Source organism: Gouania willdenowi, chromosome 24, assembly GCF_900634775.1.
Source record: "Gouania willdenowi chromosome 24, fGouWil2.1, whole genome shotgun sequence".
Classification (NCBI taxonomy): domain Eukaryota; kingdom Metazoa; phylum Chordata; class Actinopteri; order Blenniiformes; family Gobiesocidae; genus Gouania; species Gouania willdenowi.
This window is the reverse complement of record NC_041066.1, coordinates 11,676,850-11,821,028: the sequence shown is the minus strand read 5'-3', so window position 1 is coordinate 11,821,028 and position 144,179 is coordinate 11,676,850. Positions and strand designations below refer to the sequence as shown.

At 38.0% G+C, this 144,179-nt stretch overlaps 7 protein-coding genes across 12 annotated transcripts; 5 read left to right on the top strand and 2 right to left on the bottom strand.

Annotated features, from left to right (window-relative positions):
• Positions 1–3,674: 3,674 nt before the first annotated feature.
• Positions 3,675–14,542, top strand: LOC114457399 (calmodulin). Its single transcript, XM_028439132.1, has 6 exons — positions 3,675–3,816; positions 8,201–8,231; positions 8,884–9,027; positions 12,847–12,953; positions 13,167–13,302; positions 14,343–14,542. Exons 1-6 carry the CDS (start codon positions 3,814–3,816, stop codon positions 14,369–14,371), a joined length of 450 nt encoding a protein of 149 aa, XP_028294933.1. The 5' UTR covers positions 3,675–3,813; the 3' UTR covers positions 14,372–14,542.
• A 43,461-nt stretch (positions 14,543–58,003) lies between these two features.
• On the bottom strand, positions 58,004–68,454 carry LOC114457589 (breast cancer metastasis-suppressor 1-like protein-A). The gene is made up of 10 exons (XM_028439550.1): positions 68,192–68,454; positions 67,902–67,992; positions 66,528–66,655; positions 62,676–62,755; positions 62,461–62,557; positions 61,721–61,810; positions 61,563–61,627; positions 61,438–61,477; positions 61,210–61,339; positions 58,004–59,688 (listed from the first exon to the last, which is right to left on the bottom strand). The coding sequence occupies exons 1-10, from the start codon at positions 68,325–68,327 to the stop codon at positions 59,571–59,573; spliced, it is 975 nt and encodes a 324-aa protein (XP_028295351.1). The 5' UTR covers positions 68,328–68,454; the 3' UTR covers positions 58,004–59,570.
• A 2,181-nt stretch (positions 68,455–70,635) lies between these two features.
• LOC114457863 (uncharacterized) lies at positions 70,636–74,963 on the bottom strand. Of its 3 annotated transcripts, XM_028439984.1 has the most exons (4): positions 74,914–74,963; positions 73,988–74,247; positions 73,784–73,918; positions 70,636–72,477 (listed from the first exon to the last, which is right to left on the bottom strand). In XM_028439984.1, coding segments are annotated over exons 2-4 (1,275 nt in total). In that variant the 5' UTR covers positions 73,990–74,247; positions 74,914–74,963; the 3' UTR covers positions 70,636–71,339. The 3 variants fall into 3 exon arrangements, with proteins under 3 accessions (XP_028295785.1, XP_028295784.1, XP_028295786.1); XM_028439983.1 differs by lacking the exon at positions 74,914–74,963 and having other exon boundaries at positions 73,988–74,410; XM_028439985.1 differs by lacking the exon at positions 74,914–74,963 and having other exon boundaries at positions 70,636–72,453; positions 73,988–74,410.
• Positions 74,964–78,724: 3,761 nt separating this feature from the next.
• Positions 78,725–87,004, top strand: fdft1 (farnesyl-diphosphate farnesyltransferase 1). Of its 2 annotated transcripts, XM_028439469.1 has the most exons (8): positions 78,725–78,880; positions 81,961–82,058; positions 83,805–83,988; positions 84,437–84,565; positions 84,665–84,856; positions 84,992–85,168; positions 86,254–86,406; positions 86,474–87,004. In XM_028439469.1, the coding sequence occupies exons 1-8, from the start codon at positions 78,782–78,784 to the stop codon at positions 86,699–86,701; spliced, it is 1,260 nt and encodes a 419-aa protein (XP_028295270.1). In that variant the 5' UTR covers positions 78,725–78,781; the 3' UTR covers positions 86,702–87,004. The 2 variants fall into 2 exon arrangements, with proteins under 2 accessions (XP_028295270.1, XP_028295269.1); XM_028439468.1 differs by lacking the exon at positions 78,725–78,880 and having other exon boundaries at positions 81,748–82,058.
• Positions 87,005–87,595: 591 nt separating this feature from the next.
• Positions 87,596–94,622, top strand: LOC114457537 (cathepsin B-like). Its single transcript, XM_028439470.1, has 10 exons — positions 87,596–87,724; positions 88,452–88,575; positions 88,655–88,740; positions 88,854–88,965; positions 90,775–90,890; positions 92,090–92,175; positions 92,261–92,401; positions 92,479–92,595; positions 93,556–93,684; positions 94,416–94,622. Exons 2-10 carry the CDS (start codon positions 88,453–88,455, stop codon positions 94,490–94,492), a joined length of 987 nt encoding a protein of 328 aa, XP_028295271.1. The 5' UTR covers positions 87,596–87,724; position 88,452; the 3' UTR covers positions 94,493–94,622.
• Positions 94,623–96,033: 1,411 nt separating this feature from the next.
• abhd3 (abhydrolase domain containing 3, phospholipase) lies at positions 96,034–108,102 on the top strand. Its single transcript, XM_028439465.1, has 10 exons — positions 96,034–96,418; positions 97,293–97,453; positions 97,565–97,747; positions 97,856–97,901; positions 99,947–100,059; positions 100,153–100,326; positions 100,421–100,465; positions 100,550–100,719; positions 103,029–103,295; positions 107,888–108,102. Exons 1-9 carry the CDS (start codon positions 96,299–96,301, stop codon positions 103,241–103,243), a joined length of 1,227 nt encoding a protein of 408 aa, XP_028295266.1. The 5' UTR covers positions 96,034–96,298; the 3' UTR covers positions 103,244–103,295; positions 107,888–108,102.
• prkg3 (protein kinase cGMP-dependent 3) lies at positions 103,171–124,125 on the top strand. 3 transcript variants are annotated; one of them, XM_028439463.1, is made up of 23 exons: positions 108,034–108,171; positions 108,271–108,347; positions 112,982–113,071; positions 113,874–113,936; positions 114,008–114,131; positions 114,304–114,470; positions 114,556–114,669; positions 115,925–116,030; positions 116,165–116,228; positions 116,365–116,442; positions 116,522–116,610; positions 116,906–116,971; positions 118,401–118,448; positions 118,529–118,570; positions 118,652–118,763; positions 119,397–119,533; positions 119,624–119,713; positions 120,922–121,063; positions 121,448–121,611; positions 121,826–121,942; positions 122,042–122,104; positions 123,617–123,692; positions 123,873–124,105. In XM_028439463.1, exons 2-23 carry the CDS (start codon positions 108,338–108,340, stop codon positions 123,957–123,959), a joined length of 2,049 nt encoding a protein of 682 aa, XP_028295264.1. In that variant the 5' UTR covers positions 108,034–108,171; positions 108,271–108,337; the 3' UTR covers positions 123,960–124,105. The 3 variants fall into 3 exon arrangements, with proteins under 3 accessions (XP_028295265.1, XP_028295264.1, XP_028295263.1); XM_028439462.1 differs by having other exon boundaries at positions 108,065–108,198; XM_028439464.1 differs by lacking the exons at positions 108,034–108,171; positions 108,271–108,347 and adding an exon at positions 103,171–103,295 and having other exon boundaries at positions 123,873–124,125.
• The last annotated feature ends 20,054 nt before the right edge of the window (positions 124,126–144,179 follow it).

Sequence of the window (144,179 nt, the reverse complement as noted above, 5' to 3'; positions counted from 1 at the left end):
TCTATCTTTGGCTAAGATTTAGTCAAATTCTGTTCAGACAAACATCAAATAAGTAAAACCACCTGTGGAAATATATCCCTCACTGGAGGAGGTAATGCTTATCACAGGCTAACGGTGGGCCAGATACCACAACACACCTCAACTCAGGGGTGTCAAACTCATTTTAGTCCAAGGGCCAAATACAAAGTAGTTTGATCTTAAATAGGACACGGGTTTTAGGCGGGAAAACTAGAAATTTCAGCAATAATTTTGGACTTCGACGTATAAATGATACATAAAGTATGTAAGGTGCCGACAATATCCAATCAATAAGTGACAGATATCAGTCCTGGCATGATTTTCTTTTATTGTATTGATTTTGTGACCGTTTTTTTTATTATTATTACATTTATGGGTAATTATGTAAAATAATTTGAAGAAAATGTAGTTTTTTGTCATGCATGGGAAAATTGCCATTCTCCAAATATTGTGAAGTTTCATTAAATGTGTGCATCTAGAAAGGCTGAGATATCCACAACTGAATTATTTGGTAATTCAAATGATAAATCCCGTTTTTTGTTCTTGTTTTTTGTCTTTTTCTTCCAAATTGGCTGGATTTGGCCCCCGGACCTTGAGTTTGACACATGTGCCTTAAATCGTCAATTGAAACATCTGCCTTGACAGATTATATCAGTTTTTCAGTGCTGTTTAGGTGTCAAACGTGGAGTTTAATCAACAAAAAACTGTTAATTCCAGTTTTAAAATGAATTAATAATATGTGGCTTTTTTTCCCCTCCACTTTAAATGCGTTACCAATTTAACCCACAGGGTGGCGCTAAATGTAAATAACAGACCTGTGCTGACAATCCTATGCTTTGTCATTCTACCTGTTCGAGTTATCGTGTCCATTCTGGAACTTTAAGCAGTCATAGTGAGATAAAACATGTCACTTAGGCCCGGGATATGTGACACTGGACGTGTTTTAATTGGAAAAAACAAAAAAAAAGGTCTACATGAAGAAGACCTTTTTTCTTCTTCTTCTTCTTCTTCTTCTTCTTCTTCTTCTTCTTCTAATATTGTTTATTCTCGTAGGCCCAGCAGCCTCTGAAGTAGCCAATAGTAAATGTGCGCACTTCCCACCTATCAAACATTTACCCCCGCACCAATGAAAAACTGTCGCATTCCCATCGGTTACAACAAATAAATTATCCCACTTCGGTGGATAAACACACAAGCTACGGAAACGGAGCAAACATTGCTCGTAAAGGCGTTCCTCCATTGCGTTTCCACTTCTTTATTTATATTTATTATGTTTCCATCAAGTGCCACTGCCTGGTGCAATGCAGGTCCCAAGTAGCCAATCAAAGCGGCCGACACATGGAGTATAATATTGCAGGTCCGCAGCGACCAATCAGAAACGCCTTCACACACCGCTACCGCAAGTTCTCCAGCCTCAACCCCATCTAGCCACACCAGGAAATATCCTTCCGCGGAGGGAAACTAGTACCCGTCATAAAACCTCGTCTAGAAGTAAAAGTAAATGAAAAAATAGATAAATAAGATTATAAATCGATGGGTTCATATATTATTTTTCCCCAGTTGCCCACTCTGTGTGGGTTTTATTTTTAAAATGTAAAAATTTGTATTTTATCAATGATCAAGTACTAGAGAACCATGTAAAATATAGATTAGAAAATGATTGTTGAACCTCTGAAATGTATGTTTTAAACCATTCTGGACATTGATTTTGTGATATGTAACTTTTTTATTGTCTCCCTGTTGAGGACCATTGATAAAATCCTTCAATCAGCAAAGCAGCACATTATTGAATCTGCTTCATATTAGGATAAAAGTTTTTTGCACTCAATTGTTACAATTTAGCACCTGAAACTTGATGTTTTCTTGTTAAATCTAGTAAAATTGAATCTGCTAGAGCATTAAAAACCAGTCAACTTTTGTTTCTGTGGGGAGTTTGCATGTTTTCCCTGCGGTTCAGGGACAGACAGAGCTGAGACTTTCAACATGGCCGCTGCTTGGTTCAAGGGTGTGCAACGTCAGATTTGTTTCGACGCCCCAACCCCACACCCCGCAGGACAGCTCAATGTTGACAGGTAGTCATGATAACTCAGAGATAAACTGAAAGCTGTGTAGAATCTACAGAACTGATCGCACAAAGGGCTTTTTAAAAATGACTAAAGTGGGTTTAATATACTAAAAACAAAACAAAAAAAAAAAAACAGTAAATATTGACCAGCAGGTGTCCTCAGTGAGTAACGTTCGTAACTAAGGTGAGTAATAATAATAATAATAATTAATTACGCAGAATTAAATTTGAATTAGGAATTGAGTGTTCACACGGTCAGTTTAAAGAGGATTTAACTTTTATTCTGAATGAAAGAGGAATTAAAACTCCCATGTAAACTATTCATGAAAAAGCTACGACTTCACTAGACTGTTCTAGTTAGATGTTAAAAACTTGTTGTGAAAAGTTTATGCACAGATCGGAATTTTTTTTTTTTTACCCTCCAACTATCCTTGGGGTCAATTTGACCCCTTACAATGTTTATCATTCAAAAAATAATCGTTGACTATTTTTTTTTTTTTTGTGCCTTATATTTTATGACTTTTCCTATTTTGATGGGTACAATTATGACAATTTTTCTTTCTCCTAATGTGCTGAACACACATTGAACGCATTGTCCTCTGGGGTCAATTAGACCCCGAGCAGTTTTAGCTCTTAAATAAAATGTGTTAGTAATATTTGAGGATAAAAGAAGGATTAAGAATGTCATAATAGTTTGTACATTATTATAGTTGCAGAGTGGCACTTTCTACACTTTAAATACAAAAAAAAAATGTCTTATTTATTTATGTCATTGTTTATTTTATATTTCATATTGGCTTGAGTTGAATAGGTTATACCCAACTTATATGTAAGTATTTGCCTGGAATTAGTTAAATGCAAGCATAGTTATTTTTCAAAGCGCACTTTTTAAAAAAATGTTTTATGGTGTTCTAAAAGTACATTGTATATTGTCTCACTCCTAATAATAATAATAATAATAATAATAACAATAATGATAATAATAATAATAACACATTGATACCATAATTTAAAGGCTGTCTCAAATGTGTCAATGTGAAGTTTATTTGTCTAGTATTAGCTGATGTTATAATAATAATAATAATAATAATAATAACAACAATAATAATAATAATAATAATACATTTTATTTAAAAGCACCTTTCAGGCCACCCAGGGACACTTATAATGAATAATAAAATACATTAGGAAATGGAATAATAATATTTTTTTAAAAAAAATAAAAAATTAGGATAATTATTGAATGATAATTACAGATAATTAACAGATTGGTAGAGATGAGTTTTGATTTGAAAAGTTTTGTTTATTTTGCTCAAACCTTTAGACACATATGTTCAATGAGTCATAATGTTAAGTGTATAATCCTAATCTGATTATTGGTTTAATAAGATCTGTTGAAGACATTACAGTCCAAATGATCTAAATGCACTTCGGACATGATCACCTAAATTGATCACATAGTTAGCTGGTTATAGGGCCTGTTCATCATCATCATCATCATCATCATCTACTGTACTACTGCTGTGCTGCAGCGGCCCTGAATCGAAATAAGGAAGTGAGTGAGTGAGTGAGTGAGCAGTGCTAGCGTGGCGGAGGGATACACCAGGCAATCCCCGTTCCGGCCACTGCCAATATACACACACTGCTACACCGCCAGTGGAGCTCCATCTACGGGACGAGCACACTCCTAGTCTGCCTCCGCACACCGACAAGCACACAACTCGTCCGACATGGTATGTATGGCCATTCATTCTCCAGCAGATTGTTTTAGTTTTGAAAGGCGCTACTCCTGGTTATTACGGCTGTGTGAATTTTCCGCTTTGGTTCGTGTTGCTGTTGAAAGCTGTCGGTTTGCTGTAGTTAGTGAGGCGGAAACCGCCCGCCAGGCATGGGGTTTTCCGCGCCTTTTTAAAGCCACACTTTTGACCAGTATTTGCTCCTCCGCGTGGCTGCTGTACATCTGCAGTCTGCTTCTGTACAGAAAGGGACTGTATATGCATCATAACTGCGCAATACATGTTAGCTTGTCGGCTATCTCGGGTCAGGTAACCGGTCCGTGGATGGAGCCCTGCTGCATTTTACGGTGCAACTTCAAATTTCGGGGAGATATTCAGAGTTATGACGGTGTTATTGGTAATTTATGAGTGCGGTAGGGTGGGTTTTAGCTGGCCGTGAGTCCCATTGCTAATGTAGATTAAACAGGAAGGGAACATGTCCGGGGTCTGTGTGTGTGAGGGCTTTTCTACCGAGCTGTGTGCTTCCTTATCTTTCTATGGGGTTGCACTATCTTTGTAGTTCAATCTGTGCCATTCCGTACCATGACAGAGAGGTGGGGTTGGGGGATGGGGGTGTTCAAGGAAGGAGGGGGAACTCGGAACTATTGTATCCCGTCAGATTTCCGCAACGGAAACTGACCATATTGTGTCATTTTATTATTTACTTATTTATTTAATTTTTTAAAACAAGGTTATATCTGCACCTGTATGAAATGCAGTTCCGCCCCTCTCTGCATCCTCTCCAGCCCATTTCTTATCTGTGCTATAAATTATGGGCTGGGTGTAGTGTTCTGTTCAGCTCATTTGCTTGCTTCTTTGCAAAGTCCCTAAGGTTATGCAAAACGATTGAAACCGCCTGCATTAACCAGCTGTCGAGTTTTAGTCAAATTCTACCCGAATAATTCATTTACATTCAACACATCTACTACGATCATTTTGAAAATGCCTTAAAAAATGTCCAGTGTTGCTTGGTTTAAACTACTTTTCCCTCAGTTGTTGAAGCCACACTGAAATCTAAAAACACCCAATGGAAAACCAAGCCTACCCAACCAGCTACGTCACACAAGAAGTTACCAAGGGTAACCGATCTGAGATAATCAAGTTAATTGATTGTTTATCGAGCTTCTTCATAGATCCGTAATGGCCTGGAGTTTCTCTCCCCCACCACCTCTGACATGATCAAATATCCCATATATGGTATTGAGCTGCTATGCAGGTTCATGTTGCAACAACACGGCAGAAATGAAAACGTAAAAGCAAGTTGTTGTTGTTGTTGTGGTGACATATCGACGTTTCTGAGAAGTTTGATCCACATAGTAAAAACCCCTGCATATCCGTCAATGGGCTGCTGAGCTGGAGATGGTTCCACCACCGAGGAGGAGGAGGAGGTGGTGGCAGTATCGAATATGTATAGTGGAACAATGCCGGGGCCCTCTCGTGTTTCTCTTACACTCTTGTTTGCTGATGCATGTTTAGTAACTTTGACAGACATCCGATCACCTAAAATGAATAATTGATTAGCTCGGTGACAACATCCAGACCCATGTCCACGTTTCTGCTGTCGAGGAGTGATAAAAAGCCCTGTTTGTATTGTGTCGGAAAACCAGCAGTCGCCACCACTTTTAACTATCAGTTAAAGTAGGGGATGTGAAGGACTGGGAATTGTGATTTCCATCCACTTCGCTTCAGTCCCCCCCCTCCCTTTTAATCACAACTCCGCCTGAGGCCTCGCAATCTTTTGTGCAGCCTCTAAGAGATGACGTGCATTCTGAAGCTCTGTACTTCTCTTAAAGGGAGTGTGTGTTTCATATTAAGTCTTTGTACTCTTTGTGTGTGTGTGTGTGTGTCATCATCATTCCAAACCGCAACTGGTCCATAACCTTGTACAACAAAGAGAGAGAGATGCCACTTCAGGGATTGTTTAGGAAATAATAGCGTCAAATCATTGAACTTTTTGTTCTAAAATGTTGCATCATCACGAAGGTAATTGATGCAAGGGTGAGGCTGCATTATCTATGCAGGGCCTTCAATTTCCTGTGATCGTAGAAAATGCAGAATTTACTTCCTGAAAAAGAAATGGCAAGATTTTTCATATTTTTGAAAGAATATCAAACAAAGTCAAGTGGAATATGATACGAAACGTACCCTCACATGCATGTTTTGGGATAATATTATACATTTATATTTATTTTGTTTCTGTAAACATGTGGTCAAATGTGGCACAAAATTCCATGATATGACAGACTTTTCTGAATTGTAAATAGGTTTTACGATAGGTTTAGTTTTCATAATTTCCGGTGTAATATGGGTAAATTATTGTCTGGGCATAAAATCTTGGGTGATCTCGGTGCGTACTTGTGTAAAAATATGAAATTAATTATAATAGTCAACTCCATTAAGCTTTTTTAAGAATGTTTGCAATGATTTTGTGAAGTTTATTAGCCAGTAATGATATCCAATTTGGCACAAGCTCATAAAATGAAACAGAAATGTGTAAACCTACACAAATGGGAGGCTCTACATGTGATTGAAAGAATTCCCCGTGTCCCACTGTCCTGGGTGGGGGGACGTTGCCATGTCAGCATTGGGAACAGTTGACCAACTCAAGCCAGCAAAGCTTGTCCCAATTACTCACACTCATGTTTCCTAATAAGATGTTATTAAAAGTGGAAGCCCGACACCAAGCAACCCAGTCCATTCGACAGTGGTGATGATGAATCACAGGGAGTGTCCTCTAGTACAAACTGTGTCCCACGTTAAAGGAAAAACAGACTCGTGGAGGTGGGTGAGTTCATGTTGGGCGACAAACGACTGACGTAGAAAAAGACGAGACGGTCAGTGAAGAATGTGGAGCCACTGCAGCACAATAAGGCCCCGACAGTTTGGATCTGAGCCAAGGGAGAATCCAAAGCACTGAGTCACCGAAAGCTCACCTAGTATGACAACGGGGAACATGAAGACAAGAGACGACAAGGATTTAGCTGGAGCAACACAGCAGCATGACTAATGGGGGGAAGAGGAAGGGCTGCATCTCAGCTGGAAAAAATTGCAAACATTAATCAAGAAATATGGGAATAGTTTTCAGCTCAAGCCTGACGTTTTCCTCCAATGGAGATGTGAACAAAACACAGGATGTGAGCTGTAAAGAACACATCCCAGCCGTATTGATTATGGTATCGTTAATCGTATGAACACGTGATCACATCACTTCTAGCCCTGGCAGCTGCTGCTGCTTGAGCCATAACGAACAACTCTTCCTTTGTATGTTTGTTGGTCAGTGATAGGTCAGCGAGGGATGTATCATGTGACATTTTGCTAAATCTCACCATTCCAGCCATTACACAACAACTTTAGTTAGCTGATTTGATTTGTGAAAATAATACAAAGACAAACTGAGAGGCAGTCATTCTCAAGTCTCCTCCACAGCCACATCATTTGACAGTTACAGTTTGGCTTGAAGATTTTGCTTCAAGGCACAACTAGAAACTAATTTACAGGAAATATAAGGTTGACGTAAACGTGTTGTGGAGTTGAGAAAATATGTTAAAAGTATGTCTTAAGTGTGAGTGAGCAGGTTTCCTCTTGCGTATGGTGGCGTGTTTGCACAAGCATGTTTGTCTGTGTGTTCCTGCCTTGCCTGCAAGCACAATATCAAGTGTTAGATTATAATAATCATGAAAAAGCATCTATCTCGCAAGCCAAGAACAATAATGCAAAGTTAACCCTGAAGAGTTCAAGATAAACAAATTAAAAAAATCCATGGCCAAGGCTTGGCTCCTTGATTTCAATCGATGTGTCAGCAACTGTCGGCTATTAATAGACAAAAAGGAACAAAATAAAAATGCTTCATTTGGAAAACACCCCTTCATCTCGGGTATTACAAGTCATTGTCATTTTTTAAAGGCAACTCCATATCTTATTATTGTGTGATCAAGTCTAAGCTGTAATAAGGATTCCCCTGAAGAAACAACCCACCAACAGCTTGGATCGGTTGTTTACACACACAACATTGGGTTTAATGATTAATGATGTTTTTTGCTGGGTTTTAAAAATCATCTTTAACATTTTTATGGTCATCAGGTTGGGTGTAGGTCCAGCATAGATTTGTTAAACAACTGCAACACGGTGTCCAGAACAGAGAATGTTGTGTAGACAATCTACGTAAATGAGTGTATTGTCATGGGTTGAGGCCAGCTTACCCTGAACACTGTGGCCTGTGTTCAGCTGTGCCGTGGTTGTTAGGTGGGATGATGAGGAATGCAATGACCAAACAGTTTTCCATGTTGAGTAACTTGTTAGTAACTCGGCTTCATTTTGTTTCTCTCTTTTTTTTCAACCACAGGCTGACCAACTAACAGAAGAGCAGATTGCAGGTAAATGGCCATTTCTTTTCATTTCTCTCTTTCCTAGATAATTAATCCCATGTTATCTAGAAGTGACGACATTTTGGAAACATCATTAAATGCAGATAAGCTGAATTTCCTTTTGTTTTTCATAAAAGTAATTCCAGCAGCTGTAAACCAGGACTAAACCAACAAAGCCATGTAAATATTGTTTTCCAGGCGAGTTTATGATTTGTTTATAGTCACCTAGGCACCTTGATATTCATAAGAAATGTCCATTGTGGGCTTTGTGCTAAAATTGGAAGGTGCACAGTCCCTCACCAGTAAAACCTCCTTTGTGGCTAATTAGCTTGTGCTAAGGCCCCAAGGCTAACTCTTAACATTGCCTGGATTCACTTCCCTGGGTAGGTTTTTATTGCTTGTAGTTTTTAAACAAGGATACAGACACACCTGTTTGCTTTCAGCTGAAAACAGTTTAGATTGTTCTGTAATGTCAAGAGTTTAGCACCCGTACAAATTCAGTTTAGTTTGCTGTGTGTGTCAGATGAATCCCTTACACTGTTCCACCTCCAGCAGCCAGTTTTTTCCCAATGAGACTTAATTATCCTTTGGGGCCCCGGCTGCAAAGTGTCCTAACATAACCCGGTCTCATTTCTCTCCACTCTTTATGTTCTTGTTCCAGAGTTCAAGGAGGCTTTCTCCTTATTTGACAAGGATGGTGACGGCACCATCACCACCAAAGAGCTGGGCACCGTTATGAGGTCACTAGGCCAGAACCCCACAGAGGCCGAGCTCCAGGACATGATCAATGAGGTGGATGCTGATGGTCAGTGATACTCATGCTCATCTTTTTACATATGTAATCTAGTTTGCAATGCTGATTAAGTTATATGTTAATGGGGTACCCAATGAAATACAGTGAAACTGGATTGCTACTAAGATATCTTTAAAGAGTCTTGTTTAACATGTATAGATTACCATTTCCACTTATTTACTCTGCACAAGATACTTGATTGTAGCCAGTTTAATTGGTAATTTTGTAAAAACTACAAATTTTAGAAATCCCATATATATAAAATATGCATATACATTGTGCTATATAAATTGCAAACTGCAGTAGACGTATTATACCAAGGTTCCCAGTCACTGTTCAATGGAGTGTGCTGCGTTAAACTGTTGGTCACCGTTACATCACGTATATAGCTATGGATTAGCTTGAGGACCTTGGACATTGATAGTTGGAGTAATCAAATGTTACTCTCCGTCAGTAGGTGGCCCTAAACAGGACCTGTAGGCTACAAACTTCAAACTTTGTTTGGTCCCTGACCGATCTGAGATTTTTAGGGCCAATATGGAGGTTTTTAAAAGCTAATATGGGATATATTGGTCAATAACTAACAGACATATGAAAAAAGAACATTGATATACTCTCTCTCTCTCTCTCTCTATATATATATATATATATATATATATATATATATATATACATACACTGTAGATGAATACAAGTTCTTATACCAAAAACATAATTCAAGGACAAAAAAGCTAAATACTAGTAAATTGAAATAAAGAAGTTGAGTTATTAACACTGTCAAGATAAAAACAAGATAAAAACAGTGAACAAGTGAGTTCTCACAGTGTTGTTATTATGTAATCATTACTTTTGAATCAAAAGTAACAACTTAAAATACTGAAAGCACAGCATACAATCTCCACACAGCAAAAAAAAAAATGTTAATACATCAATTATATATAGCCTAACTAAGTAATCGGCAGGGCTATTATTGACCAATGTCGATTAATCAATGATGGCTAAAATCGGTCGACCTCTACTGTCAATATTTACCAAAGCAAGGTGTGCTGTGCTTGGCATTAGGCTAAGAAATAATGTTAATTTGTCATCAAATGAGACATGAAAGCATTGATAGGAACTACCATAAATAAACCTTAAAAGTAATTATTGCTTGTTTAATTATATTTGTGTTTTAAACCAGATTGTGCTGTAGGATACATGTTGAAAACACATTATAGGTCTGAATTATCCCTTCCTATAGCATCTTTGTTTTCAATCAGCTGAATTATTTGCAGCTGTCAACACTATTATCTCTATGACAAAATAGTGTAGAAAGATCCAAGCTCTCACATTAGTTTATGCTCTAAATAACATTTTGTTACATTTGGATAAACTCACCGTCTGATTCTAAACACACCAGCTGTGTCATTCCTCACCATCTTTATTTTACGGGCAGTTTTTTTTTTTTAATAGAGATGGGAATTAAGGTACAGTATGTACATTTATGTCAGAGTTCACATTATCAAGGATGCTCAGGTTTTTTGCAGTGCCATGCTAATGAAACAAGCTATCTGTTCAATGCTGTTGATGTTCATTGTTCATGAGGCAGAAAATTATCTGAGAAAATGAGGAAGTTTGCCTGTGGCGGCCGAGCTGTGCTAGCTGAGGATGTTTAGCCTGTCAGAGGGGCTTTTGCCCCCCTTTGCTGCCATGTCAGCTTATAGGATTTCACAAATGGGACCACATTGATCAGGTGACATCTATTGCACAGTGGCTTAGATGTGCCTTTAATGAAACATCCTTCTACCATCCTCAGTGCCCACCCCCTCGCTCTGTTACCCCCAGGAACTCAACACAAACGCGCACACACACACACACACAAACACACACTAACATCCTCTTGTTCTGCCTCTGCCTCCCTTGGCTGATGCAATCTAGGTCAGACAGCAATGAAGCTAGTAATGGAAAATAAAAGTGGTTACATAAGGCCCTCTCTGCACTTTGCACATCCAGTACCCACATCAGCAGCCATGGGATGTCAGCTGGACCATTGAAGATCAGCTCTGTTTACCAAATAAAGAGGCTGTGGCAAAGAATCACAATGAATGGTAGAGAGAATGAGTGCTCGGATTAAGTTGAGAGAAAAACGCTCCCCCGTCTTAATCAATCGTAAAGGCCTAGCTGCAAATTTATGAGCAGTGTGGGTTGCGGTTATCAGATGAAATCACCAACGCTTTATTTACAAGCGTATGAATGAGGACGACGCCAAACAAAGCACACCTGCTCACAGTGATGCAGCAGCTCATGTTTACCAAGGATAAACTCCCATCCAGATCTACAAAGATGGACTGTGAGGGGAGATCAACCAGTTTGATAGTGGATTACATTGTTCTGGTATTGGGGAGGTGGGGTTTGAAAATGTGCACATGTACAACCAAAATCCTCATTTTGGTTACACAAGCCTGTCCTTGTTTTTGTACTCTGAGAGTAAAGTCAGCTTTTTCCCAGTAAAACTTAAAAGCACACACACAGAGATGCCTCAGCCTTCTATAGTTTGCATCAGCAGCTCTTATGTGTAATCGCACCATCTCCCACTCAGTTCACTTCTTATATTATCTCCTCATCTCCATCTCCCTCTCTACCGCCCACCTACCGCCACCCTCGCTCTCTTTGCGCTCACACCCTTTCTCCCTCAGCCCGTCTGCCTCCCTTCCTGTCTATATTCCTGCTTCTGCTTCCTTCTATTCCTCCATAGCTGACTGGATATCACCCTCCAGAATATTCAATTGTGTGTTTGCAGCTATGGTGCAGTAGCGTTTAAAGACCGATACACTCCATCCCTCAGCACCTCGGTTGTGACGTGGGCTCCTTGGGCAATGCGGGCTGTCTCTGTTTGTTAGATAACAGGTCTTTATTTTATTACCTTGAGCCACGAGATCACCATCTGGCCCATCATATTACTGCATGCATTTTTTGGGCTTACACTATTCACTCTCCCTATTGCACTATTGGTTAATCGGCCTACATTCTGTCCGCCCCGCCCATTTGTCACACCCAGAGGTTAATCCTCATGGGTGCTCGTGTCCCTGACCTTCACTTCAAATCCCTTTAGATTTGTCTGCGTATTCTCTGGGCTTTTTGTCAACAAAAATACAATCACTACCGACAATTTCCCGTTCAACTAGAAAGGAAGGGATTGTTAAGATCCACCAGCACTCCTCCTGTCCACCCCCTGCAGCGTGGATCCCTTTTCCTGTCAAGAGAGCCTGATCCCCTGGTAATCTCATCTTGTCAACAGCTACATTGATATTGATCCTAGTGCGCACAGCTGCTACTATTAACACCACTCAAAACACCACCACCACCACGTTGCATAGTCAGGTGCAGCAGCTTTTAAATACAAATACTAGGTCTGATGCTCGACAACAAACAAGGACAAATGTTGACTGGTCCTCCTCTGGGAGCAGAGGAGGAAAAACCCCTTTGAATCATGCAGGCCAAGCAGCACACTATACAAAATGTCTACATTATGGATGACTGGCCACGGGTTCCCTCTGCAATCCTGCTGCGTTGCGTTTCCCATACTCAACATTTTCCCAGGGCTTCCCTGAGGAAGAAAAAACGCACAGAGCGAGTCACTCCCACACATACCACCCACTCCTCCCCCTCCCTCCAGCCAATAGCTGCGTACATCACTAGCGTGCTGGTGCATACCACCTTTCAGAATGTTTAGTCTTATCGTAATCAAGTAAAAATGTTCTCATCAGCTAAATGCTTGGTCCCATTGTCTCTACACTTTGATAATTGGAATTTCTCGCTGATTAAATGTGCCGCATCGATCATTCATTTCAGGAAACGGAACCATCGACTTCCCAGAGTTCCTGACCATGATGGCCAGAAAAATGAAAGACACAGACAGCGAGGAGGAGATTCGCGAGGCCTTCCGGGTATTTGACAAGGTGAGCACTTGGAAAGCACTGACATTGAAATCTCCGCTATTTAACGACACTTGGCATGCCAGACATTTTGTCTGAGATGATGAGAAAGGAAAGCTGTGAATAACGTTCATCACTTGACCTCTGCTTATGAGTCGACTCGACAAAGATACTTCCTGTCAGACCTTTGGATTCTTTTTCCGCAAGTTTGATTTTCTGTTTGTTTCTCTTTCCAAGGACGGCAACGGCTACATCAGCGCGGCAGAGCTCCGTCACGTCATGACGAACCTGGGAGAGAAGCTAACGGACGAGGAGGTGGACGAGATGATCAGAGAAGCAGACATCGATGGAGACGGACAGGTCAACTATGAAGGTAAAACTGACACCGACGAGCTCAGAACTCAACGACACACTTTATATCAGATACACATGGGGCCATGGTTGGGGTCAATTATAATAGTAATAAATGATCTTTTACGCAATTACAATTATCATGTAATTGTAGTAGAAAAAATCAGTTGCAGCTGTAATCATAATTGAATTGGAAATCCTATAACAACTGTAAATTACAATTCAATTAAATGCAAAACTGGGGAATATGTTTCAGTTCTGTGGCGTACACACATTTGTTATATGGTTAGTTAATCAATGAAAGTTTTCCCACTTCCCGTGAGGACCGTTTTACCATTTAAATAATAGAAATCTAGGGTTATACTGACCGAAAAAACGCTCTCACACCAAAAATATTAATATTTCAAAATTTCCATGAATAAGGAACAAACAAAAACAAATTAGATGATAGATATAATTTATTAGTATATTTTACAGCTGATTTAAGACATCATATCAAAACACAAGAAGAGTTAAGTTTTATTTGGTGATTTATTTCAGGCTCAGGCTTTGTAATTGAGAACGTAATTATAATTTCGTATAACAATAATTGTAATTGGAAAAAATGGCAGTCACTGTAATCATAATTGAGTGGTAATTGAACATGGATAATTGAAGACGTAATTGTAATTGATCACAGCCCTGCATGGGGCTAAAAGTGGAGCCTAGATCAGATAAATCCAAGAGGCCACACCTATTTTCTAGAATGCTGTATCTATAATGTGCACCTGGTTGATAAATATCCTGTTCTCAAAGAATCTGAGCTTGGGGATGTGTGACAGCAGTGCTTACAACTGTAAGCACAGCGCTATGGCTTAAATCGGCTTTAGTCAAACTGGGTTTAATGAGATGAACATGGAAGCTGTTTGGAAAGCGGACACTAATTAGGATGTCTGTCCTGGACCTGCTCACTTTGATTAAAAAATGAATAAAGCATTGAACTATTTAGCAGGTGACTGCTCTCAGAAAAAACAAAAGCATGTCCTCATTGTCTTTTTCTCTCTCTCTCTTTTCTCTCTGCAGAGTTTGTACAGATGATGACTGCGAAGTGAAGCTTGCCTGCCCCGTCCTCTCCCCTCTTAGAAGAAAAAAAAAAGAAAAAAAAATCAAAATGTTTTACTTACCTCTTGGAAAAAAAAAAATGTTCATTTATTCATACTGTTTCTGTATAGAAAAATAATTGAATGTTGAAATAAAATATCCTTCTTTCCACACAGGAAAAACTATAAAAAAAAAATATACAAAAAATATCTGCATGACAATATTGGTTAGTGATCCTGTCCCCTCCCCCTGGAGATCAGTTTAGCATCAAACCTAAAAGATAAAGATAAACAACAAACAACCCTGTAACTGCAACTCTCAGATGAAAGCAAATGCATTTGGTAAAACTCTTTCCAGTTTCCATTTGCTGGTGGTAAAAGTCCGGGCTGGCCATCTCTTCTTTTTCTCTCTGTTTTCTGTTCTTCATGCATGCAGCTTGAGACCGGAGCACTAACACACCTCCCTCATCCCTCCTCCGGGCTACCAGAGCGTGCCGATTCCACTATAAGCTGTCCTCTTGTTGGTTTGGTACAGTTTTTTTTTGTATTTGGAGAAGAACCCTGTACTGTTAAAGAGAGAATATACCAGGTTCTAACTCGAAACATTTAAAGTGGAATGGGACTTAATTGTATGCTAGTTAAAAAGAAAAACCAATGTACAAAAAAACATTTTCAAATGTTTGGCATGTTTTTTTGTTTTTTTTTCTCCTTTGTTATGCTATTTGGATGGCCATCTTAGTAGTTGTGTGCCCACCCTCTTTAAAGGAGGTGGACTTAAAGAGTCTTACGGTGAGCTTTCTTTCTTTTCTGTTTTTTTTGCTGAGATGGAGCGTCTTTCCTCTTTTCTAGCAAGAGAGAATCACTGGCCTTCACTTTTCTTTTTCTTCTGTTTCTCGGCTCAGACGAGTGTAGTGGAGCTTGGGCTGTGTTGGCGACGCACGCTGCTAGCGTCGTCGGCGCGCCATCCTCCATGGGCCCTTCGTCTGAGTTCAGTTTACATTCATTCCAAGTTGTACATGCTATTCTTTTTCTCTTTTTTTTTTTTCAAATAAAAAGACCATGAACTTTATCATGTCTTATGTCATTTTTCTTATGCTTGATTGTGAAAATGATCTATAAAAAGACAGCATAACAAGTCTGTATGTTGTTTACACGACTAGACAAATGTGTCAATAAATGATTACAATCATCCTCCTGTCCGTTGTGCCGTGTCTTTTGAGTGATGTTGAGCATAACCGAGCACTGCTGGGTATATGGTGGTGACAGCGAGCTGCTCACAGGGGAAGGAGGCTGCAGAAAGTGCGCTCTGGCACTCATCCATGATGCTTCTCCACTCAAAACCCAGCATGTTGCTAGGCAACAGGAGCATGCATAACTGGGATCTTGTTTTTTTTTTTTTTTTTTTTTCCTTTCTTTCTTTCTCCCCCCTTTTGAAATGGCAAGTGGGAGTTTGAGTAAGCCCTCCTGTTCCTGCTGATGGCTGCTGCCTTGTCCTAGTAAGGCAAACCAAGCTACTACCAAGACTGCTGTGTGTGGATGGAGAACAGGACAGATTCAGACTCTGTCATGCCCCCCAAGCACCAGCACACCACCTGAATGTGTAAAAAGTCATGCAAGGCTTTCACTGCTTGACTATATTTGGACTGTAATTCGACCAGGCTTTCCACCCACTAACACACACACACACACACACACAGAGAGAGCAAGCTCAAGCATGAAGGAGTATGTCTCACAGGGAATGAGGTCTGTGCTATCAAGAAAAAAACCCCCAGCATGTTCAGCATTCCTTAAGGCATATTCTATATGTAGATCTGCTATTAATTATTGTTTTTAGCTGCTTTTACAGGATAGTTCAATGAAGAAACGAGTGGGCAGCAACAGCATGGGAAACTGCTGAGAGCACCGCCTGTAACCAGGAAGTCTGTCTATCATCCTGTAATTATGACTGCAGCGGTTTATTTAGAAGAAAACAAGGGGCAGCTAATGCAGTCAGCCTTTCCTTCCTGGCCCATCCCTGCAGTATTGCATTAACCAATGGGAAATGGGATAAATTTGATTGACAGCCAGGACTGACATACTGCTGTTAAATGGTGTCCCAGTAAGGTGCTTAAAGGCTGAGACCTACATTTGAAGGAAAGTAGCAGATGTATTTATGGGGCCCTAAATGGGCCAAACATAAACCATTACACCTCAAGATTTAAGATGCAGGAGAGCAGGGCTATTTAATGCGAGCTGGGACACACATTTTCCAGAGCTGTTAAGCCAAAGTTCATGTGAAAACTATGAAACAAGTAGCAGTATTTACAGTATTTGGATGTAATCACTAGATTACATTTGAACACTATTTTTTGTTAAAGTCAGACAGAACATTGTCTCATGGGTGACTAACATGCAGAGGTGGCAACAGCACTCGTCTTCAGTACTCAAGTAAAAGTATAGATACTAACTCTGGTAAAAGGAAAAGTATTGAAGTTGCTACTAAATGTACTTAAGTATAAAAGTAAAACAAATGTCCCTTCAATAATAAGACAGGGTTTTTAAACCAGCAAATTCCATATATTTTTTTTTTTTTTTTTGGTAGAATACTGGTACATGGAAACCAGTTAAATCTGCTACCTTTGAACATCTGGAGAATTTAGAGTGCATAATAAATAAAATGTGTCAAGAAAAAAAAAAATGTGCTAATGCTCAATAAAGCATAGAGCAGCTTTGAGTTTAACACTTTTAAAATGTTAAAACTAAGGGACCTGACAGAGAGAAAAAAAGCTCAAACTACCAAAATTTTGCGTCTTTTTATGCTGTGACGTCATTTTTCAAATGTAAGGAGTAGAAAATACAGGTATTTGTTTAAAAAAGTGAGAAGTAAAAGTAAAAAGTCGCCCAAAAAAGAATAGATACCAGAAAAACTAAAGTACTGTAACGAAGTATTTGTACTTTGTCACCTCTGCTAAAAAGAAAGTTCTATTTTTCCTGTTTCAAGAAAAAAAAACATTGTTGTGTCAAAACATGAGAAAGCAGAAATTCCAGTTATGCGCGAATATTTATGACTCCTGCAAACTAAAAACATTATCTATCATCACAGTCTGTAGGCCGACTTCAGAGTCCATGGATTCCCACATTTTAATGTATTTGCTAAAATATCCTAACAGTGTGGTGTGTGTGACACGTGTGAATCATGATACTGACAGAGTTCACAACCATACAAATAGCTTATAGTACAGGGTTTACTGTAGGTGAATTATGATTATACGTGCATGCGTTACAAAAATAGGGCATTTATGCACACATTCCGTGCATGGATAGTGTGTTTACATATAAATATTAGTGCACAAATGAAAAAAAAAAATGCAAATACTACCAATGCTTCCTTGCAAAAGTTTGAAATTCCAAATAAATGTATTAAAATAATCAGTAGATGTCGTGCCTGTTTTCACCACGTATTCGCCGCATGTGCACTATTTGCATTACAGATCTTTTTTAGACAACTAATGCCTGTGACCTCATGACCTGGCTTTGACACTAATTTAAAAAAAATTCAGATTTGCATCCACAGGAAAACGCCACAAGTGCAACTGCTCTAATTGATTCTCAAAACCAAATTTGCAAAAGATGTACAAATTTTTCATTTGTGTGCCAATATTTAAGCGTAAACACACTATTTGCGCATGATTGTACATGGACACACCGTATTTTAGAATTTACAAATTTCTGTTATAAAATTTCACAAACTCCTTTTCAAAATGTACCCATTTCTACATAATTCTATCCTTTTCCGTTTTGTTTCCGTTTCTTCAGCTTGTCCTAATCAGATTTCATTACTGGCTTTAAAATTGAGATAACTATTGTTATTAATTTCACATTTCTCTGCTGTATTTGGATAAATGCACACACTGAAATCACGTGAGATTTTGCACAAGATTTCATGTCCGTCCGTTTGCTAAAGTTTCCACACATTAGACCGACCGTTTTTCTGTGGAAAATTGCATGTAAATGTGCGATATTGTCCCAAAATAAGTCGACGAGGGTTCAGTTTGTGTCATATCGCTTTGTCCATTTCAGGAGATAAACTTCAACATTATGTGTAATATTTTGTGCAAGAGTTGACAATTCCATCCTAACCGTTCACACGAAAAATTCTGTGTAAATTTGTGATATTGACCCAAAACAGGCATGGGAGTGTATATTCGCTGCCATGTTGCAATTTCCATTTCATGAAATAAATAAATAAAAATTATGTTTCAGGAAGTGAATTCTATTTCTTTCAGCCATTTTTTTTTTTTTTTTACAAATAGTGCACAAATAGTAGGGACTACTATTTATAATAGCATGTGCATACACAAATCCTTACTCCATGTTAATGTTACTGACAAAGACAAGTCTTAAGTTCATTGTGTTTCCTATTTTGTCTTCGTTAAGCATTTTCATTTTGAAATCGTAATATTACAGTCGAATTGTGACTTTCAGTTACTAGCCTTGAGACTAATCCACACCTCGATGAGCTGAAAACTGAAAGACTAACAAGTTGACAAACAGCAAATAATGTAAAACTCACTCAACCAGAAATTATGCAAATATGTCACTTGGATTAATTTAGTGCAAGTATAGCCGTCATGGTGAACTACGGCTTTCAAACCTACGAAATAGACAACTTTGTGTACCGCAAATCTCTCAAATTGGAATTTAAAGGTAGAAAAAGATGATTTTTTTTCTTTTTAAATCAATCAAAATAGATTTCTTGGCCCATGTTGTGGAAAAGCTCCAACCAGTGTTATGAAAAACAATGCTAAGGAATGATCTAAGCTAGCTCGCATACTAACCCAAGCTAACATTCTGCCATCGGTTAGATTGGTTGTGAATTGACCTCTTTCTGCTTTGTGAAACGAGATATATCATACATGCCACTTCCAGTTTTATAGTAAATAAGAGCAGCTTGTACAAAGTCATTTGAAAAAACCTGAAATTAACCTATACATGAGAGAGAAATACAGATTTTTAGTCCTAAAGATAAAAATACATACAGTTATTTTACTTTTATTAATGAGATTTTATACTTGGTTTGACTTGACCTTGGGCTAAAATGAGCACAAAAGCCCATTTTGTAACATTTTTCCTACTGGCAGTACTAACAGCACGGACGCTAAACTTACTATTTCCCCACTGTGGGATCAATAAAGTCACTCTACTCTACTACTCTATTTCCAGAAAACAGAACAACATGCACACTTGCATCGTAAAGTATAGAGTACCAACCCCATTGGGAAATAAATGTCCTATAGCTTTATATACAGCACCTGCCTGTTGACCAATTACTGCACAGCGATAGTGGGATTTCAGAGCCGAGGCGCCTTCGGCCTTCCCAAAAGCACCCTCCCCTGCCATCCTCCCCTTTGTGGGAGGAAGGGACACCTGAGCACCCTGGGGGTTAAATTAAGAACATCAATATTTCACATGTAAATGAAGCAGCACACTGCAGAGGCAGTAACGTGAGAAGGATTGACCGGGCACAAGTATCATGTGTCAGCGCCCCTAGAACGAGCAGAAACATTTATAAGACAGAGCCTACGACATATGGCAAGAGTGTGTGTGTGAGTGTGATCGGACAGCCCATATTTTAGTCGTGGGTGGGGGGCACACAGGGTGTCTGTATGGAGCTGTTTGTTAGCGAAGCAGCTAGTTATGCTAGCAATTTAAGGAAGAAGTTAGCTGAGCTAGGAATAGCATCATTTTCACTTTCAAGACACCAAGTCTACCAACACTGGCCTAGCATGTTTTCATTCAACTTTTGGGTTACTACAACATTTGATGGGGAGGGAGAGCTTTTAGGAGGAGGCGTTGGGCTGAGTACACAAACACTTGTGCGAGCATTCTTAATGCCTCTGTAGTTCAAGTGTGGACTTCATCCATCTCTCATTCCTGTACTTTATCTTCTCTCTTTAACTATGTCCTTCCATTTTTGCTGCCTGTATCATTCATCCTGAACACCTTCAATAATTAGCTTGTGCGCATTTAATCGTAACATTTCTGCAGCCTCACTGCCTAAAGGTGCGTTCACACCGATCACGACTTTACCGACTCTTGCGACAAGACTACATTAAAAAAATCAATGAAAATGGCACAACGTCAAGTGACTTCCCTTCAAGCAACGCGACTTGCGCGATTCCAGCATCAAAGTTCATCAAAGTTGAGAAATTTGAATTTTTCAAGCAACTTTGAGTGATGACATCCAATCCACAATGAGTTTCTCCCCCCCCCCCCCCCGGTCGTCACTGTCTGCGGAGCCGGAGGCTGCAGCCCTCTCAATTTCAAGTATATTTTGAGTGAACTCATCCTTTAGTAACTCCACAGGTTGAACATGTTTTGTCACCTTGATTTGGCTAATTTTGTCTTCACAGCAAACCTTTTGATCTGCTCAACAGTTTCTGATGCAGTTGCATGAGCTAGTTGCTTGAGGGCACATTACTGGAATAGAGACTCCTCTTGGCAGACAAACACAAATGAGTAAGAAGGTTTCATCTAATGTCTGAAATGAACGCGTAAAAGAGCGCAGAAAATTCTGCTTTTTCCGCATGTTGTTTCACAACATTCAAGAAAGGAGCAGCAACAAATTGCCGTACTTTTTTGATGATGGTTCTCCAGCCCACTTACAATGCATTGCGATCTACGTCATCTCTGACACTTCCTGTGATTGATCCGAGCTGAGAGAGTTTGTGTTCACAGCACACCTGAATCACTCTAGACTTGGATAGGAAACACTCCGAGTCAACCAAAACAAGCGCTCTAGAATTCGCAAGCATGATCCAGATCCACTCTAGACTTTGTCTGCGTGTTCACACACACACAAAATGAGGTGGACTACCAAGGCAAACGAATCTCTGAACTTTCAAACGCTTTAAGATTTGTTGGTGTGAATGAACCCTCGGGTTCACCATATTGTGCTAATGACAAAGATGGAGGTGGTAGAGCAAACCACCAAAGGGATTTTAGCTGTTATTGCTCTTTGTAATCTGCAATGCAAGGCCGGCTGCACTCATCTGGACATCTTACACTTTTCCACCACCACCATCCCAACCAATGCTTGTGACAATCCCCAGTAAATCAGACCTGGTGCCTGTTCAATTACCAGGAACAGCATCAGACTCTGGCTAACTGGATTTTTTTTTCAACTTCTAATAGCTCCATCTCTTGCTTGTTTATCCTCCTCACTCTGTCATTCGTTTTGTCTTGATTTCTCGCTCCATCTCCCTCTTTCCTCTTCATTTACCTTGCTCTCTCATCTTAGCCTGCACCATTTGTCTTACACTGCTTTTTATTTTATTTGTTATGGACTCTAATAGCTCTTCCAGACTTCATTCTTGTTCTCTTTCATTCCAGCTCCCTTTACAGTGCATCAGTGTCCCCAACACTTTGGACTTTTCCTCATCTGTGCCTGACCTCCCTCTATTTACCTAGAAGAATAGGCTCATCCATCTTTGATTGTTGTGAAATATTACAGCAGTGTCACGACAGCCAACCCTCCCTGAACCTCATGCAATATTCAGAGGCGATGATATAAGATTCCTGCTAATGAAAAAAACAGCAGGCAGTACAAACAGCCCTTTAATAACTGCCTGGCAGAACAGGCAGCTCCCCGTTGAGCTCAGGAGTACAGTTGGCTAGGTTGTGGCCAAACACTGAGATATCTCAAACGCCAATGCTGAGTCTTACAGAACCGATCGACTTTGTAGGGCCCACCTAAACAACAGAGCCGTATCGAGACCACAGATATTTCTGTAACATTAAAAGCTCTCATTAGGAATTAAGAAAGAAAGTTATCAAAGTGACAAAACCAATATTTAAGGTTGCTCCACAAGCTTTCCAAGAAGATTTGAAGTGGGAAAATGTGCATAAAAGGAGTTTAAATTAATCTAACTCTTAATGACTGGGAATCGAGCTGAGACTAGGCTCTTGTGTTTATAAGACTTCACCTCATTTTACAGTTGCTTTGACAAATGTGTGAAAAATATCCCACAGACTATTTTTTACCAGGTTTTAATTGAATTCTTTAGCCTCATTGGTCCTTGAATGAGGAGCATTTTTCAGGAAGCAACTCAAGCGCCATCTTTCGTGTTTTTTGCTAAAGAGGACGAAACATGACTGTGTGGAATAAACCTCGGCCCACTCAAATAGAACATGCTAAGAAACATTGAGAACACACCCTGGAATTGAATCGATGACCTTAAAACCCTTTTGCTAGCAGTTAATATAGTTTAACATAACTGCAGGTTATTTTACCAAGTCAAACACAGGCTAGGACCTGTTTTGTCTCTCTTTGACATACTGTGTCAAAGACATTTATACCAGTGGTTCCCAAACTTTTCACAGTCCCGTCCCCTTTTACACCTTTAACCTGAAGCCATGTACCCCCTACTCGTTACACACTTAATAAACATAATGTCATATACAATGTAGAACTACAGTGAAACTTTACCTCTCCTGTTGAAATAATACATAATAATAACTAGAATATTAGAATATTTGCATTTCCTGAAGAAAATGAAAGTGAGGATGCAGGTCCTGGCCCGCCTCGTCCTGCCTTAGCTTAGCATTAACATTAGCTAGTATTAACCTAGCATTAACATTAGCCTAACATTAACATTGACCTAGCATTAGCTTTAACTTAGCATTACCATTAGCCTAGCAATAGCATTAATCTAGCATCAGCATTAACCTAGCAATAGCAATAATCTAGCATTAGCCTAGCATTAGCATTGACTTAGCAATAACCTAGCATTAGCCTAGCAATAGCATTAACCTAGCATTAACATTAGCCTAACATTAACATTGACCTAGCATTAGCTTTAACTTAGAATTACCATTAGCCTAGCAATAACATCAATCTAGCATTAGCATTAACCTAGCAATAGCAATAATCTAGCATTAGCCTAGCATTAGCATTGACTTAGCATTAACCTAGCATTAGCCTTGCAATAGCATTAACCTAGCATTAGCTTTACCATTAGCTTTAACCAAGCAATTTGAGTAACCCTGGGGGTACCCGAACCTAGGATCTATACTATGTCAAACATGTAGCCAGGATACTTCTTTCACTCTTTATGAATGCTAATAATTATTGGGGCAAAACACTTATGTCCGCTGATAGGCCGTGAAACATTGATCTTCTCAATATATTTATTTTGTAGTAAATGTTTTTCTTTTTCCACACATTTTCACCTAACATGCTTTTTAATTACCAAGGCAACAGTTAAATACTATGATTGATACAATGGAGACATTATTATGAGCACCTATCCAAGATTAATGCATATTGCTAGATATATATTCTAAGGAAAGTGGACGTGATACACGACTTTTGAATTTTTGAAATAAAAGCTAAATAAATGAATGTGATCACTATTTGAAGGTAAAGTCAATGTGATCACCTGTTTCTGCTTGTGCTTTTAACATTCCTGTCATTTCTCTGCAGATAGAAATACCTTAAAAAAAAAAGAAAGTACGTCACACATAGTTGAAAAAAGGAGGGGGCTTAGCGGCAGTGCATTGCATCAGCAACTCTTCCCGTGGGGATTACCCCCCCACCGCACACGCACACACTTTTATCGTACACCACTACCTCTATTCTATCCTGATTGTACAGATCAATGCAAAAAAAGCAATCACACAGTAAAGAGGTGCAGAGGACAGAGGGTTACAAATTAAAAGGGCAAGGGGAAGAAAAAAGGAGGCTGAGGGATGAGAGGAGGACACATGGGAAGGTGTCAGAGATAAAGTGCTGAGCTGGGATCCTCCTGCTAGGGATTTCCTCTCTCTCTGATGCATCCTCTTCCCTCCACCCCTTCAACCACAACTACACATTTTTTTTTTTTTTAATACCACAGCATAATCTTTGTTGGCCTCATTGCGTAAACCTTGCCAATACCAAGCACGGCAACCATCACCTTACGGAGCCACCTTCTGCCACTGCTGAGCACATTGGCATCAATCTGAAACCGTAGAAATTGGATGAAGGGTCAGGTGTGAATGGCAAGGGTGTGGGGGGCGAGGTGGCTGCGTAGGGTGGGTGGGGGACAAGTCTTGCGGCGGCAATATGATGCAAATGCAACATAATGCAGTAGTACCGAGGGAGGCATTGCAGATGAGATAGGGCAAAGACGTCAAGGAGAAGGCTATTACAAAAGGCCTCATGGGCGCGAGGATTGATGTTTGCAATGCACTCTTGACCTTGATGCATGCGTGCTTTGAATTACATATCAGTGCGCAATGAAATCGTGCAACAGTAGCTCTGAATGAAAGAGAGAATGGCCCGAGGTTGTCCCCCTCAGCCCCAGACAACCAATTTGTTTGACAAGACTTCGGCTCTGACTTTTTCCCCTCTTGGTCTTCACACAAACATTCAACAGGCACATACACTTTCATAGCACACACACACATACACACACTTGTTCAATTATTCATTACCAATGCACACCGTCTGAGCAAAAACACACTAAGGCTCAAATGTACCTTGGCACAAAAGAAGTCATTACCGAGCTTGGGTAATGCAGACACATCAAAGTCTGTTGATGCGCAACAGATGCGTTCAATTTTACAAGTAATCTGGTTACAGCTGTTTTGGACCACATACAGTCAGAGGACCATGAAGCTATTTACCAGGTTTCCTTGCGAACGCACTCTGGGGGCCTTCTGAATGTTATGATCCTTTTTTTTTTAACCCAGTTTTATTACCTCAGTAAAAACTAAACCTTCAATTGTCTTTGCTCTTTCGAGACTGCCACACACAATTTCACCTTCTGAAGAATGCATGGTTTATTTTTAATACTACTATATACAGTGATGGTCAAGTTACTTTTAAATAGTAATTACTACTCCAAGGAAATAATCCAGTTACTTTACTGATTACTTATTTTCAAAAGTAACTAGGTACTTTAAAAATGTGATGTACAAAATATTAATCAGTAGACCTTTGAGCCTAATTCTATTCTTTTGGCATGTTCCACATAAAAAATGTAGTCAAATGAAAACATTTTTAAATCATGTTTTATTCAATTAGCTTGAGGCCGTTTTTGGCCGTTGTTGTTGTCTTTTATGGAGTCAAACTCAAAGTAATGTCGGTACTTCCGAGAATTAAAAGCTGCTTGAACATGCTCTCTCTTGCGCTCCATTTTCTCGTGTGTGGTTTACCAACGATGTCGCGCCACTTACGTCATTGACTTGAGACTACGGTGGCCGACTGGGTTATAATGCACTATAAAACGCGAGACTCCCAACAAACAGTAGCGAGACAGTTTCATTTCGTAACGCTGTAAAGCACCCTGCTTGCGAGAAAATAACTGTAATACAATTATTGTTTCTTCAATTATTATTCCATACTTTATTTGTTAATTAAGGAAAGTAATCAGATTACAGTAACGCATTACTGCTTTTTTTTTTTTTTGATGTGCTTGCGGCTTTAGGTAAGGTTTCCATCACATACTCGGCGTAATATTGGTCGATGAACTCTTCAAGGTCCTCCACTCTGGCTGGTGAGGGGGCGCGTAGTCGGCTCTCGATTGAGGCGTGGATTTAACGATATGAAGCGTTAATATGAGCAAGTAAACAGAGTTGGTCATGTGACTCTCGCGTGACTTACCTCTCTCCGTCTCTCTATGAGAATGGGTAACGCGTTAGCATTACTGCTCATGCGTTAATGCCCATGCGTTAATGCCCATCACTCGCTGGATTTTTGCAAAATACAAGCGATATTTCTAAATTTCGGCAAAGTATAACTGCGCTTGGAACGTGTTTCCATTCAATTGATTAATGCTAAGAAATGTCCCGATCTCCTCTTCTGTTTACACTTACCGCGTCATGTTTTCTTGGAGAGAAGTGGCCATGTGACCATGTACGCCACGTTTTGTGACATGTATTTGCGTATAAAGTGTTTCCATCGCGTTTTTGGCGACACATTTCAATATCGGAATATCTGAAATTCCTCCTCATGAAAGCGTAAAAACTTTTTAGAGATATTTGAGTGTTTTTTTTTTTTTTTAATTCAGGTGTTTCCATTACCAGTTTTTAGATTTTGCACATGTCCAAGGGTAATGGAAACGCAGCCGGTGGCTGTATATTGTTTCTAGTTTGTCCTGACCAGCCTCTTTGCTTTCTCTTTTTTCTCTGTCATTCTCAGTTCTTTCTACATTGACATTATATATATATATATAGTGCCAGGAAAGCAAACTCAGACTTTTCCTGTCCTGCTTTGATGAGCCGTGGGCCACTTTTTATGCTGTGGATGTAAAAAAAAAAAAAAAAAGAAAGAAGAGAAAATAAAAAACCTGCTGTCAAGGGGTAAGCCTGTGGAGACAGCTGGAGAAAATGTGATGGGAACAGAAAGGCTCTGCGTTTGTATGATATTGTATGTGAAAGGTGCTGACAGGCAGCGGTGTGGGAAGGGCCCGCCAATCCTTCCTGGGATGGGCAGGTCAGCCAGCCGTCAGCAAAGGCTAATCCAGAGTGGTGCAGATTGACAGAGTCAACTGTCAGCAAGTGAAAAACGCTTTGTTCTCCGCACACACTCGCACATATTCACACACAGGCTTTTCTGTCTGAGAGCATTGTCCTGTGTGAGCCCACATTTACTCAGACCCAACACAGAATTAATTGGGAGGTGACCTTTTTGTTGGCGGAAAGACAACAAGAGGGCCACATTATCAGCATTCATATCTACATTTAGAAAAATGACCAATTGCATTAATACAGGGAGAGTCAAAGGTTTTTTTGTTGTGTTTTCATGTGCATTTTCCTGTCATTTTTGTATATTTTTGTTGTTTTGTGTATTTTTGGAGTCTTTTTGTGTAGTTTTTGCTGTTTTGTGTATTTTTGAAGTCTTTTTGTGTAGTTTTTGTTGTTGTTTTGTGTGTTTTTAGAGTCTTTTTGTGTAGTTTTTGTTGTTGTTTTGTGTGTTTTTGGAGTCTTTGTGTAGTTTTTGTTGTTTTGTGTATTTTTGGAGTCTTTTTGTGTAGTTTTTGTTGTTGTTTTGTGTGTTTTTGGAGTCTTTTTGTGTAGTTTTTGTTGTTTTGTGTGTTTTTGGAGTCTTTTTGTGTAGTTTTTGCTGTTGTTTTGTGTGTTTTTGGAGTCTTTTTGTGTAGTTTTTGTTGTTGTTTTGTGTGTTTTTGGAGTCTTTTTGTGTAGTTTTTGTTGTTTTGTGTGTTTTTGGAGTCTTTTTGTGTAGTTTTTGCTGTTTTTGGAGTATTTTTGTGAAGTTTTTGCTGTTGTTTTGTGTGTTTTTGGAGTCTTTTTGTGTAGTTTTTGTTGTTGTTCTGTGTGTTTTTTGTTTTCCATTGCACATTTGTTTTCATTTTGCATAATTTAATTTAGTATGTTTGTGAGAGTCTTTATGCGTGTTATAGGAGTCATTTAGTGTGTTATTAGAAGTCATTTTACGTATGTTTGTAATTGTTACTTTGTTTAGTATTTTGGGGGCTGAACAAAATTATACCGAGTGCCACACGTGGCCCCCAGGCCGCCAGTTGATTTTGCCTGGTTTTGGGATTCTTATTTTTTATTTTTTTAAAAGCTTTTTAAGACAGTGAGTCTCAACTAACTTCACCTTCAAATAATGATCCGTACACACGAGCCAAACTGAGGGAGAAAAAAATATACCTAAATATACTAGTGTGTAGTTAAAATAATACAGAATGTTACAGCAGTTATGACAAAAAAAAAAGAAAAATATATAATATAGAAGACCAGAATTTTCCTATTCCAAATAATCAGAATTAGAAATTGACGTAAAATGTAAAATCAAACTTTTATCAATAGTTTTTAAAATTGTACAGTAGCCTATAGTACAGAATTGTATCTATAATCCAGAAAACTTCAACATTTACATTACAGGGATGTTTACATTTTGTTTAGTCAGAGCACTAGGACAACATTACTATGCTAGCAGCTTTGGAAGGCTACAATTATGCACTATTCAAGCTATTGCAGCACGCTGAAGTTGTTTATGCACTGCTGACTAATTTAGCAAACTATGGTGTAGCGAAGGCTACAAAAAGAATTTGTCACTTAAAAACATTAAAATTGTAAACACGCTTTAGGCTGTGTGTGGTTTTGTTATACAACCCTAAATATTTGTTCAAAGCTAAGCTACCCAGGTGAAAAAAGGACTTTATTGCATTTTAAGTATATCAAAATGTTCACTGATGTTGAAAATGTAGTTACACAAATTGTACTTTTTGTAAATATATAAAACGTATATGAATACCACACTTAATACACTTCAAAACCATATATTTTACTAAAATATACTTTAAAATAAATTCGTTTTTACAGATTTTTTTGACATACTTTAAAACATATGCTTAAAATTGTCATTTTATCATACACTGAAAGCATATGTCAGAAGTACACATTTTAATATCAATACTCTGATATTAGGTCTGGACATATTTGAAGTTACATTTGAGTCTAATTATGAAGTTATCTCGTACCTTAAGAAATATATTTGAAAAGTGTTCAATAGTGTGAACGTGCGCTTTAACCCATTTATGATATGTGTGTAAAGTGCAGTTGCAGAATATGATACATATATATATATATATATATATATATATATACACACAGCATATTACATTAATATATACTGTATATCTTGCTATAGCAAGACTAGAATCAAGGATAGGGTGCAACATGGACAAAGTCCTCCGTGAGGAAAAGGCTTGTAATTGCAATTCTTTTGAATAAAGCAAAAATAAAAATAAACACTGCCACAACATTTCCTTGCTGGCATTGCACACGTAGCCACTACAGCTATGAGTCAACACATTGACAATCCTGGCATGATGTTGATGATTTTGTTGCGGCAAACCTAATATGTCTGTATAAAGCCTACACCATCTAATTCAAGCATATTTATTTATTTATTTATTTTGTTGAAATGCACTCAATAAACCAAACACAGCTTTAAATAGCATTGGAAATATCGGCACATATTGAGTGTCAGAGTGTGTCTGTACATGCAACTGCAGAGGCAAGGCTGGAAAGAAGCAGCATCCATTCTGCCACCTACGCCCACACACGGGCCTAGTCACCAAGTGGGCGGGTGGTGAGAGGCTCTAATTGGGCAGCCCAGTCTGCCTGTCCACTGGAAACTAGGAGTGCCATCTTCCCGGCCAAAAATTCAGCCTCATCCCACGACAAAAGCAGGAAACAGAGAAGATAAACATCTTATGAGAACTATGTTGTGTAAATTAGCGCAAGTTAAGTGAAGTTGTTCTTTTTTTAAAGTGTGTTATCTGCAATCCGTGGTTCTTTAGCCTTTTATTCATTTAAATATGTGGTACTAATGCCATAGTGCAGACGTAAAAAAATACAGTAAAAGACAAGAAAAACACAGAAAATATTCCAGAAACACTACACAAATTTGCAAAACTACAACAGAAATACACAAAATGACACAAAAAACGTACAAAATCACAGAAAAAGACAACAAAAGTACACAAAAAGACAACAAAAGTACACAAAAAGCCAAGAAAACAACCAAAAAATGACTCACAGTACAGCAAACAAACAAAACGACAACAGAAATAAACAACAACAAAAAAAACTCCACAAAAAATGCTAAATGATAACAAAAATACACAATATGACTCCAAAAGAGATACACAAAAGGACAACAGAAATACACATAATTAACAAAAATACACAGAATGACAGAAAAACACACAAAAATCCTTTCTTGTGTCAAAATAATTTTGAATGCTGACACACAAAATGTGGCCCTTCGATCAAACAAACACATTTTTGTGGCCCTTGCTCTGATAAAAGTTGGCCATCTCTGCCATAGCGGCTAAATCAGTGGTATAAAAATGACTAAAAACTCAAAGTTTTCAGAAAATTCAGTCACACTCAAACTATTTAAAAAAATAAAATATATATATATATATCTTTTTTAAGTTTTGCACGGGTGTGTAAAAATGTTCTCCACAACTGCATGGATGTAAACATTTTAAGTAATGTTATAAAAGGTGTCTGATTGCAGCTAAAAATACATTCATTAGACTTCCTGTGACAATCAGTTTGAAACAACAAAGCTGGCCTGAGAAATGGAAACGAGAGAATTCCTCATCATCATCTCTCACTGTGCACACACACATTTTGTGCAAACCATTTCCTTCTGTTTAAGCAAGTACTTTAATTCGTCATACTTCTTCAATAATTACCAAATCAGGAAGTTTAAGTCTAAGTCTAAGTCCAATGTGAACAGAGTGTTGGAAAAACAGAAAAGTTAGAAATACAGCACTCATATTTAGGTCAGTTTTTCCCTTCTGCATAATGCAACACTTGGGGATTTAGCTTCATCCTTATTACCACTGTGCTCGTACAGTGCAGTACAGTACAGTCCTCCTTCTCCCTCTATCTAACTCCATCTAATTGCAGCCTGGCAAACTAATGAGGGTTCTTTCAATAAATACAAACAGCCGCCTTGCCCTTAATTGGCAGCCTCTCTGGCTTGTTTTTTGAAAACACTGTGGCTGAGAGCTTCTAATAAAAGCCACGTAGACTATGGCCAATAACATCCATGGTATTAAACGTGTTGGTGATAACATTAGTGCCTGGGAAATACACACGAATACATGCGTGACACAGTGGGATCAGTTCCCAAACGCCAAGAGTAACTTTCTTATAGAAAAAAATACAATTGTTAAAATAACATTCTATTCAAATGCATTCGGCTGCATATAGTACTACGATGCATATATGTATGTTTTTATTCCATTCAATTGTAGATTATGATGATGTCTATGTAGACTCGTGTTTATGAAAGGATCATTTGAGTTTTTATTGGATTCATTGGTATTATTTTTCAGGGTCTAGAATATTCCTATGATTGAAATGTATGTAACCCATTGGTTAATAATAAATGCATGAATTTTTGCCTCACACCTCACAATCAAAAAATATCACTTCAATCAAAAATAAATATTTTCAATCAAGAAAAAAAGTGTTTAAATGCAAAAAAAAAAAAAAAAATACAAAAAAATTTGAGACCCAAATAACTGCATTTTGACTTTTTTCTTTCATTGAAATTATTATTTTTTTTTTATTGAATAATAAAGACACAAATCGACCTCCATACTGTTTCAGTCCATTGTTCTCTGAGTAATATCACTTGTAGTTTCTCACTGTAGTTCTACGTTGTCTATAAACACTACACAAATTTGCAAAACCACAACAGAAATACAGAAAATGACTCAAAAAATGTACAAAATTACAGAAAATGACAACAAAAGTACACAAAAAGACAAGAAAACAACCAAAAAAATTACTCTGCAAACCCACAGTACAGCAAACAAACAAAACGACGACAAACAAAAAATGCTAAATGATGACAAAAATACACAATATGACTCCAAAAGAGATACACAAAAGGACAACAGAAATACTCATAATAAACAAAAATACACAGAATGACAGAAAAAACACACAAAAAAATCATTATTTTATATATATATATACTGTATATTATTATTATTATTAGTAGTAGTAGTAATAAAATATTATTATTATGTATTATTTCTCAATGGGAGAGGTAAAATTAAGGGACACATTTCACCGTACTTCTACATTGTATATGACAATATGTTTATGAAGTGTGCAGGAGTAGTGGGCGCATGGTTTCAGGTTAAAGGTATAAAGGGGTACGGGACTGTGAAAAGTTTGGGAACCACTGTTGTATCTGATTAAAATCGCTATTGATCCTGAATTGGAAACGTGTTCAGGCTCCTCTGGGTCAGCCGACATAGATTCCAGTGACCTGAGTGGGATACGCTAACAACATTGTTGGATGGATGGATACACATGATTGTAATCATGCTCTAGACACAAAGGTGTAACTTTGTTTTTCCAATGGTAGAATGGTTGGCTAAGCATGACAGGCCCGCTGTGGATCATATCTCCTCCACTATGCCCCTACGTCTTTATATAGTTTTCCACAAACACGCTCACAATGGGCCATGCAGAAGCATCAAAGCATGTCTTATTCAAGTGCTCATGACAAAAGTGGATGGTAATGGAGCTGCAGCGTTCCCAGTGCCAGAACCCTAATTTAAGCACACAAAGCTGTGTTCCAGTTATGCTGGTACAGTGCTAATGGAGGGCCAGAGGCTAAGCACGTAGTGTCAAAGCCTGTTGAACTCAAAGCATCCTTTTTGCTAACACATTTCTGCAGGTTATTAGTTGTCACAACGTTAGCTCACCTCAGGCGCAGCAAAGGCAGACGCCAGGGTTGCACTTTATCGACGGACACCGAGGAGACCAGAGGGGGACTTTGAAAATTAAAACCTAAGGTGACAACAGGAGGTCAGTGAAGCTCACCACCACTGGCTGTGGTGTCTTCAGTTTCCACTGGAGCGCCATGTCTTTAACACGCAGCCCAATCACGACGGCCCCGCCGCCTCGGCTAGCGAATGCTGGTCCACTGAAGTCACAAAACCAATATATGAGGAAGATGAATGGGACACTAATAAGACACTGGATCCTTAATGATAACAGAGTGTTTATGAGAGGTCACCAGAGATGGCTGATGAATAATGGATGCTGGAAGCCGGTGAGAGCAGATGAGCTGATCGGGCTGTTACAAGCTCATATCAGTACCATTAGCCAACACCTCTAGACTCATATCTAGGAGAGTGGACACAAAAGGGGGGCCACACAAAGGCCAACAGGCTAACATGAGACTCCGGATACATCCAGGATACCGCCACAGAGCAGTAAAAATTAAACCCAACACCATACGGATCCCAGAAAACTCCAGTTATTTCAACCTTAATGATTTACAGAAAAATGGAAAAACAGTAAATAAACATGTCCCTGTACAATGAAATTACATGTCAACATTTCATAAATAAATATAATACAGGTTGGACTGCCTCCATCCTGGTTGTTTTCCGATGTCTCCTTTCTCCAACACACCTCAAACATGTCGTTCACAACCTTTTTTGGATCGTGAATTTCTGGTGACCCCAAAAACACATTTGTTATACTGTATTACAAATACAGAGTAGCCAGGATTAGTGACAAGCTCAGTTTATCAAACAAATTATTTGAACGAGGTTTATATTTGGCAAAGTGAACGTATAAAATACAGTTGTTTAAGATTACGAAAACGAATAATAATTTAAAAAAAACAGTAATTATTGCTGTTTTTTTTTTTTTTTTTTAATCAGTTACTAGACATTTTAGGCAACCCTACATGGGGTCCCGACCCCAAGGTTGAAAAACCCTGGTATAGAGGCTCATGAGGCTGCATTACTCTGTGATGACGATGATGAAGAAGTTAAGAAAACATTTTTTGACTGTTAGACTTGTTCTACAATGAGACTGTTTGTGGTTATTACTTTCTACTGCAGCACTTTCATTATTACATGAACTCTTGTTTTTATCATCTATACTTTTAATGGAAAGTGTCAGAGTTTTTAAAAAAAAAAGTACTATATTATTATTATTAGGGGGCCAAGCCCGCGGACCTAGGAGCTGGTTCCCAGTGCAATGTGCTGTGGAACCCTAATATTAATATTATTAATAATAATAATAATATAATAATAATAATAATAATAATAATAATAATATTTTTAGAGGCTGCTGGAGACAACTCACTTTGACCAGATAAAGACATAGTGACGTTATTATACTTAAGCCGGGTGTTGCGTCACCCTCTTCAATATCTCCACATCTGTCACTAGACTAGTTCAATGGATTGAACCTCACAACACAATATACTTTCCCCACCCCTTCCACTGTACCACCCTAACTCCCTCTCCCCTGTTCCTGTGTAACACTGCCCTCTCTTTTAACATCTTCTCTCTAATATAGTTTTTCTTACCTTTCCTTGGTGATGGTCACAATTATACAAATGAAATAAATGTATTTCATTCCTTGCAATCATAAAACACGCATAGCTGTTGTAAAAAGATAGCACTACATGTAGTGTTAACCTTTGACAGCATGTGCAGACAAGGTAAAGAAAATAAATAGATAAAGACATATAGTTTCGGCCTCATAGATCAATAAATCAAAGTTCATTTCTATGAAAAAAAAGATGTAAAAGGTTGAAATTGCTGCTCAAAAGTTTGTTTTCCTCTCCACCATGAACAGAAAAGTTTCACTCATTGCATTGTGGGATATGAAGCTCTGTGGAGTGTTGACGATACTTGTTTTTATTCTTCTCTTGCTGAACTGCCTGTCTGTTTAATGTAAAGAGTAACTTTAAACCAGGGAACGATGAGGAAAACATGCAAATTGTATGCACACAACCTCCACACAGAGAGTGTCTGTGAGATTATCTTAAACTTGCCCTCCAGGAGACACACCTTTACAACATCTTTACTTATTTAATCATTGCCCACAGCAGCAGTCGTGTTGAAATGTGTAACTATATGCTCTAAAGCTGTTTCTGAGAAACGTCTCGATGTCCCGCCCTAAACAGCCTCACTTCCTCCCACTGCCTCTGCCAATCCACCAGAAGCCACGCCTCTACTTTTCTGCATCGCGGAACATAACAAGGTCACATTGATATAGGTCTATGGGTCAGGTAGGAGCTAAAACCATATTTACCTGTTTGCTGTTGTGACGCGCCGCCTTGTTTCCGTGCACAGTTCTGCCTTCACTTTGATTGACAGTCTCAAAAACAGGAAGTCGAAGCCTATTGGCTGGGCGCACTCAGAGATTGTTTCCATTTGTATAGGGGTCTATAGGACAAAGGAGGGACTTATATACATTAATGTATATGAATGGCCACTGACAGTAGACCATAGTAAAAGACTAGTTAGGTATTTTTTTGTATTTCAAAAGCATGATACATAAACATAGATTTCTCAGAAAGTCTAGATATCAGCTTTAATGTGAAGTGGTGCACTTCTAACCCTGCTGAAAAGTCTCTCTTAATCTTGGCGGTAACATCCCAATGCCATATTAAGGCGTAGTTACATCACTGTGCACGGTTCAAAATGCCCCAGAAGAAAAAGAAGAGCTAAAAAATAATGCTGCCATTAAACATTTGGACATACATGATGGTGCATTCCATTAGTTTCTTTCTTTCTCCCTCTCTGTGTGTGCATTTCAGAATAAAAGCCCTTTTTTTTGCCCAGTCCTCTTCCAGTCCCCTGCAGTAGTTCACTGACAGATAAAGGGAACAAAATGTTTCCTTATAAAGAAAATGCAGACGCGTCAGCCCCATTCATTTCCGTTTTAAGCATGCGTGTAGACAGATTGGTTGGCTGGATGGGTCAGGTAGAAGGGAGCTGTGCTTTCCCTCCGTCTTTATGCATGTTCCAGTGCACAGTCCGGAGGCCTTAACAACCACCCCCGGGCATCACTGAGGCTCACTGAAGCCATAACATAAAGACGGAGTCAGTCTGCTCCTCTGTTTGCCCTCATTCTGTGGGTTACATAAGAAAAGGAGACGCTGGCATGCTGCTGTTGCTGTCAGAGTCGAAAGTCAGCATGTTAAGTCAAAGGAGTGATAGGTGTAAGTATGTGAATGCAAGGCTCATGAGAGGATGATGAAGAGGAGGAGGAGGAGGAGGGGGGTACACAGCTCAAGGCGTTGGGCTGGGCTGAGCAAATGGAGCCACGGCTGGACAGGAAATTCTATTTACTTATTCATAAAGTCAGACTCTTAAGGGCTGCGTTTCTCCACACACACTCAGCAGATGTGTGGATTTTCAAAACTGAAGTTGCACACACCGAGAGTGGAATTAAATGAGTCAACATGTGACATGCAGATGTTTTGTTCAACACCACTGTGTAACCCAATAACTGTAAGCACTCTGATATCCCCCCATTCACTATATTCCTTCATTTGTCATATGCACATTGTTGTGTTTTTTTATGTTATATTTATTTTATTATATATACAAAATAATCCAGTATGTAGATAAACTGAAGAGCGGTCACAGAAGTTTCACTTTTAGTAGCCATTACACTGCCTTGTATTGCCTTTATGGGATGATTTGACGTGTTTGTGACCCAATGCAATGCAGCGTTGGACAAAACAATGGACGATCATCTTAAATGGACTATTCCTGTGGTCAGACGAGTAAGGAGGAGAAGAGAGACTGTTAATGATTTACTGTACTGCTGCTGCTGTGTTGCTGCTGCTGCGTTCAACACGTGTGTTTATGCCTACTCAGGCCTTTTTTTGGGCCTTCATTCATATCCATGTTTTTAGGAGCGCTCTGAAAGTGAGTTTTTTTGGGGAAAAAAGTTTGGGAAAATGAACCTCAAATACTATGTAGTTGGGGTTCTTAGAACAATTGGAGATGGGTGAAAAAAAGCATAATACTGGACCTTTAACATTAAAAACTAGAAAAGCACTCGGAGAGCGCAGACCAAGCGGCTCAATCTTAGCTAACATGCTCCGGTCATGGTATGGTGAACTCAGGAGTACCATGACTACCTGTCAACATTGAGCTGTGTTACCATGACTACCTGTCAACATTGAGCTGCTGACTCTGAGAGAACCTATGACATCATCACAAGTTCCACAGTGTGGATAGGAAAAAGACTGGGATATATATATATATATATATATATATATATATATATATATATATATATATATATATTCTTTTGGTAGCCAGAATATCACCAAAATGGAATCACCAGTTCCTTGTCCCATTTATTTATTTTCCTAAAAAATGTTATCCAAACGGGGTAAAACATAACTTTACCGCTCTGTGAGCCCCTGCAAGTATTGATCATTTTCATTTACACAATGATTCATGTTTTCTTTGTCATTTATACCTTCTCCTGTGGGCCCAATTGGTTGCTCCAAATGGCCGGATTTGGCCCCCAGGCCAAGAATTTGACACATGTGCTCTAACGGGCCGAATTTGGCTGCCGGGCCTCAAGTTTGACACGTGATATAAAATCATCAAAACACAAACTCCAGTAGAACCGTCCTTTGACCCACCCCTCTGAGGAACACCACCACCAGGCTTTTACAGAAGACAAGAAGAACTAATGAATATTCAAGGCGCCGACACCGCTGGAGACGCAACAGAATTCGCTGAGATCAGCGCTGAGAAGTCCCCATTGTGTGAAAACACAGAAGTACACTCACGGTGTACAGTATGCATGCATCGACGGGGGTTCTCTCTCTCTCTCTTTCTCTCTCGTTCTCATTTCTTAACAGATCTCGCGCGCCCACGCACATCCAAATGTTGGAAAAAAAAAAGCACGCACACACAACTTTGCTTTCAAGTTCATTTGCTCTGACTGAGGAACGCCGAGGATCCTCAACTCCACTCACTCCTTCAGGAGAAGCCCCAGTTCCACATCTCAGAAAAACATAAGCCCAGCTTTTACATCTTTGAAAAACCAAAAAAAAAACAGCCAGTTTGTACAAGTTGTGTTCCTCTTACACAAGATTAGCTTCACTGCACGTTGCTGTGTTGTGTGTTTCATGAGTCAGCAGTCCTGTCCTCGGATGGCTCCACCACATGTTCAACACCTGCCTTTTAACTCATCCCGGCTGAGAGTGGCTTCTGTAGCTTGGGAACTAAAGGCGAGTCGTGATTGTAAGAGGAGATGACAGCCAATCTGATGTCAGCTTTGTGAAGAGCAGCGACGGGGGCCAAGCCTAGGGGCCTCGGGGTATATGGACAAATGACCTCCCATTAACACTGTGTGGTGCAATCCCCTGGCAGTGTTATTCAGCTCACGGTGCATTTTGTTTCACATAAGGAATTTAAAGGAAGGATGAGAAAAATATGAAGGGAAGGACATTTTTAATAGTGTCTTTTGTTGTGATAAAAGCAATTGTACGATGTACATTTTAGGCCAGGGGTTCTCAACGGTCATTAAATTGTGACCCACTTTTTTTTTTTGATTCAACCAGCCAAATTTAGCTTTTCAGAAATGGCTGTTGATAACACACACATATATTATTTTATAAGACATAAATCTATATATTTTCCTGTGTAACATGCATTTCACAGCAAGTCTGTCAAAAGAAAAGTTTCTTTCAAAATAAAAGACAAGTCCAATTTGAGAGGTACTTATTTTTGACCAGCTGTCCTCGACCCACCCAGTACAGGTCCACAATCCACTTTTGGGTCCCGACCCACCAGTTGAGAATCGCTGTTTTTATACTATAGAATCACTGTTTTAGGCCATCCTCTGTTCTCACTCTTCTCACTCAAAGTCATCGGAAATCCACATGACATCATCAATATTTTTAAAGGTTAAGATATATCAACGTTTAACTTAACTATGTAATTATTAATCAAAGAATAGGTTGATATAGCTTAACTTCTAAAAAATAAAATAAGAGGACAGCTTTTCCACTACTTCATGTGTACTTCCGGTTCCTTCAAAATAAAATGCCATGTCGTGTTTTACAAAACAATGTTGTTGACTTTTGAAGCCTTAGGCCGTGTCATTTGACGGCGTTTTCATCTGATAATGACAGAGGGTTTGTTTTCCTGAGGATGTCCTAAAATGTACACCGTACAATTAAACATTCGTTTTAGTTTTTGGAATATCTGTTTACATCCATTTTAAATGCTGCTGCATTTTTTAAAGGAACAAGTATTTGTGGAATGGGGAACAAAGCTCAGAATGAGACTTGCATTGATGCAAAATGTGCATTTCTCTGCTTTTGCTGTTGACTCTTGTTACCCTCATTTCCTCACAGATTTCAAAGGTAAAATATTGCATGACATTATGTTAGCCCAGCACTATCCTGCCCATGGTACCTTAATACAGACTTACAGTACATGACTCCTTCTCGTGAGGGTAAAAGAAAAACGCATCAAAGAACGAAAATGAAGACATTTTTAAACTGTAATTTAAAATAATTCAGTTTACAGATCCTGTCTATTGGTGGAGCTTAATCAGCATTTAGACACTTAACTGAAAAAAGCAGAAACTTAATACTTTAGTATTGTTGTGAACATTTGCTCATGCTAAATCTAGTCTTGTGAAAATATCTGAATTAATTTATTTATTCAAGTTAAGATCATATTCTGTGACAAAACGGCAAATTCGAATATGTACTGTTGATGCTTTTATTTTGGAAATGTTGATGCTGTCTATGGCTCTTGACTTTGCACATGTTTTTGAGCGCAAAAGCTACATGTAGTAGCCTGTTTTTCTCATGTTTCTTGTCCTTTTGCAATGCTGACCAGATGTAAGTAAACTTCAGTCAAAAAGAAACATGTGTGCTAATCATTGAAGCTTCCAATGCCTAACCATTGCATTTTATAGGAGATGAAAAATTGTGGTTTTCTCTGAGGAATCCAAAAACATGCATATTTGGTACTTGGTATTATTTTTGTAAGTCGGGTAATTCTTGAACACAGCGATCAGAAGACTTGAAAGATCAATATTTACTAATGCCTGTCCGTCCTTTGCAGATATCTCATCAGACGAGTCTTAGTTGACTCTATTCTAATGTGGAATGTGTTTTTGTGAGACTTTTTTTTAGGGGCGTATCGAAGCCTAAAAAAAAGCACCATTATTAACGTAAACATGGTAAAGCCCAAACATCTACTTGGATCTATAAATAGAAAGAGAAAGTCACTGTAAAGAATGTTCTGGTTAACTTTGTAAGGCTGACTGAGGTTATTTGGTTCTTTCCTTGTAGACAGTTCACCTCAGGAGTTCTTCAGTTCTAAATGAAAATGTAAGATTTGACCATAATGTTGTTAATAAACACTTAGGGTCAATGCTTGTTACTTCTTTTGCTTGAAAAATAACAGTTCATTAACAAAATCCCAATTTTTTGTAAAAAAACAACAACATTCCAATGAAAACCAATGACTTTATAGCTGAATTACACAAGATATCATGGGATCATGGGAAACTCAGAGCATTTGAGGTCCAAGTCATACTCCTAGAAGCCGAGATCTCCAACAGTGGCCTGCACCATTAACTTTAACCTAAATAAGCTTAAGGCTAAGCTTAAAGTCAAGCACGTCAAAGGTTTAAATGATAGTCTGACCTGTTAGTGGAGGAGGGAAGAACAACAAGATGCACTCGAGTAGTTTCTCAGACCTGTCAAATGGAGAAAATGGGTGTTAGGGTTGGATCTCCACCATCTTTGGAGACCAGAAAACATTGCAAGTGTATGTTTACAAGTTTTGTCCATTCAGATCAAATTGGCTAACTTTTTACATAATTCAAATCAGGTTATCCATCTTCACTGAGGTGTTGCTGTCATTGGGATCATCGCACAAAATAATCTGAGCAGCAGAAGCTTTGTCTGTTAAATTCTACTACACATACTTCTTATTTTATCCATCACACACTGTTGTACACTGTAGACCAGCAACACTGTGTTTTACGTGATTGTTTCTTGACATTTCCCACATACTTAAAGCTAAATCAGGGTAAAAATGAAGGAAAAACACTTCCGTACATCCCTCCTGTTTTCAGAGAAGATCCAAACAACCTTTCAAGCAACATTTTCAACCTTTACATTTGATTTATTGATCAATGAGGCCTACGTTATGCATTTATTTTCTTGTGAAAAAATGACATCCTCCAGCAGCTTTAAAAGTGATGCAACAAAAAGATAACAAGCATTAGCTACTTTACCTGAAGGTAGTCCTAACCTTATGTCATATAGAAATTACAACACCTTAGTCCAGTGGTTCCCAACCTTTTTTGGGTCGTGACCCCACTTTTATATCACAAATTTGTGGCGACACCAAAGATTTTTTCTTATACAATCAATTTTTAATCATGTTTATACTGTGTTACAAATACAGAATAGCCAGGATTAGTGCAGAAAGTGGAAAGATGCACCAGCTCAGATATTTTTATACTGTAATTTATTTATTTATTTATTTATTTTCTTTATTTATCTTGATGTTATTATTTTCTTTATGCTGCATTTAATTTAAAATAGATGTGTGTCTGAGAAAAAGATAGTATAGAACAGCGATTCTCAACTGGTGGGTCGGGACCCAAAAGTGGGTCGTGGACCTGTACTGGGTGGGTCACGGAAAGCTGGCCAAAAAAAAAAAAAAAAAAAATACTTAATGTCTGTCATGTTGGACTTATCTTTAATTTTGAAAGAAACGTGTCTTTTGACAGGCATGCTGTGAAATGTACGTTGCACAGAAAAAATAATAGACAGCTATCTGAAAATAACTAAATTTGGTTTTGGTTGAATTCTAAAAAAAAAAAAAAAAAAAAAAAAAAGTGGGTCACGATTTGATGCATGTGGCAAAATGTGGGTCCCAGGGTGAGACCAGTTGAGAACCCCTGGTATAGAATACAATTAAAATTGTGTGTTGTGTTTTCATTTGAAAAAGAATAATAATTAAAAAAAATGTTATTCAGTAATTAATTTTACCAAATACTCCGCATGACCCAAATGTTGACGAACAGTGGCTTTGACCCAGTAGCTTCATTTGAGAAAAATTTGAATAATAATAATAAAGAATCAGTATAGACCGACATACGCAATGATGCTTCACTATTCTTTGTTGGCATGGCTGCGGATACCTCTGCATAAAGTGTACCTGACATAAAAACACACCTGATATGAAGGGATCTGGGATTGTGTTGAGAAAGGCTATAGGTTTCAGTGATTCCTGAGGTCAGGCAATCAGGTAAGTTGTAATGTTTCTGCCGAGCAACACCAGTCGCCATATTTGTTTGGGGGATTAAAACAACGTTAACAACGTATTGACTCCCGTTGTAAAAGAAAACGTTTCACCATCCCGAAGAGCAGTTGTGTGTTTGGCTGTTCGTCCGATGTAAAAAATAATAAACATAAAAATTGGTCACCAAAAATGTCCCATTCCTACGTGTGCTCTCTACATTTCATAATTGGTAAGTGAACAGATCTAACAGCAGATCTAAGTCACTTTTTCACCTTAATAAATCCATCTCGTAGTCCCTGTGAGGGTAATACAAGTGTTTATGAGGTGATTGGGGGGTCTTTCATCACCCCCTGCTGTCTCTGGCCAGAAAACCACTTGCAACTTTCCATGCCTCCGACCCGGTGGCAAGACGTAATGCTTTACGGCAGCCCAATCCAAACACACCGTCGTCGCAGCAAACACAAACACTCGCAACCCAGTGTTCCATCAGGCAGCACACACACAAATATCCATCCATCCATTTTCAGAGCCGTTTTCTCAGCACACAAACAAACATCACACACATTTCCACACTCCCTTCCGTATTACTCCCACATCATTCATTTCTTTTACTTGTCTCTCTTCCTCATACTGTTCACATGGTCACATGAGACTATGTGTGTGAAAGCACCCTTAGTGTCACTGTTTTTACGACAGTGACATAACCAAAAGGGACCTTTAGGGGGAGCGCTAGGCGCAAGTTACTTAGTTCTGCTTTAAGAAATGAGGATTGAGATTTTTAAGGGCATCTCTGTGGCTTTAGTTTTCATTCTAGATGGCAATATGTTGTATATATACCCATTGTAGCTCCATTATAAAGTACACTGATTAATGCCGTGTGAAGATTTTACCGCAGGGTTTTTAGCGTGCGGGTTACTCACGGGGTTCATTTATTAGGTCATTGTAAAGATCTGGGTAGGTGAAATTGGCCCAATTTTTTGGACTGTTCATCCAAGTGTGGGCTGGGACTCAGATATACTTAGCACTTACTTAGCACTGATAGCATAGCCTTATATCGCCCCCTGGCCTCTTCTGCTAGTGTTTCTTGATAGTTTATGTTTATTAAGAACCCCATTAGCATCAGCGGCTTACCGCTTCAGCTACTCTTCCTGGGGTCTTTTTTGTTGTTTTTTTTTTTTACAACACATGCAATAAGTACAAGCAATTTTTGCAATACATTCTGATATGCAAAAAAACACAATCAAGCTTTTTTTGTTTAGTTACAACAGCAATTCAGAGAAAAATGTTTAGAATTCTTCTAAATGCTCATGTGCCAGTATCATAATATAATTTGTGATGCCTTTTAAAGCTATAACTCTTGTTGAGTAACGATGTGTATTTCTACTAAAAGGCAACTTTTGGTAAAACATAAAAGGTGTTTGTGTAGCAATAATCCTTCTTATAAAGTGACTTATTGTTCACAACCATCTCTTTTTCACCCAAAACCAGGAGAGTTGTACATGCACTCGTTCTGAAAGCATGCATATTTTAGAGCCACTTGTATGCCATACAGGGATATAAATCATTATTTACTACCGCTAACTTCATCTGTGACGTAAAACCAAATTCTCGAATGGTTTAGTTCTTATGCTGTTTAAGCCCTGCCCACTCTCATATCTCAAATCCTGCATTCAATTTAGGTCCATAAGTAATGAGATCCATCATAGTGTATGTTTTCACACTCCTGTTAAATGCAAGGGTTGAGTTCTGATTTATCTGTGAAATTGCATGTGCGTTTATAAATTTGCCCAGTCAAACACAGACAAAGGTCAGGCCATGCACTAAACCATGAACCGCCCGTTCTCATTAGAGCTACCCCTATCTCCATCCTCCATCTTCTAAACAGAGGGGGGGAAAAAAAAACAACAAGCTTCGCAACTTGTCACAGAGCGCCACTTAACGCACCCTTTTATGACTGGAAATACGTGTCGCGGGGGAATTCCTCTGAGGAAATAGTCTCACAATGCTTAAAAAGATGAAACGGAGGGAAACGAAGTACCTGTCGGAGCGCTGCGCTAGCTCTGTCAGCTTCCTGTCGACAGTGCACAGCCCAATTAAAGGCTGCGACCAATTGGCTGGGTGAGTTTTCTGCTTCTCACGCCACTGATTCTGCATCCAGCAATAACACACCCAGATATATACACGTACATACACACGTGCAGGCCAACGCAGGCTGAAGTGAGAAATGGGAATATGAAATCAGACACTACGTTATGTACGTGTGTCAGTCAGCCTTGTCTCAATCCAGGGGGTCAGTGTGGACATTGTGGAGGAGTACAAATACCTGGGAGTGGTGATTGACAATAAACTGGACTGGGGGAGGAACACTGACTCCCTCTACAGGAAGGGCCAAAGCTGCCTCTATTTTCTGAGACGGCTGAGGTCCTTCAACATCAGCAGGAAAATGCTGAGGATGTTTTGTGAGTCAGTGGTGGCGAGTGCGATCCTCTACGCTGTTGTTTGCTGGGGGAGCAGACTGAGGGTCACAGACGCCAACAGACTCCACAGACTCATCCGCAGGGCCAGTGGCATTGTGGGGATTAAAACTGGACTCTCTGACAGTGGTGACAGAGAGGAGGAGCCCCTCCAAGGTGATATCCATCTTGGTCAATGTGTCCCACCTACTCCGTGATGTGCTGGTCAGTCACAGAAGCACCTTCAGCACCAGGCTGATCCAATCAAGGTGCACCACAGAACGCCACAGGAAATCATTCCTGCCTGTGGCAATCAGACTACACATTTGTATATTTGTATTATTTTTGTAAATATCTGAATCATATTGGTATATATTTGTATATTATTATTAATATTATTATTATTATTATCTATCCTACTTTTTTTCTACTACTGTAATGTGTGGGTGTTTCTGATCCCTATTTTTTAACAGTCTTTTACTTAATTATACACATTTATTCTTTATTCTTTCTTTTGTCTTTGTTAACGTTTTCATTCTTTTATTTGTGATGTGTTCTGTGGCTGTAACAAAAGCAATTTCCCCCTGGGATTAACAAAGGAATTCTGATTGTGATTCTTTCGGTACAAGGAAACGAGAAGAAAGTGGAACGACATCTCCTGCCACTAATGCAAGTTGGCCATTTGACTACATTTTCATACTAAGCCTACAAAAAGCACGTGTGTCAGAGAGACCTGGATTAGATGCGCGATTGCAACATGATACCGTCCCTATGGAAAATCTTCACGACTCTTGGCCCCCTGGTTAAGGAAAGTCCCAAGGGAAAAGCAGAAAACATCAACATCCAGAGGTGTAAAGAGTACTGTCATATCCGATTCAAGTAAAAGTACGATTATTTGATTGAAATTGTAATCAAGTACAAGTAATTAATACATAAAATACTCAAGTACAAGTAAAAAGTAGCTCAATTAAATAGTACTCAAAGTAAAAGTTACTAGTTACTTTCACCCCCACATGTATTTTTTGATAATAAATCTTGCCATGGTTGCCTTGCATACAGTAAACATCTCATGTATAAACTTAAAAAGGAAGAAACCAAATCTTGCACAACTAGAACTTAATATATTTTCCACAAAGGCATCTGTATAAAAGAAAAGGTTTGTCAAAATCTACAATTCTTTAAAATAATAATAATAATAATTCAAAACAAAATAACACCAATGAATTCCATTCAAAATAAAACAAATTCCCAGGCTCTAAATACAGTATAGCTACATTTATGAACTAATGTGGTTAACAACATAATAGGTATAGAAACCTTAACCTGACCCATAAAAAGTAGTAAAACAACCTCCATTCAATGCTGTTTTGGCGCGGTGCATTACGTTTAATCTGGTTGGTCGGCTATGATGTGATGCATTTGATTGTTGTCTGGTCATTTCATTTGTTGTAGTTTCACGATGTCCGTTGATCATTTTGAAAACAAAAAAAATAATAATAATTTACTCCGTAACGGTTGGGTGTAGAAATGTAACAAATGACTTTCATTCTTTTCAAACATACTCAAGTACAAGTAAAGTTACTGATTTAGAAATATACTCAAAAAATGTACAAGAACGCATGAAAGCAACTCAATTACTTTCATCTTTGTGCATATCACACACACACACACATACGGATACACAACTCCCCCTGGCATGTCAAACAGGTTCCTGGGGCTCCTTTGCATATCAAACCAGACCTAATGAGCAGACACTGCATGGTGTCAGAGGATGGCAGGTGTAGAGTTGGTAGGTGACACTGCCACCTCGAAAGGCCAGCTATAAAAAACATAAACAAAGAATCCCAACACCAACACGTCTGCCAGCTTCTTACCAGTTACTCATCAATCTATAAAGTTAGAGAGAACGCCTGGATTCATCCTCTGTACCAACTTCATCAAAGATGAGCCACGGACTACGGCTAATATTAACCCTAACCAGGGTTGGCGTCAATTACAATTCCGTCTTCAATTATCCATGTTCAATTACAACTCAATTATGATTACGGCAACCAGCATTTTTTTTCCCCCAATTACAATTAAAATTAATATTATTTTCCCTGTAAGTCAATTACAATTACATTCAAATTCAATTAATCACAATTACCACACCTTAAATAAATAACCCCATAAAACTTATGTTAACTTTCTATTAGTATCTATTATGATAACGGGTCCATTTTCACTCATGTCTTAAATCAGCTGTAAAATACACTAAAAATATGATCCATCATCTAATTTGTTTTTCATCTCCTGGTTACCTTGTTAAGCTTCCTTATGCATTAAAATATTGGCAATAATATTTTTGTGTGGGTGTCTGAGTCTCAAGAGAACTGACAGGAAGTGGTAAAACTTGATATAAAACATATTTTAATCATTGTTAACTATACGTACTGTATGTGGAAGCCATAGAGCTGTAACATGGTTTGACAGTTTTGCATTTAATTCATTTGTAATCGACAGATTTTATAGAATTTCCATGGTAATTACAATTACAAAGTCAATTTTCTGAACTCAATTATGATTTCAACAGAAACAGATTTTTATTTCAATTACAATTACATCATAACTGTAATTAATTATCAATTACGTGATTACAATTGACCCCAACCCTGAAAATAATCCCACTAAAATACTATGAATTTGCATTTCATTGTTAAAAGCAGACCTGGCCCAGTTCAACTCTGATTATCTTTGCATTCAAATGTCTTTATTATCACTATTATGTGATTGCATATTTTACATTATTTTTAAGAGTTTTTTAAAATTATAGTCAGAATTGTAACCTTTTTTTCAATAAAGGTTAAATTATTATATTATTAGTAGTATTTATCATTTAATGATTAAAAGCAGTGAATGGGCACTATGGGGCAGATTCACCAAAGGTTTACGGGTATTTAAAACGTGTGAAAACGTCACTCCACGCGCTAATAAGCCGCTGTGTCCCCCCAGCCACATAGCGGCGATCACTCCCGTACACCTCACACTTGTTAAAGATGGTACCGTGTAGGAAGAAGAGGTCATTTTGTTATTGTAGAGCTGCATTTTATTATCTGACTGCACTGTAAACATAAGCTCGCTACCTGTCCTGGTCGCCGTGTCGAACTCTACCCGTAGGCGCGCACACACATTTCTCCACCACGGCTCTCACTCACACATAATCATGCGCATCAGCTGCGCACATGCACCCACTCCGTCACCCACATCCACGCACATTTCCCCACTGCGGGATAAATAAAGAATCTTTCTATCTATCTATGTCTATGCTGTAATTCATTCTTTTTTTTTATTAGCTTCCTCTACTAACACCTCAAATTCTGCTGCTTCAATTTAATGTTTTCCCTTCCGCGCACTCAGCTCTCCCTCACGCTCCATGTTCAACATAACACGTACACAAAGCTCATTTCAATAGGGCGGTCTCCACCACTTCTGCACGTGCACTAATTATTGCTACAATCTCAATGAATTCCTCACAGCAGGTGAGGAAACTGCGTCACCAAAGGATTTAGGGAAGCAACTGGTTTACCACCCTTTATTTCAGATATTAGTGAATCCGCCCCATGTGTGTGCTTTCATTCAGATAAACCTGTACCCTCCTAGTTTTATATAAATTATGTTGTTGTGGGGCCCTGCTTAGGGGTATAGGGTTACTTTTCTGTTCATTCTCCAGTGGAAACATAGCAATATGATGACGTTATCCATTAAAGAGGTCAAAGGTTATTGTAACGGTCCAAAACTATAGTTTAATTTAGCCCTTGTTATTTATATGTTTATAACGCCCTCTAATGTTTTAAATAAAGGTGGAACTTATGTTCTAAATATAGTTCCGCCCGACCTCAATTCGGTGCGTACAAAGCCCAAACAGCGCCAACGGCAGCCACGATTCTCCTGACTTCAGGTAAAATAATAAGTGTTTAATAAAATGTGAAATAATAATAAAGCCCAGATATTTATTTCTATTCTTTGTTTAAACAGCCACTGAGAAAAAGCAGCGCAATTTTCGAGTCTTAGAAGAGCATTTTAGCCCCTCGTTGGAAGACAGCTCACGAGGTTTGTTTCTTTTTATTGTGTCTGTAATTTTCTTTTCTTGTAAATGCACATGTTAATATATTTTTGTATCTGTTTTTGTGAGCAGTTCTCACGGGTTGTCAAGAGCTAATAAACCCCGTTTTCTCTACCTCGTGCCTATGCCATTCCTTGAGGGTGCTAGTTATGTCCCCAGTGTATTTCATACGCTTGTCTTTTCAATTTTGTTAGTGTGAATCATTGAAATGGTAAAAGATGGCTGCAATGAGGCACAATGGGCGACCGTGGCTCAGGTGGTAGTGGGTCATCTTCTGATCGAGAGGTTGAGGGTTCGATCCCAGTACCTGACTATGTGTCAAAGTGTCCTTGGGCAAGACACTGAACCCTAAGTTGCTCCCAGTGGGCGACTAGCGCCTTGCATGGCAGTCCTGTTCCACTGGTGTGTGAATTGGGTGAATGAGCTGATGTGTAAAGCGCTTTGAGACTGCTTCAGTGTGGGGATAAAGTGCTATATAAAATCAAGGCCATTTACCATTTACAGTTAGCAAAACATAATATTGACCCATCAACCACCTAGTTTTGGGAAATGTTTCAACCAACCAAATTTAATCTTATTAATCCATATAATCTTTTTTTTTAAAAAACATAAATCTATATATTTGTTCATGCAACAAGCATTTCACAACAGGCCTGTCAAAAGAAAAGTTTCTTTCAAAATAAAAGACAAGTCCAACCCAACATGAGAGACATTAAGTATTCATTTATTTTTGACCAGCTGTTCGCGACCCACCCAGTACAGGTCCACGACCCACTTTTGGGTCTCGACCCACCAGTTGAGAATCACTGATGTAGAGTATTAAATTTCCATTTTAAGTAATGCTTGTCATTAATAAGAGGTGAAGGGACAGAAAGTGGAAAACCTAGCAACAGGCTAAGCAAGAGTGCTTCTTTGCCCCCCCCCCCCCCCCTTTAGGAGAAAGAAAGGGGGAGGTGACTTCTACACTCTATTAGCTTTGTCACAAGTTGATGGATAGCAGCTATATATGGGTGTAAAGGGGCAGGTTTATCTGAGGTGAAGAAGAGAGAACCTCAGGTTTAACCAGAGTCCTAAAATGTAGTAGAATGGAAAAAAAAATAAACAAATAAGCCCCTAAAAAAGAGTTTTATACAGTATTAACAGCCTGAGAAAGGAGTGTAAGAATAACTAGTTTGGACCGACTCCCTTGCTGCCTGTTCTGCCATTTTGCCCGACAGACAACATTAATTGGACGCATTTCCAGAATGCTGCCGAAGTCTCAATGCTTTCAGCGTTCTTGTCAGTTTCCCTCCAATAATAACCACAGTCTCAAAGCCACATTGTAGGCAATCTGCTTGGTCTTCTTGTAGGTTTCTTGCAATGACTGTTTGCACGGCTACGTCTAAACACAAGCCTTAACCTTTACGTGCACCCTGCGTGCACGACACGAGAGTCTCGAAACAGACATGAGCAACTAGTGACGGCCCTCTGACTAAATTTAGTGCTGCCTTCAAAGTAAATGCGCGAAATGACTCCAAAACCACCACAATTACAACAAAAAAAATATAGAATGAGTGTATATTGAGTGTAAATTATACAAAATGACGACAAAAAGATGAAAAAACAAAAAGACCCCACAGTGACTAAAAACTACACAAAATGGCAAAAACTCAAAAACTGGTGAAAAGAAAAACCACAAAGTCGCTACACAAAATGACAACAAACATACACAAAAACACATTAAATGACTCAAAAAAAACAGCCTGGCTCAGTGGTAGAGTGGGTTGTCTAATAACCAAAGGGGTGAGGGTTCGAATCCCGCTCTATCCCAGTCATTGTTGTTGTGTCCTTGGCCAGGACATTTTACCCACATGAATTAATCACGAAGGAAAGTGATATGTACGGATGTAGGCGTAAAATCAGTATACACCTGGCCAGCTGTGGCTACAATGTAGCTTACCACCACTTGTGTGACTAGTGTGAATAAATAAAGCTTTCTGTAAAGTCCTTTGAGTGTCATGAAAAGATCCAAAACTAGCAAAACAACTCCAAAAACAAACATGAAACAATGACAAGAACATGTAAAATAAGAGGAAAACATATGAAATGACAACAGGAATACAAAATGACTACAAAACACTACGTTAAAAAATGCTAAATGCTGACATGAATGTTGATAATGTGGCCTTCTGATATGACTATCGTGATTTTCTGGCTCCCGCTGTGATAAAAGTTGCCTCGCTAGTGTAAACTGTTAACACTAGCGGATTTTTATACAAACTTTAAGACATTTCCTTTTTCATCCTGAACGAGAGCACGCGAGCTATCGTAGCCACCTGAGCTAGTGCTAAAGCTGCCATTTCATCTCACAGTTTCCTGCTCATTGAACACAGACATCCATTAGCAGGTTTGAAACTTACCCAGAACACACAGCTGCCAAATGTCTGTCACTTCTTTGCGTTTTTTTCTTCCTGTTCGCTAATGTGCTCGCAGCGAGACAAAGATATGCTGAGGCAGCAAAGTCTTTCTCCAGGTTGACAGCAGCTGACATTTGACGCTCGTTAGGACTTGCTTTAAAAGCTTTGTCGTGTCAGACACGTTTCTGAATGAAGTTATTATGTAGGCTACTAGAGATGCTAACAGCTAACGCAGATTTGCCAACAAACAAAGCTTTTAAAGATAACTGAACTTTGGGCTACTTGGAGTACATTTTAGATTCACCTGCTATTGTTTATATATATATATATATATTTTTTTTTACATAAAATAGTAACATTTGGGATACAATGTTAAATTCAACACTTTGGTTTGCTCGATTTTTTCCCACGGTGTCCATTGACATGGAAAAAAGGAGGAAAAGCCAGGTTAAAAACTAAAAATTAACAGCAAATCCATAACATAATACAAGTCGCACAGAATAGAGCGTTAAGAGTCACATTGTATGTTAAAAATACAAGAAAATAGCGACAGTCGTTAAATATTAAATTTTTTGTGTTGAAATTCACACAGTTCAATTTAAGTCAGCCGTCTAAACCTTGGGGTCGACAGATGCCTTCAATAAACATAATATTACAATTTTTCCTTATTTTTTTTATACTTTTTTTGCAACTACACCAAACTTGCCATATTTGACCCTTTTTTCGTCACTTTTTCTTGCCATATTTTTGCCTCTTTTGGCGCATTTTTGCTACGTTGCTCCCATTTCTGCCACTTCTCCATTAAATTTCAATGCCGTTTCTGCACATTTCTTTCCACTTTCCAGACATTTTCACCACTTATAAACCCTTTTCCACCACTTTTCCCACCTAATGTCACATATGTTGACCCATTATTGTCACTCGTAATCTCTTTTCACTGAATTTCATGCTTATTTTTTGCAAATTTAACCACATTCTTGATTTGTCATGCCCATTATTCACCAGTTTAAACTAATTGTTCCTACGTTTTTCTGCCACTTTTTAACCCACTCTAATCTGCAACTTTTAACCAATTTTTGTGGTTTTTAAAATCCCATTTCACCACCTTTTCCACCATTTTTGGTCACTTTTAAGCCATTTTCTTTCTGAATCAGATTCTTAAAACAATGGACCATTTATTCCCCCTCATAGATGACTCTCTCTCCACATGACTGTTCTTCAATGTCTGTGTTCAACTACCTTCAGGTACAGTGGGGGGTCCACGGTCTCTGGAACCTTTATTTTGGGGGTTGCAGGATAAAAAAGTTGAGAACCACTGGTCTAAGGCAGTGGTTCCCAACCTTGCTTGTCCTGTGTACCCCGTGAGCCTTTTTGTCATACCATGAGTACCCCCTCACTCATACGCGTTCACGATTCTCCAAAAGTAGAACACAACTGAATATTCAACGAAAGTTATTTTTATTTCATCTTCTTAAAATGAACAATTCATATTCAGGCATTATCTTGTTATTTAACTCAAATTAAACACAAAATTATGTTGCCATCAAGACAATAAAAATGATAAATATAAGAAATAATATTATAGTAAATGTTTGTATTATTGATACTGTAATATAAATACTAATATATTAGGATTACATTGTTATTCAAGATAATAATGTTGAAATTAGAAAAAAATAAGAACAAATAAAAATAATATAAATAAATACTTACAAAACAAATAATTATATATAACTTTTATGACATTTACTACAAAAGGAGCTTCTTTGAACATGTCCCCTTTAAACAGGCCTTTAAACTTTGAAAACAAGTCATAGCGCACATGTACCATTTTATTGACGGACTTATGAAATGACTGAGAATATTTTTTATTATCTTGGAAATAAATTCTTAATTTTTCCACGTACCCCCTACAATGTGCTCACGTACCCCTAGGGGTACGCGTACCCCTGGTTGGGACACACTGTTCTAAGGAACAGTAGTGATAAATATATCTCTTTTTTTCAGTATATATAATATATACAGTATACGTATAAGTACATGTTTCACTTGAGCTTACTGTAGACTTTGGTCCTAAAGCTATGAATTACATGAAATGGATTGGGATTATCTTAAAAGCAGGACAAACGGCAATGTCATGTGCCAAAAACAATTATTGTTATATGAGATATGATATTTATTGAGTAGAATCAACAAGTTGTAGCGTAATGCAAGAAATGTTGAGTCAGGCAGAATTGATGAAATTGTGGCTTTTGATGCATAGCTTCTAAATGTGGCCATTCAACATTCCCCTTACACAATCAGCATGAAAGAAAAATACACACCCACGCACGCGTTTGACACACATGGCACATGCATCTACTGTATGTATGCATGTATGCACAGGAGATCCACCAACAGGGGGTCTGGTTTGCCTAAAACACACATCAATGCACATATATCAAACAAAGGGGCAGGAGCATAAGTAATTCAGTACAGTGTGACACTTTCACGGTCTAATTAGCCCCAGTGTTGCAGTAAACACATCCCAATGACCCTCTAGTTCTGGTTACTCATTAAGTATAGATGGTTTAGCTTCTCTTATCCATCAGGAACCAAACTGGTCTCAGTGAAATAAGGGAGTTTTGTCGCTAAATGCTTGTCCATGTGGATCTTGTTGGGTTTTTTCCTTCATACTATGAATTCTATATTGTTTAGATGACTTTGTTGTATTCTGCGTTATATAAATAAAGTTGAATTGAATTGAATTGAGTGTGAGCGCCATGAGAACCAATGACGGACACGACTCAGGCCCCTTGACTAAAGTACTGCACTTAAGTACTTTCTTTGTTTGGTTTTTTCCATCTTTAAGGTCATATGCATTAAAAGCCAGTCGATACAAATTAAATAAATAAATAAATAAAAAGCTGCTTTTTAAGCCAGTTTTTAAGGGGAAATCGATAATGACTTTTGTCCCTTTTAATTACATTTTTCACGTTATTGCTATTAAAAAAAAAAAGATGGTCAGCAATGCACAATTAGCTGTGTCAGTGAGTTAAAGGGGATTTATTAATGCATTGTGAGAACAGTTCTGTTTACTTACTGTAAAGAGACATAGGCAACTAGCGGCATGGGGGCCAAATGTGGCCCTCGGTCTAATTATGTGCAACACCCCAAAAATTGTATTTCAAGAAGTTGGAAGGAATATAATGCCACGAAAACGACTCATGAGACACAAAATGACAACAAAGACAGACACAACAACCACTTAGACAAACAAAATGACTATGAAAACACAAAAAAACAACAACACATGACAGAATAGCTCCAAAGACACACAAACTGACAACAAAACGACAGGAGAATACAGAAAACAACAACAAAAATACAGAAAGGGATCCCAAATAAGGCACAAATCTACAACATAAATGCAGAAAATGATGGAAAAATACACAAAATTACAAGAACACAAAAAAATAACAAAAATACTGCAAACTGACAAAACCACAGACAAAGACAAGAAAATGAATGCTCAGATCAGCCATTATTCTAACATAAATGTTGATAATGTGGCCCTCGGCTCAGATACAATCACAATTTTGTGGCCCCCACTGTGATAGAGTAGCCCATCCCTGCTGTACAATGACATGTGATTTCCTCATGAGACTCTATTTACTTTCCACTTGAAGTACATTTTAATTCAGAAACTTCTACTTTCAATGAAATTGGAAGAACTGAAAATGTGTTTGTCAATCCGTCCCTTTAAAGCAGGCATAAGCAACATTTTGCTTAGAAGACTATTCAAAAACATCTATAGAGCATAATGATGGAATGAACGAGTGATAACATACATTTTAAAGATTATCATTTTGTAATAATAAGTGGAAACAAACAGTGTTTAATGCAGTGGTTCCCAACTATTTGATATCAACAAATTATGGCGGCTCCAAAGACGTTTTTTGTCAAATTTGTTTTTCATCATATTTGAGCTCAGATATAGAGTATATATAAATACATATATATATATTTTTACTGCATTTTAGTGTAACTAGATTTATATTCCACAAAGTGAAAGTATAGAAATACAGGTGTTTAAGATTGTGTTTTAATTAAAAGAAAAGAGATAAAAATTAATTGAAATGATTCTAAAATCTATTTGAACTTTTCAGAAATTTCAGCCAACCCCTCATGTGGTCCTGACCCCAAGGTCGAAAAAAAACAAACAAAAAACTGATTTAGTGGCTCTCTCTCTCTCTCTCTAAAGTACCCCCTGTAGTGCCATCACGTACCCCACTTTGAGAACCATTGTTCTAAACATTTCCCAAAAACTTGATCACAAAATGATATAACTTCACATAAAAGATAGCTAATAACTGTTATATTTTGCTTTCTTGCTTACGTACTGCATCAGTTATGCGTGGAGGCACAAACTAGGGCACAATCATGACGAAATTGTTCTTTTTCGCACCCGATTTCTGCTTCCCACTTGAGATCAAACTCGTCCATATTTGGCCCCTGAAATAACATGAATACGACACCCCCTGATCTAGTGATTCAGCAAGGCCAGAGTGGAAACAATAAAGTTACTTATATTTATTTATACATGACATATGACACACATTTATGATTCAGTCGACTTGAGATGTGTAATAGAGTAAAGATAGGATTCTGCATTGGTTGGAAAGTGTTGCTGCTGCTGCTTGTTGTGCCTTGGACTCATTGATGGGGATTTTCCTGTTTATCTGTGTGTGTGTTTGTGAAGTGTGTGTGTGTGTGTGTGTGTGTGTGTGTGTGTTGCTGCAGCAGCAGACGTGTCCAATGAACTGTGATCAAACTGCTCCTTCATCATCTGGAAGGCTTGAGCATCAGCATCAGCAGCAGGATGCCCCAGATTACAGACCACCTCCCAGTTACTGTGGTCCTTGGTTCCTTTCTGTGGCACGTGAGCGACACCTTGTGGTAGAAAAACAGCAACAACACTGAATACCAGTGTTGAGGTCAATTATAATTGTAATTACAATTATGGCATAATTATAATTGTAATTTTTTTTTAATTTAATTTTTTTATTATAATTAAATATAATAGTAATTGATAATTGACTTTGTAATTGTCATTAAATTTCAACAAAAATGGTCAATTATATATAATTCAAGGCAAAATTATATATAAAATTACATTAAAATATTAATCAATTCATAAAATAATTACAAATTAAAATTAAACATTTAAAAATTAGAATTAATTAATATATTAAAATTATATATAATTTAACGCAAAATTAAAATTACACACATGTAGTAAAATATGTTTCGTATCAAGCTTTCCCACATTTTACCATTCAAATAATTGAAATCTAGGGGTACACTGACCACAAAAATAAATAAATAAATAAATAAATGACACCCACACCAAAAATATTAAAAATTATATTTTAATTGATTAGGAAATCTAACAAGGTAACTAATTATTAGATATGAAAAAATAGTGATAGATATTTGTTTTTAGTGTATTTTACAGCTGATTGCCCGTTAGCATAAGATATGCTAACACAAGAGGAAGGTTAACTTTTATGAAGTTATTTATTTCAGTGTCAGTAATTGTGATTAATTGTAATTGACTTTAAGAGGATAAAAAAATAATAATTTTAATTTAATCTTAAGTGGGAAAATGCTGGTCACTGTAATCGTTACTGAATTGTAATTGAAAGAGTAATTGTAATTGAACCCAACCCTGCTGAAGACACACACACGTCCTTTCAAAATGCTTGTGTCAGTTTGTATCATGTACGTTTGTAACAATTGGTACAAAATAGTCACAAGAAGATTCAGATTTAAACATTTATTAAGTTATTTGATCTTGTTGCACGACTTCTGTATTTTTTCACTTGAAACAGCTTCAACAACATAAACGTGACTAATTTAGATCTACTTATATAGAACATTTTATACGACAAAAATGAACTCAATGTGCTTCATGAAGATTCCAGCAAGTTCATTGTGTCTTTTTTTTTTTTTTTTAAATATGTTAATAATCATTTCTTTCTTTCCAGGAAGAACACATGAAAGTGATCAGTAGATGCCTCTGAGGAAGACTGACTATGCTAAAAGGTCAGGTTTGGCAAAATAAAAGGTGGGCTTTTGTTTTGATTTTGAAGAGGATACTGGTGTTGTAAAGGTCGATGGAATAAAAAGTCCAAGGTTGGTTTAGTTAAACAAAATGACATTAAAAAGATTACTTGCGATGAATTTAATCAAAATGTATCAGTTGATGATGTTCCTGCTAGCTTTATCTCAAATGCATGTGTGGGACTGCATGCTAATGCTGTGTGTCAACATGAGTCTGCTGCTGCAGTGCAGCAAACAGAACAGGAAGTCACTACGGATAATCATTGGGGTCATTTTGCAATAACTCTTTCTTCCCGCAGAAAAGCACAGAACACTATCAGGACCTAACGGACACTAAAGAGACTATAGGGTAAAGTTACAGCAAGGTCACTTCTGTTTAAATCACACAAATGGCTGCAACATTAACGCTGCACTAAACCTAAAAACTGAGAGTTGATAAATCACTTTTATTGGTCACAAATAACATTTACTGCTATAATATAATGTTGCACTGCCAAGTTTAGAGCAGAAATCACTCGAGGATACGTTTTTAAAAAGATCGTCACAGTATATTGTGGTGGTATTGTACAACTTTTGGGTAATTTTATCCCATTCTTCTCTCGGTTTAATTGATTTCCAACCGACAGCAATCAATAATCCCGATGGATTATGGATTAAAAGTTGCAGCGGCTGATTGGAACGTGTCCACAGAGGGCAGATGGACAGTGAATGGAGATGAGAGGCGCGTCAGTGTTTCATCAAGTCCCGATCGATAGCAGCATGTGGTGTTAATCTAGTGAGTGGCCCTCTGGCAGAAATAAAGTGACTCAGCGGCTGAACAGCACAGCACCAAAATCCATTATCAAAGAGGTCCAGCTCAGCACTTTACATCCCAAAGAGTGACTGTGTGTTGTTTTTTCTTTTTTTAGACAAGTAGTTGGTGTTTAATGCAACTTAAGAGAGACTTTGGATTGAGTGGTTTTCACTTTTAAGAACCAAACGACATCTCATATGGGCTTTTTTTTATTATTATTATTATTATTAATAACATACTTGCGTTCTTTTTTTGTGTGCAGAGCTGAACATTATTTTCCCAACCACTACCATGATTAAAGTCATCACTAAAGATGAAGGTTTTCTTTGACATACTGTATGTAACAGTAACAATGAAAGTCACCTTTTGGCAAATGCTGCTGCTCATACTCACACAAAATACAACAAAACTCCTTGTTCAGTTGTACATGCATTGGCACAGTCACATTTTTATTTTCACCTGCGAGGTGGAAAGAAGTCCATGTTGCATTAAAAAAAAAAAAGCAATGTTTTGAAATGTCAGTCTGCTCTACAGGTGCCACATATGGCATTCTACGTGTGATTAAAAACTGCTTTTAGCAAAGTAAAACATAATCGAAGCAACTCTCGATGAGTTTCCTGTTCAGTTTGCATTATTTTATACACATTGTGTTTGATTGATTGTATGGCAAGGGGTCAGACCACGTGTCAAACTCATGGCCCGGGGACCAAATCCAGCCCTTTACAGCATCAAATTCGGCCTGCTTGATAAAGTAAAAATGATATAAAAAAAACATGAAACACTCGTAAATGACCAACTAATTCAGTTGTAAATACTGTAAGTCAACCACTCCAAACACAAAAACCTCATTAAAATATTTGCAGAGCTCAGTTTTGCAGTTCTTACTTCACGTGAAGGCAGTCATTTTTTATCTCAAATTGTTAAAAGAACTATGTGGGAAATTTTCCTGCATAGATCCTGCAGAAACAGGTATACGCATACATTATCATCTACAGTATATGTAGAAGTACAAACCAGGGCACATCAATGATGAATTTGCACTTTTTCCTACTTAAGCTCAAATTTCTCCATATTTGACCCCTGAACTAAAAGAACTTTGACACCCCTGGGTTAGACCTTCATAAGTCTACGAGCAAAAACACTAAAAACAAAGTCAACCAATGATAGGAAACTTTTTTTTTTTTCTTCTTCATGTAACTGAAGCGTTAAGGATTCTTCTCATCAATGGTTACAAATTGTATAAACTGTGTTAAACTGGGATAAAGACACTCGGATCCCACCAGTTTCTTCTCATCACACACAAAAAAACCCAACATAGATGAAGTTCTTATAAAAAAGAAGAAAAGGTTGTTATTCTGCTCAGTATCGCGTTGGATTTCAAGTGTAACTGAAGCTTCCGCAGAGGCAACGCACACAATATTTCATTCACTTGTTCATTGACCCGCTTCAGTCCTCCATGTAAGGCCTCACAGAGTCGATACGTTCCCAGCAGCCCAGGCACCATCTCGTCTTAGAAAGGCACGCCATTGCAGCTGCTCTGTTTGTTCTCCTTTGATTCTTTTAGCAGCACTTTTGCATTGATCTCCGTTCCAGAGAAAATGACACTTTGTGACTGTCGATAGCATCCATGTCTACATATTTACACAGGAGTCTCCTTATTTCAGATGGGCCGGATTATACCTCTATTTTTAGTCATAAACAGAGCTATGGTGATGTGTGTGTGTGTGTGTGTGTATTTCCACGCTAAAAGGATCAGTGTTTGTCTATGAGTGCTTGATGGTGTATTTGCCTTTCTGCAGCTGGGAGATGTACAGCTTTGACTTGGTGCCATCCAGACGTTTGAACCACATTTCATCGCTGTTGATGGTGGTGATGATGGCACTGCAACAACACATGCATCCAAAAGTCACCCTTCAGAAACCAGAAGAAATCAAAATAAAGTATTTACATGGGTGTTTTTTTTTTTTTTTTTTTGCAGTTATGCCCATTGATGAAATGCTATTAATACTTAATATTCCCATGTGAAGGATGAGGCACATAGTGTGCAGACATCAAAACAATATCAGCAGAGCTAATAGCATGCAGACTGTCAAACTATGTGTTTGCTTTTAAGAATGACGTAATTATGCAGTGCGTGTGTTAGCAGAGACAGAATCGGGGGGAGGGAGGCAATTTAGGGATGAACTCTGTGGGTGATTAGTTGCACCTTTTTTATTTGTTTATCTGAAGAGGAGTTCAAAATCACTGAACCTAGCTAATCTATATGAACTAAATAAAGCCAGCAGAACCTGCTTCCTGTCTATGTGTAGGGTTTTCTAAACCAGTCGTTCTCAAACCTTTTTTGGCTCACGTACCCCCTTTTTCTGACTGAATCCCTTTGTCCGTCTACCACATTTTGCACAAAATTCTGTGAAAAGACAACTATGAGCATAATGATGGAATGAATGAACATTTTAAAGAATCTCATTATGTAACTAAGTAAATGAAACAGTACTTATTTCCTCTTGAATATATTTATTTCTATAGTTTTTATTATTTACAGAGACTACGACTCGCCCTCATGTTCTAATCAAGATCATTTCTGTCATTTTGTGTATTCGATTGTTTGTCAGTTCTTTTCATTATTCAGTAAATCTTTCTGTTATATTTTGTGTGTTTTGTTGTCATTTAATCGTTTTGTATATTTCTCTGTTATTTTTGTGTATTTTGTAGTGATATTAAGTATTTTTCTCTCATTTAGTGCATCTTTGTTGTTGTTTTGTGTGTTACTGGTCATTTTTTTGGTGTAATTTTGTGGATTGTGTTTGTCTGCTCTTTATTATTCAGTATATTTTTGTCTTATTTTGTGTGTTTTGTGAGTTGCTGGTAATATTTAGTATGATTATCATTTTAAACTAAAAATACACATAAAACCCCATATTTTAATGCTTTCATTTGTGGTGCCATTGCGTACCCCCATTTGAGACGCACTGTTCTAACCCTTACCTTGTCAGCAGACCTGCTACACTGGCCTTTTCATGGTTTTGTAACCAAGAAGACAGTGAGAAGGAAACGTTTCTTTTGACACCAAAAACATCTTATGTGTGCTGCGTTATCTGCTCTTTGGATTGTTCAGATTACTCATTCTAAACAGCCACCTGTCGCCTCTGCTCTGCCACTCGGTGGATGACGCGACAATGATGCCCTGCCTGCCTGTCGCTGATTGTGCTCATCATCCTGACGGCAGTAAACAGTTCAGTAATCTTCTGCTTTGTATTCATATTCATCACTAAAACACAGCTTCTCACGTCGTGTTAAATCCCAAAGATGTAATGCATCTGCTCACACACTACACGTGACGATCTGTGTCGTTACCACAGGCCGACACCCTCCACCCACACACACACACACACACACACACACCTTGTCGGGAACTCGTCCTTCCTGTTGATGCAGATGGCCTGTCCTCTGCAGAACCACAGGTTGTCGTAGAAAAGTCGCCCGTCCTCGGCTCGTGCCATGTGGTGATGTCGGTCCAGCTTGACTGCAGGGGCTGCACAGAGTGTGAGGATTAGCAGAAGTCACAGAAACACGATCGAGAGTTTGAATATTTACTAAAAGAGCTAAGCAACGACGTGGAAAAACTCTTACCGTCCGCCTTCACCCGCTGTGGCCCCAGTGAAGCCACCGCCTGTGAGGAGAATAAAAAAAAACAGACCCCACTTTAAAACGTCGCTCACAGCATGAATGTTTATTCTGCTTCTCAAAGTGATTACCTTTCTAATCGCTGTCCAGTCTTCAAGGATATCCAGATCCTGCAGCATGTAAACAATATAAGGCCGTAATGAAAGATAAGGAAAAAAACTAACAGCGTGCAGAGGAGAAAAACAGTACAAAAACACAAAAATAATGACGCATTAACAGGAAAGGATATCAGACACAACGACCGGCTTCTTCTTCTTGACGGGACAGAACACGTCTTTTTTCTTGCTTTTCCGTGATTGCAATCCGTCGCTCCATAACTCTGAAAATCAGGACATATTAGTAAAAAAGTGTAAAATGCTTTATTACTGTTGAAGTACCCTAAAGCATAGCTGAGATTTCTGTTTTCAAAGTAAAAGTCAGAGGCAGGGAACAAAACACTTTCCAGCAGCTGATTTTAGGTGGCAGGCTGGTTTTTGGAGACCCTCAACTCATGGGTCGGGGACTAAAAGTGGATCTCGGGAAACCTTTTTAGTGAGTCGTGTGTATTTGACAGAGCACAGAAAAGAAAAAAGCTTTTGTTTCCTTAATTTGAAGATACTTTACCATTTAAATGCTTAGAAAACAGGATGTCGAAAGATGTAGGAAAAGGGGTGGGACTAATACGTTTATGCAGTAATATATGCAATTATTGTTTTTTTGTTGTTTTTCTGGAGGGAAACCATCTGCATTACATCTTTATTGCAATATTGTTTCTTGTATTACTGCATTTGCAAATTGTATAAAATAAAACAGTGAATCAAATCACAATGTTTTCCAGCAGTTTTTTTGTAAAGTTTTGATTGAAAAACCTTGATTTAATGTATAAAAGTGTCAAAGTGTCTCCATAGTCTCAATAAATACAGCGAAGTTACATGTTTTCCTTGATTTGGGCCATGTGACACAGTCTCTCCACTCAGTGGTTGTCCGTACCTGATGTAATATCGATACTGTGTCGGTCTTCTTCCAGTCTCCGTATCTTCTCCTCCAGCTCACTCTGCACAGTGTCAAACAGCAGCAACTTCTCACTCTGCAAGACGGAATTAAAAACATGTTAATGTAAACATTGTTTCTTCCTGTGATGTCTGGAAATATCCAGGTTTTAAAGGACTCACACTTTTACACATTGGAAACACTCATGCTCTCACCTCCCAGTGCTGGCACGCAGCCTGGATCTCACATTCATATTTGTTCTTCACCGAATCCAGGCACAGCTCTTTGTAGATTCCTGAAAATCCAAGTCCACAAAGTATAAAAGGTTCCTCAGTATAAATATTTATATTTGGTAATGTACAAGACACAGGCAGAAACAATAACAGTACAATACACCAATAGGTTACTCGAGTTGATGTCTACAAATAAGCACAGTACGTAGTGTTGTAGAGAAAGGGATGGATTGAGGAAGAAAAAAAAAATTGCAATAATCCGTTGCTGTTACTGGCAAATAAAAAGAGATAATAATAATAATAATAGCTTTCCAGGAAGCCACTGCACAGTGTTGATGTGCGTTGTGTGGAACAGAGCAGCAATCCTTGTGACTCTTTTGCCTGGATGAGCTGGTCTAAACAATGCGACTGAGGGTTTCCTCTTTGCGACTCAAGACCAGTCACTTCGAACCCGAAACCATTCGGCTTGTATTTTGAAGGAGGGCGTTTCCGACAGGTGTAGGATCTGCGACCAGTTTAGTGAAACGGTCCATCCTCTAGTGAGTGGATGTCCTGCTTTGGCACGGACTGCTTATTTGAAACTGCATGACAAAGCTTGCGTGTGGCTTTGACGATGAGGTCCATCCACAATATGTTCAGGGCATTATGGAAAATTATCATTTTAAACTGATTTGGAACAGGCCCATATACAGCCTGTGGGTAATCAAAACAAACAAACCTGATCTTGTCCTCTTTGATAAGTCCAATGAAGTCATTTACATTATTGAATTTTCTGTCCCTTTTGACAGCAATGTGATTGGAAAGACTCAGGAAAAACATACCAAGTATGCAGACCTTGCCTACGAAATGTAAAGTAAGAAGTTGTTAGACTCCCCATTATTCTCGGTGCCCTCGGTTTGACCTTCTGTCTTCGGTCAGGAGAGTGCTCTGGTTTTATACCGGAAATCCAGCTCTTCTGACAATCTAGGTCAGTGGCCCCCAACTGGCGGACCGGGGTCCAGGTCCGGACCCCAAGACCTTTTTATCCGGACCTCCAAAATTTTTTGTTTAAAAGTACTGAAATAAAATATATACATTAATTTTTACCGATAGTTATTTTTGAACAGGCGTGCGCGAGGGCAGCTATGTCTGTGTCAGGTCCTTTGCAAGAGCCCGGGTCCGGAGAGATCACAAACTTTGGCTTGTACACACATTACTATGAGATACGTGAACGGATTATGGCATTGTCAAAAATTTGAAAAATGGACTCTGAAAACCGCATCTTTCGAGATGAGTGGACTGAGGCTTATGCTTTCATTTTGCCTTCATCGAGGTCTACAAGGCCCGTGTGTCTTATTTGTTCAGAGTCTGTTGCTCTTGTTAAAAGTGGAAACAACAAGCGGCATTTCGAGACACAAAACTTTCAACGAAAATTACCCGCCAGGATCACCCGCGAGGAAAGGACAGTATGAGCGTGCAACACGGGTGATAGCGCAGTCCCTTACAGCACAGCAACGAGCCTACGAGTGCTCACTTTGAGTACAATGGATTTTGGGCAAACATAAACAGCCTATTACTGACTCCGGAATGGTGAAAGAGTGTATGGAGGCGTTGGCAGACATGCTGTTTGAGGGTAAAGAAGGACAGCAGCTAAAACAAAAGGTTCGACAGATTCCCTTATCATCCACAACAACAACTAGAAGAGCTGAGCTACTGTCGGAGGATGTGCAGTCCCAGCTTGACAGCGCCATCCAAAGTGCCCCGTGCAATTAAAGATTTCCTTGCACAACAAAAGAGTCACAAGGCTCAGATGTTTTGGCACTTTTTAGAAGAGGAAAGTAACATGGACACACTGGCCTTTCTGGTTGACATCACAGGGCACTTAAATGACCTCAATCTGAAGACAATTCTGTGTGTGACTTGGTGGCTGCTGTCCAGTCTTTTCAGAGGAAACTGGACATTTTGAAAATGGATCTTGAGAAGGACTGTACACATTTTCCTTCACTGAAGGAGATACAGGAAAGCAATGTCACTGCTCATTCTGACTTTATCCAAAACTTTAGGGCTCGTTTTGATGGCTTTACATTGGGAGATCAGCTGATGCTCTTTGTAAGGAGTCAATTTTTTGTTAAGAATGTTATCTCTTTCTCAAAGGAGGCAATACATGTGTACAAATGATCTAATGCACAGGCCCTTCAAATGGAGCTATTAGATTTACAGGCTGATGTAGTGTTAAGAGAGCAATGTGAATCCTCTGACCCAGTCACATTTTGGCTGCAGACTGTGCCAAAGGCAAAGTTTCCTGTACTTAACAAAGTGGCGGTGTACACATTAACAATGTTTGGCTCTACCTATAGCTGTGAGTCAGCCTTCTCTACGCTAAACATCATTAAGAATAAGTACCGCTCACAACTGACCAATGACCATGTGCATGCATGTCAGAGAATTGCTTTGACTCCATTCCTACCCAGATTTAAGAGATTGGCTGCCAGTGTCCTTACACATTTCTCGTACTGAGCAAAGTTCAAAAACTTGCTTGTTTACAAAAATGTTTACTTATTTTTTTATTGCACTAATAGAAGTATTGTTTTACATTTTTATATATAATGCATTATGAGGTGCAACATTTGTTTCCTATTTGCACCTTTGAAATGCAATGTTGGCAAGTTTATGTGCATTAGCAGCTGTTCACAACACTGAATGTATTTTTTTCTGAGTGGTTATGAAGGTAATTCATTTGCACCTAATGTATTAAGACATTCAGTATTTATTTTTATGCTTCCTGTTGCTGTTATTGATGTTGAAAGGTTTGATTTGTACTAAAATGAAATAATATACTTGAATGACTTTCAACAAAATCAGTTGAATAAATTCAAAGATAAAAATAGTTTTATTGTCAACTTGTTGACACGGTTACAATTTAATAAAAAGGACAGAAAACTGAATTTTTACTGGGTGTTTTTGGATGTCCGGACCCTGATCGGGTTAGTGGACCTCTTGCCAATTTAGTTGGGGACCCCTGATCTAGGTAATGCTGACTGTTCTTGGAGGGTTTGACTTGAGTCCCATTGGCTGTCTGGGCTGTGTGTAGCAAAGAGAAGGGCCCTGAGCTGATGATGAGCCTTCACAGGCCTGATGTGCCAGGATAACCCAAACCCTTGTTGCTGCATTTTTATCTTATTCTGTACATAATATTAATAATAGATTTAAAGAGGTGAATTAAAGGGGACATAATGATCATCACGTCACTGGAGTGATGGAGTGACCATAAAGCACCACTATGTTCAAGCGACTCATCACGGCTGATTGAAGTCACTATGGTCGCATTTGGTGTGAACGCACCTTCACTCCTTCGCTAGCGAGACAAACAACTGGAATGTGGTTCTCCTGTGCTTTTCTGCTCCGTAGGGTGAGATCAAGTCCCATGACAAGAAACAAACATGTTGAATCTCTAAACAGTTCATAAATTATTGTTTTTATCTAAATAAATAAAAAAGGAAAAAAAAAACTAGTAGAAAAATGTTGACTATATCAACTAGCTATCCCAGCACGCAAATAAATAGAGGGGGGGCTGGCCAGCACGCAACCGAGACCCCAGGCCTCCTCTTCACCCTCCCCCTTTTTCATTAACCCTCCAACTTTCAAATCACTCATCAAAACTCACCTTTGTAAACCAGCTTTTAACTTATGATTGTTGTGTATTTTCTGTATTTACCTTTGTTCTTTTTTGACTTGTGTGTAAATATTTTAACAACTGTTAAGGGTCTTTGAGTTTTTTTAAAAAGCCCTTGTAGATAAACATGTATTATTAATATTTGTTCATCTATTTAAAGAAAAACAGTGTATTTCACTCACCGGCTACTTTTGTCCTGATCTGCATGTTTTCCTGCAGATTGGCCAAAGGTTCCAGGTACTCCTGAGCACAGCCTGCCATCACCTCCTGCAGCTTGATGTCTACCTGGCTCAGACGCTCCTTATACAGCCTGGATGGCAGAGAAAAAAACCAAGGGGGATTTCTATCTATAGTGGATTTTTAAAAAGCAGCATGGAGCTGTGCAATAATCTCACATGTATGCTGTGAAAACGACTGCAAACATCAGATATATTGTCAAAAGTGCAACTTTATTGCTGTGATTGTCCTTAAGAGTTCAAATGGATAGAACAATCCCAAAATACAAAGTAAATGAGGCTCTGTCATTTAACAATTTCAAGCTTTAACCCAGGTTTAAGCAAAAGTGCAACAGCAACTTCACAGTAGCTTAAATTTACTGATTAAGAAATCAGATTACATATTTTAAAACATATAACATTACAATTAAAAAAATAATAAACTCTTCCCTTAGCATCTCAGCATAGTGCGAGTAAAAAATTAAATATGCCTGTGGCACCCATATAGCCTACTCAAATGGTAAACAAATGTAAACAAAGAGGGGATTGGCTCACAATACGCTACGGTAACCCACAAGGACGGAATGTGAAAAAGGCAGAAAAAACTGTGGTGGGGAAAAAAATAATAAAAAATGTTATATATATATATATTTTTTTAATTATGTATTTTATTAACTCATATTTGCAAAACAAAAATCGTTTTGATCTACAAATCTGATAAATTGGTTGAATCAATTTTTTGTCCCAGCCCGAGGTTCAAGTCCTGGTTTTGCAGTATTTGTGTGGTCGAAGTGTCTATTGATACAGAAACGTATCAATAGTCTCCAAGACTATGGGCACGTTTTCCAGACTTTTTCTACACAAGCGTAATTTGCCTGAGTTTTTTGTAAGCGCTGCACTCAAGGATCCTTCCTTCCGCTAATGTGGGTTCGAATCCCACTTTTCTCATTTTTTAATTTTTCATTTGAACATATTTAACACAGCAAATTCCACCTTTAAGAATACATATACGAAAAAATTTAAATGTTAGGGTATTTCCTGGGTTAGGGATAAAATAAAAGGGTTAGCTAAAAATAAATATGAGCTAAAATAAAACTGACGGAACTTTAAGTCACGTGGTGCACCTATCACGTCACCTAAACTGGCCAATGAGGGGCGCTGCGTATGCATAGACTGATACGTTTCCGTATCAATAGTCACGGCTTTGTGTGTTTGACTTTGGATTATCTCAGTGTGTTTATCTTTTAAAACAAGTGTAATCTCAGATCAACTGCAGTATTTTACCAAACTGAATAAGAGGAAGATGGGTGTACTCAACTCTTACACTTGAGATACACTTACTGCTCTTTCAGGTCTGTGAACTGTTTCTCCAGAGTGGTCATCTCATCCAAACACTCCATCCTCCTCCTCTCACAGTCTTCATCATCCATCTCTGTGCGGGACATGATGAGAAGGGAGTTTAGCAGCCACCTACTAGTCATCTGCAGTCATTCTGAGCCCGCCATGCAGTCCACCCACACCCAGGTCAGCCTGTCAGCTGTTCATCACCATAAATCACACATTCTGTTCGCTCAAAGCTGTCACACAGTACACGACATGCAGAGTGTTGGTATGAGGGCCTGTTTTACTACCAGAGCTGTCTCCATCTTCAGACACAGACAGGCTGACTGTGTCCTCCTCGTCTGAGCTGCTGCCGTCCTGCTCGGCAAAGTCCACCTCCATGTCTTCATGGTGGCTTTCTTTCTTCTCCCGCGAATGGACCGGCATGGCGACCGTCGTTTAAAGCGCAGTTCGCAGAATGGCAGCGCTGTTGTTCACTATTTCAACCCGAGAAGCAGAGAAAAGCTGCTCAGACAGCTAACCGGTTAGCTGTCCCGCCTACCAGCTGGACGCACGAACGTGGCCACAGCGGACCAATCAGAGGACGCTTTACTAAGCTGGTCCAATCAGATTAGGATGTAGTGCGGGGTAAAAGTTTGTAGGGATTTGTAGTTTTTACTCGTTTTTTCTTTTAGCTCCAATGTCATTGAACACTGAAGTCACCGGGCCGTAAACAACATAACACGTTATAAATAAATAAATACTGGTGAAATGCAACATTTAAAACGAGTAGATATTAGAAAATTAACTATTGAAAATGAATTTACGGACAAATAAATAAAAAATGCTTATCAATCTATATTATTATTAAAAAAAAAATAAAAAAAAGTAGATTAGTAGATTTTAGTTTAGGAGCCAAATACAGACCAGTTTGTTCTCAAGTGGGCCTCATATTTTTGGCAGAAAAAGAGCAATTTCAACATTATTGTGCCTTACTTTGCACTTCCAGGTATAAATTACATATGATGTATATAATAGATCGACAATATCCAAGCATTAATTGACCTTAAATTTATATTAACGTACATTTCCTTGATATTACAAAGAATTGTTATTTATTTTAGTAGAATAATTTGAGGAAATTTGCAGGATTTTAAACAAATTTAGTTTTTTCATCAATTAGAGATTTAAAAAATTACTGACATCTTCATGTGATACAAGCAAGGGAAATTTGTACAAATTTGTATCTATGTGTATTTGGAGGGGCTGAGATATCTACAACTGAGTTATTTTGTAAATTACAGACTGATACATGTTTTTTAACATAATTTTTAATTTCTCCTGCGTGAAAAGCAAACTTTTTTTTTTTTTTTCACTTTCTCAGTGTGATCATAATCATAACAGATTAATCTCTAAACACGTCCCACAGAAAGAACATAAACACAACATTTGTCCTTAATTTATTTCATTTTATTTTCCTCAGGATCATAAAAAGTGACATAAATGTAACCTTTCTTTGAACTACTTCATAGTTAGTGCAACATATTTACAGCATGAGCAACACTACAATTTTCTACAATGCAATTATTTGTGTATAAAAGGCATCATGTTTTCTTATCTATACTGATATATTCACAAAATCCTAGTCTTCCATTCAAGACAGTTTATTGACTGATGGTAATCCACTAAATGCATTGACTAGGAAAGGAAATTATTTATGGATTAAAGGTTAGGTTTATTGTATGAATGAGATATTTACAATCCTACTTGGATGATAACTAAGGGAACACATATATCTACAATTTCATTTTTATCCAAACAGTGAAGGCTTGCTGGGATTAACTTTCTCCAAAGTTTCCAGCTTCCATAGATTTACTTCAGTAATTGGGGCCATTACCATCTTGCCAGATGATGGTTTAAAATAGATCAAGTGCAATTTAATAAACATGTAGCAGAGATGAGAAGTTGTGCATTGTGGGGAGCACAGTTTGCAATACCCAAAGTGACCAGCAGGTGGCATCAAACCACCATTGGTGCCCCTAGCTTTGCCAGTCTGCAGTATTGTGATTAAATGTCACTAAAAGCTGCAGGTATTACTTAACCATTTACAAATTGACTGTGGGAGAGATTTTGTAGAACAAGGCTAAGGTCTTTCCTGTTGATTAATATACAAAATGTATACATAAGAAGATACAGAAATGATCATACATTAGGTTTTACAGGCTCTGCACATAAAGGGCATTTTTCTGCTATCTGCTGTTCATTCCTGAGCCTTCGTTTTTCTTTGTAATGATACTCATACTGTAACATTGTGTCCTTAGGTGCATATGCCGTAGCAGTTGCTTTTACATGTTTGCTTGTAATGTGTGGAATGTTCTGTAATTTTTACAATCACTTGCAGTCCAGGTTTGGCACGCACCCTGTACGTTTGACATCTCTAAATCAAGTTATTAATATAATAAATAAGAATATAGTCAAACATATTCTGCTTGTGGCAAAAGAAAGCATTGATTATGCAGATAAGACACAGGTTTGTTATCCAGCACAAGCAGAACTGAACCCTCCATGACCATTTTTAGACAAACGTGATGATTCAACTGTTTTTTAGTTTTTTTTTTTTTTTTTTAGAGAAATTTAAATTCATGCACTGGTTCATTTTAGATTTTATTTGAAGAGAAAAACACTTTTAAAGTAAAACATTAGTCTTTTTTTTTCATTCAAATGCTGCAAAATGATATAAAAAAAAAAAGCATCCACTTGTAGTGCTATCCACAATTTGTCATTGCAATGATTAGAATTTAAAAAAAGGACAGGTCTCATGGTTTGGACTGGAAAACCAATTCTGATTCAAATGTTTCCAATATTGATTGTAAGATTATCAAATGTGACTTTGATAATCTTACATTATTTCATGTGGAATTCATTGTTGTAGTAGTAAAGGCCTCAAACATCTGTGATCCCATTAGGATCATTACTTTCCATCTGATGCCTGAGTCATCATAGGTGAGTCGCTGCATGAACCCTCCTATTATCCTTGGGGTCAATTTGACCCCATTCAATGTTTATTATTAAAAAAATAATAGTTGACCCTTTTATGCTTTCTATTTCATGACTTTTCCTAATTTGATGTGTACATTGATTAAGCATAACATTACGTCAAGTAGAATAACCCCAAATATGTTACAATAAAAGGAGCTAAAAACATGTTTATAAGAATAAAGGGGGGGTCAACATCATCATTCAATAAGGTTCATTCTGTGAGAGTTATGAATGTGCACTTCTAGGGAGCGTCAGAGGTTTCATTATCAAGGGGCTATTCATGTATTCAGCAAATAAACAAAAGTGCCAAAAACTTGATCAATAATATTCTGAAAATTATTTTCTGTAAGCAAATATCCCTGGGGTCAGATTGACCCCAAGGGTAAAATATGTTAGTAATATTTGAGGACAGTAGGAGGGTTAAAGCAGTTTGGGCTCCTCCTCTGAAAGCTGGAGTCTCCCAATGTGCAGATACTCCTTTTTGAGATCGAGCACATCTTTGACAAACATCTGGACAGCACGTCTGTTAAAAGCTTCCGTCAGACGGTTCCTGATGAACTCTGCGTACATGTCCTCTACCATCTCTATCCAGCACTGCTGAAATACTTGTCGGAGTCGATCCTCGAGGGCGTCACTCACTCCTAAGCTGAAGGTGTGTTCACAGACGAACATCTGTCCCCTTTTAAAGTATTCCTCCAAAGTCATCTCAGCGAGCCCTGACAGCAGAGCCTCTGCAGCCTGGATGACAGACTTTATTTCCTCACACAACACAGTTCTATCATCCTCAGCTCTGCCTTCTGAAACGCTGTGCATGTTTTTAAAGTAACCCTTTCGGTCTTGCTTCTGCACAGTCGTCGTCAAAGGGAACTTGTTGACGTCCTTAGACATAAGCAGATCTTTGGTGACGCTAAACACATTTTCACACACAGGACTGAGGTCATTTCCAGATGCGTTCATGTAGCTCTCATAGTCCACACTCTGGTTGATGCACTCCACCTGTCGGTAGGTGATGTCTTTGAAGACATTTTCTTTTTTTCCCTTAAAGCCCCAGCTTCGGACAAAGGCGATATGAGTCTTGACCCGGTGCACATTCCACCATTCCTCTGCTTTATGGATCAGCCTCAGCATGCATGGCTCGTCTTTCCTGGCCAAGCATGGACTGTTCATGCTAAACACGTACACGTTCCAATCCTCACAGGCTGAAGACTCTGACTCTATCAGGTCCTGTGTTTGCCTGATGACGACGTCCTCACTGTGCTTCTTACTGTTGTAGTTTGGATAGTAAAGCCCATACATGATGACTTCGTCCTGCTTCTCCAGCACAGCCCATGAATGCTGTTTGTCCTCTGGGCCGAACTCACTGGTGATGTCAAGGTGGAAACCCAAGAACTTCTTAGTCACTACGTCACTGAGTAAAACGTTACTGATGGCTTGTTTTGAGCGGATGTGCTCGAGAACTTTTTTCACAGAGAGGTGTGTGTCAGTCCAGGGTGAGAGCCGCTCAGAGAGGTCCCCGTCAACGGGGTTACATTCCCTGCAGGCGAGAGCAAAACAAGACCTGTTGAAGAAACATGTCTTTGATTCATAAACCAACTCAGCCATTTCATGAAATGAGACAATATTTGAATAAAAATCTATAATGGTTTGATTAAACAAATAAAACCCAAATTTACCCAGTTAAACCAGTGGTTCTCAACCTTTTCAGCCCGCAACCCCCAAAATAAAGGTGCCAGAGACCGTGGACCCCCATTTTACCTGAAGATGGTTGAACACACCTATAAGGCCATCTATAAGGGAGAATAAATGGGAGAGATTTTTGGGGTCCATCCATAAAGTCAGCAAAATGATGGTTTATTGTTCTATGAATCTATGATTACCACATTTATTTATTTTTCTGAATAATATCCAATGTTGGAAGTTTATTATCATTTTTACCATAGTATATAGTCATCTTAAAGATGTAAATCCTTGTTTTAATCAAAAAAAATCAGAAAAAGTAATGGCTTAAAGTATCAATACTGGAACAATTAGTTTAAAATGGCAAATAATGGGCATGACAAACCGTGAATGTGGATAAATTGACAAACATAAGCATGAAATATGGTGAAAAGTTGTGAAAAGTGCTGAAAATTTCTTGAAAGTGGAAACATTTGCAGAAAAGTTATTGAAATTTAATGAAGAAGTGGCAGAAATGGGAGTAATGTTCCAAAAATACATTAAAAAAGCAAATATATGGCAAGAAAAAGTGATAAAAAAAGGGTAAAAATAAGCAAAGATGGACTTCAGTTGTTCAGAAAATATTGTTAGAATTTTGAAGGCATCTGGTGACCCCCTCACGGTGTCTCACGACCCCTGGGGTCCTGATCCCAAGGTTGAGAACCCCTGAGCTAAACACTGGTTTTTTCATCAGGTGGCTTAGATTAGATCAGAGAGGTAATGAAACCAGAAGTCACAGAAATAGAACTTGAGCTGAGGAACTCAAAAGGATCAACAATAATCAAAAAAGAGACTGAGTTGATTAAAATGGCCAACATTTTTCATAAGAGAAAAACTTTTAGACCCAACCGATGTTGTGTTTTGTCTTTCCGATACCAGATTATCTTATTTAGTGTATTTGACACAACCTTGACAATAAACTAGACCTTGTTTGGTTTTTCTATAGCTTCCACCTGAGGGTGTGTCAGGGGTTGAAAAAATGACTGACATGAATTCCTTAACTGTTTAGTGCCCACGGGGGTTTTTCACAGGTGGTTTTTGGCCGTTTTTCTGACTCTTTTGGCCTGTAAGAAGTCATTCTCTGAGTCATTTCCATACCCTCATATACAGACACACATTGCTCCAAATCGTTCTCCGTTAGTACTCACTCTGCAGCTCTGATTGACGTGCGATATGGAAATCTGTCCCTCAGACTTCTCAGGTCACTGAAGCCCCTCTTAGTGCGTGGAGAGGTTGGTTCCTCATGTCCATCCCACAAAGGCCGCTTACGCTTCTGACTGAACCTGGATAGATAAAGTGCTCAGGACTGCTTGGTAGGACATCATCTTTACATTGATGTGGTGGTTACTCACATGGTAAAGTCCAAGTGGTGGCTTCTTCTTCAGTTGCTGAGGAGAAACTGAAACCCTCATAAACTTAACTGTAGGTTTGGGTTTCTTTGCTCCTCCTCTCTTTACCTTTTTCACCTTACCTGCTCAGTACTGACTTGACATCAAGCATTTTGTTTTCAGCTGTCACGTGAGGCATCTTCAGTAAAACCTTGTGTAAGCCAGGAGATTATAGGGTGGAGACTTTTAATGTTTTACTTGGAAGAGTGTGACACCTCATACCGCTGTGTAGTAAATAACCCCAGTGAAGATTTTGAAACATGAAGAAATAGAGGTGTTGTTATCACATATGCATTCCTATGGTTCATTGCAACTGTTGGCTGTACTTCACAGGTGTAAGCCTTCGAGGAAAATGAAACTTATTTTGAAAGTTCCCACGTGTGAGAAAGAAGGTCAATCTGGATGGCCGGAGGAAAACCAACTGGAAAACAGGGTAAAACAAACAAACTCCACCCTGTATTTCCTATATTAATGTGTTTATTTGTATATAAAAAAAAAAAAAACAAACAGAAAAACAACGAGGATTCAACGTGCAGTCCGCAACTCTCAGATCCCTCTCTCCCCCTCCCTCCCCGCTGCTCTCTTGCCCTGCCTCCAAACTTTCCAAAGTCCCTCCCTCAGAGGAGCTAACAGGCTAACGTTAGCACAACAGCAACATCACAGTAATATAACATGCTCTGTTAAAAGCAAATTACTGCAGCGCTTCTCTCTCTCTCTCTCTCTCTCTCTCAATGTACACACACCTCAGCAGCAGCAGCAGCAACAACACAGTGTCACTTACAGCAGCCCACGTGGAGGCTGCTGCGTGCACATAAACAACACATGCACCACAGAGTTCTAGTGTAACAATTACAAATCAAACATAATGTAAATCAAACAGCAGTAATTACCTTTCAAGCAGAAAAGTCACCAATTCCATCTTCTAAACAGATGGCGTGCTAGCTCCAGGAAAAGGGCGGGGACTGTGAGCAACAGCTGTCAGACAGCCCATCCAGCACAATCCTGGTTCTGATTGGTTCTTTTTGGTCGGTCGCGGTGCATTCTGGCAATCTGTCAAAGGCTGCAGGAGCAGCAGGGGGGATTCAATGAGTCTGTTTTTTTTTACACAAACTACTAGTTTGATGTAAAGCTGTTCTTACATAGTGACAGCTTTAGCAAATATGACAAAAAGTCACTTTTATAAGAGTTGCAGACTGCACCTTTAAGAACATAAAAAAATGGACAAGACAAATGTTACATGGTTAAAAAGGAGAAGCTAGAAAGAATAAAACAAAACAAACTTAACTACATTTAATCATCAAGTCGATAAAAATTGTAGATCAGAAGTAGATTTTACCTAAACTCATCTAAAGGACTTGCTTGAATTGAAATACATGGACAAATCCTGATTGCAGTGATGAGATATTAGACAAGATGCACTAAATCTGTTGTAATTTAATTCATTTATACGACAGTATCTGACTGAAAGTGTTTATGGGTAAACGCTGAGTAAACCACCCTGTGCAGAACCTGCTCTTTATTTCATTAGTGGCAATAAAAAAGAAAGAAAAAACCCACACATGAAAAGCAAATGAGATAGAAAAACGACACATTACATTTGATAATTTGCTCACAAAGTATATCTAATAGTGCATTTTATGTTTTTTCAATGTTAGGTGATTAGCTCTGGTAGGTAAAGCTGCAAAAAGAATGTCAGCTGTAGATTTTTAGCTTATATGTGGAGACTTGCTCCAAACAGATATGTTGGTCAACATGTTTGACTGGCTCTGAGAACTCATAAGTGTCAACTGAAGTATTAGGCCACAGGTGCTATGTTCATTTACACTTTTCGTTTCATATATATATATATATATATATATATATATATATATATATATATATAGGAAAAAAATGGTTAGATGACAGATTTGTAGGTTGGCAGAAAGCCAGTGAAGGTGAGCGAGAGAAAAGGAAATAAATCTTTGAGTTAACATTGTCAAGCACATGTTACCAGAAATCCACAATCTTACATGTTTCACTTTAACTTTCAAACATACAGTATACGTTCACCACTTATATTGCTCAATGCTAGAGAATTATTTCTTCCAGAAGTGCAATACATTGCTGTACCCACTCGGACCTGAACTTTTATCAACTTAGTTAAGCTGCCAGCATTGAATAACAACTCTGTCCCTTGTCAATCATAATTCTTATTAAATAGAACATAATGCAACGATATGAGGCACACCCATATATAGCCTGAGAGCAGAAGCTGTTTTAAATCCCTCTTTATGATGAGTGACAAGTTAAAATGATATGTTCGTCACGCTTCTAATGAAAATGTGAAGCTAACCACAATTATATGAGTTGTGTGTAAGTTGTATAAGTAATATCAGCTTCTGTATTTTGGTGAATTCCTGTTTATTCATCCTTCTCTCGGTTGTAATTTGGTTTGTTGGTTTATTAAAAAAACTTTTGTTTGTTTATTCCATTGATTTCTGCCAGGTTGTCAGTTGGCTTTGAGTTGTGATTTATATGTTTTTATGACTTGGAATTTTCTTTTGTACATTTCCTGTTCCAGTTAATTCCCCACAGCTGTATCGAATTTGTAAATTGTTTTTGTTGACAGGTTTCAGTTTGCTTTCAACACTTTTATTCCTTGTCTTTAACTCTGTTGGCCAGGGTCCCTGTGAGTGTGTGTGTGTGTGTGTTTAATAAGTTAGTTAACATTTACTGAAGTGTTGCCATGTCTTTACTTTTCACAATGTGTGCTCACTGTCATAATGTTTGATTATTGTGTACATTTCCAGTCCTTTTCCCTTCAATCTCCCTAAACCTCTTTGGTTTTGGGGTTTGGAGTTTTATTCTTTGATTGTTTTTTTTTCCCATATTTTTTCCAGATGGATAGTTTATTTATATTTTATTCATACTTTGGGAATGTTTTTTTCACTACAACAGCAGTCTAACAGTTTATTATTATTGTTTAGTTATTATTCATTTATTATCAAAGACACCATGTCACTGTAAAATATAGGGGTGAGTATTGGCAAGGATGTTACAATACGATACGTATCACGATACTTGGGTGACGATACGATATTATCACAATATATTGCAATATTCTACCCAGTTAATATCAAAATTAAACTTAGAGATTCAAAAATCAAGTTGCTGTATATGTTCATCAGAATATATTGATCATTCAGAGGACAAATTGAGTCAAAACTATATATATCAAAACATCCTATTTATTATTGTTATTACTAGTCCAGTGCCCGTCGGAAATATGTATTCATATAGTGGGAGGAGCTTAAGTAGAGTTGTAAATTATGGTCAAATGAGAATGTGTTTGAAGGTTGGATGTACAAAGAGGTGTACATACGCTGTACTCTAGTGTTATAAAGGGGTTTATTTGCGGGTGCAAAATAAAACAGCGTGTGCAATTTCCCTGGTACATGCGCATGATAAATTGATATATTTTACTAGTAAAATATATACAGTATATATATATATATATATATATAAAGAAATTATCCTTTGAAAAAAGAAAATAATACATCAGAAAATAATTTAAAAGAGACCCTAAAAGATTGGCATTTACATAATAAACACACTTTAACAGTAGTGAAGGTTGTGACACTGCAGTTATTTCCACACCCACATTACATCATCACTGATTTGTTGTAAGTCTAAAGGCTGTGGGCAGGTGGAGTTCTCATATCATTCCTAAATGACAGTGGAGCTGCAACAGTCTGTCTCTGACAAGGAGCTTCTCTGTCCCTGCAGAAGGTTCTACAACACGCAGTGATTGATTATTTTCTGTTCATACAGAAAGATTCACAATGTGTTTCTTAAAATATATACAAATATTTATAAAGGGGTACTTATATATAATATGGGTGTGAACATAATTTAATAACAGGGCTAAGACACGCTAACAGTGGTTCCCAACCTTTTTTCGGGGCGTAACCCCATTTTTGTAAACACACAATGCGCAAAGTGACAATATGTGCCAGCTCAGATATTTTTAGACCTCATTTTATTTTAACTAGATTTATGTTTGAGAATCTTAAAGTATAGAATACAGTCATTGTGTGTGTTTTCATTAAAAAAATGAATGATAAATATCTAAAATCTCTCTATTTCTGTGTTATTAAGTATATATATATTTATATAATTTTTATCAGTAATTTATTTTATTTTATTAATACCAGATGTTTCAGGCGACCCCATTTTATTTCCAGGCGACCTCACATGGGGTCACGACCGCAAGGTTGAAAAACCTTGCACTAACACTATAAAAAAAAACAAAAAAAAAAACATGTTGGTAACCACTGCTTTATTAGGCTGAATTGATAAGAAAGAAAAAAATACCATAAATGATTGCTCTACCACACCAATAATCAGAATCATTGATAAGTTTAAGTTATTTCCCCCTTAAATAAGTAAATAAAACTTGTATTGTAGCATCTGACATCCAGACGTCACGACACGCAGTAAACGCGTAACAACATCACCTTGGAGTGTTTTGATAAGCCAGGTAGGGTTTTCCTTTCTGACCAATCAGAAGCCGCGGTTCTCTGCTTGCCAGGTGAGGCGGGCCATCACACGAGGCGCTCTGGCTGTTCATTGGTCTAAACGCTCTAAGCTGATGACGTGCCAGCCAATCGGAGGCGTCAGCCGATCTGACGAAGCGTTCTTGACTGAAAAGCGGAAAAGCGGCGACATCTGTGATGGAGCATCAGTCTGTGGACACGGAGGTGATCGCCTGAACGCAGCATGGATGTCCTAAAGTCATTGGGCCACCCGGAGGAGATACTCAACCTGTTTAGGTTTAAGATGGGGGGATGTAGCACCGTCATGCCAAAGTTGGATTACGTAAGTAAACACTGTCAATCATGTACATATCCACATGAGGATGGTGTGATGGGCACACAATGTCCAGCTGATTCAATCTGTCCTAACTGTTGGTGTGATCATGCATTTCTTTCTCTGGTGCAAAGATATATGACTTGATAATAAAATGCACAGTTTTCCTTTTCAACGAACGATCCAATGGAAACACACGGGCAGGTAATTGGACTTTTGACAAATTGGATCTTTGCTGTGTTTGGCTCAGTTGCACTCAACTACAGATGACCATTAACTTAATTTAGGTTACATAATAAGCTTGGAGGGATGGGAAAGCTAATCCTACCGTTCTAACACCAGTGTGACCTGCTGCAGAGGCACGCAGTCAGTCTGTTTCAATAGATACCTAATCAATAATAAAGTGTGTAAACTCAAATAAAAAAGGCTATTTCAATCAATTAATTACATTGGAACTGGTTTACCACAAAAATGTCATTGATAACAATTAATATATCAATATTACAGGGCTACTTATGTGAGGTTAGGAGTACAAAACCATAATGCAATGCAATTATTAATAGTGTAAAGTAACTTATTTTGACTTTACATCCTTGTAATTGCAGGTACCTAATGCACAATTAAAAAAAATTGCCTTTTTTACATTAAAAATAATGTTATGGGTATTTTTTCCCCCTTTATATAATAGATTAGATACAATAGATTATATATAACTGTAAAGCTCCCTCAGAGAAATTAAATTTCCAGCAGCATTTAAAAAAAGAAGCAGCAAAAAGGGTTGAAATAATATATTAGTACAGAATATACAAAAAAAACTGAATATACAGAAATAAACAAGGATAAAATAAAATTTGGTTATCTGGTAAATTCTAAAATACCACACTAGATTTGCCAAAATATAAAACAAGAAGCACCTGCCTGTCCTGACCACAGCACACATGCACACTTTGTGTGTGTGAGTCAGTTCTGCTTTTTTTAAAAAAAAAATATTTCACTTCCATCTCTTACACAGTGTTTATTAAAATTTTCCCCAAATAGCAATTAAGTGATTTTTCCTGATCAAGAGTGTGACTAGGAGTTAATCTCAATCACTTTATACAAACCTGCTTTTTTTATCCTGTGCTCACCTCAGACACATGACAGGCAGGGGTACATCCTGAAAAGATGTCTGTCTGTCACAGGTCATAGAAACAGACGTCACATTCACAGACAATTAGACAATTTGTAAAATTAAATCAAATTTAAACCAGCACACAAGGACCTGGAGGAGATAACCCCAAACAGGCATGGAGAGAACATGCAAACCCCACACATAAAGGCCCAACATGTCCACCCCAACAATCATCACACCTTTACTGCTGTAATGCAGAAGTGATAACCACTACACCTTTGTGTCGCAGACCAAAAATAAACGTCCAATACTGCAATCTAGCTAATGGAAAACCTTATATATTCCATTCCTAAAAGTCTATTTGTTCAGCATAAAAGCAGCATTAAATTAATTGATAATTTAACAGGTATACATTAAAAAAAAAAATCAGTCAACAAAGTTAGATCAAACTCTTTATTTGAAATGATCTAAAATTCTACATGCCCTAATGTGAGTGCCTGCATGCATGAATCATGACCTTCTAGCAGGTCTTTGTATTTATTATTACTAGTACAGTGCCCGTCGTAAGTATGTATTCATATAGTGGGAGGAGCTTAAGTAGAGTTGTCAATTATGGCCAAATGAGTATGTGTTTGAAGGTTGGATGTACAAATAGTTGTACATACTCTGTACTCTGTAGTGTTATAAAGGGGTATATTTGCGGGTGCAATTTTTCTGGTTTAATTCTATGGGACTCACTTTTATTTATTTTTTGTTTGGTGTATTTTTCTGTAATGTAGGTTTTCTGGAGTCATTATGTGTGTTTGTGTATCTTTCTGGTGTGTTTTTGTGCATTTTTTTGTATAAATGTGTTATACCATTTTAAAGACATAAGTTATTACCTAAGTCTGCCACTAGATGTCGGCAAAATGCACAGCAGCATTACAGTGCACAAACCGGGCCATAAGCATAAAAAAGTTCCCATATATTATGATCTACAGCCGGAGATTAATAATATATATATATAGTCATTATTTTTCTGATTATTGTAGCTGTTGAAAATATGCTGATATATATTTATTTTTTATTTATTTTTTTTAAATAACTGCTGAAATTATATTGTCTTAAAGTCGTCTTTGTTGTTAAATCGATACACTATCAAAATAAAAATGTCGAGTTGCACAAGTTATATTAATTTGGAGCATATATTTTGAAGTATGTATTCATTACAATTGCATATTTATCATGGTAACATTATGAAAAAAAAAAAAATTGTGTCGTAAATATTTGGAATCAACGTTGCCAGATAGATTGCCTTAGGTAAAACATAAAAACTGTTAAATTTGTTTTAAAAAATATTTCTCCGAAGTCCATATAAGTCACTCTTTCTTTGTTATCACTACATAGATTGACAGCTGATCCTCTCCTTGGTGTTTTTGCCCTCGAAATGGTTTGTAAATTCACCCAAAAAATGAGAAGTTTATCAATCTGACAACACAGATTCAGTCAGGCTCGTGTTGTTTTGGTAAAAAAAAAGAAAAGTGGGTGGAGCTTGCGACAGTTTTGCAGTAGATCTGTAAAAGCTCTGGATTACCACCACCCAATGAGCTCTGCGTGGTCACATTACTTATATATCAGCGCAGGGCTGGTTGTATCCTACCGCCTGGCTTCGCTCGACCCCTCCGCTGCTTGTCCTCTACATGGACTTCATGTTTCAAACTTCCCCTCCAGGCGTGGTGTCGACATGCACGGTGCCGTGTTCTGAGAGTCCGCCCCGTTATCTCGCATGGCTGGAGCTTACTACAAGTGTCCAGTCACCTTGTCCGTGTTCAAGCGCTCTCTCTCGGTGGCTCCGCGGAGTTGCGGGCCTGCTCCACGCTCCCTCCTGCCTGGCTGGAGGCTCGGGGAGCGGGGCCTGCAGGAGGCCGCCCGACCCTCCAGCGTACTCAGACCCGCAGGTTTCCACCGACAAAACACCTTCTTCTGTCTCTCCTGCCAGGAGTCGATGCGGCAGAGTCTGCGGACGTGTTACCTGTATCTGAACCAAACCAGCAGGAGCTTCGCTGCTGTGATTCAGGCTCTGGACGGAGAGCTGAGGTGAGTAACAGCTGCTGAGGTGAGGAGGGGTGTGTCTGCTCTGCACACAGACATGTTTACCTACAGGCCTTAGGTGGGGAAGCTTCAACATTATTTATCATGCAAGCTTGCATTAAATACTTATTTATTTATTTATTTATTTATTTTTTACAGGTGTACAAAGTAATTGGAAAAAAAATAACTAAGTAAAAGTACAAGTACAACTGAAAATTACTTAAATAAAAGTGGTAAAGTATCCCATATTGAACGAGGTAATTGTGAAAAAAATACTTGAGTATCAAAAGTATTTAAAAAAAAAAAAAAAAGTAAATCATAATGTAAAGTGTATTTTATTTTATTTTTTACAAATTTTAACGCAACATAAATTCCGACAATTAATGCAAACATGGTGGAATAACAATTCCTTGGTATACTCAAAAAGTACTCGGCATCTGATCTACCTAAATATTATTAGTGGTAAAAAAAAAAAAAAGATTAATTGTGATTTTATTTTTGATGATCATAAATCATTTCTTAAATTTACAATGATCGATTATTTAATTTTCTCAAATTGTAATACAAACCAGGCGAGACCTCCTAGTTTGGATAATTCTAGCGGTATATTATATTTGCTAGCCCAAAGTGTTCCATAAGTAACATGTAAAGAGACAGCCAATAGAGTGGCCTGGTTGTATTACACACACATAAATACAGACACAACAAATAATAATGGCGCCATAAAGAATAATAGGAACAAAAACCATCAACTCCCAGACCGTGCACACTTACTGCATTTGTTTTCTAATCTAGTACCCACACTTAAACAAGTCTACATTTATAGTATTGGTAGTGTTCAAGTACAATACAATTATTTGAACCGAGCTTCACGTCAAAGTAATGATTAGGATTTAATTTTATAATAGATTTTCTGAAACCGATCTGTTATTCATTCATAGTTTAGATTTATATCAGCAGTTGTTGGCTGAAGATGAATGAAAGAATGACAAGTTTTAAAAAAGTTCTGGTAGGGCTTTATACATTCCAATATGTTGCAAGTGATGGTTTTTTTTTTTTTATCAGACAGTGTAGGCCTCAGAGATCAATCCATTTAAGATCATTTGCTCGAAAAAACAACATATAGCTTAAAAATTAGTTTTGGTTTCCACTGTAAACACGCTTTTATTAACATTGTTGGAAGAGTTTCACACATTGCATTGAAAATGTCTTGGGAATTTATTTTGGCTGAGTTTTTTGGGGACAAACGCAAGAAAACACGATAAGAATGAAATGAAAACACTTCTATGCATCCTACATCCCACAATGCAATGTGTGGAACTTCCAACAATTTCAAAGGGAGAGTGTTTACAGTGGAGATCAAAACACACTTTCATGCAGCTATTTTACGCCTTTTTTTTTTTTTAAAGCAAATAATCGTTGACTTGTTGGTTTATGAGGCCTGTACTATGGATTTATTTGATAAATAATTATCGTTCCTATTAGCTTTAATGATTCTGGTTGTGGAACGGTGTTTAAACTCACTATTTCTGTCAGCTGTCGGTGAAAAAAAGCACAGCTGTTTCCTAAAAGGCCTTCATCATGGGTGTGTGTGTTTCTTATATTCCACCATCAAGGACAATTCCCTAACTATAGACTGACCTTTGACACCCAGGATCACGCTCCAGCTCTTCGTGTCGTTTAGTGAATGAATGACGATGAAACTTTGTGCAGGTTTTCTCATGTTTTGTTGTTGTGCTGATTGTGAACCAGACATGCAGTGTGTATATTCTACCTGGTGCTGCGTGCGCTGGACACAGTGGAGGACGACATGACCATCCCTCTGGAGAAGAAGGTGCCCATGCTGAATGATTTCCACACGTACTTGTACCAGGACGAGTGGTGCTTCACAGAGAGTAAGGAGAAAGACCGGCAGGTCCTGGAGGATTTCCCCACGGTCAGTAGCACACACAGGGCTTACTTTAAAGCACATATGTCAAATTCAATTTTTGTTGAAAGTGCTCATTTTCCCGCCTCAAATCTGCAGCCCACTTGGGATGAAACTGTTCTTTATTTTGCCCCTGCATAAAAATGAGTTTGACACCCATGCTTTAAAGCAGGGATTCTCAACTGGTGGGTCGGGACCCAAAAGTGGGTCACAGACTTGTACTGGGTGGGTCACGGACAGCTGGTCAAAAATAAATTAATACTTAATATCTCTCATGTTGGACTTGTCTTTTATTTTGAAAGAAACTACTTTTGACAGGCATGCTGTGAAATGTATGTTACACAGGAAAATATAGAGATTTACAGTATGTTTTAAAAAAAAAAATTATATATATTAATATCACTAAGAACAGGCTTGTTGTATATCCTAACTGTGTCTGTGTGTTTTCTGAGTGCAGATATCCCTGGAATTTAGAAACCTTGCTCAGGAATACAGAGACGTTATCGCAGATATTTGCCATCAAATGGGAACGGGGATGGCTGAGTTCTTGGAGAAAAAAGTGGGATCTATGAAGGAGTGGGACCAGGTAAACAGAAATGTTCAACTTATCATGTAATCAGCAGCCAGGATTTTATAGAAAGATGAACTTTTCTATAAATGAACTATCTGCTTGTTTCCATTGCAGTACTGTCACTACGTTGCTGGTCTAGTTGGCATCGGCCTGTCCCAGCTTTTCTCTGCCTCCCAGCTGGAAGACCCTGAGGTGGGGAGGGCCACAGAGCTGGCTAACTCCATGGGACTGTTCCTCCAGAAGACAAACATCATCAGAGACTATCTCGAGGACACAAAGGAGGGACGAGCCTTTTGGCCAGAGGAGGTAGCCGTCTGGTTTTTTCTCTGTTTTACTGTGAAACATTAAACACAAAGTCTACAGTTGATCATCAGTAAAACACAAAGGAGGAGGATAGCTTTGTGAGCGTTTCAGTTTTGTTTCCTTATCGTCTCCGCTCAGGCTTGGAGTCGGTTCGCGGGACGCTTGGAGGATTTGGCGCAGCCTGAAAAACTGGAGTCAGCTTTATCATGTCTCAACCTACTGATCACAGACACCCTGAGACACGTCCCAGACGTCATCGCCTACTTGTCCCGCCTGCGCAACCAGAGCGTGTTTAACTTCTGTGCCATCCCACAGGTACACGTCGTTACAAGAGTCACACTAACAACACAATGGCTTCATTTGCTCTTAATGAATAAAACTTTGCACATAATAATGAATCCATTTGGGTGGATTTTGAAGGCTCAGCAGTGAGCTTGGCCTTGTCTCACATCAGTGTTGGTGACCTCACTGCTTTATTTTGTTTGGCAGTTCACATTAACATTTAAAATATGACGTGTATCAGACTCCAGTGTGAACGGTTTGCGGCTCCAAACTGACCTGCACGTGCATTTTTGCGCTTGTTTCAAAGTTTTTTGTGCATTGGGAGCCGGAGAATGAATGAGCAGGTGCAGAGGACGAGGATAAAGGAAAAGAGAAACACATTTTTTGTCTTGGCTTTTTGCGGCGCTGATAGGCTTTTAAACATCAGTTACGGTATGAACCTTCAAGATTTGCTTAAAGGCACACCATGGACTTTTTGACCTAAAGAGTTGACCCATATGAGTTATTTAAAATGATTCCTCAATATACAGCGCTTGACAGTATCAATGCTCCGAGTGGGGCTTCCCTCTTGAAATACCGACTATGTAAGTTTTAAGGAGACCGAGGACAGGGAGTAGGGGGGAGGGTGGCGGACCGACTGTTGATTTTTGCGACAGTGCTGCGGCGCTTGTGGCCACTAGGGGCGCTTGCGTGAAAGTTACCGGTCTAGCACCCCTAGTGGCCAAAAGTTACGCAGCGTGCCTTTCAGGAAGTGTCACCCCATATACTTTCGCTGTCCCTCCATATACTTGCTCGATCATTGCTATCATCCATTTTTGCAAGGCTCCCGCTGGGCAAAATGACAATTTGTGTGTCACTAAAAAGTAACATCAACATATGAAAAGTGCATCAAAAGTTGATGGCAAAATTTAAAATGAAAAAAAAAAAAAAAAAAAAAAAAAAACTGGCACAAACAATGTTGTATGTTAACTTGTTTTTTTTTTTTTCCATTAAAATGCTCCTATGAAACATTATTTTGTAATGTGTTTGTATATATATATATATATTTTTTTTTAAAGTATCAAATGATTTGCAATTTAGATTCTTCATGATGCAGATGTGTTTCCTCTGTTGACCAGGTGATGGCGATAGCTACACTGTCTACGTGCTACAACAACCCCATGGTGTTTCAGGGAGTGGTGAAGATCAGGAAAGGACAGGCTGTGACCCTCATGATGGAAGCTACTAGTATGAGATCTGTGCAGGCTATTATCACCCAGTACAGCCACGAGGTGTGTATGTGTTTTTTTGGGGTTGTAGACCATCTTCTTCTACTGATTATGTTTAACTGCTCTACAGATCGTACAGAAGGTCTCTCTCACCGACCCGTCCCGGGACAAGACTCTGCACATCCTGGCCGTTATCCAGGAGAAATCTGCCCTGTCACAGTCCAGCCTGCAAACCAGGACCCCCCACCTGTCCCCCATGTACCTGTCTGCGGCCATGCTGCTGGCTGCTCTCAGCTGGCAGTACCTCAGCACCACTGCTGCACAGGCACAAGGTGTAGGCGACATGCAGGGACAATAAATCTCAAATGACCTGTTCCAGGACTGCGGGAATATTTGAATTCTCACCTGAGTTCTAGCCATTCCCCATCGTGGCTGCTTCAGGACCCTGTGCACATAGATGAGTGTTCTGTAGCAGTATGGAGAAACTGTTTACACACTGTGTTGTGTGGGAATTTTCACCAGCATTAATGATGTATTGAAACATCCGAGGGCGACTTTCCTCTTCTGTCCCTGGTGATCATGTCTCCGATTGTTTTCCTTTTGCCAGATTTTTCTGAAATATTTCTGTCCTGTTGGAGTAAACATTTTAAAACAAACAAAATAGTTCTTTCTTTATTTAGAGAGACTGAACACAGATGTGAACTGCGTATTTAGCTCTAGAGCTGCTGTCATTTTTCATCATGTATAAAAATGGAATGAGATATGTGCAATACACACATGTAGGTTTTAAAAGCTACGTTCATGTATCGAACAAGGATTTCAAATGCGTCTGATTTCCGCCAAGCGATGCAACCTAAGAGTGATAGTTAAGTGTCCTTAAGGCAACTTTGGTTCTGTTTAAGGGAAGAATAGAACCAAGCAGAGCTACAAACATTGCTATGTAATGTGATATTTTAATTTGTATATTCGTGGAAAAATAAAGAAACACGAGGAAGATGATTATAGTGATTTGGTATCCAGTGTGTTTGTGGAGTCTGGTTTAAGAAACATAAGTTCATAATGCTGAAGTAGTGAATGGATCACTATACATAATAAAATTAAAAATACGGGTGATTATATAAAAACAAGTGTGATTCAAAGTGTCAAATCATGCAAAAGGTGGCAACATAAAGAATGGGATAAAATATGTTTTATAATGATAAACAGATTCAAGCTGGACTTTGAGAAAACATCTCGCTAGTCACATGAGAACATAGTGATTTGACATTCATTACACAGGTCATATGACATTACCTGACTAGTAAAGACGAGTTAACGGCTGTGACACAGTCAGACGGACAGCTTGCTCCAAAACTGATCCCAATAACCAGCAGCACAGCAGGTAAGTCAAGATTATATCTGAAATTCTGTTTTATTCTGACTTGTATATGAGTATAATGCTTACTAATGCTGATTTAATTTTAATATATATATATATATATATATAGACATAGGCAACAGGCGGCCCGTGTGCCACATTTGGCCCTTTGTCTAGTTTTGTACGGCCCTCAAAGTAAATGCACAAAATGAATTGGAAAACACAAAAAACAATATCTCCAAAAACACACAAATGACAGAAAAAACACGAATTGACAGAAAAAAATACACAAAATGATTTAAAAAAAAGCACACACAAAATGACTCCAAAAATATAAACAAAAAAATACACAAAATGATTAAAAAAATACACAAAATGACAGAAAAATACACAAAATGACTCAAAAAATATAAACCATAACAAGAATACACAAAAAAATGCAACAAAAAATGAAAGAAAATTACATAAATTGACAATAATAATGTTCAAAATGACCCCCAAAACACAAAATGACAAGAAACCATTAAATAAGACTCTAGAAACACACAAAATGACTTAAAAAAACACCCAGTTCCTTTGTTCATTGCTGTAACAATGCTCAAATTGGGGTCATTACTGTATATGCTGACATTATTGTTGATAATAATCACATTTTCTGTGGCCCTTGCTGTAATGAAATCTGCCCATCTCTGCTATAAAGTAACATGTTATGTGTAAAATGAGTGACGATGAGTGTGTGTAACCTCTTCAGGATGCATTCACTGGTCGTCCTCTGTGTGGTGGCGATGGTCTCCGTGGCCTCGGCCCGTCCTCACCTCCCTCCTCTGTCTACGGAGATGATCCACTTCATTAACAAAGCCAACAGCACCTGGATGGTGACACTGTTAAAGCCTTAGTGATTTGATTCATAGAGCTGTGGGAATAAACCTGTTTGTGTTTGTGTTTGTGTTCCAGGCTGGAACTAACTTCCAGAAAGCTGATATCAGCTCTGTGAAAGGACTCTGTGGGACCATACTGAAGGGCCCCAAATTACCAGAGGTGTAAGTCTAAACCTGTAAAAGTGTGTATTTACAGACTATAACGTGTCTGCAGGAGTGACTCAGCATCTTCACCTTATCTCCAGTGTTTTTAATGATCTCTCTCACCGTGTTAGGGTTCATAATGTTGAAGGCATGAAGCTTCCAGACAGCTTCGACGCACGCCAGCAGTGGCCCAAATGTCCCACAATCCACAGATCAGAGACAGGCTCCTGCGGGTCCTGCTGGGTAAGGCCGGAAAAAAAAGACACAAAGTGAAATTCAACTCCCGAGCTTCAAAAGAAGAACAAGCTGTGTGGGAAAAGAGAGGGGGTTATATTTCCAGACAATGGCTCCAAGCTATTTATGTTATTAAGAAAGAACGCTTTAGTTCCTACTTTCAAAAACCAATCAACTGGAAAAATAACTAAAGCCATCGGACTATGTGATATGTACTGTATATAGGCCTAGGCAATATACTGTATATCAAGATTCAAGATATATTAACATTTCTACATTGATATGTTTTTGATTTTATAGCTTATTTTGTGTTTAAAAAAAAAAAGTGTTTAAGGAGTCGCTGCTTTTGCTATTTCTCAGAACAGCATGAAAAAGCACAGTTAGATGGATTTCTGAGTGTGTCCTAACCCAGAACTCACTCACACGTGCTGTCCCTTAGAACTAGGGGAGGGAACCTCGGTGTCCCTCACGATAACGATTATCTCACGATATGACGATACTGCGATTATCAATATATTGGTCAGAAATCAATCTACGATAATCTATGACATAACAAGAAGAAAAAAAAAGATTAAGTGAAAAAATACCAATTTTATTGTATATCTCTGAAAGACAATACATTGAAAAAGTGTCCTATGAACAGTGACACTATTTTAGTGCAACATTTCTGTAAATAAGTGTCAACATACCAATGTAAATGAATGAGTATCTCCAATAGTGCTTTTTGTAAACAAAAAATAGGGTCTTTTTTTTTACCAGTGACACCATAATAGTGTAATATTCCAGTAAACAATATATTGGTTCCTTCAACAAACAGTGACAACATTTCTGTGAAGACCTACCTGCACATTTTAGTGAAAAAGCAGAAAAGCTTTTGGAATAAAAAAAATTAAATTAAAAATTAAAATTAAAAAAAAATTAAAATTAAAAAATCTATACTTATCGCGGAGCATATCGATAATCGATCGTGCGAAAAAATATCGCGATATATCGCCGTATCAAGAGCGGGTCACACTCCTGCTTAGAACAGGGGTTCTCAACCTTGTAGTCGGGACCCCATTTGGCATCGCAAAACATTGGCAGGGGATCGCCAGATGCCTTCAATGAACTTGGAATATTTTTTTTTAACAATTTGAGCCCAATTTTGCAGATTTTTACCCTTTTTCTGCAACTAACCAAACTTGCGAAATTTCTACCGGTTTTCAACACTTTTCGAGCCACAGTTTTGCACCTTTTAATGCTATGTTGCTACTCCCTTTCTGCCACTCTCCGTTAAATTTTAATGCCCTTTCTGCACATTTTTTTCCACTTCCAAGACATTTTCGGCACTTATGAACCCTTTCCACCAATTTTCCCACCTAATGTTGATGTGTGTCGACGATTATTGTCACTGTTAACCTCTTTTGACAATATTTCATGCCCATTATTTGCCAGTTTAAACCAAACTAATTGCTTTTAAGCCAGAATTGACACTTTGAATCCCTTTCATCACTTTTTCTGTCAATTTTTGGCCACTTTAATTTGCAACTTTTAACCAATCTCTGTGATTTTTAAAATCCAATTTATTAATTGTCTAATAAGACTTCATTGGGTTAGAAATATCTAGATTTATAGCTTATATTGCCGTTTTGAGAAATATAATCAAGACATGGATTTTGGTTTGAATCGCCCAGCCCTATATGTATATATGTGTAAAACAATGCATTTATTTTGCTGTTCCACTCTCCTATTACAACTGTATCTGTCCCATACCTGTATTATTGCAGCTGTGACGACCTACTTTTAAAATAAAGTATCATCTTATCTTATTTCCCACAGGCCTTTGGTGCAGTCGAGGCCATGTCTGACAGACTGTGCATCCAGACCAATGGTCAGATCTCTGTGGAGATCTCTGCTGAGGATCTCCTTACCTGCTGTGATGAATGCGGTATGGGGTGAGTAACAGTAAAAAAAAAAAAAAAAATTATCATACAGCTTGAAGGGGAACTACGAGCTTGAGTTTATCTATCCAAACAGGCATGAGGCGGGGGGTACACCCTAAACAGGGCGCTAGAGAAAAAAACAGACACACACTCACACACACACACACAAGTTTTTCAAATTTTTTTGACACAAAATTCCTATTTCAATGCCTGAATCATGGTTGGGGTCAATTCGATTTTTCAATTACAATTACATCTTCAATTATCCATGTTCAATTACAACCCAATTATGATTACAGTGACTGACTTTTTTTTCCAATTGCATTTAAAAGTACAATTATTATTTTCCCGCTGAAAGTCAATTACAATTACTTTCTCTTTGCATAACTTTGCATCAAAATTCAACCCCAATAATACCTAATGATTCAAACTGTGTGTTCTGATCAATATCTTTTGAGATTAACCTTTTTAATAGGTATGTATGAGCAAGCAGTTGTGTAGGCGCGTGTGTGTGCGCATCGTGTTTTGCAAATCAGCATAAACACTATGTTGTCTGCTGTCTATGTATTGGTGTCTGTCCCTATTAAATAGACCAAATACATAAATATACCCAGAGTATGCAGAGAAAACCTATGCATGCACAGGGAGAACATGCAAACTCCACACAGAAAGGACCCAGGGCTTGAACCCAGGACTTTCTTGCTGTGTGCAAACGTGCCAAGAAATAATCGATTTGGCGATATATCGCAATATTTCACCGTGCGATTATCATATCAATTCAAAAAATGTCCAAATCGATTTTTTTAACTGAAAAAAAAAACATTTAATTGCGCTAATATATGCATGGCACTTAAACTTTTTTGAGAAATGTTATTTGACAGTTTGATAATTATAACACTTGTTTTTTATATTGGTGCTTGATTTACAGTTAATTACCGATTACTTCTTCTCATAAGTTTAACTTGTATTTCATACCATTTTGTACTTTAGTAAAGGTGAAATTTGTAATGATTGATATCGTGATATATCGTATTGTTTAGTATCGGGATATATTGTATCGTGACATGCAATTCGTGCATCGTATTGTCAGATTCATGGCAATGTACACCCCTAGTGCCAACCACTACTATTTAATGATCATTTCTTAAAAAGGTTGAGATTTTCATAAAAAGGTGAATGAGCGTGTGCGTCGTGTGTGTTTGTGTGTTTAGATGTTATGGCGGTTACCCTTCGGCTGCTTGGGATTACTGGGTAAAGACAGGAATTGTGACAGGTGGTTTGTACGACTCCAAAGTTGGTAAGTGCATCAAAAAGCACACGTTTGTGTATAAACACACTGTCTTAAAGGGGCTACCTACAGTGAGTGTTGCTGTGCGTTGCAGGCTGCCGACCTTACACCATTGCTCCCTGTGAGCATCACGTTAATGGGACTCGTCCTCCTTGTCACAGTGAAGAAACACCTCCATGTGATAAGGTTTGCATCGATGGATACGCTCTGTCATATCCAAAGGACAAACATTTTGGTACGGAAACATCAGAGAATAAACACATTCATTGTGTCCATTCCTGTGTCCGTCATTGGTTGTTTCTATATTTGCAGGCAGACGTGCCTACAGCGTTCCATCCGACCAGACGCAGATCATGACCGAGCTGTACAAGAACGGCCCAGTGGAGGCAGCTTTCAGTGTATATGCTGATTTTTTGCAGTATAAATCCGGTGAGGATTGCTGTACTTTACAAAGCGTGTGCTGTAATCCTCTTTGAACAAATAAGACGCTGCATTGTGTCGTAGGAACTGCCTGCGTGTGGCAAGGCCTCGGTATTTACACTGGAAAACAATAGGAACAATTTGAACAATTTCACCCTTTATTTTCTCTCAGGATTACAAAACACACTACTCTTTCACAATAAAAGTCTAGAATAGTCACACAATAAATACTTATCTCAGTTTTCTTTGGGGCTGCTATAATCTCTACACATTATTTAACACCAGGGTTGGAGTCAATTATAATTGCGTAATTGAAAATTAATTACAATTATGATGTAAGTATAACTGTAATCGAAACTGAATTGTAATTGAGCTTAGATTGTAATTGGCATGGAAATTCTATAAAAATTGTCAATTATGACTTCATTAAATGGCAAACCATGTTAATGTTCTATGGCTCTCTCATGTGTAGTTAATTATTAAAATATGTTTTATAACAACTTTACCATTAAAAAAAATGAAATCTAAGGGTATTCTGACAGAAAAAAATATTAATACCAATATTTTTATTGATAAGGAAGGTTAACAATGTAACAAGAGATAAACAAATTAGATGATAGATCATATTTTCTAGTGTATTTTACAGCTGACTTAAGACATACGTGTGTCAGACTGACCCGTTATCATAAGAGATGCTAACAGAAAGCTAACACAAGAGTTTTATGCTCTTATTTATTAAAGGACCAGTAATTTTGATTAATTGATAAATATAATTGAACTATAGTCATTGATAATGTAATTGTAATTGACTTTCAGGGGGAAAATAATAATAATAAAAAAAAAGTAATAGTAATTGAGTTGTAATTGAACATGGATAATTGAAGACGTAATCGGAATTAAAAAATGTCACTGGCCCCAACCTTGTTTAATACATTTAATAACAACTGGTACTCTTTTCTTATTTGGCAGGTGTGTACCAGCATGTGACTGGGGAGATGTTGGGAGGCCATGCCATCAAAATTCTGGGCTGGGGGGAAGAAAGTGGGACCCCATACTGGCTGGCTGCAAACTCCTGGAACACTGACTGGGGGGACAAAGGTAAAACAGAAGGAACTGGAAAAGCATTTCCTAATGAAAATGCACATGAGAATACCCCCCCTCCAAAAAAAAAAAAAAAAAAAATTAAATCATTGTAGATGATACCAGTGTTGATCCAATAAGACACTAAGAAAATATATTTAAAATAAACATGAAATGCACCCCGATGCCTTTATTTTGTCAAAACCCTAAACAAATCAATAAATGCACGAAAACAATTGATTCAATAGATTAAACCCCACAACACAATACGCACAACAGTAGCATCACTTTCAACACAACCACAATAGTTGACTGCTTACTTTCCCCACTCCTTCCACTGTCCCACCCTAACTCCCTCTCCCCTGTCCCTTCCCCCCTCACCAATGTGTAACACTGCCCTCTCTCTCTCTCTCTCTCTCTCTCTCTTTTTTTAATAGCTTCCGTCTAATTTAAGTTTTTCTCACCCTCCTTTATGGAGGGCTGGTGATGGTCACAATTACCCCACGAAATAAAAATAAAAATATAAGGACAAAAACAGCCTCTCAGCAGGTTGAAAGTTAAAAAAAGAAAATATGCAGTAAAACAATCATGAACTTTTTGGCATATTAGATGATTAGCCTGTAATCACACACACAAAAAAGAATTGTGCATTCTCATTAATTAATAGAAAAGTGGAGCATGGTTTTTTCTTGGTCATGTAACATGTCTGTGATAATGCTTTAATTTCCATGATTTTCTCGCTAAAACAGGTTTCTTCAAGATCAAGCGTGGAAATGATGAATGTGGTATTGAGTCAGAAGTGGTGACGGGAACTCCACTTAACTAGAGGAAATCTGCCTCCACTGCATCAAATATCAACAGGAATCAAGAATAATATCCTTATTCTGACTCCTGAGGGCTTTTCTTGGATTGAAAGCTAATTAAGATTGAATGCAATAAACAGACAGTGAATTGTTCTTTGCTGTCATTCTTTTTTTATTGTTAATCAAAAATAATACATTTTGTTTCCACTTTTTCCTTCATTAAAAAAAAAAAAGTGTGCGTTAACAGAATATCAATATGAGGCAATATTTACATAAAGTGGCCTTTTCTGAGGTCTAAACTCATTTAAATGAACTGGTCTTTAATCACAACCTCAATTATTTGTTCCATAAAATATTATTTTATTCACAATTATCTATTCTATTTGGGAGAGTTTATATTGTCTGTAGTGCTCAAAATATTTTTTTGTCCAATCAGATTTCAGCCTCAATGCGTTGCCGGGGTTAATTTAATCTGACCACCACTGAGGTCTTTAGCCAATCAGATCTCACATTTTTCTCTAACAATTTTTCTGTTCTTTACTGATTGGAAGGTCATATTAAAAAAATGTATTTAAATATAACGTGTTGACTTTTCTGCATTAATTCACTATATATATATATAGATTGTATTGGTTGTGTTTGTTCCACCAATTTAAAAATGTTAATGATGCATATGAACGTCTATTAAAAGAAGTGATCTTCAGAGGGGAACAACAAGTGGTTTCATCACACTCAAATATCACAAACTTCCAAAAATGCCATTAGTTCACGTGGCTCAGTTAGAAAACCTTAACCTGCTGTTCTGCTGTGTTAAAGCAGCTTTCAGCTTTATTCTAAACCCTACGACTCAGCATTTCCAAAGCAGAATGAACAGCACAGATTTCCTTTTCTTTCACTATGAATGACAGAACTCAATTTTGAAAAAGATTATATCAGCAGTACACCCTTGTAATGGAAATAACAACACAATACACAATAGATCTAAATGTAAATACTAGTGGGCTTTCGTAAATGTACAAAAAAAAAAAAAAAAAAAAAAGACCTTGTGATTCAAATGTTGCATTCCCTTTTCTTTTTCTTTTTTTTGCGGCGAAAACACAAGTAAACCTTTAATTTCTTGGAACATTTTTAGCATTTGTGTAATTTTAGAATGTGTGGTAACTGTTTGCATCAACTTATAATCAGAATAAAAATCTTTTTATATTGCAGATACAGGAAATTAATTTTGGTGTCATAAATAATATAGTAACATCAATTATATAATACTGCGATGCTGTAGAAGTAATTATATTTGCAGTGAGAGGGAGGAGCGAGATCATATAAAGCTGTCTACAAAAGAAAAAAAAAAAGAATTTTTTTATTTAAGTATTTTATTTAATTATCTTTTTAAAGGCACATATTTTACATTTAATCATAGTGGACCGGTGGATCACTGATAATTTGTTCTGTTTATTTTGAAGGCAAATCCTTGTCGTTTCAAACGCTTGGTGTTTGCGCATGCGCGTTCTGGTGTGGGAGAATTCGCCATGTTTGTAGTCCAGGGGGCTGTACTGTGTGTCGTCATCGGGTTCGGGGCGAGCCAGCGGTGAATGGAAGCTCCTGCTGGATACCGGCTTCACCAACCGAGCTGAGGACGCGAGTCGAGGCGGAGGAGCGGCTCTGTAACATCTTGAGGTTTATGTGGTTGTGATGAAGGCAGGTTGTCGGCCTTTATCCTAAATCTTTTTTTGCGTTGTCTTGTCAAAAGAGTCCTTTCAACATAGCCACGGCTAACTGGCTAGCTCTCTGCTGCTACTCAGCCTTCTCCTGCCGATAAAAATACAGGTACCATGTTTTTAAGTCATACAGAGCTATGGAGAACATACTGGGAGTGTGTTTCCAGGCGTTACTCGGTGTTCATCTGCTCCGTCACGGCCCTACTGTACTATCTGTGGGGCCGCAAGTGTCAGGTCAGTCACTGCGGTCAAGGTTAGTGCTAATGACTGCTTTACACTGCATTCATTTCAATGTAGTTTTACTTTTGACTTTTTTCCCCCTCTTTTATAATCTATACATTTTTTTCTTTTCTTAATTTAACACATTGAATCCCACTTCTTTTAGATTCATTAGTTAAATTTTTCTGTAAATATTGTTATTACTATGATCATCGGATCTAATTATAGTCATATGCCTTTAAGGTATTTAAAAATAGAGTCTTAATACGGATTCTCAACATTTTTTTTTGACTATAAAAGACAGTTTGTACATATTTTTGTCCACTGGCTGCTACAAAACATGGACTGTAGTTTTATGAAGCATTAGGTAACTCTGTGCATATTTAGTATGTGTATTTGCTGTTTAAGATAAGAATGTGTACGTAAGAAAATGTTTTGCCTTTTTTGGTGTTATCCTGTAACTAAAACTCTACTTTTATCCCCTTCTGCGTTTTTAAGATAAGTTTTAAAATTATTTTTTAACTTTTTTTTTTTTTTTTTTTTTTTGTAGCTCAATATTTATAAAACATGTAATTTATCTGGTTATTTGTGGACAATATAAATATAACGAATTCTATGTAAAGAAAGAGCCTTATTTGGTGTTATCCTGTAAATTAAACTCAACATTTATCCCCTTCTAAGTTCTAAAGATTAGTTTTAAAATTCTTTTTAACATTTTAATATATATATTTTTTAATTCTTAACTCAATATTGATCAAATGTAATTTATTTAGTTATTCATGGACGATGTAAATTCAGTACTGAGAAATGGACAAAGATAACACACTTTTGACACGAGATGCATGTTTGAAACGTTTTCCATATTTTTGTTTTTTTGATGTAATCACAGACTCCAGCCCTCGTGTGCAGCAATGCCTTCAGTGCATTCCTGCTCAAACACTGTCCTGTGGTAGCTGAGCGCTACCATCCCACACCTTGGTGCTGGGGAGGCCGAATCCAAACCCTGGTCTGTGCTTTCCTCAAGTCCAAACCTGCTGTCTTTTACCGCAAGTAGGTTGGAAACGGTCTTACTTCTTTTAACAGATATCAAAGTTTTCCCTTTTACGTTTTTTGATTCCAGCTATATCTTCAAAATCCTGTTGTTTCTTTGTGTTTGACCAGTGAGCTGATCCGCACCGGGGATGGTGGCCAGATCTCCCTGGACTGGGTGGACAATGAATCCAGCCTGGAGTACTCGCAATCCTCCACTCGACCCACGGTCCTGATCCTCCCTGGGATCACAGGGAACAGCCAACAGCCCTATGTGCTGCACGCTGTTAGCCAGGCCTCACGCCATGGCTACAGGTCAGTCATTAATATTAATAGATAAATAAATCTCAAGCTGTAAGAGCGTTATTTGTATACTTTAGTATTTATTCACATGATTTTGTTTTGTATGTTTTCTTCTCCTAGATGTGTGGTTTTCAACAACAGAGGACTCGGAGGGGAGGCGTTGTTGGTAACTACTGTGATATTATTTAGTTACACTTGAGCACATTGTGGCTTAAAGTAGCAATCAACATAGATTAGCATACACATTTAAAATAGCGCTGCACCGATTTCAATGTCATGGCCGATCACCGATTCTTTAAAAAGACTAACCTGCCGATTAATCGTAATTTAAAAAAAAAATTTAATAACTGACAGCAAACACCAGGCATAGGCAACTGGCGGCCCCCAAAACCAAATTGTAATTCATGAAGCCCAACAGAACGCACAAAATGAAGACAAAGACACACTTAACAACCAAAACATGCTACGAAAACAACAACATAGACAAAAGGACTTCAAAGACACACAAAATGCCAATGAAGTTGCACAAAATGACAGAAAAAGACCACAATAACACAAAAAATAGAACAAAAACACACATAATGAATTGAAAAACAGACAAAACGGCAACAAAAGTACACAAAATGATGACAAAGACACACTTAACAACCAAAAAGTACTACAAAAACAACAACATATACAAAAGGACTTCAAAGACACACAAAATACCAATGAAATTGCACAAAATGACAGAAAGACCACAATAACACAAAAAATAGAACAAAACCGACAAAAGAGCAACAAAATTGTTGCCTTATTGACAAGAAATTGACAAAATGAATTCAAAACACACAAAAGGTCTTAAAAAACACCACAAAACCCAAACAAAGGATACAGAGACCAAACCCCTTTGTTTCTCCCCTGTATTAATAGATCGGTCTTTATTGTAAATGCTGACATAAATGATGATAATGTGGCCCCTCGGATCAGATAATCACATTTTTGTGGCCCCTGGTCTGATAGGACGTTGCACATCTCTGCAACACCTTGAATGTTCCAATCTTTTGCTTTATTATATAACATTGAACAATATCCTTAAACAATACAAACTGTGTTTTTTTTTTTTTACTGCACACGAGGTAGTTATCTCAAATATAAATGAAACATTTAGAGCATTGCTGTCCAAAATACTAAATTATATCAGTTCCTTTAGTCTTTCATTTTTTCACATTTTAAAAACAATGGGTAATGACAAAAATCAACATGGCACAGGTTAGTTGTTCTCACAGAATTATTGCAGCCACTTGTACATTAGTGGCATGTTTTTATTGATATCCAATGTCATATACTATCAGGGAAATATGCGCCTTAATTTGAAATAACAGTGTAATTTATCCCTAACTTAAAATAACATTGGACTTTTTTTTTTAAAGTGTTTTAAAAAGAAAGAAAGGAAAAAGTAATACAAACTTCATATTAAACTGTGGTTCCAACTTTAAGCCCAACACGACTGGTTTTGACGAGAAATACTTTTGACCTAAAATTAAACAAAGGCTCAATTGAAAGCTCTTAATACAAAGGCGTGTTAGTAATACATATAGAGGAACAGTATCAGTTGCGTAAGGATCACAGGCACACGTGACGTTGTTTCTCTGTAATTGCCCCTCCAGCCAAGACTTTATACCTATCCAGGGTCGGGAAATGGGCAGGTAAAATCACTGCAGTGCAGACCCCTCACACCCTGTAAACAATCTGTTCAAACTCCTCCCCTCCGGCAGGCGTTACAGATCACTGTACGCCAAAACAACTCTTCTTCCCCAGGCTAAACAATCAAAGAGTGTCAGACCTGCTGCTGTGTAAGACCTCTGGAACTTAACTGTCACTGTGAATGTACATATATGTACTGTATAGTATTTAATTTAAATGTTCACCTAAGCTCACTCTTCATTGTAAATACTGAAATAGAACTAACTCATGTTTAATTCATCATCATCCCACTACTGCACTATTATCCTATTATTATTATTATTATTATTATTATTATTATTATTATTATTATTATTATCCTATTTAGTTTTGTACATATTAGTCTTTAATTACTGTTTATATTTACTAGTTGATTGTTATTATTGAATGTTTTACATTGTTAGAGAGAGCACAGTTCACCAAGTCAAATTCCTCATGTGTGTATAACATACATGACTAATAAAGTTGATTCTGATTGTGTTTCAGACACCTGTCACCTACTGTGCTGCCAGTACTTCCGATCTGGAGTGTGTCGTCAAACACGTTAAAGGACTTTACCCTAATGCTCCTGTTCTTGGTGCGGGGGTCTCTATGGGCGGGTAAGCAGGTGGAACGTGTTTTGAACGTCACACGACATGTCCTACACTTTGTGTTTTATTAACACTCCTCCTGGTGTTTTTCAACCTTCTCAGCATGGTGTTGTTGAACTATCTTGCTCGTAAGCGCAGCGACTCAGGCTTGGTGGCAGGTTTCACCACCTCCGTGCCCTGGGACGCCCTAAAGTCCTCCGTCTCGATGGAGGAACCGCTCAACTGTCTGCTGTTCAACAAACACATCACCTACGGACTCTGTAGTGCCGTCACCAGGTCGGAAAGCATGCGATTTCACACCTTTCTGAATGTAAGCTAATAAAACTCAAACAGATAATTCACCTTTTGTTTGGCTCCTCCTTTTTTACAGGCACAGGAAAATCCTGGAAAAAGTGGTGGATGTGGATTACGTCTGAAGGTATGACACCTTCATTTTCTTTCATTGAAAAGAGACGTTTTTCCTTCTTTTTCGCTAACTCTTTTTTTTTTTTCTTCCCCCCAAGTCACGAACCATAAAAGAGTTCGACGAGCGCTTCACGTCTCTGATGTTTGGTTACAAGTCGTGCACGGACTATTACAGAGACGCCAGCCCAGACAAGAAGCTACCTGATACAGTCGTACCTATTCTATGTCTGAATGCTGCTGACGACCCCTTTTCTCCACAGAATGGTGAGTGGTAGCAAAAACAATCAGTAATCAATTAATCACGATTCTTTTATTGACGATTATTAATCGATTAATGGAAAAAAAATCTTCTTATGTTATTCAAACCCAGATGATTCCTGCAAATTTGGATATTTAAATTACACTATTACAATAATGAAGGTGCTGTGAGGTGTTACAAATAAAAAGCAAAAAAGCCAACAATAAAGCAGGTGTTGACCTGCTTGTTGACCTGCCACTAGGGGGAAGTAAAAAAAATATCCTTTGATTATGGGCGTTACTCCTAAAGCAGATACGACACGCCCAGGTTGGCAGCCAACATTACTGAGCAGTGGACGGCTGAGCTGTGCTCAACTACTACAAGGCACACAGAATCCCGACGTGTAGCTCACCCACGCACACACAACTCTACACACACTATAGCACTCACAGGCTCTCCAGCTGTTCAACTCACACTCACACAAACCAGAAAGATGCACACACAGCGAAGAGAAGTAGACGCACGTTCACGCGCACACAGAGACAGACGAGAATACACACACACACGATTTTCTTTTCCAATGCACTTAAAAATGACTGCAGACATCAGATATATTGTCAAAAGTGCAACTTATTGCTGTGATTGTCCTCAAGAGTTAAAATGCATAGAAAAATCCCAAAATAAAAAGTAAATTTCAAGCTTAAACCCAGGTTTAAGCAAAAGTGCAACAGCAACTTCACAGTAGCTTCAGTTTTCTGATTAAGAAATCAGATCACAACATTACAATTAAAATAATAATAAACTCCTCCCTTAGCATCTCAGCATAGTGCAAATAAAAAATTAAACATGCCTGTAGCACACATAAAGGCTAAACAAATGTAAACAAAGAGGGGGCTGGCTCACATCACGCTACGGTAACCCAACAAGGACGGAATGCAAAAAAACATTACAGCAGCTGAACACTGTCCACATGGAGCTGTCAATCAATGCTCACTGAGGGCTGTGATAGGAGGAAACCCTCCTCCCTTCTCCCAGCTTTTATAGGAGGGGCGGGGCCAACAGTGTCAGGAGCTGGGTTTCCATTACAGATTTTCGCAAAATAAAAGCAATATTTCTGTAAATGTCGATAATGTATAATTGCGCTTTGAACGTGTTTCCATTGAACCTTGTTTGGTGCAGGAGCCTCGTAACTCCCTTGAAATCTCATCTCACGAGACTTTGCTGCAGAATCAGACGCCCCCTCCTACTACTGTATTCCTTTGTTGTTTCAGTCTAATGTGGCAGTAATAATTTTTAAAGTATAATGCTAAGAAATGTGATGTCATGTGACCAGCTACGGCACGTTCTGTGATATGTATTTGCGGAAAAAGTTGTTTCCATAGCGTTTTTTGCGACAATTTCAATATCGAAACGTAAAAACTTGTTAGCGCTATTTTAAAGTTGAGCATTTCCAAGGGTAGCTAGTGATGCACGGTGGTCCAAATGATGCCATATAATTGTCCTCAGCAATATGAAAAATTTAAATTGTAATAGCTGGCGTCAACCCTTAGAGGGCAGTGACAACTTTTACTAAAATGAATCAACAGCACTACTTAATACCCAAATACGTATGTAGAGCGAGAGACAAACTATAGCAATAAATCTATTCAGGAGCCACTGAATTAGTGTTTTTCAACCTTGGGGTCAGGAAATTTCTGAAAAATTAAAAAAGATTTTTTCAAAATTTTAATTATAATTATTATTTTTTTTTTTTAAACACAATCTTAAACAACTGTATTTCTGTACTTTCACTTTGTGAAATATAATTTAAGTTCAACTAAAATGCAGTAAAAAAAATAATAAAAATATATATATATTTATCTGAGCTCAAACATGATCAAAAACTGAATCTAAAAAGAAAAATGTCTTTGGGGTCGCCAGAAATTCTTGATATCAAAATAGGGGTTCACAACCCAAAAAAGGTTGGGAACCACTGCACTAAATACTGTCTCTTTCCACTTATTTACACAATGAGATTCTTTCAAATGTGTGATATCACGCATTCATTCCATTATTATGCTCTATAGATGTTTTTAAATAGTTTTCTAAGCAAAATGTTGTAGTCGGACAAGGGGGGGGGGGTACTAGGATTCAGAAATAAGAGAAACTTGAGCCAAAAAAGTTTGAGAAGCACTGATTTAAAGTCTAATCATGTTCTCGTGTGTAGATGAAAGTGGTTTAAAGGTTGGACTGAACCCACTCTGTGTTCCACTGGATAGTTTGGCTTTCTGTCAAATAGCTTGTCTACTCTGTTCACATCACGTCTGGTTTTCCAATATTTTTCCAACCCTCGCAGCCTTTCCAGTGAGCATCGTGCAGAGCCTGCCCAACGTGGCCCTGCTGCTGACGGCACACGGCGGACACATCGCCTTCCTGCAGGGTCTGTTTCCACGAGGCGAGAGCTACATGGAGCGCCTGTTCAGCCAGTTCGTCCACGCGGCCTTCGAACATCTCACGGACATCAGGGAGGCGTGTGGAATTGGAGAGGAGCCGCGGCTGAAGAGTGAATAGTAGACGGGAGCGGATGTTTGCGTTGATAATGAAGCCAGTGGCGTTGTAGCAGGTAACAATGCATTGATGAGCTGTGCATGCTGCGACTCTGCCATGTTCCCGTCCTCGTGCTTGCAGGGAGATGACCAGCTGTATTACACGTTTACATGATTGCACTGCAAACGCTACCTCAAGAAAAGCAATCAAAGTTCATTAAAAAAAACATTAAAAAAATACAGTATAGTAGTGAAGCTATGAAGCAGTGTTGAAAAACATTTCAATAAGTCTCTTAAGGATCTGGGAATTTTCATTTTGAGGCTGTTCTCACTTTAGGAAGCATTGACGTAGCTTGTAGAGCAAAGAGCATAAAGAAGTAAAAAAAAAAAATAAACATGGAAGGCTGAAAAAAACGCACAAAAATGTGAATAGAGCTAAATAATGTAAGTATTACTACTACCATCTGTTAATCCACTAATTTTCATGTAGTGTGTTTAATGCTCCAATGGGACCTGCATGCCTATATATATTATAAGCTTAGGTATAATATGAAGTATTTGTAATTCCTGCACAGTATGGAAGAGAAGGTGTACAGACTCTGTCTTCTGTTTCCACTTTGTTTTGGTTTTTTTGTTCCAGACCTTATAACGATAATACATTCCTTTAGAGGAAGTAAACATGCAGAGTTGGACCAGAATAGAATAGCTGTTAGACAAAGGAATGTGAATCATGAGTGGATTGTGCACCATGCAGTTCTCATGATGAACAGTGTGTTGTTTTTAATCTATTTGCACTCATTTGTTTTTAATTCAGGTCAGAATTCTTTCCTGTTGACACTTTTATTTTGAAATCCAGTTTTTAATGCACTGAAGACAAATACTATCTATTTGTTGTTCTTAGAGAAAGTTGATTAAGAGACACTAATGATGCCTTTACTAGATTTACAAAAAATATTTAGCATATTTATGGCTAATAAAGTATATATATAAAAAAATAATAATAATGCTAATGGTGCTGGATCTGTTATTGTTGCAGCATTAGGATGCTTTTCTAGTTATTAGAAATGAGCCCGTTTAGCACATTCCCCACACTCGCTTTCACCTGTGTGTAATTTTATAAAAAAAAAAAGTGAAGTTTTTAAAAGTCTTGTTTAATGTCACAGGAACGACCACAATTTCTGTCACCTGTTAATGTGCTGTAGTATTTGGGCATTAATACACAGTTACGATTTTGTGCTGTTCCATTAAATAAATAAGTAAATAAAGGCCATACTTCACTCTAATGTATTTAAAAGCTGTGATTTTTACTTTCTTTTTTTATTATTATTATTTTTAAAGGGATTAGAACAGGGGTGTCAAACTCATTTTAGTTCAGGGGGCTGCAGATTTTAGATGGGGGGAGAACAATTTAAACACCATTGTTCCCTAGTTTTTAATATTAGTTCAATTCACTCTTTTGTTACCAATTTTTTTTGTAATTTAGAGCAATTTTGTACGAAGATTTGTGGAAATTTTGACAGTTCTTTCCCCAATTTGCCATTAAAAATGACTGTGATGTAAACAAAGGAAAAATGCAAGCCCCTAAAAATATTGTCGAGCTTGATTTAATTGTTCAATTTGAGATATCTACAACTGGATTATTTGGTAATTTACACAATACTTCATGTTTTCTCTGTAATTTTTACTTAATTCTGCAGGCCCAAATCGAATGCTCCAAAGGGCCGGACTTGGCCCGCGGGCCTTAAGTTTGACACATGTGGATTAGAAGCATCAAATAGAAATAACATGGCTCATTCGACTATCACAGAGATCAATAGAGACTGCCATCAGTTTGTTGGCCCAAATGGAAAAAAGGTTATGACACATGTGGTGCCACTTCCAACACTGACGCTCGTGTGTGTGTGTGTGTGAGAGAGAGTGTGTGTGTGTGTTTTATCTCTGTGTGAAGGGGGTCATTAATGTCGCTGATTAACCCAAAAGACATCAATAATTAACAGTGAACAATAAAGGCCCACACCCTCTGTTACAATGCTAACCCTCATTTAGATTCAGCTGCAGCCTTAAGGAACCTGCTGTGCACTTTAAAGTGTTGGAAAATAGAACCCTATACATGCTCCACTGCCTTTAAGGACGTTTTATTTCCGATCACAATCCGGGCTTTGATGTTTTTCACTTTCAACTTATTAAAGTTTATCGCCAACCAAAACAGGCCATTTTTGTCCCTCTAAATATCTTTAGAAAAACACAACAAACACTCTGTTGTCTAACAAATCAGCTACTACATCACAACAAACAAAACAAGGCTCTAGATCAGGGGTTCTCAACTGGTCTCACCTTGGGACCCACATTTTGCCATGGTCATTAAATCGCGACCCACCTTTTTTTTTTTTTTAGAATTCAATCAACCAAACTAAGTTTTTCAAAAATAGCTGTTGAAAGCACACATATCTAATCTTTTTTAAACATAAATCTATATTATTTTCTGTGCAACATGCATTTCACACATGCCTGTCAAAAGAAAAGTTTCTTTCAAAATAAGACAAGTCCAACTTGAGAGACATTAAGTATTTATTTATTTTTGACTAGCTGTCCGCGACCCATCCAGTGCGGGTCCCGACCCACCAGTTGAGAATCACTGCTCTAGATCATATGAAAAAAAAATTATTATTATTAGGAAACTAGTTTGTATATACATTCACACATTTACACACACATACAAATATAGACATCAGCAGTGGGGTCAGTTATAATTGCAATCACGTAGTTGATAATTACAATTATTGAATAATTATAGTTGCTGTTGTTATTGTAATTGAGTTCAGATAATTGACTTTGTAATATCCATGAAAATTCTATAAAAAAAAAAAAAATTAAAAATCGTCAATTAGAATTTAACTGGGGAACCATGTTACAGTTCTACATATATGTAGTAAAAAAATTATTTAAATATGTTTCATATCAAGCTTTCCCACATTTTGCCATTAAAAAAATTGAAATCTAGGGGTATTCTGACACAAAAAAAAGGCTCAGATGTCCACACCAAAAATATTAAAACCTATATTTTAATTGATTAGGAAGCCAAACAAGAATTTGAAATAAATTAGATGATATATATTTGTTTTTAGTGCATTTTAGAGCTGATTTAGGACCCGTTTATCACAAGAGATGCTAACAGAAAGCTAAGGTTAACTGTTATTAGGTTATTTATTTCAAGCTCAGTAAATGTGATTGATTGTAATTGAAGTTTAGTAATTGAGAATGTAATTGTAATTGACTTTATGATGATGAAAAATAACTGTGATTTTAATTGTTTAATTTAACGTAATTGTAAGTGACACCGATAGATATTCATACACATGCATGTACATAATATAAATATACTATTTAATATTTACTACACACATTTCATCAATTACATTTTAAATATAAAATATAGCATTAATATATTATATACCATTATAAACATATGACATTATTGATGTCCGAGGTTAAATTATTGCTCTTCTTTCTAATAATATGTCATTTGAAACGTTTTTTAAACTGGTTTTTGCTGGTACTTTGTTTAATTTCCTCTTTTTAGGCAGTTCCATAATTTAACCCTTATGTTTATTGTTATACTCATCCTTTTTCAGCGTTGTTCTGACATACTGTATCTGGAAATGTAGTTTTCTTTTTTGTGATCAACTTATTTTATTCATGCTTGGTTAGTGACTACAGTCTAATTTATAGTTTACAAACGCATGTCCATTCCCCTTGCGATTGGCATATTGATACATATACACAAATGAGTTTAATACTCATAGAAATCAGTCCAGTAAACAATAAATAATAGCAATAATAATTGAATTAAAAAAAAAAAAGCCCATGTTCAGATTCCCCCAATATATAGAATTACTCAATAGCAATATGTCATACAGTAATAAGCACAGTACAAAGCAGGTGCTGATTTCCATAGTAGAAATGTAGTTTTCTAAATTATATTCCCCTTCTCTCTCTAAAACCTAGGTTCCCAAATTGGGGTACGGGTACCCCAGGGGTACGCAAATTGTCATACGGGGTACGTGAATGAAAATGAAAAACAATGACAACATTGGAAACTAGAATATAAATAGAGCAGCTAATGTTAATTTAGTTCATGCTAATGCTAGGCTAAAGTTAATGCTAGGTGATTGTTAATGCTAGGCTAATGCTAGGTTATTGTTATTGCTCGGCTAATGCTAGATCAATGTTAATGTTAGGCTCGTGCTAATGCTAGGCTAATTCTATTGCTATGTTAATGTTAATGCTAGGTTAATAATATTGCTAGGCTAGTCTAATGCTATTTATAGCATTAGCCTAGCATTAATATATTGACCTAGTATTAGCTTAAACATAGCATTAACGGTTAATGCTATTGCTGGGCTAATGCTAGATAATGCTAATGCCAATGATAAGCTAATGTAGTGAGACGCGGGCCAACACCTGCACCCTCATTTACATTTTTTTCAGGAAATGCAAATATTCTAGTTATTATTATATATTATTCCTCAACAGGATAGGTAAAATTAACTGTAAGGCTTTGGAAGGAAGTGCATATTTGCTTGTTTTTTAAATCATTTGGACAGTTTTGTCTTGGATATGCATAATAATACCTGCTTAATGCTTTCTGATTTCACCAATGAAATGGCAGAAAATACTGGAACCCCAGAAGTGAAAATTTCAAGTTTCCAAATGCGACCCTCCTCAGGGGTTCAACCTTTTCCTCCTCTACCTGTAGTGATGGGAGGGGCCTCAGGTTATGGTTAATGATTCAACACCAGAGCTGCACAGATTGACAGACACAGAAGAAGAAGAAGAAGAAGAAAGATGAGCGGCTGAGAGAACTGTAGATACGGTGCTGTAGGCTAAAAAAAGTGCAGAGTGAAAAGAAAAGAAAAGAAAAGAAAAGGAGGAGGACAGAGAGAGGCTGCAGAGGTCTGTCAACCTGCTGACTGGACAACAGTGCGTGCAAAGATCCTTTCAAACTAAAAGTGGATAAAACTGACAAGTTTAAAGAGATTGATTTCCTGATAGGATTCATGTGGACTTTTTAAGGCTGGACGGTCCCTCATCATCGTCATCATCATCTTCAGGTCACACAATGCCTTCAGGTGAGTCGTTTAGGGTGAAAGTGCATTTTTTTTTTTTTTTTAAAAAAGTCGCCTAGTCATGCTTGATTATATTTTGTAAGAGTCAGCAGCAATGCAACAGCTATGACGTCTAATTCTACATTTTTGTGCTGCTGAGATCATGTTTTCTCTGTGCAAATGAAACAATATACAAAACAAAACAAGTTCTTTAAGTTTTTAAGTTTCGATTTCACTGTTTTCTATTGGCTTTAATACAATGTAGGATGATGAATATTTGAATAATTTACAGGACCAGTTCAAGTGTCTCTTGTTTGTGAACATAAAATGAGACACTAAGTAAGTAAGTGTTTTTATTTGTTTATTTCGAGCCGGGACAAGAAAGAAATACAAAAAAAACGATTTGTGTACAAGGAAACCCCAACGTAGAAAACAATCAAAGGTGTTTAAAATAATATATACGATCCATGTACACTTCTAATTGCAATTATACTGTATATTTGCTCGAAATGGAGGGGGAAGAAGAAAGACTCTGGTCACTTTCACAATGTATCCCTGATTGATGATTCTGCATCTACTTCATCGCGGTTACAGGGTTTTCTTTTGTAGTGGCCCTGGGCTAAAACCTACACAGTTAAACTAACTGTTGGTTTCCATCATTAAATGTTGACCAAGCACGCACCAAAGGTTATCGTCCCAATCTTAATGGATTGCAAGTTCCCTAGAAAGGTTATGCATTATGTGTGCTTAAAACACTCTGGTCTTAACATATTACAGGGACAGACATCATATTTTATGTTCCCAAGGAGGTCATAATGCAGATTATACACCTCACTAAATTATACAATAAACTCGTCTTATTTAAAGCCCACCTCAACAGTAATCCTTGTATTGTCTTCTAATTCTGTGGTTTAATTCTGCTCTGTTGTCTTCAGTTCCTGGTGTGCGTGGTTTAATAATTGACTTTAACGTGTCATGTAATCTCACAGTCGTCCAATGTTCAGGGTGAGGCAGCAGTAACAAGTGATGCTTGGAGCTCGTTTACATCGAGGACCCCTCAGCGAGGCGAGTGTGTGTTTAGGAAATGACTCCCCGCTTGTAAACGTATTGACTTGATTATAGTGTTTAGCCTGTCAATAGAAGCATACGCGTCACACGGGAATCATTGGCAACATGAAAAGTAGCAGAAGAAAAGATGTTTGCAGAGCGTGTGATTCATCTTTTTACTGTTGGCCAAACATTTCATACTTGGATTATTATATGGGGAAACGTCAACTGGCATCTCTATGAACAACTTTTAATGCTAACAGCTAAAAACTACAATTTGCAAGAAACAAGTTCTTAAAGCAGTGGTTCCCAACCTTTTTTAGGCCGGGCTACTGGACTCAAAACCCCACTCACTTTGTTGTCGTTCTTCTTGTTGTTGTGTACACTACTTAAAATCGCTACTCCTTTGTTACTCCTGAATGAATCAGGCTGAAAATTTGGTAGTATAATCTATTGATGTGTACGCATAGACGCTCGGAGCCCGATTTTGATTTGGGGCCCATGGGCCCCAAAAGAAACCCAAAAAACTAAAGTCGATTTCTTCATTTATTTGCGAGCCAAATATTACGACAGTTGGTGGTACTGAATCATTGTCACATACCAATATATGAATGGGGCCCATTACCCCGTACGCATCACGGGGGCGCCAGGGGGCCTCCGGGCCCCCATTTTTCAAATGACTACTCCTCCGTTAGTTCTTGTTAGATCGGAATGCAGTTTGGTATGAATACTCTATGAATGACTATGATGAGATGCTCGGAGCCCTTTTTTTTAAAAAATGGGGCCCACCCCCATTTCCATTAATTTCCAAATTTATGGGAACATAGTCGTGTGATATATCGTTTCAATGTAGATTACGATTATGCCTAGCACAATTCTATTTTTTTTGGCAATTTCTATTAAAGTCGTTTTGTCATTTATTTGTGAGTCAAATATTGTGACAGTTGGTGGTACCTAATTATTGACACATACCTATATATGAATGGGGCCCATTACTCCGTATGTGCCACGGGGGTGCCAGGGGGCCCCATTTTTCAAATGACTACTCCTCCGTTAATGCTTGGGCTGTGATTTGACATGGATATTTTATGAGTGGATGTCAAGAGATTCCTTTTTTACTCGGTGGAACCGAGTCATTTGACTGAATTCTCGGGAACGCAGAAGGTGTTATTGGGTGCAGAGACATTCCGTGGGCTCAGACGTAATTTCTGGTAACTCCAGAAACTTTTTTTTTCTAGAATTACTTTTTGATCATGATCACAGAATAGCTAGGATTAGTGCATTAATTTAGATATTTTTACCTTACATTTTATTTTAACTAGATTTATATTTGAGAACGTGAAACGTTAAAATTGTGTGCGCACCGCAGCGCTTTTATTTGAAATTGAACAATAATTGTAAAAATGTTAAAATATAATTTTTTTTTAATAAATGACTGGACATTTCTAAAAAGCCCATGTTAATTCCAGGCAACCCCACATGGGGTCAAGACCCCAAGGTTGAAAAACACCTAAAGTAATATGTGCAACCAAACTTCAAGCCGTTTGATATACTTTTAAAAGTGATTATATTTAGCTTTAATATGCACTAAATCAGTGGAAAGTCTGCTCATATTACTCCCTCTCATATCTGTGCAGGATCAAATATAAAGTCATATTTTTGGATTAATATGATTAAATTGGCTGTTCCCAATGAGCTGTTCCTGTTTTCTACTTTGTTTATATAATTATTCAGAAAGCTTTGGAACTTATTTAATCATGACAACATATAAAATGTGTGACAAAATGTAAAGTGTGCTACAGCATCACTTTCAGGCGCTTTTTGTAATTATGGCTGGAAACCAGAGTTGTGTCTCACTGTACGCCTTTGTAATAGCTTTATGTACTGAAAAAACACCCCTTAGGTTCAAGACAAAAGATTTTTTTGGTTTGTTTGAGGTTTGTAGTATAAAGCAACTGTGTTACAGCCCACTCTAGGATGTTATATCAAACGACTGGAGGGGCCGCAACATAGAAGACGCTAGACAGAAATACATTTATTTAAACAAAGTTCTTAAGAAGTAGCAACAAAAGCAAAAACACTCAAAGAAACCAAAGGGACTTTAGACCCTGGTCAAACTGAACAATATAGGGATGACATTGGGCCAACCCTATACTTGGCCGTCGCACCCAGCATCCACCCTCTAAACTACGGGTTCTCAACTTTGGGATCAAGACACCATTTGGCGTCGCAAGATGCCTTCAAGAAACTAAGAATTTGATCCCATTTTTTTTCTTTTTCTGCAACTACACCAAACTTGCCATATTTTAACCTATTTATAGGAATCTTTGCTACATTACTCCCATTTCTGCCACTTCTCCATCAAGATCAAAAGCCTTCTTAGCACATTTTATTTACACTTTCAATACGTTTTTGGCACTTTATAACCCTTACCACCACTTTTCCCACCTCACGTCACATGTTGACCCATTATTGTCTCTTTTAACCTATTTTCAACATATTTCAGGCTTAATTTTGCCAATGTAACCACAGTAACTAATTTCTTTCTACTGTTTTCTGCCACTTTTAAGCCAATATTGACACTTTGAACTCTTTCTGCCACTTTTTCTGTTTGTTTTTTTTTTGCCACTCTAATTTGCAACTCATTTATGTGTATTTTTTAAATCCCATTTCACCATCTTTTCCACCATTTATGGTCACTTTGAACTCATTTTATTTCTGATTAAAACAAGGATTATCGTCTTTCTGATGACTATAGACTTTGGTGCAAATAACAATAATAATACACTTATTCAGTGGATATTCAGATAAATGAATAAATGTGATTATCACAGATTCATAGAACAATGGACCATGATTTTGCTGACTTTATGGAGGGGTCTCAAAAAGCTCTCCCCTTTATTCCCCCTTATAGATAGCCCTGTCTCCACATGACTGTTCTTTAACGTGCGTGTCTGTGTTCAACCACCATCAGTTACAGAGGGGGTCCACAGTCTCTGGAACCTTTATTTTGGGGGTCATGGGCTGAAAAGGTTGAGAACTACTGCTCTAAACTACAAAAAATGGACAAAACTCTAAATCTATTTAAGTAACAAACTCACACCACCAGTAATAACAAATTATTATTAACACATGCAACAGGTTTGTTTCTTCACACAGTCAAAAACTGTAGCTGTGGTTATTTAAAGCTGCATTATTTAAACCACTTGTCAGCAAAAAAAAAAGAAGAAACTCATTATGCACCTTCCTGATCGTGAAGGGTTTGGGCATTTTTGGTACTAATTTAAAATGGTTGGTGGCATTTTCAGTCACACATCTTAAGCACAAACTGCAGGCGGTTGGTGCACTCAAAAAGCCTCCTGTTGAGACTCCATCATTAGTTTGTATTATTCAGAGGGACTCGTGCTGCGTACGGGCAGCAGAGGAGAGAGTTCAGTCCCAGGTGAAAAAAAGCATCAACTGTAACAACAGAAGCATCACATCTATATGTGCAGGGGTTGGTTTCAGACTCTGAATATATAGGGATACGTTTGTGGCTTTAATCATGCAGACGTTTACATGTTTAAATGATGCTCCATGTGAGTTATGCGGTGTTTTGATTTCTTTCGTAGCGATGGAGAAGCAGCTGGAAGACTTAAAGCAGCAGCTTGAGAAACAATGTCTGATCAATAAGGAGCTGCAGAGACAAAACAAAGAACTGGGTGAGTACAACAATCACCTGCACACACGACAAAACTACTAAATATACAGGTGTAACCTACAGAAAACTACCCCTGGCTAAGCTGATTTCAAAATGGTATTATTTACCTCAACAATCTGAGGAAAGTACAAAGGGTTTGTGTATTTTTGTATATTTTCCTCACATTTTGGGTTTTTTTGTTGACCTTTTTTTGTATTTTTCTGTCCTTTTTTTTTGTGTTTTTGCAGTGATTATGTATTTTTGTTGTTGTTTAGACAGTGAGACCCCACACAGACACACAAAAAACACGTTTTAGCCTTAAAGTGCGTGCCTTTTTAGCCTTTTACACATTTTAAAACACCAGTTTTAATATTAATAGGCGTACGTTGTTTTTTTTTTTTGTTTTTTTTAACATAAACACTTTATATTTAAATTTTTTTTAGGCGTCAACCTGTAAATATTCCTGCATGCATCATCACATGATGACATGTTTATTTTATATTAGACTATATACAGGCATGGGTTGATTTAGTATTGATTTAGTTTTTTAACAAGATGGATAAACAATTTATTCATTATTTATGGTATAAATGTGATGTTTATTTGGTGAATCATTTGATTCTAAATCTAATCTAAAGCACAGAATAAACATCAAAACATGCATGTAGAAAGGCTTAAATTGTGAGGCTAAAATATATGTGCATTTGAGGTAGAAAGCAGAAGTTTGAGGTTATTGTACACATTAGCTGTTTTAAATTAGAATTATTTGACACATTTTTAGATTGAATGACACCCGTCAACATGTCTATGCTTTATTTCTAAAGAGGAGAGACTGAAGGAGAAAGAAAATCTTGTACAACAGCTGCACAACCAGTATCATGATCTGGGTGAGACACATTTACACTTAGCATGTGATCTTTGAGGTCATTCTTTAACGTTCCATCTGCGGTTATTCTAGAGTTTCCATCCACTGATAATGAGAATGAACCAGAGTTCAGGAAGAGTCGTGCGGCTGTCATCGCTTCGGAGCCAATCCCCGAGACCTCGGAGATTATACGCAACAGGGTCAAGAAAACTGCCAGGTCGGATGATCTTAAATGACAATTTTCACAGCCGTTGTATCAAATCGGAAGTAATTGGCTCTTCTGCTCATGTGTTACATCCACAGAATACATAACGAGACTGTCTGTCACGTGATAAATGCACTAATTTCAATGAACTGACGTCATGTCCTCTTTGACCTTCTTCCACTAGTGAAACCAATCTGATCGTCAAGGCGATCCAAAAGAACGATTTCCTCAGCCGCCTCGACGATGAGCAAATAGCCATGATGGTGGATCTTTTGATGACGTCAAAGTACAAACCTGGAGAGGAAGTCATTAAAGAAGGCTCTGAAGGAAACAGCATGTACATAGTGGCAGGTTGTGGCCGCGACATTAGAAAATCCTAGAAAGAGATCCTGGGTTTTTCACGTGAACTGTATTATTTCTTTGCTCGTCCTTGTAGCTGGGGAGCTTGTTGTTACGCAGGCGGGCCGAAACCTAAGAAATCTGACCAGCGGCGACGTTTTTGGTGAATTGGCGATTCTGTACAACTGCAAACGGACAGCAACGGTCAAAGGTGAGAGAGAAATATTCAACAAACTCCATCAACTGATTTGAAGGAGTGAAAAGTTTATATTCGTCTCCTCTGTAAACACTCACCAAAAATAGTGTTTCACGCATTGCATTGTGGGATGTGGATTCCTGTAAACTGATGACATAGACCAGTGTTTTTCCTTCCTTCTTGTTGTAATTTTTCTTGTTTCTTTGCCAGACAAGGAGGACCGTGAAATTTGCTTCTTCTTTTCCTTCTCCTGCTTTAGGTTCTGGCAGACTAGACGTAGCAAAGGCGCTTTACTGCCCCCACAGGTCACAAATGGAAGTTTGGATAGCTCACAAAAAAATAAAATAAAATAAAATAAATAAATAAATAAAAAACATCTTGCGAGACAGATTTTTAACACAATGAGAAATCTCGTCAAGTTTAATCTCTGCTGGTTTCTGATTCGCTGGTGACAAACATCAAAGGATTTTAATGACCGTTACCATGGTAAACATTACGTTTCAATACTCTACTTGTCCAAATCGGTAGAAAACTGTGGGACAAGTTAGAGAAAGACCGGAGAAGAATGATCACATTAAAGTTTATAGATAATACTAAGGCTGCTATGCATCCTCTCTAATGAAGTAAAAACACTTCAATGTCTACAGGACTCCACATCCCACAATGCAATGCACAAAACCTTTTCCAACAATGTCAGTAAGAGGGTGTTTACAGTGGAGATCAAAACAAACGTTTGAAAGGCAGTTTTAAACCTTTTTTTTAATTAATCATGTTCGAGCTAATGTGTTTTTTTTATTATTATTATTATTTATTTATGAGACCTACACAATGTCTTTATCTGATTAAAAAATAAAAATAAAAATGTCACAAGCTTTTAACATACTAAATTGGCATTTTTTTTGTTAAAAAAAAAAAAAAAAACTCAAACAGAAATACTTTATTTATTCCAGGGGGAAATTACTTTATAACAGAGGCTCGAGAAATATTACAAATGAAAAGAAAAAAAATGCTAAAGAAAGAAAAGAAAAGAGAAAACGTACAAAATTAAGTCAAAGACTGTTAATGAAATAAGGATGCTTGGATAAAAGAAGAGCCTTACAAGTCCAGGGGAAGTGCTAAGTACAGTGCGTTATGTCCATGCTTTCCTGTTGTTTCTTTCAAATCATAAAACATTAAATACAACCTGTATTTACATTTTGGGTTTGTTTGGCCAAGTATATGATGTAACTATATTAACGGAATTGTGTCACGTCGACATCACATGTTTCAGCAAAGACAGCGGTCCATTTGTGGTGCATGGAGCGTCAGACCTACAGAACCATTATAACCAACAAATCTAAGAAGAAACGGGAGCAGCTCATGGGCTTCCTGAAGACGTGAGTTTAACATTAATGCAAAAATAACAGAACAGGGTGATTTGGAAACAATATGAGTTGATTTATGCCAAACCTGTATTTATGAACCACATACTGTAGGTCATATATTTGTTTATCTGAATATGCCGTTTCAGGTCTCGCACTTTAAAGGATCTGAATGATGTCCAGTTGTCCAAAATCATTGACTCCATGGAGGAGGTGGGTGAGAAAAAAACAAAAAAATAATTTATCCTGTTTATGCATTTTATGGATTTACATTTTCAGTTGCTGAACAAAAGGGTCTTTATTAACTGTTGGGACCTTTTCCTCTTTATTTCTAATCTATCTTCTTCAGGTGAAGTACCAAGACAAAGACGTGATAGTTCAAGAAGGTGCCGAGGGGAACACGTTCTACATCATACTGAAGGGAGAGGTGGGACTTTATTAAATGATGCCTATTTGTAATGTATGCATCCTACACACTCACACTCTGTTGTGTTTCTTCTTCTTAGGTGTTGGTGACTAAAAATGTCAATGGGCACCAGAAGCAGATTCGCAGGATGGGAAAAGGGGATCATTTTGGGGAACAGGCCCTCATACGGTGAAAACACAGCAAAGTAACCCACAGAGCTACTTAGCTTTTAAAGATGCTGCTGCGTATTACAGTCTTTAAGTAAATGCCAAGAGTTTTTCACTTATAAATAAGCCTTTTTATGCTTTATTGGCCAAATAATCATTTTTAGACATTCTAGACACCCACAAAACATAGCCTTTAAGTGTCTTTGTCGTTATTCGTGCATCTAAGATATGCATTAGCTGTGCAGTTAGAACATGATTAATGACATTAATTAAAAATAAATGCTCTTTCAAGGGGTAACTGCTTTGTTTTTCTGCAGTGAGGTGCTAAGAACTGCCACCTGTGCTGCTGATGGTCCTGTTACCTGCTTCTCCATTGACAAAGAGTGAGTGTGAATGAACTTTCATTTTGTGACTGCAAACCAGTTTTTTTTTTCAACCTTGGGGTCGTGACCCCATGTGGGGTCACCTGGAATTGATAATCAAAATATTGTTTTGATAAAAAATGTACATTTAAAACATTTTAATTCTTTTTTCTTTCTCAAATTGTGACACCAGACACTATCTTGAACAACTGTATTCTATACCAGTTGATTCTCAACTGGTGGATCACGGACGTGTACTGGGTAGGTCGTGGACAGCTGGTCAAAAATAAATAAATACTTGTCATTTATTTAGAAAGAAACTTTTCTTTTGACAGGCACACAGTGCATGTCGCACAGGAAAATATATAGATTTATGTTGTAAAAAAGATTATGTGTGTTTTCGACAACTCAATTTGGTTGGTTGAATTCTTGATTTAATGATCGTGGCTAAACGTCTTCTTACATCCATCTATCTTCTGAGTTGTTTTCGGGTTTGTTGCCGCTGTCGTCACTAATCTTGCGAGAACTGTCACTGCGGCCATCTCAGGTCGCAGTTCTCGCGAGGCTAGTGACGCATCTTTTAATTATTAATACATTAAAATACGGGATATTTACGGGAAAATACTAATACGGGACGATGGTGGGAAAGAGGGGTAAAATACGGGAGTTTCATGGCCAAAACGGGATACTTGACAGGTATGAATTCATTGTCTGAAACAATATGACAAACTACAGCATTAAAATACATTTTAATAACTGTTTTGCTCTGTAAGAGCATATAATACCATTAATTTTGGGGGGTGTTGTGTGCATTTTTGACGTTCTTGTGTGTGCGTTCGTTAAATTAACCTGACCCCACTTCGTCCGAAAAAGACGTCTTCTCAACGTTGACTTGCTCAATGGGAGCGCGACATGAATTATTTCTTAAAAAGATCGCAGAGCATAATAAATGTTAATGAAGTACACCTGAATATATACTTAGTGACTGTGGATAATACTGATGAATGATTTTTAATAAACAGAAGCACATACACATGCATGTGTCTGTGACTGAGTGCGGAATTGCAAGGCTGCTTAAATTTCACATGTGAAATTACTTCAAATGTTGAATGTCACATCAAGGTCCAGATGAGGTCGTGGTCATGACGTCAGATGCCGACCTATTTTGGAAGTCATGTAGACGGATGTGCAGATGTGGTCCAGACCGACCGACACGTTATGAACGTGATCTGGAGGTCTGTGGACGTGGGATGTTTATTGGGCTAATTCTATTTAAAAAAAAAAAAAAAGTCTCTGGGGTCGCCAAAAATCTGTGATATCAAGATCAAAAGGGGTCACGACTCAAAAAAGGTTGAAAACCACTGCTGTAAACACTATAATCCAAATCAGTGAGAATCTGTATAGGTTAAAAACAATGGTCTGTTTTGTGCTTGTGATGCTTTCTGTTCAGGGTTTTTGAAGAGACCATCCCTGTGGAACACCTGGAGTTGTTTGACGAGTACGTGACATAAAGGATGTAAGAATGAAGCGAACTTTCTAGGTTCTAAAGCGTGATTGTGTTTTTCTCTTTCCCTCCAGCTCTAGGATGATGCAGGAGGCACAAGCTCCAGAAAAGTTAAAGTGGGTGGATTTCAAGTTTAAGATGCACAATGATAAAATAATAAAGTGTCACCAAGCTTTTTTTTTTTTTGTTTTCTTCAGTCCCAGCTCCACTCTGAGGTTTAAGGATCTGGTTCCTGTGTTATATCAGGAGGGTCGCTTTCAAGGAGATCCCGTCACACTTGGAGTTGGAGGTTTTGGTCGTGTGGAGCTTGTAAGTTTGGAGTTTGATTCATAATTACTGTGTAATGTCATTTCATATTTTGAATCTAGATCTAGTGGATTTTGTACTTCTACCACAAGGCAATCTTTGGTTTTTATAACAAAATACCATCAACTTGTGCTGTCAGAATATGTTTTTTTTTTAATTTTATTTATTTATACAAAGCTTCAAGCACCAAAAAAAAGGAATAAATCTTCTAAGAATGGCATTTTGAGTTTATAAAGTTCAGATGAAAGTTTCAGAAAACAATAAAAAAAGAAGCTAAATATGGTATAAAACTATTTTTTTTACATACATTTTAGATTATAATAGATTCAATTTAGATATAGAAGTTAATAATTTTGATTAAATCTGAAAGCAAGCAATTCTGTGTGGAATTTCAATGTTTGTTTAACGCTTGTGAGGCTTTTCGGTTGAGACTTTAGTTTGTAGCATCAACAAAAATGTTTTATACATGGGACAATGGTCAAGGTTGGTCAAAATATAGAGGTGTGTATAGTATAGCTCCACCTAAAAATTGTATTATTATTTAACGTAAAAGGACATTTCTTTTGGAAAATAGAATTCCGACCAAAATGTCATTTGATTTTATTACATTTTAAATAATATTTTGTGTTTTCCAAGATGACCACACTAAATCATGGGACATATTACGCCATGAAGCGGGTGGGCAAGAAGCACATAGTTGCTAAGAGACAAGAGGAACACATGCTGTTTGAGAAGAAGATCCTTAAAGCTATCCAGTGTGACTTCATCGTTAGGTATTTGTCATTAAAGACTCGTATCGAGCAACAGTGTGACAGATTATTTATTGTTCTACTCGTGTTGTTTTCTCGTGCTCCTGTTTCCAGACTTTACGGCGCTTTCAAAGACACGAGATACATCTACATGGTCATGGAGTTTTGTGGTGGAGGGGAAATTTGGACCAAACTTAAAGAAGTGTAAGAAAGAAAAACGTCTAATTCTTTAGTAGTGGTAGAGTTTGGGTTTGGGTTGTGTAGGGTTCCAGTATGTGTGTATGTAAGTCAAGAAAATTGTATCAAAAGTTCTTCAAGCTTTTGTTTTTTGGTATCAAATCTGGAAAAGTTTGAGTAGCCTAAGCTGATACATTAAAATTAAGATCCTCTAAAGCAGTGGTTCTCAAATTTAACTGGCTTAAGTATTCTTTTTTTTTTTATTATTATTTATGAATCAAAGTACCCCCTTTTCATGACGACATGTTGCTCAAAATTCTCTGAAAAAACAACTATAGAGCATGATGATGGAATGAATGATTGATAACACACTTTAAAGAGTCTAACTTTGTGAATGAAACCATATTTCATACCTCCTGAATTGATTGATTTCTATAGTTTTTATCCATGTATATTTTTTGTTCATGTAACCAAGATCCTTTCCATCATCATTATGATTATCATTTTTAACTAAAAAACAACAACAAAACCCGACATATTTAATGCTTTTATTTATTATTTTTTCACTCTCTCAAGTACCCCCCTGTGGTGCCATTGTGTTACACGTACCCCCATTTGAGAAACACTGCTCTAAAGCACAGTACCATGCCCATCTCTGAGGAGCTCTTTGCCAAGACGGATGACAAGAATTGAAGGCATAAAATAAGATGCATTAGGGGTTCTAGCATGGCCGCCTTTAGGTCATTCAGTGCCCTAGGCAAGAGTAAAATAAAATAAATATACAGTAAATATGAACAGAAGATTAGCAAGTATAGTTACAGACTTTTAATATTAATATTCAATTAATAGAAAACATGTACAGTGATTGTAAAGGGTATGTTTCACATTTAATATACTTTTTAAAATTATTAAAAAAAAAAATTGGGGCGGCCGCCTGGATTGCCTGGCGGGAAGGCCGGCCCTGGGTTCTAGAACATTTGCTCACTGATCATTTGGTCACCCAAAAAGTAAAAAAAAGAAAGAAAAAAAAGGAGGTTATTTGCCCACCACCTATATACTGTAACAAGTAAAACATGTTAAATCCTAAAACTGGGATTTACTAGGTTAGTGGACATTTTAGTATATTTTAGCAGTGGGCAATTGTGCCTTTTTCAAATCTTGAGATGGGCAAATGTACAGCTTGTCCTATTGGAAACGATAGGAAAGTTAATATGGTCTCACAATCTAATTTCCAGAGGTCGTTTTGATGAGAGCATTGCTGTGTTTTGTACTGCCTGTGTGGTGGAGGCCTACGCCTACCTTCATAAGAAGAGCATCATGTACAGAGACCTGAAGCCTGAGAATCTAATGTTGGATGTTAAAGGCTACGTCAAACTCGTAAGTACTCATCTGGAGAAAAAAATGCATTATTCACACTCAGCCACGCACAAGTAAACAACCCCCAGAGCTATTGGTACGGTTACCGAAGTACACGTACGTAGCGTCTTAGGGTTAGGTAAAGATTTTATGGGTTAGGTTATAACCCAATATCGCAAGAATTTTTAGGGTTAGGGTTAGAGTTAGGGTTAGGTTTAAACTTAGTCACGTGACCTAAACTGACCAATGACTGACCTAGCACGTGACCTAAACTGGCCAAATAGGGGCCCTGCATACGGATAGAATATTGGTACATTGATACAGCAACCGTACGGATAGCCACTGCCTAAATTAAAACACATTGGAATTAGGGATTGTATTGAGTGTATTTTCTATTTTTTGAAGGTTGACTTTGGTTTTGCCAAAGAACTGGTCCGTGGCGAGAAAACCTACTCGTTCGTCGGTACTCCAGAGTACATGGCCCCAGAGATCATCAAGAACCAGGGCCATGACTTTGCAGTTGACTTTTGGTCACTTGGAATCCTGATTTTTGAGCTTTTGGTTGGAAGGTAAAGCCACTAAAACATGATCAAAACTCAATTTGAAAAGTTACCCTCATGATAGATCACCGTCTACACATAACTACACATTTTTGATAACACACCTGATGTTTGATTCAGTTGTATCATTCAGCAGTGACCAGCAGATGGCAGCATAAAGCACTGCTGATTTAAATCTGTCCTATACTAACTCATTTCTTGTTTCTCCATCAAAAATGTTAAGCCCTCCTTTTTCAAGTTCTGAGCCCCAGAAGATCTATGCCAAAATTTTGGATGGAGTCCTCAAGTACCCGCCTTACCTGAGCGAGGCAGCAAAGTCCATCATCAGTAAACTGTGCAGGTGAGAAAGCGCTTTCACAAAATAACAAGAGTATAAAGACACTCATACAAACTACTTATAAATGATATTAATCCATCTCTGTTTGCATGTTTGATGAAGACCTCGGTCTGGTCAGAGGTTAGGAAACACCAAGAATGGGATTAAGGATGTGCGACATCACAGGTAAGCATAGAAACACGACACACACACAAACACACACTTTTTGACCAAAATCTCCTTTAGTCCTTTTCATTAAAACACCTTTTTAATTTTTTTTTTTTAAAGAAAACACTCCTGACTTGCTTTTTTAAAATTATTATTATTATTTTATCATTATCATCCATGCTCTTGAAATGGAAATACAGATGTCGGTATAAAAGAAAGAAAAAGGAACAAGAAAAAAAAGTACAATAGTGCAGGAGATTATAACCATTTCTAATTATGTTCTTTGTTTTATATATATATATATATATATATATATATATATATATATATATATATATATATATATATGTATTAGTAAAATTCTTTGTCATTGGCTAATTTTTTTGATTGACAATAAAAAGACTGACTAATTAGAGAGAAAAAAAACCAAACATTTGAACAAAAACTACATCAAAATATACTGAAATTATTATTTTCATTAACTAATACAACAAAACCATGGGACGAAAACCAATCGGAACTACTTTTGTTGGTGACCCAATAGGAAGTAAGCTGATGGTGTATGTGGACGTGAGAACATATATTCATATTTTTGTCAGCTAATAAAAAATAAAATGTAATTTTGTCACATGGAACAAAATCCAATCAGAACTCATGTGATCATCTGGTTGAATCATTAGAAAATGCTTAAACTCATATACTCTAAGATTTTAGTCGACTAAATCTGTTACAGATCTAGTTGACTGAACTATGTTCCCAAAGTAGGGTACGGGTGCCCACAGGGGTACGCAAATTGTGAAATAAAAAAAAAAAAAACGAAGATTAATGTACCCAAGTTTGTACTTTACACGACGTAAAAATCATACATAAAGTATTTAAGGCGCCAACAATATCCAAGCAATAAGTGACATGTCAGTCCCTGCAGGATTTGCTCTTTCAAATTTCATTAATTTTGTGACCAGTTTTTATTTAATTTGTGGAAATTGTGTTAAATAATTGCAGGAAAATTGACTTTTTTTAAAAAAAAAAAAAAATTAACAATTTTTTAATTTAAAGACTGCAGTCATGGGATAAAATCTTTTTTTTAAAAAAAACATGGGAAAATTGCGATTCTCCAAATATTGTGGAATATACATTGAATTGAGTGTATTTAGAAATCTGAGATATCCTAGCTGATTTGTCTAAAACTGAATTATTTGGTAATCTGGACTATATTTACATTTTTTTTTTCTGTCTTTTTAACTTTCTCCTGCGAGCTGAATTTGATGCTCTAAAGGGCCAGATTGTATATGACATTACATTATTATGTTTAGAAGTGTGCAGGAGTAGGCGGTACATGGCTTCAGGTTAAATGTCTGAACCACTGTACTAGACCATAACTGAAATAGTCCTAATGACAAGTTTTATTTTAGCCAAAAGACTGACAAACTAAATATGAACTTGATGTCAAAGTTAACACTATGTACAGTTGATCAAATAAAAGTGTTCCTTTTTCTCATTTTTGTTTGATCACTCGTGTCTTCTTTTCAGGTGGTTCAGCAGCATGAACTGGCACAAACTGCGTATGAGTCAGCTGGATGCTCCCACAATGCGACTTATACGCAAGGCAAGTAAACACCACAAAATGACAGCTTTTTTTTTTTTTTTTTTTTTTAGCGTAAACAACCAATTTCATGAATATCTGATCACGCTTGATAAAGGTTGATTTGCATTTCTATGTACTGCATGAGGTTGAGTATTTTCTGAACTTTTATCAACAGGGTTTAATTCAGAAATGTAATTTCAGGGTCCCTGCTACATCAACTTTGATCGTTTCCCTCAAGATCAAACCAAAGCAGAGGAGGAGTTTTCTGGTTGGGACCGTGACTTTTGATTTTCTATAGATTAAAAGATCAAAGACCAAATAAAAAATAAAAAAAATGTCACGCATTCAGCTGAATTCAAATGATTCAAACAGTTCTTGGTGCGTTCATGTTCAACAACTGATTTAAAAAAAAAAAAAAAAAAAAAAAAAAACAAGCAATTTTCATATTGGTTTTCAAATGTGTCTATGTGAAGCTGTAATACCAAAGTACATGTTGTGATTTCTCTACTGTTATTCTGAAAGAATAATAGCCAGGGATTAAAAACGTGCGGAGGAAGCACCAGAAGATGTTGGCACATTGTGTTTGGGAGCAGTGGGATCTGGAGCCTGATGAGGAAGCGTTAATGACACATTTACCGACTGTTAAAACAAAGCCATTGAAGTGCTGCACAGGGTTCACAAGCTTGTTAATTGTAAAACAGTTTAGAGTAGAGTGTTGGAAACCTGATCACCTGATGTCATATCTGCAGTGCACTTCTATTTGGGTTTTACAGTCCTCTCTAACTGGCAATAGAGATGAAATAAGCTGTTCTAACCATCAGCGTCTAGTGTTTTAATGATACAATATTTTGCTATAAATCAATATCTTGTCTAGTATTTCCTTAACACCTGTTCTGAATGTGCTTTTCTGTATAACCTGAGTTTAGTTACCAGTTTGTGTGTAAAAATCAAATTCCAAAAGTGATTATTTTCTCTGCTGTTGTATATAGACTGTTGTATAAAGTTTGAAATATGTGATTCTAAGCAATAGATAGAAGATTGTCCATAAACAGTGAATAAATTGCACTATAAAAGGGCTCTGGGTTTCCTGGTGTTTGACAGCCTGTGATTGTTCCGCTTTAACTTCTTGTCACGGCAGCAGGAAGGAATCATCTGTTCCCTCCTGTGCGTTGATGTTACACATCTGCTGACATCGGTTTTCCACATCAGAAAGTAAACGGCGCTCAAATACAAACACCTGCTCTGGTGGGAAAAAAACCAAAAAAAAAAACAGATGTTTCCCTCCTGCAGAAAACACCTTAAGGTTAGCAGGGTTTACATGTTAAAAGGAATGACGGCAGCGGGCAACAGGATGTACAGGATGATGGCACAAATTCTTTCCTGACAGTGAGGTTTTTATTAATCGAAAGGTAAGAATTAATGCTACCTTTTTTACTGCCTAAAGTTCAACTTAATATCAGTCAAAATCGAGTAATCAGCATTATTTCAGTTCGTTTCTATGATTGAAAATAGTTTGAGTATTTTTGATGTTTTTTTTTTTTAATTGATTTTATTTATTGGTTTATTTAACAGCGACAGTGTACATTAATATCAATACAGAAAATATACCAGACCATATTCCTTCTGCAGTTCCTTGACAAAATGTTCAACTGTCACCCTAAAAGAATACTAATTACACAAATTACAAGAAATATATAGTGAAAAATGTAACTACATAACATTGATATGAGTTAGATTTAATGGGCCTGTAAGAGAAAGATGGATTACCTGTTAGCGCGCTAACTTCAGGGATTTATTCTATGTGTGCTGTACTACAACGTCTGTTAACTTCTTATCGGCACGGTAACTAATAGTGAATGGCTAACCTGGTCAGGAGTAGGTTAAGTTCTGGATAAGATCTAAGCGAGTATAAAAGTCCCGCCTTCTGACCAATCGGTTCGGTTTTTTTTTTTTACAAAATATACAAAAATTTGAAGTGCCATAAACTTAACATATACAGGTACATCACAAAAAAATTATAATATCATGAAAAAGTTTAATATTTTTGGTCACTGATTTCAGAAAGTCAAACCCATATATGATATAGGCTCATGACACAGAGTGAAATATTTCCAGCCTTTATTTCTTGAAACTTTGATGAATATGGTTTACAGATAATGAAAACTCAAAATTCAGTGTCTCGGAAAATATATACTGTATATATGAATGAATATGTTGTTCTTTTAAAAATACAAGCTGTTTTTTGGCGCTTGAGTCATGTGACCATAGTCTTCTTCTGTTGCGCTATTCACAATGTAAATGGTTACGCAAAACTGCACCCAGCAGGTCATGTATGGTACTGCAGCAAAAATCAAGCAGAAAGCGGCCACCGGCCTGATTTTATCATGAATTTACAACATTAAAGTCTGTGTAAAGAAAATTCAGCCATTTTCTTCGAAACACATTAGGTCATAAATGTATTCCTTAAAAAGCCATTCAACCGTTTCGAATTTAATTTTGGAGCTAGGCTTCAAAAACTGTTTCAAATTTCTGTGTTCAGGATTTAATGGGCGGGTCAGAAATCATAGCCGCGTTACGTAACGGAGCCATCATTAGAATAATCCAACCCTTCTGCTGAAGTATATAAATACATTCAGCAAATTAGCTTCAGTGGTTTTTCGGCTCGCTGTCCAGTCCTGGATGCTGCAGCTAGCTAACCTGTCAGCTAACCTGTCATGTCTCCTTCAGGATGTTGAAAATATTGAACTCCAGCCAATGTTTCGTGTTACAATGACGTCAGGCCGTGTGTGACCACCCGGAGTCTTACGACACGGCCAATTTTTTATTTTTTTTTACCAGGACCGGACTAGGAAGGATTTCACGCAGCTCCTGAAGAAAACAGTGAAACTCACCGAGTTGGATGTGTCGCTGCTGAATCCAGGAACGCCGGTGTTTAAATGGCAACCATTTTAACTGGAAACCGACTTCCGATAGCGTGGCTAGTTGCTACAGCAGGGGTGTCCAATTCCGGTCCTCGAGGGCCACTATCCAGCATGTTTTAGATGTTTCCCTCTTCCAACACACCTGATTCAAATGATTAGGATCGTTATCAGGCTTCTGCAGAGCTGGACGAGGAGTTGATCATTTGAATCAGGTGTGTTGGAAGAGGGAAACATCTAAAACAGGGGTGTCCAATTCCGGTCCTCAAGGGCCACTATCCAGCATGTTTTAGATGTTTCCCTCTTCCAACACACCTGATTCAAATGATTAGGATCGTTATCAGGCTTCTGCAGAGCTGGATGAGGAGTTGATCATTTGAATCAGGTGTGTTGGAAGAGGGAAACATCTAAAACATGCTGGATAGTGGCCCTCGAGGACCGGAATTGGACACCCCTGATCTAAAACATGCTGGATAGTGGCCCTCGAGGACCGGAATTGGACACCCCTGCGCTACAGCAATGGCAGATGTGGTCAAAGAGGACCAGGGTGCTGAGCTGCCCTCGTCGATGCCGGGTAGCTTTTATTTACGTTGTACAACTGTTTAAAGTGTTAATGTGACTGTGTTTGCTGCTCTGTGTGCGGACGCGTCACATGCTTAACACCGGACTTGTCGGTGCAAAGTGGACTCACCGCGGCTGTTGTAAACAGGAAGTTACGTGTCTCACACTTCTTCAACCCCATTGTGTTGTTATTGTATTTTTACAAAATCTACAGTCGATATAATATGATGAAACAATAAAACAATGAACACATATGATCTGTCTCATATAAATAAATAAACACTTGAGTTGCTTCCCCTGGGAATCGATCCTGCGTCAATGAGAAAAAACTAAATCCATGTGTGAGCTGCATTAACTCCTCGGCTACTGAGTCACCTCTCACAATATGGACCTAACGTCCACTTACCGTATATAATAGCAGTCGCAGAAGAAACACAGTGATTCCATGTTAACTTGTGACCGCGTTTACCGATATTTACACACAGAAAAGCAGACTCCACAACTTTTTTGTTCAGAAATGACTAACAATCATTTTCAAAAAAAAAAAAAAAAAAAAAAAATAATCAGTGAACGCAGTGTGCAGTGTACTGCCTATACGGTCAACGAACGAAGCATTTGTTTTGGTTCAGATCAACTGGCGACCTACTTCCAACGGTCGCAACATACAGAATCAGAATTCTTTATACTCGCTGTGCTAAAACAACAACAAAATTGTGTGCGATCCCATTCAGTGCACTTAACAAAATAGTGACAATTAAAGATCAACTTAGAGAATATACACAAAAACAAGAAATTTAATTTAGCAGTATTCAGGTCAGCTGTGCAGGTGACAGTTGAAAGAAAATATATTGTATTTCACAGTAGCATTTTAGTATTGCAAAGTGGAATCCTTGATTATCCAAACGGACTAATCAGTGACCTGTATGGGCTAACTCACTAATTAGTCCCCAGACATGGAAGTCCTATATAAGCTCAGTACAGGAGTAAGCTTACACAGAGAAGAGAAGAAACACAATTGCGTTAAACAATGGATCCAAAAATCGTGGAACAGATTGTTGACTGGAAGGTCCAGCAATGTCTTCCTGAGGGCTTTTAACCAAACATGGTCGCTACACTATCAAAAGGAGAGCCACCAACTTTGCGCTTCAAGGTATGTTTCTTAGAAACCCCATTTCATGTGTATCTTTTATGTACAAATGTTAGGGAACAAATTTCCATTTTGTAGATGGCGTATTGTTCTATATATGTAGAAGAACGAAAAGCAGCTTTGAGCACTTGGCGAAGGTCATCACCACTGCAGAGGAGGCCAATGAAGTGTTCATTGAATTCCGCTCTAGTGGTTTTGGGGCACATTGTGGGGTGGAAAAAACTCACAGTGCTCATAAAGAGCTATTTTTGGCCTGGCATGGAGGGGGACATCTGCAAATGGGTATGCTTTCTCAACTTGCGGGTCAGGAAACAAGATTAGGTAAAGTATCCTGGAATATAAATTTGAGTCGTCTATGCTTTCAGATCACTCAATGTCCTGACTGCCAAGTCAAACAGGCAGTTTTAAAGGAGAAGGTCCTGTACACTCCAATCCAGGTAGGACGGAAGATTTAAGTACATACAGAACATTGGAAACCGTTGTTCACCAGATAATTCTCTTTACTTACATCTTGCAGGACAGAGCCATTTGAGATTGTTGGGATGGACCTGATGTCCTTAACAAAAACGGAGGGTGGTAATCAACGTTTTTTTTGTTATGGTTGATTATTTCACAAAGTGGGCAGAGGACTACCCTCTGAAGAGCAAATCAGCAGATGAGGTCACCGCTTGTCTTTTAAATATTGTGTATAAGTTTGGTGCTCCTCAAAGACTGCTAAGAGACCAAGATACAGCGTTTAAGAACAAGGTATTAGCTGCATCTGTTTAAAATGTTCGTTTCATAAATTATTTACAAGTAACATGTTGCTGTTTAAATGTGTATTATAATTTCACTTTTTGTCACGTGTACATCCATCACGGTTATATCATATTTAACCTTTAAGGTGAACTTGAACCACTGCATGGAGAGAAGCTTTTGTGCCCCCTACCACCCACAAAGCAAAGGTTTGGTGGAGAGATTCAAGGGCAAGTTCTTAATCATCACATAGAATATCATTGATGATAAAATACAATGTATTCTACTTTCAGATCACACAACAAACTGGGTCACCAAAACTCCAAACAGTGGGATAAGCTGTTGCCAGCTGCATAGTTCGGTCTGTGAACCAAAAACAAACAACAAGATTCAGCCCCTTTTTCTTGTTTTTTGGAAGAGTAGCGCGGTATCCGTCAGCAGTGCCTGCTAAACCTGCACGAGCATCCTTAATGATTTAAACCACTACTTTCTAATCATCTAGGTTACCACAGAGAACATAGGAAGGCTAGTTGCTGGTGAGGATGTTCTTGATGGTCTGCACATGCAACCAGCAATTCACAAGATGGTCTAGGATAACGTCATAGCATCACAGGAAAAAGTCAAGCGCCGCAAATTGCAGAAGGGCAACTTCAAAGTTGGTGATGTCTTAAAAAAGAACATCAGGGCCGAACAGAGAAAGGGGGGGATATGCTTGGACCCTTCACAATAGGTAAGATCGAAGGGAAGGTGGTGAGTCTTGTGTCTTTGAAGGGAGACACAATTGGGAATGTGGTCCAATTGGTTTATTTGGAAGCGCAAGAGGACCACATTCCTGCAAAACTGAAAAAGGTAGCCACCGCGGAGAAGTCTATGGTCCCCACCGAGAAGCCTGTGGACCCCCCCCTCCCCCGAGAAGCCTGTGGACCCCACAGAGCCATTCAGCACCCGAACTCCTGGTAAGACTTTTTGCTTTAATAAATTAAAATATATTAATCCATTATGTGCAGTGCACTTCACGGAGAAGTGCATTGCATTTTTTTTTTTTAAATGACGGTATTGAAAGTGATACCATTGCTATTTTATGTATTACCGTATTATTGCCCAAGCCTAAGTGGCGGCGTTATTTGCTTCAGACGTGCACATGAAGTGAATACGGGGGTCGGTCCGATGACGCTGCTAGCACTAACTTCACTTCCCGTGCGTGGGAAGGACATTTGGGTGGGGGTCCAGCGCCTCTAACTGACACGCCCCAAGCAGAGCAGAGTGCTTGTTTTTCCATGATTTTGAGACTTAATTTTATATATGTATTTGTTTTTCATCTTTCAATTTTGGCCCACTGTCCTGTGGCGTGACAAACTCATAACAGATTTATTTCTGCTTTACACGATGCGTCATTGCAAATGCCTTCGTAAAAAGATCCTGTTTGGTGCAGCTGTGCTTAGGAAAGAGAATTCATAGATGGTTGATGGTAGATGATACAGATGCAATCCTTTTTCTCACTCGATGACATCCTATAGGAAAGGTAAAGATTTTCAACTGACTGACTGAGCTAGAGTACATCTGTCATATGATTGAGGCGTCTGTCGGACGCTCTCCGTATCTGTGGAACAATGAATTTATTCATCCATGTATTTATTCATGTACGCTGTTGGCACCTTATGATGTATTGTTGGCTGTGGTATTCTGAATGCAGCGTGTCGTTCACAGGGTTCCCTCGAGTCCTCAGACTGAAACGTTGCACTTTCATCCCCATGTGTGGAAAATTGAGGCGAACTACGTGAATAGAAACTGGTTGATCACAGCGCTGTTTGTTAATTATCCGACAAATTAATGTAACAACAACTCATGATTTTACGACAAAACAGTCTGTATTTGTCAGCCAGCTTTTGTTCCATCCTGGCTTTTGCAGCAGCGTTTTTGCTTCTTGAAAAATTATTTTAAAATATTTAAAATAATCTTTTAAAAGATAGATTTTGGGGGGTGGGGGTAGTGTTGTTCGTTGATTACTGATCCACTATAACAGCTGATCTCACTGTGACAACACTTGACGTTTGCTGCCTGGCGTATCATTTTCCACCGTGTAAAAAAAGATGTGGCTGATTGTATCGCGGCAGGGTTTCCTTCTGTTAGCTTTTGTCCCGTCCTAGTCTCAGTTGAGCAGTCTGGTGGTAATTAGCCAGAGTGTTAGCACCCGTGTTGATTAATTATTGTCTGCACCTGTTCCTGTTTGCTTAGTCACCTCTATGCGAGCGCTCTGATCTGACTCCCACGTATGAGTGGTTCAGCACTGGTAAATAATTAGCCATGCCCTGGTAATGCTCCATCATTGCATCACATACAGTCAAATGTTCTGTTATGACAAGAGGCTTTCGGTGGACTGTGTACATAATGTGTTATGCCTGACAGATGTGTAGTTATCAAACCACTTCACTTCACGGGGTTCTATCGCTATGGGAAGAATAATACGCCATTGTTTCACCAGTACTAACAGACACTAAACCTTTTTGTTTAGATTAAAGAATCCACACAAGCAAATATAAACATTTTAACTTGCATCAACTCTGGAATTTAAAAAAAATACTAAAATGTGTGTTATTATTCTTTGAGTGTGTGTTTTTAGTGTTGTTTGGTTGTTTCTTATGTCGTTTTGTATGTTTTTCTGTCTTTTTTGTGTATTTTGTAGTGATCTTGTGTATTTTTCTTTTATTTAGTGTGTCTTTGTTGTCATTTTGTGTGTTGCAGGTATTTTTTCTCTTTTAGTGTGTGTTTTTTGTTGTTGTTTGATCTTATAATGAATTATTCAGTACATTTCTCTTTTTTTTGTAGTTTTTGTGTGTTTCTGGTAATATTTAGTATGATTATCATTTTTAACTAAAATGAAACATACAACCCTATATATTTAATGCTTTCATATGTTAAGTTTCTCTCTCTCTCCTTCTCAAGTATCCCCTGTAGTGCCATGCCGTACCCCCATTTGAGAAACTAACCCATATTGACTTGGCTTTACCAGATTTTACTTGGTACAATATATTTACATAGTTCTAATCTATTTTGCACTTCTGTCCCTCTTGTCTTAAAGAAAAACCGCTGCAATAGCATCTCCTCAATGTAACTAGCTCTTCATGGGAATAGAAAGATAAAGGTTTCTTCTTCCAAACATATTTAGATCATATATTATTTTATAGCTGGTGTTTTTATTTCACACGTTAAACTTCTAATGGGAAAGATAACAGTCTCCAGAAGAACTGGATGCTGTAGCTGCACATATTCAGACAATGTAACATAAAACACAAAATCGTCTTTGTTTTCGTGTGAAAACATCTCCTTCCAGCAATTAATTTGTCTTGAATTATACATCTACTTCAGTCACCTCTTCATTGTCTTCATTCACATTGTTTCATATCTGTAAAAGCCTAACAGGAAACACTAAAAATGACAACTCAAAAACTAGACTCTGGTGTTGATTGAAGTGGAGTTAAAGATGATATCGCTGTAGTTTCCGCTCTCTTGCAGCTTTCACATTCGACTAAAAACAATGGACCCTGCAGCCCTAAAGGATTTAAAGCAGCGATTGTTCCTTTTGTTCATTAACGCATCAAAATCCCAGTGGAATGTGTGTGTGCTGGCAGGTTCCTGCTTGGTACTTTGCTTTCTGTTCATCATCACTCTGACTGCTTATGCATGCAGAGGCTGAGTGGGTGGCGACGTTATGATTATACTTTGAGAACAGGGGCAGAGGGTGGAGTTGAAGTAAAATGGCTCCATCAATCATAAATGACCATGACCTGAACATTATCGAACTGAACGCAGATGCTACGTGCGATGCATTTACAACCTATTAAGCTTCTACAGGTCATTTCTTGATAACGGTTTGACTTTCTAGTCGAATTTTTGATTCATCAGAGGTCTTTAATAACACTGTAAGATTTAGATGGTTCGTTTAAAGGGAATGAATGAGGTGCCCGAGTGAAAAATAAAGAAAACTGATGAAGCCATCAGTAGTGATATTGCCAGTGACGTGCAGTCAGGGTAGGCAAGGAAGGCAGTGCCTACCCAAGGGTGAATTGATATTTTAATTATTTGTTTTAATTATAAATTATTTATTTTTCAATTTCTGATAGCCTACAGTATCTATAAGTTTGAAAGTGTCAGCATTTTTTGTGTTTCATACACCAAATGACTAAACATCGCTATTTCCTGGTACAGCAGAGACGCTGCACAGTCTCACTCCGCTGCTAGACGGGAGGAGGCCACACCCTCTTCCAAAAGCACATTGCTGCTCTGCCTCTGGAACCGTAGCATATTTTTAAGTGTTTGCGCATGTACAGTCAGTTCCCGAAGATGAAAACCATTTATGTAAAAAGCCAGCTCTCTGCGCTGCCTTTGGACGTAACCGTGCTATGCTAACGCTATACGTAAGTTCACAGTGCATTAGTGAATTGATCCAGCGTGGCTGCCGCTGCTGCTATGTTCACTAGCTAGTGGGCGGGATAACACAACAGGCAGGATGACAGCGCTAGAGACGAGAAACTTTCTTTTGAGGAAAAACGACAGCTTTTAAAAGATGGGAGACCAACACCTGAGCTACCAGACCTTCAGCAAAGATAAGGTCAGAAAATTGTTGGTACTTTCCACAGTGAAAGGAAGGAAAGGCTTTGTGGATACGCCTCACTGAGGCTGTTCCGAGTTGTTGTAATTTTCTTGTGTTTCCAACACAAACAACATATGCGCTGCCATGTCATGAGCTACATTGAATCATTGTTTATGTTTCTTCAATGGTGTTTTACGATGTTGATTTTGTTTCATTAACACTTGCCAGCAGAAACATATGAAATTGTCATTGGTGGTCTCGATTTGCAACGTGCCTACCCAACCTTAGTGGTCACGGCACGACACTGGATGTTACGAGCTGAGCCAAGGCTACGGAAGCTTGTGTCGAGTGATGGAGAGGGCATTTCCGCAAAGCGCGCATCGAGGCTTGTGTCATTAGGGAGACCTTTTGTCTCCCTCGACACAAGGCTTGGGTCAAGGGAGATAACGAGCAAAGCTCCGCTGCCCGGCTGTACCGCGGGACTGCTTTAGGAAGCACTTCAGATTTTGCTGTGAGGTTTGACGCCAATAAAAAAAACCCTCAGGCTCCATTCAATAAGTGGGTATTTTTTTCAGCGGTCAGTTTGGTTAGTGTTTATATAGTTAGGATTATAGAGTTTGGATAGTGTTGTCGTAGTTTGGAGAGTTTAGAGAAGTTTGAGAGAGAGAGATTTGGAGAGTGAGGATAGGTAGGATGGAGCCAGTGAAGAAGAGGAGGATTTCCTCTGTTTGGGAACATTTCGACCTGATAAAGTAAATCTGAGATTAATTCAGACTAGGGATGTAACGATTAATCGTAAGGCAGTTAAAAATCGATTCATAGGTATAACGATTCACATCGATGCTGTGAAAATTGAATCGCAGTACTTTTTTTAACCAGCAGAGGGCGCTACCCAGAAGTGTTGGCGGCGAGCGAAATCTGCTAATACTTTCTTTCTGGCCGCCTTCTACTCTTAAACATATTCATAAATGATTCATTACCCCTTTAGCACCGAAAGAATATCTGTAATATTACGTGAATATCTGTAAAAGTCACGTTTTTCTATTAGCTCTGTCAGCTAGCATAGCATCTCTTCTTCACTGCAAAATATCTGCATGCCAACCGACCACTGGGTTACCAGCGCCCTCTGCTGGTCCAAACAAATATCTGACCTAAATACAGTAAAATGACTGTTTTTTTTTTTGTTTTTTTAGTCCAATTGTTAAGGCACAAAATACATTTTCAGTTGCACTTTTAAAAAGAAAAATAACTATTTTACAGTTTTGTATTCTTTACTATAGAACCAGAATTTAAATAATAAGCTTCTTCTTCATTTGTATTATTCCTTTATTTATTTCATTCAAGATTTATTTTTAGTTAAATTGCATTGTTTTGAATAGTTTATCAAGGGATTCTTTTGACAATGAAAAATAGTTTAGTATTTTCCCAAAAAAAATAAAGGAATATTTTTCAGTCATTTATATACAGTCCCATTTTGTAAAATAAATCGTGAGAGAATCGTATCGTGAACCCAGTATCGTGAATCGAATCGTATCGGGAGTTGAGTGAATCGTTACATCCCTAATTCAGACACATTAGGTTCACTCATCAATAACTGTACTTTTTATGGTTTCTAATTTCATTCAAAGGTGAAGTGTTTATTTTGTGCCAAAGAGATGGGGTACAACAACAATATTTCATCCATGCTTAAGCATTACCGTGCCTTTCATGATAATGAGTCAGCTGACTTTCACCCAGTCCTGGCAAATCATTATATAACAAAGGCACTATCATTTTTTTCCCCCGTCCTATCATTAGTATTTTATTGTGCAAATAAAGACTAAAATAAATAAATAATTCTATTCTAACCAGCCACCAGGAAACAAGAGCTGGATGAATCCCTGATAAACTTTTTTTGGTCATATACTTGTTGTAATGTATAGTCATCCCTAAGAGCAAAGCAGCCACAAAGCCAATGCATCACATTGCTGCCTGTGACTATAAACCTGGCCCGTAGGTGGTTTTGGGTGCACATGAAGCTTATAGAAATTAACCCTTTCTCGACCCATTTGGCTGAAGTGTTACAATGCCTCATGGAGCTTCATCTCACCATCACTAGCCAGCCGATGTCACAACACTAGACATTTATTTTTCCACACCACACAGAATAACCAGTGTGTCCCCTTCATAAGCAGTAGGTGAAGTGACACTAACTCACATTTACGGCCCATAAATAGACATAGACTAACCCATTAATCCATGGGTGGGTGAATTCCACATTAAACCCAATTCAACATCCACGATAATTGTTTAAAGATTGAAGAAAAACATTTACAAAAAAAGACCTTTGTTTATTTATCTTTAGTATTTCCAAATATGAATTATTGATACTGTACCCTTTTAATTTAAGGTTTCTACTCCTAAAACTCTCCTTCCTCTGGGCCACACATGGTTCTGTCTGATTGGGCTGATTGGGCAGGTCTGCACCTGGCTTGCACTTCCATGCAAGTACCAATGGCCTCAACGAAAGAAAAGTCAATGATCACAAATATAAATCATCAATAAATGATTCCAAAAAATGGTAAGATCACAATATTAAATTACCAAATTATATATATATATATATATATATATATATATATATATATATATATATATTAATGTAGGTGAGGTGGAGCGCATAAACATGTAAACTAAAATAGGGGTCACTACAGCTTTAGTAGAATATGACCACATTCTCTTCAATATAGGCAGTGCATTCCCACTGGAAATAACTTAAAGCTGCAATATGTAGAATCCTCTCTTCGTTCCGTTTTGAAACTGAAACCAAAACTCAACCTCCCTTACAGGTATATTTTGTGAACGCTTTTAGCAACATAGTATCTTGTGTTATTGGAGATTTTCATGGTGTTTTAGACTAGAGAAGTGTTTCCCAAACAGGGGTACGCGTACCCCTGGGGGTACAGGAGCACATTGCAGGGGGTACTTGGAAAGATTTAACAATTAATTAAAAATTTCAAGCTAATTTTTCTGACAAATTCACCACAAACTAACATTACTATTGCTCTATAAAATATTATGTGTTCTTATAATTTATTGAAACAGGATTATTCGATGCTGTAGAGGCCATTTTATCAAACTTTTGACAGTAAAGACAATAATTTGACACATATTAACTTACTAGTGATGCAGTCACATAAAAGTTGGATTGGGATTTTTTATTAAAATATTTTAAACAAATTCCACTTTAAATTCCACTCATTGTTTTGAATTTATGGATTAATGCTCAAGACACATTTAGGGGTTTAGGTGAGCCCGCTGTTCCAAAAATTAAGAAGCATATATGAGTCTATGGAGAGGGTACTCATGATATGAAGGGGGTACACATGATTTGACAAAAATGCAAAAGGGGTACGCGAGACAAAAATGATTGGGAACCACTGTTTTAGAGCATACCTGTCAAGTATCTCGTTTTGGCCAAGAAACTCCCGTATTTTAGCCCTCTTTCCCACCATTGTCCCATATTAGTATTTTCACGTAAATATAAATAATATAAAAAGATAAAGAAATAAAGAAATAAAAACATATTCCTCTGTCTCTCCAAACTGAATGCTTTCATTAGTCTTGAGAGAACTGCCACTTGCAGTGGCCTGGGTCGCAGGTCTCGCGAGATTATGTTAGATTAGATTACTATAGTGTCGACAGCAGGAACAAACTTGGAAACAACTAAGCGAGATGGATGGATGGATGGATGTAAGAAGACTTTCCGGCGGAAAAAAAAAAGAACTTGTGTAAATATCTTGAAAAATGGGACAGAGAGTTTAGTTTGAGCAGCAGGATGCGTCACGTTACACGTTCTTTAAGATTAGTGACTGAGATTTTAGCGTCTCCCATGGGGGAAGGAACGACATAAATCACCATGAAAAATCAGCCAATCACAAGCACCACAAATATACAATCCTTTAAAAAAGTGTTAAAGGATGTAAAGTCTGCAACAAATGTGCATGATAAGTCAATAGTGAATCCCAGAGAACCACATGAGCATGAGAAATTAAAAGAAAATATGTAAAAAAAATAATAAAATATGCAATGTGTTGACTTGTATATGAACTTTAAGTATATCAAATAAACAAAGGTGCTTCATATACCCATTTATGATGTCTGATGTATTTCTTGGGATCTGCTGGAGCCACTCCTCCAGTTTGGGGGTCACTGCCCCGAGTGCCCCAATGACCACGGGCACCACTGATGCCTTCACCCTCCAGGTTTTCTCCAACTCTTCTCTGAGCCCCTGATATTTCTCTAGTTTCTCGTGTTCCTTTTTCCTGATGTTGAAGTCGCTTGGTATTGCTATGTCGACTACAACGGCTTTCCTCTGCTCTTTGTCCAGCACCACAATGTCTGGTTGGTTCGCCATTACCATTCTGTCCGTCTGTATCTGGAAGTCCCACAGGATCTTGGCTCGGTCATTCTCTACCACCTTTGGAGGCGTTTCCCACTTTGACCTTGGGGTTTCCAGCCAATACTCTGCACAGATGTTCCTGTACACTATACCAGTCACTTGGTTATGGCGCTCCATGTAAGCTTTCCCTACCAGCATCTTACACCCTGCAGTTATGTGCTAGATTGTCTCATTGGCCTCTTTGCACAGTCTACACCTGGGGTCTTGTCTGGTGTGATAGATCTGGGCCTCTATTGCTCTGGTGTTCAAGGCCTGCTCCTGTGCAGCCATGATGAGTGTCTCTGTGCTGTCCTTTAGTCCGGCTCTGTCTAGCCATTGGTAGGATTTCTTGATATCCGCTTCTTCAGTTATGTTTCGGTGGTACATCCCGTGTAGGGGCTTGTCCTCCCATGACGGAACCTCCAGCACCTCATCTTCTGTTCCCCATTGTCTGAGACATTCACTGAGCACGTCATCTGTTGGAGCCTTGTCCTTGATGTACTTATGGACCTATGTCTCTCGGCTGGCCTGGGAACGTCTCGGGGTCCCCCGGGAAGAGCTGGAGGAAGTGGCCGGGGAGAGGGAAGTCTGGGCCTCCCTACTGAGGATGCTGCCCCCGCGACCCGGAAACGGCTAAGCGGGAGAAGATGGATGGATGGATGGATGATGGAAACATATCTAGTGACTATGTCACAGTCTAATGATACCCAACATTTCACCATATAAGCCACTGAGCTCGAAGATGTTGACAAGTTTACATATCTTGGCTCGACTCTTGTGAAGAACACCACCGTTGATGAAGAAATCTCTATAATACTATAGGTAAAGCCTCCACCGCGTTTGGGTGCCTGAAGAAACGTGCCTGGAAAAACAGACATCTCAGTATGTCTACGATTTACACTTGGTAAAACCTGGGAGGACAAATTGACCAATGAAGATGTCTTTGATGTCACCGGCTCTGGTCTGCTTTCGTCAAGATTTGAAGTTTTTCCAGCTATGCCAATCGAATGTCAAACACCGCATCCCATGTAATTTCTTTTACTGAGTATTACAAGAAGGAACTCGTCAAACAAGGCTAAGGTTTAAAGATGTTCTCAAGCGAGATCTGAAAGACTCGACTGAACCAGAATCTTGGACTACCCTAGTCAAAGATTGCGATAACTGGAGAGCTGCTGGTCAACTCAATGATGTCAACAACAAACTCAGAGAAAGGTGCCTTAAACGCCACAGATGAAAGTGAAGAAGCCATGAATTGTCATCCATGACAGATGCATGCCAACACACACACACACACACACACACACACACACACTATTACATACAAAAGGACGAAAGTTAACTGTAAAAAAAAGATTACCATCCAATAGAATTGTGTTAAATGTTAAGAATTAGGTTCTCAGTCACACAGGTCATCATGTTGATTCTGGGAGAAACAGGGCATTCCTTCAAACACAGTAGCATACAGATCCAGATGAGAGAAGACAGATGATTTTAGGTAGATATGAAAGAGATGCTCTCCCATATCTATAATACAATCATTGCTTCACTCCCCAAACGACTCAACAACAATCTATCTGAGTCATCTAGTCCCAGAGAGCCTTTAGTACGCTACACAATAGGTTAATCAAGGATAATCAACTCAATAGTATAAATCTCAGACTCCCAACAATACTCAGAACTGTCTGAAATCATGCCATGTTTGCAGATGTTGTCAAAGGTTAACTCTATACATAGTGATCTTTTCGCGACAGATATGCTTGTTTTGCTTTTGCAGAAATAACATGATCTTTGTTTTGTATTGTAGCCATCATAAGATTTCCCTAGGCAAGGGTAAAACAAACTAGATTAGATATAAAAAGGAAGGAAAGTGTTGCAGATAGGTGTTTTTTTACTTAATTGAACGTAGGCAGATTCTTATTACCCTTACAACTCATCTTCCCTGTAGAGAAACTATTTTGCATGGTTTAGAGCTGTGTTCAAAATCATACACTGACGTACTACTTATACTAAGTTTGATGTCAAAATGTGTATGCAGTGCGTTCACATTAGATAGTATGAAAAGATTGAGTATGTGAGAAATACCCAGATGTATACTATATCAGACCTTTTCTGAAGTATACATGGTGGGTACACCCACTCCACACTGTCAAACTGTCTTTCTGATATCAAAACATGGCTCCAAGAAAACTTCCTGATCCTCAACAATTCTGACATACTCATTGGTTCAAACTCCCTCACCCAAACAGCCTCAGACTTTCACCTCACCATTGATAACTCTACCCTGTGTACCGCCTCTCTCTGCCATAACCTTGGTATCATATTTGATAAAAACCTTTCCTTCGACCATTACATCAAACAAATCATGAAAAACATCTCTCGTCTCCGCCCTTCACTTTCCTTCCCTGCCCCCAAAACTTTAATCAATGCCTTTATCACACTCCATCTTGACTACTGCAATAGCATCCTCTTTGGTACAACCTCCACACTCCTGAATAAACTCCAATAAATTCAAAACGCAGCTGGCCCGCCTCCTCACCCACACCCGCTCCCGTGACCATATCACCCCTGTCCTCCAAATCCTTCACTGGCTCCCCGTTCCTCAGCGCATCAAAGTCAAACTCCTCCTTCTCATTCATAAAGCCCTTAATAGTCAGGCCCCCTCCTACCTCACAGACCTGCTCCACCCCTACACTCCCTCCCGCAGCCTCCGTTCCTCAAATTAAAACCTTCTCACTGTCCCCAGAACCAAGCACAAAACCCCGGGGGACAGAGCTTTCTCTGTTGCTGCCCCCACCCTCTGGAACTCCCTCCCAAGCCACTTCCGCAACTGCACCAACCTCCCATCTTTCAAATCACTTTTCAAAACTCACCTGTTTCACTCAACTTTTAACTTTCAACCACCCATATTTTCTTCAATCAACCAGTGGCGGATGCTTTAAGACTACAAGGGAACCTCAGCTTCCCCTAAAATCAGTGGTCAAATATGTAGTGTTGTGTGTACATTTCATTGACTAAATATATGACAGAACACATGTATGTTTAGTTCAGAATCAGCTTCTTATAACAGGAAACTGACAGTGACAGCGTGACGTTCTTCATTCATTACCACAGCGTCACAGTGTTAATAAACAGTGGTGAAGTTCAGCTTCAATTGACTTCAATGGGAGACGATTTAGGGGTTGAGCCACTGCAGTCAAACTAGACGCTCATTGGATAAATGCTCGGTTATGACGCACTTAGTCCCGCCCATCGGACGCCGGGCTTCACAGGAGGTCTATGGAGCAGTGGGCTGGATCTGTCTGTTCCGGACGCTGGAATAATGGATGATGATTGGATGATCTGTCTCAGGCTAATTCAATTTTGATTGACAGCGAAATGAGCCAATCAGAGAGTATGACGTTGTAAGCACACAGGCGGGTTTTTCAAATATTTCAGTCCGTTGCTCTGTGTTGACACGGAGACTTTGCTGATCCTCTCATAGCGAATTAACTTCTGACAAACCTAGTGTCTGTTTTTGGTGTTTGTGGAGACTGTTACTGCTTGTGTTGTGAGACTTTTGACCAAACACTCACACTCCAGCGCGCAGCAGCTACGCACGTGCGTGCGTGTGCGCGCGCGTGTGTGATAATCTACAAATAGTTGTTGACAACAAAATGTGAATTCTACTAGAATTCACATTAAATTTCTGAAGTAGGCAGAAAATGAGCTTCCCCTGCATGAAAGACCAGCAGCCGCCACTGCAATCAACGTACTTGTTGTTTTTATGCTGTAAAGTGTCTTTGAGTGTCTCAAAAAGGGCTTTTAAACAAAATGTATTATTATTACACTAGTCATACTCAAGTGTCCCATGATGCATTGCGAGGCGAACGTAAAATCATCCTTTTGTCAATAGCCCAATGGTGGCTCTCTAAAAATCTCAGAAATGTCACAATGAAAAGTGTACATGTTAGTTTTATGGATTAAAAGACCACATGTTGATATTCTACTTGGTTACTTTCTATTTTAAAATGTTTTCAGAGCTTTCAAAGGTGGTGATTTTTTTGTCGTAGTTTCAAAATGCGTCTTGGGAAACTTGGAAGAATACGTCAGTGGGAACGGTCATCATCCTTATCATCCTAACCATATTTATAGAATATAGTAGACAGTATACACTCATTGAGTTTGTAGTACTACATAGTACAGAGTACGCCATTTCAAACACAACCAAAATGTATTTTTACCCCAACACACCTGAAATGAATAAATGTGTAATTAGCCAGCTGAAGGCCTGCTAACAAGCTACTTCTCACATACAGGCATGCTAAAGCGGAAACATGATGAAACCAAAATGTAAATTTAAACATTTTTTTAAAAAATAAAAATCGAGCAGTGGCTCCCTCGCTGCATTACTTTACTGTAAACCTTCATGACAGATGAAATCATGTCTGCCAGATTTCTTAATTCAATAACGTTTCCAAGCAGCCAGCGCAGATTAAAGTTAATGAGGAAGGTCATTTCACAGTGATTTATTTATCTTAAGTTTTAATCTTATTAGAATGTTCTCAACAGTGACACGTCTGCAGTGGGAATTGTTTCTATGAGTAGTAGTGATCTGTATTCAGGTCATCTCAGGTTAAACATTCAAAAATATGTTTAGTTAGATGAATCTAAAACCCAGACCTTCAGTGTTCAGAATGCAGAAGGATAATACAGACACGACTTTTACTTTATCCAACGTTCCTTTTTTGTTGTATTGTACTAATTGTAACTCCTTGTCCATTTTCAGCCATGGAGATATACTCAACACAAACATGACTGATGATTGGTTGTAAAATTGATGATCAAAAAACAAAAAATGAGGGAATTGATATTTTAGTTGGGTCCAGGGGTGGACCAGGACAAAAATTCATCCCATGCATTTTCTGTTCAGACCAGCCCATTACATTACCAGCGGACACCGAAGCCTTGATTAAGTCAATAAAGCTCAACATTTCTCTTTATGTCTTAATTCTAATTATTATTTCCCCAGAAAACCTTAAAAGGGGGAAACGTTGGCTATTTTGGAACTTCCTTTGTCCAATTTTTGCCCATTTTCAAAGAGTTTTGACACTTTTTTAATATTTGAGCTACCTTTTGCCAATAAATATCTTTTTTTTAACTATTTTTTTCCCATTTTTGTTGTCTTTTTGACACTTTTATCTAATTTTTGTCCTTTCTTTATATATTTTTGCGACTTTCCATCCAAAAATACTACCTTTTGCCCAATTGATACCACTTGTTACCTTTTTTCCCTTACATTTTGCCTCTTTTTGTTCCATATTTTTGCCTTTTTTCACTATTGTTTGCCACATTTTGCCAATTTAAGCTACCTTTTGCCAATACATATCACCTGTTTCCTCTTTTTGCCCAATGATTTGGCACTCTTGACTGCTTTTTGACAATTTTGGTCACTTCTCACTCTTTTCATGCCACGTTTTTGACATTTTTGCGACTCGCATTGGAGGGAATTTAGAAAATGATGAAACTTGCACTGGCCCACATAAGCAGTCTGATGGATCATGTCAAAAATAATCATTTAAAAAAAAAAAAAAAAATGGCAAAGCAAAGAAATCCACATTTGGTCAAACTCTGAGTGGACTAAAGGAACAAAGAGAGTAAAGATTGTATGTAGGGTGAGAATGGATCTCTGTGATGAGGGATTAATGTACAAAGCAGCATCTTGAGTCAACAAAAGTTTCCAACGTTGAGGAAAACAAGCTTTTACGTTAACACAAAACTGTAGCCTCAAGACATTTAAATGATGATCAACCTTTGGTCTCTAAAGGAAATATTGGAAGCTGTAATGGACTTCAATCCATTGTGATTTGGTGCCAAAGAGCAGTCACAGACTGGCCAGCTCTGGGAGGTTACCAGGCAATCAGTCTACCAGAAAGCCAATAAATCATCCACAAATGCCATTTCCAAATTTCTAATTGTTCTTGACATAAATTATATCCAGCCTGTTTGTGCTTTGTTGATTTTTAAAAAAAAATCTTTTATTCAGCAGCTTATCAGGTAAACTAAAACAGTATTTTGACATAAGCTGGAAAATGACAAAGCAGCTGCAGATTGATTTTCTTCAACACTGTTTTTCTACAATAAGTGCATCTGCTATACA

Bases quoted from the DNA above. Each gene is read 5' to 3' on its own strand.
- LOC114457399 (XM_028439132.1), top strand. The intron at 9,028-12,846 runs GTCAGTGATACT...CATTCATTTCAG, and splicing joins CAATGAGGTGGATGCTGATG to GAAACGGAACCATCGACTTC. The intron at 12,954-13,166 runs GTGAGCACTTGG...TCTCTTTCCAAG, and splicing joins CCTTCCGGGTATTTGACAAG to GACGGCAACGGCTACATCAG.
- LOC114457589 (XM_028439550.1), bottom strand. From the start codon at position 68,327: ATGCCGGTCCATTCGCGGGAGAAGAAAGAAAGCCACCATGAAGACATG. The intron at 67,993-68,191 runs GTAGTAAAACAG...TGTCCCGCACAG, and splicing joins TGAAGATGGAGACAGCTCTG to AGATGGATGATGAAGACTGT. The intron at 59,689-61,209 runs GTGTGTGTGTGT...GTGTTGTTGCAG, and splicing joins AAGGACGAGTTCCCGACAAG to TGCCATCATCACCACCATCA.
- LOC114457863 (XM_028439984.1), bottom strand. The intron at 72,478-73,783 runs GTGAGTACTAAC...TTTCTTCAACAG, and splicing joins ACGTCAATCAGAGCTGCAGA to GTCTTGTTTTGCTCTCGCCT.
- fdft1 (XM_028439468.1), top strand. From the start codon at position 81,748: ATGGCTGGAGCTTACTACAAGTGTCCAGTCACCTTGTCCGTGTTCAAG. The intron at 83,989-84,436 runs GTCAGTAGCACA...TTCTGAGTGCAG, and splicing joins TCCTGGAGGATTTCCCCACG to ATATCCCTGGAATTTAGAAA. The intron at 84,857-84,991 runs GTAGCCGTCTGG...GTCTCCGCTCAG, and splicing joins GAGCCTTTTGGCCAGAGGAG to GCTTGGAGTCGGTTCGCGGG.
- LOC114457537 (XM_028439470.1), top strand. From the start codon at position 88,453: ATGCATTCACTGGTCGTCCTCTGTGTGGTGGCGATGGTCTCCGTGGCC. The intron at 88,966-90,774 runs GTAAGGCCGGAA...TATTTCCCACAG, and splicing joins GCTCCTGCGGGTCCTGCTGG to GCCTTTGGTGCAGTCGAGGC. The intron at 90,891-92,089 runs GTGAGTAACAGT...TTGTGTGTTTAG, and splicing joins TGTGATGAATGCGGTATGGG to ATGTTATGGCGGTTACCCTT.
- abhd3 (XM_028439465.1), top strand. From the start codon at position 96,299: ATGTTTTTAAGTCATACAGAGCTATGGAGAACATACTGGGAGTGTGTT. The intron at 97,748-97,855 runs GTCAGTCATTAA...TTCTTCTCCTAG, and splicing joins GCCTCACGCCATGGCTACAG to ATGTGTGGTTTTCAACAACA. The intron at 100,466-100,549 runs AAGGTATGACAC...TTTTCTTCCCCC, and splicing joins GTGGATGTGGATTACGTCTG to CAAGTCACGAACCATAAAAG.
- prkg3 (XM_028439463.1), top strand. The intron at 113,937-114,007 runs GTGAGACACATT...CGGTTATTCTAG, and splicing joins CAACCAGTATCATGATCTGG to AGTTTCCATCCACTGATAAT. The intron at 118,764-119,396 runs GTAAGTTTGGAG...GTGTTTTCCAAG, and splicing joins GTTTTGGTCGTGTGGAGCTT to ATGACCACACTAAATCATGG.